Raw genomic sequence first — 144,179 nt, 5'->3', positions numbered from 1 at the left:
TAGCCTACCATGCACCTAGGCTATGTGGTATCGTGTGTTGTTCCGAGGCTGAAAACCTGTATAGTATGTCACTGTACTAAATATTAAGGTAACTGTAACATGTGGTTAGCATTTGTGCATTTAAACATATCTAAACATGGAAAAGGCACAGTAAAAATATGGTATGAATGAAAAACTAGTATACCTTTATAGGGCATTTAGCATGAATGGAGCCTGTGGTACTGGAAGTTGCTCTGTGTGAGTAATTGAGTGAGTGGTGGGTGAATGTGAAGGCCTAGGAAGTGACTGTACACAACTAAGGACTTTATAAACACTGTAAACTTAAGCTATATTAAATTAATAATATTTTTCTTTCTTTAATAATAAATTAATCTTAGCTTACTGTAACTTTTTTATTTCAATAACTTTTTAAAAACTTTATGACTCATAACACTTGGCTTAAAACATAAACACATGGTACAGCTGTAAAAATTTGTCTTTCATTATACCCTTATTGTTTAAATTTTTTTCTATTTTTAATTTTTTCCTACTATTCAAAATTTTTTGTTATCTAAATATGCACATTATTTTAGGCCTGCCTTAGATCAACATTATCAATCCTATTCTCTTCTACCTCCACATCTTGTCCCATTGGGAAGTCTATGATGTCACTAGGTAACAGAAATTTCTTAGCTCTGTTATAATCTTATGGGATCACCATTGTATAATTTGTCTGTCATTGACTAAAATATTAGGTAGCACATGACTGTGTTACTTATGTAAATCTATGACCTCTAAACTTGTGTATGACACAACCAAACACATAACTATGTATGTTTTATAAAAAGAGTACACAGTGAGTAATATTATTATTATTATTGTTGTTATTTTTATTATACTTTAAGTTCTGGGGTACATGTGCACAATGTGCAGGTTTGTTACATATGTATACATGTGCCATGTTGGTGTGCTGCACCCATCAACTCATCATTTATATTAGGTATATCTCCTAATGCTACCCCTCTCCACCCCCCACAATAGGCCCTGGTGTGTGATGTTCCCCTTCCTGTGTCCAAGTGATCTCATTGTTCAATTCCCACCTATGAGTGAGAACATGCAGTATTTGACTTGGAATCAACCCAAATGTCCACCAGTAATATTATTTTTATAATAATTTTTATTAGGCTATCTAAATTTATTCTGTGGTAAAATACATTTAAAATTTTTGTATTAAAAAAATCTAACGTTTTAACTCAAACAATGTATTTCCATGGTGTGGAATAAATAATAAAATTCAAGTTGATTTTTAAATAAATGAGATTAAATAAAGTCTCATGAAAGGAGTCTGATCCACAGAAACCTGTGCTATACCAAACAGTACATGGCATTGAACCATAGACAGTCTGTTTTTGTTGTTTTGTTTTGCCAAATAATTCATGCTTACAGAACAAAATTTGGGGATATTATATACTGGAAGAGTTGTGTTAGTCTTGGGAAATTCATAAATACTTGATGAGCTAAAATGGACTGGAATGCTAGAGGTCCTTAACAGTCATGCAAACTAAATACTAAAGAGAAATCTAGAACGAAAGTGTCTAGACACAGACTGGTTCATTTTTAGCAAAATATAATTTTAGAGAGTGATCATCCTGTTACAGTGAGAATGGGGGTTCTGACAGACAGTGAGATTAACTGCTTTCTTTAAGTTTGCTCAGCTGATGGTTATAAATACCAGGATTATAATCTTGGCACTGAGACTTCTACTGTGATCATCCTACCATGTCGGAATTTCATAGTTTTTATATTCCCAGTCACACTATATTTGCAAGTTGGCTTGGATATTATTTTATCCCTATATCCATTGATGAGAGCTGGTTTTAAATGCCAACTCAAAAAATACCAGCTTTAAATGAAAAAGAGTGACAGACATTGTAATGAAGACAGTATGCAAGCTAGGTCTAATAGAGAATTGCAGGTTTTGGAATAAATTGAGGAAATTAAATAAAATTATAGGAATTAATTCCTTGGCTAGAAGAGTGGAAGCTAATACTTACGACATGATTAAATCAGCAATTCACTGGTTTATTATGGAAAGTAGTTGACAACACAAAACCCAATCAATGTTTTAATAATTCTCCAAGATAAATTTTACTTATACTTTGTGGCATTTTGTTTATACTATCTTTACTGGATGACTCATTTTGTTTGGAAAAATATGATGAAAATGATAATAACAATGATTGTAATAACATTAGTAAATTTACAAATATATGAAAAAACTATTTTAGGTCATATGTCAAGAACTCTAGTTTGAAAATTAGAAAACATTAGTTATTTGTCTATTTGTCACTTACTTTAAGTATGATGCTGGATTCACTTTCTATTTACACTCCATTTTCTTGTCTGAAAAATGAGTGATATTGAGTAAATGGAAAACTTTCAGATCTATTTTAGTAGTTTAATTCTTTATCTATGTAGAAGAAAAGATAGACAAGATCCCACTAGGCAAAAGAAATAAGGACAAATTGCTCTGGTGGTGTGAAGAAAAATACTCAAATCCTAGATCTTGGCTCTTTGGAGGAACACGATTTTAAAAACTACTGTGCCAGGTCACTTCTGGTTCTAATATTGATTAATAAAAGCATGTCTATGAAGTCATTTTTTTCTTACATGCTGAAATGTGTGTATATGTTGCAAGCTCTGAATACCAAGAAAAGTCTGGAAAAGAAATCAAGGAAATCAAAGATTTTAGGCATAATGTTATTTCCTTATTAATATTGCCACTGTCTTCATAATCTCCATACACATCTTTCCAATTTCTGTATTTGAGGTATTAATTGACCTTTTTCTAAGTCATTATGCTTAGGAGTACCTAAAGATAGTTTCCTGGATACCATGATATCTCACTTGAGGGCAAACTGTAGTTACAATGATTATCTCTTTCTTCTTAGATGTCTGATAAATCTGTCACAAAAATTTCAATTCTTACTCCATCAACTTTCCCTTAAGCATGACGAAATCTCCTTGCCTCTCCTTTCTCTCCCTGTGTGTGTATATGTGTCAGATACCTACATATTGATACCACCCTTATTATAGTTACCCAATTTGTAAGTCTAGGGGTCATCTTGATTCCTCTTTCAAATACCACTTTCACCCCATTCAAGTATTTATGCATTCAACTTATTTCTGAGACCTAGAATTTGCCACTTTAAGGCTCTCTTACACCTGTATTTCTTACTTTAATTTATAGCAGTTTAATTCAGTTTATCATTATCCTCTGCCCATGGAAATGTTGCAATAAATCACCTAAATTATAATTTCACTCTAATTCACTTAGCCATTTTTTTCTATGATTGGATATTTATACAGTTTCCATTTTTTGTAATTATAAATACTATTTGTGTAGAAATATCTGCAGTTCATATTGGTTATTCATGAAAGCCTATTAGAATTTATTTAACAGCATGTTTTTGACTTAAAATGTGTTTTCAAATAATGAAATACATTCTCAAGAGATTATAATGTTATAAGTTTGAGTTTATAAAGATTATTTCAGAGTCTATGGCTCAGATAATGAATGATGGTTACATCAAACAAAGATACATGGGAAACTTTAATATGAATACATTTGCAATAACAGTATAAGTTAGATTTTTTAAAATTTGAGACAGGGTCTCATTCTATCACTCAGGCTAGAGTAGAGTGGCACAATCATAGCTTAATAAGTGAGAATTTTTACTTAAGGGTTTTGGAAAACTTTTGAGAATCCAAGTATATTTTGAGTAGAGAGTGTAATATATAGGTTTAGAGTTTCAAGAAAGGTGAGCATTTGTTAAGTATCTGCATGTAGATTACTGTTAAAGCCATAATTACATATGAGATTATTTAAGGAGATTATATATTCTGAAAGAATTTTCAAATGTGGAAATGCTCATGAAATAACGAGACAAAATTCAGGAAAAAATGATATATGTTTTTATGGGAACAAATACATAAGGGTTTATTTATGTAGAGAACATACAGGAGAAAGAATTGTGTGCATAGAAAAAAACTTCAGTAAATTAATTAGTATAAAAATAAAATCTACGCCTATCTATACAAATTTTATTTTTATATAAAAATGTATATGATATGTATTATAAATATTAATATACCATAAATAGTATATCTGTATATGAGAATTTGTTTTTTAATTCTCCTTTGTTGATTATTGCAATTCTCCCACATTATGTTATAAATATATGTTTATTTTAATAACCCAAGCAGTGTCATTTTAAGTTAAGAAATAGAAATATGTATCTGTCATTAAATATAAGAAAGGAACAACTAGGGTGAAAAAGTATAAGGCAGTACAAAAATAGTTTCATAATTCCTAAAATACAAGTAATTATAAATAAAAGTGAGATACTTAAAAAAATCAAATGCAATTTTTAGCTACTATTTATAGGAGACTTGGCAAAGATGACTCATGATCCACAGGAAGGAGTTTCAGGTATTAGAAACATAAAATCACAGACCAATTTCTAAAATGCACAAAATGTGTTTAAAAGGTAATAAAAGTTGAAAAAGTAATAAAAGAAAAACTAAAACTAAAAGCCTGAAGAGGTAGGATATGTTCATGGATATGAAGACTCAATATTGTCAAGAAATAGTTTTCCCCAAATGAATCTGGTGATTCAATTTATTCCAATAAAAATTTCATCAAGTAATTTTATGAATATCAAAAAACTGATCCTAAAATTTATATGAAGAGGCAAAATATCCAGCATAGCCAATACAACATTGTTGTGTGTTGAGAGTAACGGAGCTGGAGGCCAGACTACACCAGACTTCAAGAGCTGACTATACAGCTTCAGGAATCAAGAGAGTGTGGTATTGGTGAAATAATAGACAAATAGATTAATGGAACAGAATAGAGATCCCAAGACAGACCTACATAAATATGATTAAATTATGTTTGGCAAAGGAGCAAAAATAACATAATGGAGAAAAAGTTGTCTTTTCAACAAACAATACTGGAAAACCTGCAAATCCACATAAAAAATGAATAAGGTCACACAAATTAACTCAAAATAGAACATAGAACATATTGAAAAATGCAAAATGGGGCTGGGCATGGTGGCTCACATCTGTAAATCCAGCACTTTGGGAGGCTGAAGCGGGTGGATCACGAGGTCAGGAGATTGAGACCATCCTGGCTAACACGGTGAAACCCTGTCTCTACTAAAAATACAGAAAATTAGCTGGGTGTGGTGGCGGGCGCCTGTAGTCCCAGCTACTCTGGAGGCTGAGGTAGGAGAATGGTGTGAACCCTGGAGGCGAAGCTTGCAGTGAGCCGAGTTCGCCCTGCTGCACTCCAGCCTTGGGGACAGTGAGACTCCATCTCAAAAAAAAAAAAAAAAAAAAGAAAGAAAGAAAAATGATAAGACTCCTAGAAGATAACATAAGAAAATATCTACTTAATTTTTGATATGGCAATCATTGTTTAGATATAATAAGCAAAACTACATTAAAAAAAAAGCTTCTGTCTTTGAGAGGCACTGTAAAGAGAATAAGTCACAGACTAGGAGAACAATTTTGCAAAAGACACATCTGATACAGGACTGCCATCCAAAACATAAAAAGAAATATTAAAATTTGTTAACTAGAAAGCCGGCAATCCAATGAGCAAAACTTTGTCAAAAAAGATAGACAGATGGTGAATAAATATACAAAAGATGTTCAACATCATATGCTGCAGGTAAATACAAATTAAAACAACAATGAGACACCGCTATACACTCATGAGAATGGCCAAAATCTAAAACCTTGACAACACCAAATGTTGGTGTGCATGTGGAGCAATAGGGCCTCTCATTCATTGCTCGTCTGAAGACATATGGTATGGCCTTTTGGAAGGCAGTTTGTCAGTTTCTCATGAACCTGAATAGACTTTTACCATACATATAGCAATTCTGCTCATTGGTATTTACCCAAATGAATTAAAAAGTAACATCCACGACAAAAATTGCACACAGATGTTTCTGGCAGCTTTGTTCATAACTTTCAAAACGTGAAAGTAATCACGATGTTCTTCATTAAGTGAATGGATAAAGAAACTGGTGCGTCCAGACAACGGAATATTATTCAACAATAAAAAAATATGCTATTAAGCCATGGGCATGGCTTACTATGAGCACAGTATAAAGATCAATGGTTGCCAGGCATTTGGAAAGAGGGAAGGATAATAGGCAGAACACTGAGGATTTTTAGGACAGTGAAAACTATTGTTAGTCACATAATTGTACAGTTGTCAAAACCCATAGAATGTAGAATACCAAGAATGAACCCTAATACAAACAATGGATTTGGGGTGATGATGTGTTAGTGTAGGTTCGTCAGTTGTAACCAGTGTACTACCACAGTGTAGAACGTCAGTAGTGGTGAAGGTATGCATTTATGGAGGAAGGAGGTATGGAAATTCTCTGTATGCTATGAAGCTAATACTACTCTAAAAATAAAGCTTATCAAAACAAATAAATAATGCAAAGAATAAAAGAAAATAAAAGGCATAAAAATTTGCATCTTTGACTTTGCAGAAGATAGAGTAGGAAGTTCTAGGAATCCATCCCTCTCCTAAAGCAACTATTTAGCACAATAATTGTCTGAATCAACTATTCTGGGACCTCTGAAGTCTTGTTGAACACTTGTAACATCAAAATATGCTTGATGAAGAAAAGAAGAAAAAAATGTGTGAATTTTAGCATTTTGTGTAGTAGGTACAATTTCCTAGCTCCCAACTCTACAGAAGAAATATAAATGAATGGTGCCCTACATTCTTGGTGAGGCTTGCTTGTACCAGAATGAAGAATGGGGAGCTTGCCCTCCATAAACTGGGGTTTTGAGTTTTGATGGATATGGTGGTTTGCTGAGGGGATGACATAGAGGCTGATCATTGATTCAATTATCAGAAAGTGGCTTTCCTTGCAGGATTGACTAAAGGAATTTAAGAGACAGAATGCTCTTATTTGTTTTTCTTTCTTTTTCTTCTTTTCAATTGAGTTTATGAATTTAAGTAAATCTCAGCCAGGTCACTGCCTGACCGTGGAGAAAATGGAACAGAGACTTCAGTAACCACACATAACAAGAAATATAGTCTTTGCAAAAATCATTTTGTAAAGATGTTCAAGAGACAACTGTAATATTAATCAGGAAACAAAAACAGTCCTCGGGGAGAGGAGAATATATGATTTCCAGAGTTAACAATTACAATACTCAAAATTTTCAATTCTCTACAAACATTTATAAATAATACAAAAAACAAGTATATAATGAGTCATTTTAAGGAAAACAAGAATGTGCTAGAAACCATCCTTTAAGAAGCCCATACCTTGAACCTACTAGATGAAAACAGTAACTTCTCTTACAACTTGAAAGCTGTCTTAAAAATGTTCAAACAGCTGAAAGAAATGATGGACAAAGAACTAAAGAATATCAGCAGAAAAATGTATGAACAAACATAGAATATCAAAAAAAAAAAAAAAGAGATAGAAATTATAAAGTGAACAAAAGAGAAATTTAGGAGTTGAAAGTTAGCTGAAATCAAAAAAGAAAATCATTAGAGAGTTTCAATGATAGATGTGAGCAGGCAAAGAAAGAATCAGCAAACTTGAAATTAGTGGAATATATATTATCAGTCTGAGAAGCAGGATGAAAAACAATAAAGATACATGAAGAGAGCCTATGGGACCTATGATGCATCATCCAGCTTACTAAATTAGTACTAATATTAATGGAGTTCCAGAAGAAAAGCGAAAGAGAAAGGGACAGTAAAAATAATTGAATAATTCCAAAAATATCTTCATAAAACTTTGATAAGAAATATGAATCTAGACATTCAAGAAGCTCAATAAATCTCACATAGGATAAACTAAAAAAAAATCGACGCTAAGAAACAGTATAAACCATGTGGACAAGAAGGCAGTGAGATGATACTTTTAAAGTGCCAAATGGTAAATGAAACTTATCCAAAAATTCTATATTTGGAAACACTCTTTTTCAAGAATGAAGAAAATACTAAGACATACTCAGATAAACAAAAGTTAAAGATGTGCCTAACTAGTTGACCCAACCTATAATAACAGCTAAAGGGAATCTGTCAGTCTGAAAAAATATGACACCAAACATTGACTCAAAGCCATACAAAGAGTTAAGATCACTGATAAGGTAACAACCTAGATAAATATAAAAACTATTATTATTCTTCTTTTTGTCTATCATTCCTCATTTTGTTTCCTATATAATTTTAACAACTAATTCATAAATAACAATTATAAACTATGTTGACAGGCACACAATATATAAATATTTTGTTTGAAATATAACAACATAAAGAGGTAGGAAGATACTTTTATAATGAGCAGAGTTAATGTATGCTATTGAGGCTAAGTTGGTATCAATTTATGCATGGTTTTTATAAATTTATGATGACCATAACCTCCATGGTGGCCACAAAGAAGATAACTGAAAAATATACACAGAAAAGGAAATAAATAGGCAATAAAAATGGCACACTGAGAGAAAAATCAATAAAGCTGTATCAGAAAAACACTTTCTTGTCTTGTTTTGTTTTTACACATTCAATGCAACATGGGAAACCAATCTATCACTAATCTGGACAGTGCTGAACACGTTTTTTATATTGTATCTAATCTTTACAACTTGGTATATATCTTGATCTTCTTTTTAAATATGAAAAGTCTTCTGGTTTTTAAAGAGATTTTCCAATATTTATATGTTTCACGCTTCAGACAATTTATACAGTAACGATTTGGCAAAACAGTGGTGAAAATTTGAACCATTTTTCACTTTCACAAAACAAATTGTACTACTTTTTTTTTTTTTTTCTTTTATTTGAGACGGAGTCTCACTGTGTCACCCAGGCTGGAGTGCAGTGGTGCAATCTCGGCTTACTACAAGCTCCACCTCCCAGGTTTACACCATTCTTCTGCCTCAGCCTCCCGAGTTGCTGGGACTACAGGCACCCGCCACCACGCCCGGCTAATTTTTTTGTATTTTTAGTAGAGACGGGGTTTCACCGTGTTAGCCAGGATGGTCTCGATCTCCTGACTTCATGATCTGCCCGCCTTGGCCTCCCAAAGTGCTGGGATTACAGGCGTGAGCCACGGCGCCCGGCCAAATTGTACTTCTTCTAATTACAATGACAGTTGTGAACATAGGGTGGCCATAGTCTATATGTCTGGGATGCAGGTTTGTACTTCTGAAGGTTGTGATGAATTATTGGGTCTCATTAAAGCCCTCTCCTGCTTAGATTATTGCATAGGTATTTGAGGCCTGGCATCCTGTTCTGTATGTTCTGATAGTGAGGTGAACCCCAGCGCTGAATCCAGGACAACTCTACCCTCTCTGTTTAGATCAGTTGTATTGTTCCTCTGGAACAGGAAGGTTGCCGTTTGATGACTTGCTTGTCCTAAGTTGTGTGAAATATGCTCCTCCAGTTACTAGCAAACAATAAGGAGAAAATGGAATCAATCTATACTTGGACCTGAGGCATCAGAGTCTGAGATGAGCTGCTGCCAAATGATCATGGTATCTGAGAACTGAGTTTATAAAATAACATAGTTTTTAAGGGAGTAATATATTTTAAAATTATTTTCTGAGATAACATCTCCTTATTCATTTGGACTGATAAAAAATATTCAACGCCCTTGTTACATAGTTTTACCTATGCTGGGGCAAAGAGTGGGACAAATACGTAATGCAAGAAGAATGTAATGACAGTGCTGGGTCTGTCCAACAGACCCTAGTTGAGCGACGGATGAAAGGAATTTCTATGCGTGCATGAATTGAGTATTTGAAGTAAGCTTTTAAGGTTACTATCCAAAATTATACAGCTAATGAGTGACTAAAATAAAGCACAAATACAAGTATGTGGTTTTGAGTTTGTGTATTTTCATATATATGTTTGCACTGAAGATAACAGGTGAAATTCATAAATTCATCCATTTTACCTATGTGGCAAGCACATGTTATGTGATAAATAAATGTTCACTTACTTGCAGATACATATATTTATATAGATATATGTATATATGATAATAACCTGGGGGAAAATTATGATGCCTGACTTCTACTTATGCTAACATTATATATTCTGAAATTTATTTACAGAGGAACATATGTAGACAAATATTTTATAACAGTTCTCAAATTTTTTTTTTTTTTTTTTTTTTTGAGGCGGAGTCTCGCTCTGTCGCCTGGACTGGAGTGCAGTGGCCGGATCTCAGCTCACTGCAAGCTCCATCTCCCAGGTTTACGCCATTCTCCTGCCTCAGCCTCCCGAGTAGCTGGGACTACAGGCGCCGCCACCTCGCCCGGCTAGTTTTTTTTGTATTTTTAGTAGAGGCGGGGTTTCACCGTGTTAGCCAGGATGGTCTCGATCTCCTGACCTCGTGATCCGCCCGTCTCGGCCTCCCAAAGTGCTGGGATTACAGGCTTGAGCCACCGCGCCCGGCCAACAGTTCTCAAATTTACAGGCACTATATTAGGTTGAAACCATTAAAAGTATAATGTTTCGAACAAAAGTAATCAGCAATTTTAGCAACCATCAACAATTTAATATAATTCAGGTAAATATACCAAATATTTTTCAGTACTTATTAATGGAGTCATCTACATTAATATCTAGACTGAAGCTGCTATAAACACCTTGATAATTGATCCAATTTTATCTATATTACCTTGTATGTCTACTCCGACTTAGATTTGGTACATATTAAAGTTCAGTGATATCTGACAATTGAATGAATAAATACATATACACTATGAATACTAAGATATCTGAATTCCTAGGTCATAGCTTTTCAGGCATTCATGTTTGTTGTAATATATTAGCTAACAATTCCAAAAGCTGCAAGAAAATATTTTATCTAATGCTGAAGACTAGATTAAGGTCAAGTGAACCGGAAAGGATTTAAGCTAGATAAAGGACATTTATTTTCTAACCTTTTAACAAATATTTTTGAGTATCTACTAGGTGCCAAGGAGCACAATAGGTTCTGAATATATGAATTATGCAAAATAATATTCTTTTCCAACAAAGACCTTGTAGAAGTAAACCAAAAATAGCAATATATCTCACAAGTGTTGTAGTTGAAGTAACTACAATGTCCTTAGTGGAGCACCTTGCTGGTATACTAAATTCTGAGTTAGAGAATCAGATTTTATTTGTGATACAAATTACAAATTTTATTGGTAGTCACACTTCAAATATGATTTCCAAAGGGTATGTAAAAGTTATTCAGATTAAGTTGCTGCTGATAAGGTAGAGGGGAAGAAAATGTTCTAGAGAAGTAATAAGTATTGAGGAGAGAGAAAACAGGAAGTCTTTTAGAGATCCACAGTGTGTACAAAAATCTAATAGCTTCAGTTACCTTTACTTGAGAGGAAGTAGTAAAAAATGAAAGAAAGGGTAGGGGCAAATAATGAATGACTGTGTTGGGTTCATTCACAACATTGGAACTCATCCTAAGGATAGCAAGTTCAAGGACTTGAAGCAAAGACATTTTTACAAAGCAGATTCTCTATTTGGGAATATCAACATGAATTCAATGAAAAATTGAAGGAAGGAAACCAAAATGAAAAGCTAGAACACACTTTCAAAGATGTCACAATAATTCTGGGAATAGATGCTAATGACTGAAACTGTGGAGGTGGAATTCGAGAAGGGAAAAAAAGGAAAAAAATTATCTTCGATATTTTGGTAATAAAATAAAAATGTAAATGGATGGGTATGGGAGTAGAGAGCAGAGGAAATTAGATAATATACATGTTTACAGTATGGAAAGCCCCCTGAGTTACAATGATATTCCATGGTATATGAAACATAGGAGGAAGAGGAACATCATTTTTTTGAATAGGGAAACAGGATTTATGGCGGAAGAGTAAAGTTAAATTTCTGACATATTGCATTCATGTAGCTATATATTACATATTCACATAGAAATATCAAGTGGGTTACAGAACACATGGGTATGGAAACCAAGGGAGACGGCTAGAGCAGAGTTTTAGAGAGAGCCGATTCATGATAACCATTCTAAATCTAAAAGTAGACAGCATGGAGAAAGAGTAGCACAAGATGCACAGTTTGGGAGCAACAGATCTTGTACGTTTCAGAATGTACAGGAATCTAGAATTAAACAATGCAAAAAGAGGGCTGCTATCCACAGCAGGCAGATTGTTCACATCACCAAAGATTCTGGGTGCAGAGTGAGTATGCTTAGGAGCCCTGCAATGTTCCACCCTCCAGAAGTGTGCCTGCAGGACATACACCAAGGTGGAGGATTTTCCATTTTCAAATGTAGCTTATTCTCTATAGAAACTATTCTGTTAACTCGTCCATCCTAAAGATGTTTTTCAGTTCCTTAGTTTAAAAAGTTGTATTAGTTTGAAAGTTAAGACACTTTATACCAATTGAGTTTACCATAAATGATTATGCTTAAGATAACCAAATAATAGAAAATGTAGAAATTTTTTCTATATAGTGAGTTAGTCTTTAAAAAGTAGTTTGGTTCCCTCATAAAGTTCTGGAATTATGAACTCTTTTGTGGCTACCTTTCAAAAACCTTCCTCATGATTTGCTCATGTTTAGTGTGTTGTATTTTTAAGAGATTTATTTCTAGCCTATTGATGAACAAGAAGCATTTACTGAAGGGAATTTAGGAAGAAGGTCTTTAATGATGAAAAATGGAATAAAGTTATAAGTAGTATTTTATTTTTTTTAATAGCAGAAATTGACATTTACTTGTTACTAAAGAAAAGGCTTGAGCCAAGAACATTGTATAATATCAGTTTGGAATGACATTCTCAAATGTTTTCAAGATCTAAAAATCTATGATTCTGATCCACCAGCTTGAAAGGCAGACAGTTTTTTTTTTTTCATTACCCATATTATGCATGCATTTATAATTGTTTCTGCTTAACTTTCAGAGACACTCTAAAAAAGAAAAACATACAGCTAAAGTCACATTGACTTTTTATTGGCTTCAAAAAGGAACACTAACGTAACTGCATGTTCTCAGAAATGGACCGATAATCACATGTTTGAGACTATTTTTAGCCTCACGAATCTTGTGTGAAATCAGGTGCAGAGATTTATCATTTTGATTGGTGTGTTAGTTTGTTAGGGCTGTCGTAACAAAGTACCACAGACTGGGTGACTTAAACAATAGAAATATGTTGTCTCACAGTGTTGGAAGCTGAGAGTGCAAGATCAAGTTGTCAGTGGAGTTGCTTGTTTCTGAGAGCCACAAGGAAAAGACTTGTTCCAGTCTTATTATTTTGGCTTTTAGATGGCATTATTCTCCATGAGTCCTCTCTGTATCTGTGTCCAAATTTCTTTTTCTTACAAGGACACCAGTAGTCCTGGATTAGGGCCCACCTATATAACCTCTTTTTAATTCAATTTTCTCTATAGAGACCCTATCTTCAAATGCAGCCACATTATGAACCACCGGGGGGATAAGACTTCAACGTACAAATTTGCAGGGGAACACAATCCAGTCCATAACACTCCACTGTCTAGTTGTCCCAAATTCATGGCTTTCTCATATAAAAAATACATTAACCCCATCCCAACTGTCCCAAAAGTCTTAACCCGTTCCCATGCAAACTCTAAGTTCAAAATGTCACCTAAATATCATCTAATCCAAGTATGGGTGAAGCTGGAGGTATGATTCATACTGAGGCAAAATGCCCCATTCAGCTGTGAATCTATCAAAGCAGACAAGTTATCTGTTTCATACCATGGTGGGACAGGCATAGGATAGTCATAATCATTGCTATTCCAAAAGGGAGAAATGAGGACTAAGAAAGGGGTCAAGGTTCCCAACAAGTCCAAAATCTAGCAGATCAGATTCCATTATATTTTAAAGCTGAGAACAATCCCCTTTGGCTGGATGATCTGTCCTTCATGTTCATCAGGGTGGTAGCCCTGCCTTCCAGGCAGACCATGGTAGAAGCTCATCCCCTCAACCCAGGGCACCCTGAACTGTTGGCCTTGAGCCTAGCTCACTGGAATAAGGAAGAGGCAATCTCACCCACTGGTCTGTGTCCTCTGAGCCTTAACTCCTTGAGTTAAAAACCTTAAACCACCATCCCAGAGGTAAGCTGGGCATCTAAGCATGATTTTTTAGAACCTAGGCTTAGAATTAGAGAAACCTGAACATAAGTCTTAGCATTATCAACTCCAAGCTGATGCTATTGATTAAATTGCTTAACCTCTCAGAGTTTTAGGGTCCTTATCTGAAAGTATGGATAATGATACCTCTTAAAGTATGGATAATAACCAAACTATATTATTTATTTTATTTCCAAAAAATAAAATAATGTAAAAGCTAAATATCGTGTACTTCATTGGAAGTTAGTGTTGTTATTAAGGGCAAGTATTGACTGAGAAGATAAACCAGATGAATCCAACTCCTATCCTCCCTTCAAATACAGTGATACTTTATGTAATGTAAAATCCATGACAGAAATCCCTGACTTACTTTTTAATAAGTCTTCTGATTTTTTATACCTACTTAGTATGGCATAACAACACTATTTAAAGTAAGTATCAGTGGTAGAGGAGAAGCAATACACTACATTCCTAGATTCTGAGAGATTTACTTACTTTTCAATTCTTCTTTTTATACTTAGTCCTGTTCCTAGACCATTGAGATTAATTAGATAAGGGAAAACCGTCTTTCGAGGACTTTTTAGGACTTCTAGGTAGAGAGAACCTTCTCCCTGGTGTACTCAGAGACATTTCTGTTACAAGGAATACAGTATTCATTTATGCAGCAGAATAGAAGAGAAACAGTGTGGGCTATGGTTTCAGACAAATCTAAGAGTTAGAACTTCAACTCTGTCCTATACTAGTGAAGGGACACAGGACGTGTTTCTTTTGGTGGCTCTTAATTTCACTGTTTATGAAATGGTGATGAGAATAATGGTCTCATAAACACTTACCTCAGATTAAGACAAAATAGTAAAGTAGATGTAATTTTGCCTTGTGTAAACTGGAAATCACACAATTATTTATTTGGATACCATTCAATTTTTTAAAACCAAAATCCTGAGAAGTAAAAATTGTATAGAAGAGAGATAAAATATTAAATATTACCCTTTGTAAACCATGGGAATCTCCAATGAGATAACCAAAACTAACATTTATTTTCCATAAGCCATGCAGTTATTATAACTCTCTTTAGACAGAAGTAAAAGATCAAGATGCCTTTAAGACCTTAGATATTTGACTTCCATAACTTTAAATATAAAATTTTCAACTTAACTCTAATTTTGTAAAAATGAACTATTTTTTTCTATATATTACAGGCTTTATAAAATTTGTCTTTGAATTTTTTTGTTTTGTTTTGTTTTGCTTTGTTCTGGGGTAAGTAGAAAGAGAAAATTAAAAATCTTCTGTAACTTTTGCCTGGAAAATAATCATAGATCTACACTGAGTGACTCTCATTTGGCACTGGCTCACAGTTGTCCACTGAATCAGCAAAATTAATTTGCTGCAGTATGCCCACTCCTGGAGCCAGGCTTACTCAGCCATGGTTAGGTATTTATCTAGCATGTTAGATTTGCTTCATGTTTATTTTATCAGCAAAGATGATTTTCTGCATGAACTCTCTACATGTTCTTTCATCATTTTTGTCACCTAACAATATAATACTTTCAAGTTCACTAAAGCATGGTGAATGCATTATATGACAACATGGTTACTTTGAGCAACTATACTACTCTTGCAAGACTGAAACTCTTCATGTACCTCAGAGTAACTTAAATGGGGAGATAAGAGCTTATTTATTAAAATAAGATTGAAGGCACATTTTTCCGGGACCAAATGAAACAAAATTTCTCTATAACTTACAGAAAATAATGTCAAATGAACCTAAAGGAAAGTTTGAAAATATTCAAAGGAACAAATTACAGAGAAAAATCTTTCTTCAGAAAGGTTATGTTAGGCGATAGTTAAGCTTCCAGATTGAATTTTTTAAAAATCCCTTGGGTGAAGCTTTTTCAAGATTAAGTATGTAGGTTCAGTGACAAGATAGATCATAATTCTCTTTGTTTGAAAGTTAAAGTTAAGGCCACCATCAAAAATATAATAGAATATCAGGATAGAAATCAGAAAACATAAGTTAAGTGGTATTTAGTCATTTTACTATAGTTCAAGGTTTACAACAACACTTCCACATGCAATAATTGTTTCTCTTATGTCCTATTCAGGGTTCACTAATAACTTTATCTATCTGTGAGTTTGGGGAAGCCATTAGACACCTGAGGATAATAGCTAGACTTAGGACACCATAAAATATTTAAAAGTAAATGAGATAGATAATTGGAATAACTTTTGAGAAAACTGCTAAGAGTTATTTTTACATGGAATATGAAATTATTTATTTGTTATTGTAAAACTGTGATAGAATTAATTACAATTTTAAGCTTAAGATAATAAGAACATTGTAGGAAGTTGCAAGATTCCACAATCACCCTTCAACAGCACCCACCATAGTAACATCTTGTATAATGATTGTAAAATATTAATGCCAGGAAATTGACATAGTACAACTCACAAAGTTTATTCAGATCTTATCATTTTCACAAGCACCTCTTTATGTGTGTGTATAATTCAATAAAGTTCTATCACATATGCAGCTTCATGTAATGACAACAACCACAATTGACATACAGAACTGTGCCATCACTTCAAGGCTCCCTCTTGTCAGTCATGTATAGCCACATTCACATGCTACCCCCTCTGCCAATCCCTAACTGTTAGCTATCCATAACTACTTGCCATCATCACTATGTTGAGCCTTCCAATACATGAACATGGTTAAGTATCTTCAAACACTTTGGTCACCTTTGAGACTTTTTATTACAGCTTCATTCCTCATTATTTGTTATTGGTCAATTCAGGTTTTGGATTTCTTCATGGTTCAATCTTGGCAGGTTATACGTGTCTAGGAATTTGTCCATTTCTTCTAGAATTTCCAATTTATTGGCATAAAGTTGCTCATAGTAGCTGCTAATGATTCTTTGAATTTCTGCAGTATCAGTTGTTATAATGTCTACTTTTTCACTTTTGATTTTATATATTTGGATCTTCTCTCTTTTTTCTTTATTCCTTATTTTTTTTTTTTTTTTTTTTTTGGATTCAGAGTCTCACTCTGTTGCCAGGCTGGAGTGCAGTGGTGCCATCTTGGCTCACTGCAACCTCTGCCTTCTGGGTTCAAGCTATTCTCCTACCTCAGCCTCCAGAGTAGCTGGGACTATAGGCACACACCACCATGCATGCTAATTTTTGTATTTTTAGTTGAGGTGGGGTTTTACCATATTGGCCAGGATGGTCTCAATCTTTTGACCTCATGATCCACCTGCCTCGGCCTCCCAAAGTGCTGGGATTACAGGTGTGAGGCACAGTCCCCAGCCTCTCTCTTTTTTCTTTAGTGTGACTAAAGGTTTGTCAATTTCATTTAGCTTTTTTTTTTAAAGAAAAACACTTTTTACTTCATTTATATTTTGTATTTATTTATTTATTTTTTATATAAATAAAATACAGTTTTATTTATTTATTGTCTGATCTTTATTATTTCTTCTACTAATTGGGGGTTTGATTTGCTCTTGCTTTTCTAGTTCTTTAAGGTGCATCACTAGATGGTTTATTGGAAATTTTCCTCTTCTTTTGATATAGGCACTTACAGCTATAATCTTCCCTCTTAGTAATGTTTTTGCTGTATCTTACAGCTTTTGGTATGTTGTGTTTTCATTATCATTTGTTTCAGTATAACGAAACAAATTTTTCACTTTCCTTCTTAATGTATTCATTGACTATTGGTCATTCAGGAGCATATTGCTTAATTTCCATATATTTGTATAGGTTCCAAAATTTCTTTTGTTATTAATTTCTATTTCATCATGGTCAGACAAGATGCTTGATATTACTTTACATTTTGTAATGTTTTAAGATTTATTTTGTGAAAAAACATATGGTCTATCCTTGAGAATGATCCGTGTGCTGAGGAAAAGAATGCATATTCTGCAGCCGTTGGATAAAATTTTCTGTAAATATCTATTAGATCCATTTGTTCTACAGTGTAGACTAAGTCTGATGATTCTTTGTTGATTTTCTATCTGGAAGATCTGTCCAGTGCTGCAAGTAGGATGTTGAAGTTTCCAGTTATTATTGTACTGGGACATATATCTCTCTTAGGCTCAAATAATATTTCCTTTATATATGTGGGTGCTCTCATGTTGGATGCATATACATTTAAAAGTGTTATGTCCTCTTGCGTGACACCTTTATAATTTTTAGTGACCTTCTTAGTCTCTTCTTAATAGTTTTTGTCAAAACTATTTGTCTGATGTGAGTATGACTTGTGCTCTTTTTTTTTGTTTCCATTGGTATAGAGTATTTTTTTCATTCCTTCATTTTCAGTCTATGTGTGTCTTTGTAAGTGAAGTGTGTTTCTTCTGGGCAACAGATCAAAGGGTCTTGTTTTTTCATCCATTTCAGCCAGTCCGTGTCTTTTGATTGGAGAGGTTAGTCCATTTATATTCAATGTTAATTAATAAGTAAGCACTTACTTCTGCCATTTTGTTATTTGTGTTCTGGTTGTTTTGTGGTCTTCACTTCTTTCTTTTCTTTTTGTCTTTCTTTAGTAAAGGTGATTTTCTCTGATGATATGATTTAGCTTTTTGCTTTTTTATGTGTGTGTATCCCTTGTATGTTTTTTGGTTTGAGGTTACCATAAGGCTTAGAAATATTATCTTAGAATCCATTATTTTCACTTGACAAAAACTTAGCACTGTTTGCATAAACAAAGAAGCACAAAGAAAACTAGTAAAAACGCTATGCCTTAACTTCGTTCCCCCTACTTTTTAACTTTTTATTGTTTCAATTTACATCTTATTGTACTGACTATGTCTTGAAAAGTTGTTGTAGCTATTACTTTTGATTGGTCATCATTTAGTCTTTCTAGTCAGGACAAGAGTAGCTTACACACCACAGTTTCAGTATTATAAGATTCTGAGTTAGTTTGTGTACTTACTATTATTAGTGAGTTTTCTACCTTCAGGCAATTACTTTTTGCTCATTAATGTCCTTTTCTTTCGGACTGAAGTACTCCCTTTAGCATTTCTTGTAGGACAGGCCTGGTGTTGATGAAATTTCTCAGCTTTTGTTTGTCTTAGGAAAGTCTTTATTTCTCCCTCTAGTTTGAAGGATATTTTCACTGGACATACTATTCTAGGGTGAATGTTTTTTCCCTTCAGCACTTTAAGCATGTCATGCCTCTTTCTCCTAACCTGTAAGATTTCCACTAAAAAGTCTGCCATTGATCATATTGGAGCTCCACTGTATGTTATTTGTTTCTTTTCCCTTGCCGCTTTTGGGATCCTTTCTTTATCTTTGACTTGGGGAGTCTGATTATTAAACATCTTGAGATAGTTTTCTTTGGATTAAATCTGCTTGGTGTTGCATAACCTTCTTGTACTTGGATATTGATATCTTGCTCTTGGTTTGAAAGTTGTCTGTTATTATCCCTTTGAATATGCTTTCTAACCCTACCTCTTTTTCTACTTCCTCTTTAAGGCCAATCATGCTTAGATTTGCCCTTGTGAGGCTATTTTTTAGATCCTGTAGGTGTACTTCATTGTTTTTTATTCTTTTTTTTTTCTGCCCACTGACTGTGTGTTTTCAACTAACCTGTCTTCAAACTCACTAATTCTTTCTTCTGCTTGATTGATTATGCTATTAAATAACTCTGCTGCATTCTTCAGTATGACAATTGTATTTTTCATCTCCAGAATTTCTTCTTCTTTTTAATTACTTCAATCTCTTTGTTGCGTTTCTCTGATAGAAGTCTGAATTCTTTCTCTCTGTTGTATTGAAATTCTCTGAGGTTTTTTTTTTTTTTTTTTCATAGTTATTTTGAATTCTCTGCCTGAAAGGTTACATAGCTCTGTTTCTCCAGGATTGATCTGTGGGGACTTGTTTAGTTCATTTGGTGAGATCATGTTTTCCTGGATGGTGTTGATGCTAGTAGATGTTCTTTGGTGCCTGGGAATTTAGAATTAGGTATTTATTTTAGTCTTCACTGCCTGGGATTATCTGTAGTCATCCTTCTTGGAATGGCTTTCCAGATATTTGAAAAGACTTGTTTCTGTGATCTAAACTCTAGCAGGGGTAATCTCAAACCCAGTAATGCCATGGTTCTTGCAGACTCATAGAGGTACTGCCTTGATGGTTTTGGACATGCTCCAGGAGAATTCTCTGGATTATCAAGCAGAAACTCTTATTCTAGTCCCTCACTTTCTCCCAAACAAATAAAACCCCTTCCATTCTAAGCCATCTAAAGCTGGTGGTGAAAGGACACAAGGAGCCCTGTGGTTGCCGCCACTACAACTGTATCTTCCCCTAGATTTCACTGAAGATTTATGGGGAAAACAACCTTTTCTATGTGTATACAAAAAAATGAGGTCAATGAATATAGCATTTGCTCTGATGGCAAGCTTGTGTCCTTGTTTTAATTTTAAAGTTATAAATATTGTATTTCATTTAAAATGGTAAAATAGCAGTAAGTACATAATAGCAAAAAAAAATAGTACATGGGTTTGCTAATCTGCTTACTGGTGGCATTTTCAGTTAATACAATCCTCTGGAAAGTAAATTTACAAAATGTCTCAAAAATAACAGAGTCGTCCTAGCATTGGGCACAATTTTCACTAATGAGGCAATGGTATTAACATAACAAAAGAAATCAGCAACCGTATAATAATTACATTATTTATGAATGAGAGGTTTATTTTCTTCTCAAGAAGAGTTTTTGTTGCATAAAAATATTATAATAGCATTAGGTCTTACTAAAGATCTTTTTTGATATAAAAGGGGAAGACTTCAAGTTAAGTAACCACTTACTAATTTCTAGGCACACTTACCCACATTATTTCTTTTAATTGTTCCAACTACTGTTCACAGAGTTTTGAAAGCTCTGAGTGTCTATTTTTATAGGTAGGTAAAATGACAGTCTGAGAAAATAGGCTATTGACTTCATAAACATAAAGCTAGTAAAAGGCAAAAACAGGATTCAATTTCCGAATTGTTATACCCAAGCTCTGCTACCTCAGTATACTCCACCACACTTTTAGTACCCAGTGATACTCCGCTATTAAAAAGAGATATTGCTGGTCACAGTGGCTCACACCTGTAATTCCAGCACTTTGGGAGGCCGAGGCAGGTGGATCACCTAAAGTCAGAAGTTCAAGACCAGCCTGGCAAACATGGTGAAACCCTGTGTCTTCTACAAATATAAAAAATTAGCTGAGTGTGGTGGCATGCACCTGTAATCCCAGCTACTTGGGAGGATGAAGCCTGAGAATCGCTTGAACCCAGGAGGTGGAAGTTGCAGTGAGCCGAGATCACGCCATTGCACTTCAGCCTGGGCAAAAAGAGCAAAACTGCATCTCAAAAAAAAAAAAGAAAGAAAAAAAAAAGGCGGAGAGAGAGAGAGAGAGAGAGAGATTTATTGCTACTCGAGAGGCTGAGGCAGGAGAATCGCTTGAACCTGAGAGGTGGAGGTTGCAGTGAGCCGAGATTGTGCCCCTGCACTCCAGCTTTGGTGACAAAGCAAGACTGTCTCAAAAACAAAAAGCAAACAAAAAAACCCCATAAAGACAGAGATATTGACATTCATTTTTTCTTAGCATTTTTGAAATCACAGAATCTGAAAAAATGACTCTAAAACTAAGCAATGTATACTTCATAATCAGGTAAAAATGATACATGTTCAACCACAAATTAAGTTATGATGAATTATCCTCATCAAAAAATTTATAGCAGAGTCAAAGAATAAGTGTGGTTGGGGAGTAGAGGAGTCCGGAGAGGGAAGTGGGGTGGTATGTTTAAGGTAGAAAAAATTAAGTGTATTTTAAAAAGTTAGTCTTTAGGATGCTTAGCTATTCGAGTAATTTTGCAGAAGCTTTAGCAATACCAAACTCTTAATGATTCATTTGATGCAATAACAAACCTGAACAATGAAGTTAGGTTAAAAAAACAAAACAAAACAAAACCACTGAGTTTAATTACGTCTATTTACCAGGAATTGAAAGTGTCCTGTCTCAAACTTTTCATCCTTGTATTTTAGCATTCCCTTCAGCATTTATGTACATATTTCACAGTAGATGTTTTCTTCTTAAGATCTAGTAGAAAAAAAGTTACAACTTCCCCAGAGGTGTTAAAAAAAATTTAAAGAGGAAAAAATGGTGTTGCAAATGTCGGTAATATGTTCTCCATTGCTTTTCTTTTTTTCTTCTTATTTGTGGATGAAATACTAGGAGGAAGTGAAGTCATTGTAAGCACTGTGATTTAAAGATTTATATTCACCACTTAAAGATACCACACCAGTAGGTAGCCAGATCAGTAAATCTTGTCCAATTCTTAACAGCAGGTAGACAAGTCTATGCAAGGAGAGGAAATTATTGTACTGCCAGGTTAATTCAATAAATTGAAATGTAGAACGAATTAAGACTTTATGGAATACTCAAAAGCTCATTCAAGTTTCTTGCATTTTTTAGACTTTTATATGCCTGCTGTTTTGAAAATATAATTTCAGATTATAAATATATAACATCAAGACATTGGGGAAGAATTTCTTGTTTTGTTTTGGTTTGGGGATCTCCAAACTGTTTCAGAAAATGAACATGAATGATTTTCAGGTATGGCATTTTGCTGCTGATTATAATCACATGATTGACTACTTTTTTACACCTAGCCTGCTTAACTGTTTTGTAGAGTCTCCACTAAGAAATGAAGAAGAGGGGGAATTGTAAGAGAAATAAAGTAATAAAAAGTCCCTGTAATATCATTTGAATATTACAATATGGAGAATGCATTATTAAAAATTAAAGATGGCACTACTTAAGGATTACCTGATGATTCCTAAAATTGGGAAACATATCAGTAGTTTCTGTCCAAAGGTATACAAAGTAACTGCCCTCAATTATTCTGGTAAAACATGATTGTAAAGTTTCAAGACTCATTGATTTAATATCATTCAAAGAAGTTTTTAAAAAGGGATTGGGATGTATTCAAGTCTATATTATTTTTACCCTGTCAATTTATGATTTTGACAGTTGTTTGTGGCAAGAATAGAATAAGTCAAAGGTTGCTGGTCAAAGTTGTAAAACTTCCCATATATACATATACTATATCATATATTTAAAATTGTGTCGGGAGTTGGCTCCTGCCAGTGGGTTCGCGGTCTTGCTGAGTTCAAGAATGAAGCCGCGGACCCTCACGCTGAGTGTTACAACTCTTAAAGATGGCGCGGACCCAGAGAGTGAGGGGTACCAAGTTTTATTGTGAAGAGCAAACGGACACAGCTGTGGAAGGGGACAGAAGCAGGTTGCCACTGCTGGCTGGGGGTGGCCAGCTTTTATTCCCTTATTGTCCCCGCCCATGTTCCATTTCTGTCCTATCAGAGGGCCCTTTATTCAATCCTTCCCACGATTGGCTACTTTTAGAATCCTGCTGATTGGTGCATTTTACAGAGCGCTGATAGATGCGTTTTACAGAGCACTGATTGATTCATTTTACAATCCTCTTGTAAGACAGGAAAGTTCCTCAAGAACCCACTTGACCCAGGAAGTCCAGCTGGCCTCACCTCTCCAAAATCATTCTGGTAAATGTGACATTCTGTTATGTAATCAAAAATGGCGTTTGTATTAATCCTTTTTGCTGTTTGGGTCCTTCATTTTTCATTAAATTCAGCAGCATTGAATACTGTTCAATTCTCTGTTCTAGAAACATTTTCTTCTCTTCATTTATGTGACTTCATTCTTCAGGCTCGTTCTAAAGGCTTTATTTATGGCCTTTTGTTATTATCCGTCTCTCTGTTTTTCTTTTTACCTCTCAGGCACCTACTGCTCAGTCTTCTTTTCTTACCCTCTACCTGGACTGGGCTTAGTCCAGAACCTATTCTCCTATTCTATTCTCCTTAAGTTCTTTCTACGAGACATCCACACTTATGTCTTTAGAGTCATCTCTGTGTTTATGAGTCCTAAAATTGTAACTCCAGCCTCTCTTTTGAATGGTACTCCTATGTGGCCAACCTCCTCCTTTCATTTTTCCTTAGTGTCGGTGGCATGCCAAACTCAAGTCCATAATGATTTATTGATTTGCTGGTGTTCTCAAATCAACTTTTTCTTATGACGTTTTGCCAAATGTGTCCTTTCTCGCTACCTTTAGTGCTGGCATCTTAGTTTAAGCCACGATTACTTCTTACCATCCTAATGTATTTGCAAGAGCTTGCTAATTCATTAGCTTTTTCTCCTCCTTCCCTTTTATTTTCTTCAAATAAATGCCAGAAGGAGGCATAAACTTGTTCAGTGATTTCTCTTTGATCTTAAGAGAAATAAAAATATCTTAATACGACTTATGGGTTGCAATGTGTCCCCCAAAAGAAGATATGTTGAAGTCCAAATCCTCAGTACCTTAAAAGGTAACCATATTTAGAAATAGGATCATTACAAATGTAATTAGTTGAGATCATACTGGAGTAGGATCGGCTCCTAATCCAATATGACTGATGTCTTTATGAAAATATGGCCATGTGAAGAGACAAAACCACACAGAAGAGAATGCCATGCAAAGAGCTTGTAAAAACGTACTGTTTACCCTCAGTATCCTCAGAGGATTCGTTTCAGGACCTCTTGGGGTGCCAAAATCTGCTCAAGTTCCTTATATAAAAGGCATAGTATTTGCATACAATTTACATATATATATATATTTGAGACAGATTCTCACTCTGTCACCTAGGCTGGAGGGCAATGTGCAGTGATGCAATATTGGCTCACTGCAACCTCCACCTCACGGGCTTAAGCAATTCATGTCCCTCAGCCTCCGGAGTAGCTTGGATGACAGGCACGTGCAACTGCGCCCTGCTAATTTTTTGTATTTCTAGTAGAGAGGGGGTTTCACCATGGTGAAACCCAGGTGGTCTCAAACTCCTGAGCTCAGGTGATCCACCTGCCTTGGCCTCCCAAGTTCTAGGATTATAGGCCTGAGCCACTGTGCCTGGCCCTCCTGTATATTTAAAATCATCTCTAGATGACAAATAATATCCAATACAGTATAAATGCTAAGTAAATACTTGCCTCTGCAGATGCAGAAACCTTGAATATAGAGGGCTGTTTCTATCAACAAGCCAAGGAATACACAGTATTGACAGCTGGAGAAAGTTAAGGAACAGATTCTCCCTCAGAGGCTTCAGAAGGAACCACCATCAATGACACCCTGATTTTGGACTTCCGGCCTCCAGGATTATAAGAAAATAATTCTCAAAAACCTCCCAGGTTTTAAAGGGAAATCTAGGAAAGCTAATACTATACATGGCTTAGGATTCTTCAAAACTGAGTTTCAGCCTTCCTTTTCAAACCTTACCTTGCATTACTCTCCTTCTCTCCATTGGCTTCAGCTATGGTGGCTTTATTTAAGGCTATTGCCCACCTCAGGGTACTCTGGCTGCCCACCCCATCCCACATGCTCCTCTCTCACTCTTGGACTCCAGTAGATGTCATCTTCAATGTCTCCTCTTCAGAAAGATCTAGATTACTGTCTTAACTGTTTTGATAGAGGAGCTCATTTTGTAATCAAACATTGATCTATCATTTGAATATATTTCTCATTAACATATTTGTTTGATGAAGAAAGAAACTGTGATCCCATGAGACAAGCACCTAGCACAGCACCTGGAAAATAGTCTTTGATCAACTGAGTAATAAACAAAAATAAATTAAGCCATTTAAAAATAGATTTGAAAACATTACTGGGAAGCTGGCTGTAGAAGGCAATGTTATGTTGAATACTTTTGAACAAAAATGATCTTCATTTCCTGTAACTTGTCTGTATTTACAGTCGAGCTTCCCTGAAACAAGGTATAGCTACAGAAGAACCAGAAGTTCACCCAGGGCTCATCACCATTAGCCTCAGAATAATAATAGTCATCAGAGACTAGTTTCCCTGATCACATCCGTGTCTTTTTTCCAGTTACAATTGCAATGTGTGCCTGAATGCCTTAATCTATGCCCACTTGTAAAATTAACACATCTGTTGTGTTAATTTTGAAACTGAGAATTCTAAGTTCTTTAGGGAACTGAAATCCTTAAAGGTCAAATTATTTAAGCACAATGTCTGTCATTTAATTTTTGACCTAAAAAATAGCCTTTAAGCCCTCAGGACCACAGATTTCAGCTTGGTAGGATGAAGATGCTAAGAACTGATCTCTCTTTCTCCCAGTATTGCTGTGCCCATCCCTTGGTAGTAAGAAGGGTAAGCTCCTTCCAGGTGTTTACTTCTGTGTAAACTGAATGGAATCTGTGTATTTAATAGCTGTAAAGAAATCTTAAGGTGTGGGACAACTTTCACTTAAGGACAGTGAAAATAAATGTGGACTAAATGGAAAAACATTGTATTTTTTTCTAAGCTAATATAGCCAGTTAGCTACACAGTGTTCCCATGAATTTTCTTTTCTGTAAAACTTCACAGATACTCCCATGTATAAATTTAGCCTATGACTTGAGTTAACTGTTAAATGATAGGATGGGTTTCATAAAATTTAACCTAGCAGGAAGTTTACAAGTCCCATGAAAAGTAATTTAATCTGATGAACATAGTGTTTACAGTATCACCTAAAAGCATGATCTTCCTCAAAATTTCTGGGCTCACACCCATTGCCTCTAACTACTCATCCCTTGTTTTTCCCTCTGCCACTACTTCTAAAATTTAGGAAAACAAAGCAATCAATGAAACACGATCTGTAGCTTTGAACATTTCAAACTTGGTGTGACTTATCAAACACTTCAGGTAAAGGGGAATTGATGATGCTGTTAAATGATAAGTCATAGGGTATTTTATATAAATACAAACAAAAGAATTATGTCTCAGTGATTCTGGTGAGGATTAAATAAAATCTTATACTTGAAGTCCTTAAAAATCATGCATATGTAATCATTTCTTACAATAAACATCAAACACATGGTAAAACATTTAATAATTCTTCTCAAACTTGGTGCATGTACTCCTGGGGTCCACAGTTGCATATCTGGTGCATTGAATGCTCAAGGGAAAATATGTCATTTCTTCCTAGAGTTTCAATTTTTCTTCATAGTAGGCAATATACAATATTACCTTTACATTAAAGTAAACGGCCACATTGTAACTGCAGCAGAAATTATATATAAATACATAAAATTATATATATATATGATTATATACATATAACTATTAGATTTTAAAGAACTTTTCTGCTTCTATCTGTCCAGGTTTCCTTGGGTGGAGCTTGACCCCAGGCCAACCATTTCTAGGAACTCTTACTACTAACTGCTATTATTTTCTGTCTTCTGCCATTCCAAATTTCTTTTGCAAAATTATCAGAAGAATTTTTATTGGTTTATATTAAATTTGTATTCACAAATTCTACTTACATGAAATTTTAAATAATTATATAAATTCCACATCAGCAAAAGCCTCTAGTGCCTTGCTTAGCAGATAAGGAACATGATACAAATCTATTAGGCATGTTCAAAAATGTTTTATTCATCTTTAAGCACAATGACTTACGGATTTTTGTAATAGCCGGGTAGCACGCAGAGAAAAACGAATTTTGAAGTCAACAACCTCAACCCATCAGATAACAGGCATGCAAATATGGCAAGATTTCTTACTATTTCAGGAACAATGTTCTCATCTGTAATAATAGACATACTAACAGCTGTTTTGAAAGATTGGTGATGTAATGTAGTAAAAAGCCCCTAGGACAATACCTGTCACATAGTAGGTGCTTAAAAATAGTAGACATTATTATTATTATTATTATTTATTTTTTTTTTTTTGAGACGGAGTGTCGCTCTATGGCCCAGGCTGGAGTGCGGTGGCCGATCTCAGCTCACTGCAAGCTCCGCCTCCCGGGTTCACGCCATTCTCCTGCCTCAGCCTCCCGAGTAGCTGGGACTACAGGCGCCCGCCACCTCGCCCGGCTAGTTTTTTGTATTTTTTAGTAGAGATGGGGTTTCACCGTGTTAGCCAGGATGGTCTCGATCTCCTGACCTCGTGATCCGCCCGTCTCGGCCTCCCAAAGTTCTGGGATTACAGGCTTGAGCCACCGCGCCGGGCAACATTATTATTCTTTAAATTCCTGTTTGGAGTAGGATTGTACAGGGCTAAATTTATAAAAATGAAAATACATTTAAAAATACAATTGTAAATTGTTCTAATTGCTTCTTCACAGTAATACACTTCCTTTCATACTGAAGGAGCTTTTAAAATAAAAACATCTTTTTCCTCCATTTATTTCAATTATGGTATCCAGGGTCAGACAAGACATTGCTGCTTCAGGGCCATTCTTTCTCTGAAGTAAAGAAATAAAAAGGTAGAGGTTTTAACAGTTGTTTAAAAATAAAGGTAAAATATGAATGTTCTGCTTCCTAAAACTGATTTAATTCTCTTTTAATGTGCTGGGGCTTTGCCAAAATTTAACTTGAACTCCTGAATTTGATTTTGTTTAAAAGATTTGATATTTGCCATCACAGCTTCATTTTTTAAAAGTTTAGGGCCTATTCATCAAAATAATGTTTTTGGCATTATACGTGTTCTGAAGATTTGAAGACCAATTCATTAGAAATACCTCAGATCTGTCTGAGTATTCATATCCTGAATATTACTGGAAGAGTTTGTTGCCCATCCTATAGAGTATAAATTCAAGTTAAAAGATCACCCTAGAATCCATTCATTTTTTAAACTTAAGGCAGCTGGCTATGGTAGAAGGAACACCAGCCCTGAGACAAAAGGCTCAGGATGGATAGTCACGTCTTTTTGACCTCTCACTCCTCAAAGTTAAATTACCCATGAAATAAGTAAAAAGGTCTATTCTTTCCTAAGGAGCAGACATTGTTAAATGATAAAATGTATTTCATGGATTCCAAATGCAATACAGCAAAAGCTATTCAGTATACAAATATTTGTTGTGTATCTACTCTGAGTAAGGCCCTGGGGGAAATGCACAATTCAGATACAATTTATGGCATCATCCAGTTTGCAGTCTAGTATAATAGGAAATAGTCAATGAAAACTTAGACTTCATGTTAGAAAGCAATATATCCTGAAAAAGATTTTTCTGGAAAAATCTTTAGCAGCTAGGTAAACTCTGATACTGTAATGTCACACTTGATATGAAAAACTGTATTATTTAAAAAAATTGATCTAATATTTTTACAAGTTAATTTTACTTGTGTAAAATAATATATACCAAGAAAACATTGAAAGCATAGTGAACAGAATAAACCAAAATACTAGCAGCTAATGTCTTAGGACAAGCATATAGGTAATTTTATCTTTTCTCCCTACACTCTGCTTTAATGGTATAATAATATCTCTTTTTTTCTTGCCAACATTTTCTTAGGCATATGCTCCTGGGAGACACACAGATGAATAACCCACTGAGTTCAGACAAGTTGTTTAGAATTTCCAGCTTCAACGAACAAAGGGAGGCTTAATGGCTTTTATGCTGTAGTTTGAAGGAAAGGTGAGATTTGCATATGCATAGATGTTGACAGTTTAAGAATATTTCTGGCCGGGCGCGGTGGCTCAAGCCTGTAATCCCAGCATTTTGGGAGGCCGAGACGGGCGGATCACGAGGTCAGGAGATCGAGACCATCCTGGCTAATACGGTGAAACCCTGTCTCTACTTAAAAATAAAAAAAAAAAAACTAGCCGGGCGACGAGGCGGGCGCCTGTAGTCCCAGCTACTCGGGAGGCTGAGGCAGGAGAATGGCGTGAACCCGGGAGGCGGAGCTTGCAGTGAGCTGAGATCCGGCCACTGCACTCCAGTCTGGGTGGCAGAGCAAGACTCCGTCTCAAAAAAAAAAAAAAAAAGAATATTTCTACAGGGATTGACAATACAGGTATATACAAAATTCTAAGTCAGTGTTCTATAAAAATTTGCCAATGAAACCTGTCAAGGGACTCAGATTCCAAACTTGATAGAGAAGGTTCTTTTGCACATATTTTTTCTCTAATATTTTAATTATTTTAAGACTTGAGAAATAAAATATTTATTCCCTGCTGTTTCATTCCTGCCTCTGTCCAATCCAGTATAGGACAGCAACCTACAACTTCAGTGTGGAGCAAAAGAGGAATTCTTTAGATGAGTAGGCACTGAATACATTTTCCAGAACACTAGTGGAAAATACCTATCAGTATTTAAATAACATATACTCATTAAGAAACATTGGGACATGACAGGGCCTTTAAAAATCACCTATTGTTTTACTAATTAGATCTTTGAATACATTTTAATCTTTATAAATTATGCATTTTCGGCCGGGCGCGGTGGCTCAAGCCTGTAATCCCAGCACTTTGGGAGGCCGAGACGGGCGGATCCCGAGGTCAGGAGATCGAGACCATCCTGGCTAACACGGTGAAACCCTGTCTCTACTAAAAATACAAAAAACTAGCCGGGCGAGGTGGCGGGCGCCTGTAGTCCCAGCTACTCTGGAGGCTGAGACAGGAGAATGGCATAAACCCGGGAGGCGGAGCTTGCAGTGAGCTGAGATCTGGCCACTGCACTCCAGCCCGGGCGACAGAGTAAGACTCTGTCTCAAAAAATAAAATAAAATAAAATAAATAAATAAATAATGCATTTTCACACTGTTTTATAGATGAGAAAAGAAACAAGAATGGGTTCACCCCATGGGATGGGTGAACTTCGGCTTCTCCAAGGTGACATGGAAGCTGAAACAGGTTGGTAAGTAGGGTAGACATGCCCATTGTTCATTCTAATACTCTACAAAGCATTGTATGGCATGGTAGGTGCACGGGAAGTGTTTTAGAAGTTAATGCTAAACTGTTTTCATGGTGCTGGAAACGTGGCCTCAGAGATTTGAAAACAAAACCTTTTAGTCAACCAGAATTTGGGTCTCAGTCATTGGTTTCTTAATTTTAATGTATTATATTTAATTTAAGCTCAGACCTCAATTTCTTTGACATAAAATGGCATAATGATGCTAACCTGAGGGTTGTGAGGAGTCCATCGAATGTCTGTAAATGCACAATGGCAATATCCACATATGGAATTCAGTAAATGGTCCTTTTTTATTCTTGACTAGTCCGCCATTGAGAGTTGAAAATAAGAGCTTTTAGTCAACCAGAATTTGGGTCTCAATCACTGGTTTCTTAACTTTAAGAAATTTAGATTTAGATTGAACCTAATCTAAATTCAAGCCTCAATTTTTTTTTTTTACCTAAAATGGCAAAATGATACTAGCCTTAAAGTTGTGAGGAGTCTATAGAATGTCTGTAAAGCCACAACAGCAATAGCCACATAAGGAATTCAGTAAATGGTTCTTTTTATTCTTGAGTGATCCACCACTTGAGGCACATTCTATCCTTTTTCTTAATGACCTGTAGTGCTGACTCTCTGGGTTACTACTCCAATTCTGAGCAAAATAGCACATAGTTTATGTACAAATATAGTGTAAAATCATTGTAATGTAAATTAGACCTAATAATCTATCTGAAATAATTTGAGCACATGTAAGAGTCTCCTGCAAAAAGATCAATAATTAATGTTTGAAAAGTATTTTACATTTTACAAAGAGTTCTAATGAGTGGAAGTTGATGATAGCTGAGCCCAAATTAAGGTACCACCCACCAGGGAAACTGTTAGAAATGCAAATTATCAATAATTTGGATGGATAACATCATTCAGCATAATACAAAACCTCTGGGTGAGGTCTGAGGGCACTGCATTAACATCTATAAATTATGCTATAGATAAAATCTGTTACTTTATTTTTCTGCAATTAGGTAAATTTAAAGTGAGTAAAAACCCAATACGATTAGTATTACCAATTCTTTACTAAATAGAATATTGCCAAATGAGTAGGTTCAGGCAGAATCAGGTAGAATGTGAAAGTGATTGATGATACAGTAGGATGAATAAAATCTATATTTATATGCAAATCTGTCATGTCTGTCTACCTATCTATCTAATCTATCTAATCTATCAATCTACATTTAATTTTCCTTTCACAAAACATCCTTTAAGGTGGCAATTTCATTCTTGCAGTATTATGTTGCAAAGAAGCTCTCTTCTTTTATGGTAGATACCTTTCCTTTTCATAAAACTGATCTAAAACAGTGGCTGGCTCTCAAACTGAGATGTGCATAAGAATCACCTAAAAAGCTTGTTAAAGCGCAGATTTCTGGGGCCTCCCCCAGAGTTTTTAACTCAGTAGGTCTAGGGTGGGGCTCAATAATTTGCATTTCTAACAAGTTCCCAAGAGATGATAAGGCTGCTACTCCTGGGACCACTCTTAAGACCCTCTAACTCGCTTTTTTCACAAAGATATTTTTCTCATTTGTCCTATCCTTCTAAATATCTCCCTTCTCTGATGTCGCTTTGCACATTACTGATTAAATGTATCATGGGGATAGCAAAATGGAGTTCAGGAAAGACTATAAAATGGAGAGTAGGTGATACGGTTTGGATTTGTGTCCCCACCCAAATTTCATATCAAATTGGAGGAGGGGCCTGGCGGGAGGCGACTGGATCATGGGACAGATTACTTCCTTGCTGTTCTCGTGATAGTGGGTGCGTTCTCATGAGATCCCATGGTCTAAAAGTGTATAACACTTCCCCCTTCTCTCTCTATCCTGTTCCACCATGGTAAGACGTGCTTGCTTCCCCTTTACCTTCTGCCGTAATTGCAAGTTTCCTGAGGCCTCCCAACGGTGTTTCTTTACAGCATGTGGAACTGTGAGTCAATTAAACCTCTTTTCTTTATACATTACCCAGTCTCAGGTAGTTCTTTATAACAGTGTGAAAACAGACGAATATAGTAGGTATTTCTTCAGGTTTACCTAATAAATAACTATGTCAAATAGCTATGTCATCATGGGCAAGTCCCTTCCTTTCTCCTCCAGTCAATTTCTTCATATTTAAATGGGTAGAAAGGAAAGGAAACTGATGACTATATAGTGCTTGCCAATCATTTCAACAAAGAAGGAAGCAGAAACTCAGACTTTATTTAAATTATCCATGACTTTACAGCCAGTAAATAACCCACTACATTCAAACTCAGAACTGGCCAGTTTCTAAATTTTAACTCTAACCACATTCTTCTCTAGCTTATTACCGTAGGGAATAGTTGGATAAGCATATGTGTAACTACCACCTTTGAATTTTGTGGTTCTAATTATGACACATGGTCAGTCTCATCTACCAAAGTTGAAGGAATGTTTCCTAATGACTTACGATTTTAAAGTTAATGTTAATAATTTATTCCCTGCTCTGAGTCCCTACTATGTTCTAGTTATCATAGAAGATATATTTTAATTTACTTTAATCCGTAACCCATAGACCGGACTTTCTGGATGAAAACAGCTTCTTCCAGTTCATTCTCTCATCCATTACTCTATTTTATTCCCCAACTTGTACCTGCCGCTATCTCCAGTTATGCTACTAATTTATTGTTTATATTCTGTCTCTCTGACTTTAATAGAAGCTTAATGAGAGCAAGAATGTTATCCGCATGTTTAATCTTATCTTCACCCACTAGCATATTGTTCCTTGAACACAGAAATAGACGAGTATTTGTCAAATAAATAAAAAGGAAGTTTCATTCTACCTGTGCGACTACTTGGGCTAGCAGAGTGAAGATGTTACCTTAAAGTATATCAATTCGGAGGTTTTTTTTTTTTTTTTTTTTTTGCCATTTGACCTCAAATGGCCATGAGAGTAGGCTATATGATTTCTCAGAGCCAATAAAGCAAAGCTTGCACCCAAAAGTGCTATTCATAATGATACTCTATACCTTCTTTACTCTCCATGAGCACCCAAATTCTAACTACCATATTTCCATGATGCAAACTTAGTCATGAACTTTTTCTACACATGATTAATTATCTCATAATATTTCAAGGAAGTTTGACTAAAGACGCAGGTGCTAATATCAAATTCCTACTAATGTTAGGCAGTACTTTCCTTTCTGGGCAGTTTTTGAACTTGTTATCATTGTTTAATCACCAGTCTTCAACTTACTGGGGTACAAATAAGAGGGCTTTGGTATCAGAAGATTTGGTGTTAAACACGGTTATTCTCCTTACCAACTTCTAGAAGCTGTATAATGTAGGGTTTAGAAACCTGAATGTCATCTCTGTTACCACCTGCATGATCTTAGCCCATCCAGTAACTTGTATGTGCCTTGGTTTCCTTATCTATAAAATTCTAACAATGGTATGTCCCTCATCATATATTCCAAGAGTTGAATGAGATGATGAAAAAAGAGTTTTACCACAATCTGTACTTGGTATATTAAAGTTTAGCTATACATTTTATTTATTAGAATAAGACATATCCTATCTTTACTGTTCCTTCTTTTATTCATCTTATTTCATTTTATTTAATTTTTTCAAAGAAATAATAGTAATAAAATTCTTCAGCAGTCTTTATTGCATAGGTGTAGAAAATAAAAGCACAGAGTAATTAATACTTTCTTTGAGAAATATGATGATAAATCCAGGATTGCAATTCAGGTCTTCATATCATATCTGTCTAGGAAGACACATGCTTCCTTCATTTTATTTCATATGGTTCTTTTGTTAGTGCAGTTGTTTTTTGTAAACACATTCTATTTCATCAAATATGTTGAGTCTGTGACTTGGTAAAACCTGATAAAGCTCCCCAAAGGCTTTTGATTTTACCTGGCTTCCTTTAATTCGATTGCACAGAACAATATTGGCTAACGTCATCCCTCCTGGGTTGCAATTAACTTAATCTGAAATATATTTCAGCTGTTAGTGGGCTTTTGATCTGAGAGTGTTATTTTTTTCAGCCCATCTAAATACTCATTGATCTGACAGGTAATGAACAACATTTATAATGGAGGTCATTCCCTTCTATTAATTCTAACTGCTTTACAGCTTTTGATAAAGTGGGCAAGAGTGGATCCTAATCTATTTTGTATCTGAAAGAAAGTACCTTTGTGAGGACAAAGTGCTATTTGGAGAAACTACTTTATTTTCAAATAAGTAAACATGTTTTCAGAATAAATCCTCTTGACATTGTAGTATTTTTGGCATCCCTTGCTCTTTCTTTATAACATGAAAAATAGCATACTAGACATTGTGAATTCATGCACCCAGCTGTTTACTTTCAGTGAGGACCCGAAAATTCCCCATACAGTCAGAAAATATTTATTGGTCATGTATGATATGCCAGGTGCTATGATAGATTTAGGGCATGTTTTCTCAACCTTAGCACTATTGGAATTTTGAGCCAAGTAGTTCTTGGTTATGGGTGGTTGTCCCATCCGTTGTAGAACGTCTATCATCATCCATGATCTTTACCCACTAAGTGAGTAATAGCAGTTTCACCCTATCTTCTAGTTGTGACAATCAAAAATGTCTTCAAACATTGTCACATGTCCCCAGGGGGACAAAATTATCTCCAGGTGGGAACCACTGACTTCAGATATACAGGGATTAATTAGACAATTCTTGTCCTATACATACATTTACCTAGGAATACATATAATTAGAAACATTTTATGTGTAATTTTCTATGCTCATATCTGTATGAGAATAGAGGATAGCCTTATATTACAGCATTATTTGTAACTGCATAAGCACTAACAAAAAGAAAAAAATAATTTCAACTTACTAAAAGAAGGAAAGAAAACAATATCTCGAACATTCAGTATGTGCTCGAAAACATATTTGACATTCTCACATGTGTTAACACATTTAATTTTCATAAGCACCCTAACACTGATGAATTATTTTCTCTATTTTATAATTAAGATAAACATGGCTCAGCATTATTATTAATAGTAAGGTGTCAGTGGCTCATGCCTGTAATTCCAGCACTTTGGGAGGCCAAGGAGTGCAGATCACAAGGTCAGGAGCACAAACCCACCCTGGCCAACATGATGAAACTGTGCTTCTACTAAAAATACAAAAATTACTTGGGCATGGTGACTCACCATGTAATCCCAGCTACTCAGGAGGCTGAGGCAGGAGAATTGCTTGAATTTGGGAGGCAGAGGTTGCAGTGAGCTGAGATCGCGCCATTGCACTCCAGTCTGAGCGACGCAAAGAGACTCCATCTCAACTAACTAAATCAATGCATAACAAGGTGTCTCAGGAAACCCAACATGCTGGTGTCAGAGCTTGAATTCTAATTCACATCTGTGTAATTACAAACATTTTGTTTTTTACACTACATCACAAAAAAACTTTTTACACTAAATCACAAAAGAAGTTTAAGAGGCCATTAACGCAATCAGTTAAAATGTAGATAATTTGGAAAATGTATGAGAAAAATGGATCGTTTTAATTTTTAAAAACTATGCAAAATTATGTTTACTATACTCAAAATCAAACACACTGATGCCCATATGGATGCCAAATGTGTGTGGAAAACAGAAAGTTTGGATAGTTTAGGCAAACTAAATTAGTCATTTTTTTTGTTGGTGGGAATATGAGGTTAGATTGCTATGAAGAATTATTAAATGTGCAGCTATTAAAGATTGATATAAAATACATCAGGTTGATCATTTAGATGTAGTCTAAGTGTGCAGATCCTATATGAGAACTTTTTTAAAGTCAGAGATTTCTTCTGTTTTGAAAAAAAGATAGCATACTGCATTATAATAGTTCTTTTTCTCTGAGAATGAAAAATACTTTGTTGACCTTGAAGAATATATGAAGGGCTTCTGTGACTAGGAGAATAGTGGTGGGAAATCAGTCAAATTGCTGCCACCCTGTGAGAGTGTGTGAGTGGGACATGAGGACTGATTCACACAGTACTCAGGAGAGGGAGACAGCACCTTGACAAGTTTGAAGAAAGAGATGCTCTGTAAAAAGTTGTCACAGCCAGAAGCACAATACACATGAGTGTGATCTAGCTAGGACTTGGATTTCAATGTGTGCAGTTGTTTTCTGACTCCTTTAAAATGTCAGGCATTTTTTTTTTTTTTTCATAGGAAAGTATTCACTTGTTACTACTGGGTTGTTTTGAAGAAACACAGATTCCAAACTACAGGGAGCCTTATCCAGTAATTCAGAAACTTCAGTCTTTTACTACAGACAAGGAAATGGACACCAGGAAAGAGAAACATTGTGCCAAAATTCACTGAAAAATGTGGAAGAGGAAAGCATATTTAAGCCACATGAAACATAATTTTTGTAGGAAATACCATTTCCCTCATGCAGTGGGTAGATATTTGATTTGCTATTTCAGCTTTTTGTTTTGTTTCTTTTAATATAAATATTTATTTTCCACTATGTGTGCTGTTCTTCAGAAGTTTCTGGGGAAATAAAAGTGAAAACATAGTTTTAAAGCTCACAGCCCCCACTGGTGTAGGGCTAATAGCTGTGGGGAAGTGAAGAAGTGGCTCTGGGAAGCCTGGAAGGAACTTAGCATGGAAGGCTTCCTGGAAGACCGAACATTTCATCCCTAAGAGTTTACTGATAAGAAGACTTAACCCACCAGATATTCCATGCAGAAAACAGATATTTCAGGCAGAAGAATTAAAGGATAAAATATTAGGCTGAACTCAGAGTAGCATATAGTTCCATATTTAGGAAGCAAACAGATATATACGTATATATACACACACACACACACATACATATGTGTGTATACACACACACACACATATATATACATCATCTCTTTCTTCAAACTTGTCAAGGTGCTGTCTCCCTCTCCTGAGTACTGTGTGAATCAGTCCTCATGTCCCACTCACACACTCTCACAGGGTGGCAGCAATTTGGCTGATTTCCAACCACTATTCTCCTAGTCACAGAAGCCCTTCAAGGTCCACAAAGTACTTAACATTCTCAGAGAATACATATATATAGGTAACATTATCCGTAGCTCCCCCAGTAGGAAGCATTCTGTCAAATCTCTATTTCTCCACGAACGAATCCTCTGACTGGGAAATCCTGTTTTCTGTTTGTTGCTTTGGAAGTCCCCACCCACCCTTGAAGTTCCAAGCTAAACTCTCTGCCTATTAGAAAAGCTTCCCTGCTTGTCTCCTTAGCAACAATTAAGTGAATCCCTTTCCTGCTCTCTACTTTGCAAATATCTCCATTAGCATAAAAATTGTATGATGTTGAAATCATTTGTTGTTTGTTTCTGTACTAGGCTATGGAAGCCTATGTTTTGTTTTATTTTCATCTTTAAATATTCAGCATCAATGCAAAGAGTGACTCATGACACATACTTGTGATTGTTAGTCGTACTGGTCAACTTGAGTGGCCCACAGTACCAGCTTTTTCCCAGACATAATTTTAGATGTTTCTTTGCATGTGTCTTAGAGATAAGGTAAACATTTAAATCAGTAGACTTTGAGAAAAGCAGATTTTCTTACAAAATGTGGGTCAGTTTCATCCAATCAACTGAAGAAAAAAAAATAGATGGATCTTCCCGAAGAAGAAATAATTCTGCCAACAGACTGCAGTGGACTCAAACCGCAACATCAGCTAACCATTGGTCTCCAGCCTGATGGCCTATTACCTATCCTATAAATTTTGACTTTGCTAGTCTCCATAATTGCTTAAACCAATAACTTAAAACCTTACTCTTAATCTCAGTCTCTCTCTCGCGCGCACGCGCGCACACACACACACACAGACACACACACACACCCTATTGGTTCTTTTTCTCTGAATAACTTTGATTAATACAATGCTAAATGAATTATTTGTGTTTTTTTTTAATGATAGATTTTTTTTCTCCTTTGGCTGACCTTCTTCTGTCCATATATGACGGCTATGTATAACTAAGTAAGCGCCACAAGTTACACTCATAGAAGTTCTGATGGTTAGTACAGGGTAATTTTTATTAGGAATTACTTTTTCAAAGAGAGCAATTAACTCCCTAATGACACCCCAACCCCTGCCCTCACTAGGAACACCTCTATTTTGATACATTTTGATCCCTCTATTAATTATGATGTGAATCCTGGCTTAGCATCAGAAGACCTGGGTTCTTGTTTCAGTTCTGCCATTCAGTAACTGGAAGACCTAGGGCAAAATCAGTCAACCTCTTTGACTCTCAGTGGTAAAGTGAGAAAACAGCTCATCTGTAATTTATGTGCTGTGGGGAACTGACATCTCTTACAGCTATGAAAGAGCAAATTTAAGTGGGAGAAAGGCATGATTTAGATTCAAAGACATAGTTGGAATTCAGGGTTGATAATTTGCCAGTCATGTGTCTCTAATCAGTTTTTTACCTATTAGTTTTCTCATCTATAAAAAAAAACAACATTTATTTATACATTCTTTAGCCTTACTGTATTATTGTGCCAATGAAGTGGGATTCTGCAGGCAGCTTGGCCTGGGATAATCACAGACACACCTGAACCACTGTTGAGTCACTTCACATTCATAGGCGATACTTCATATCACTGTCTAGAAAATGTCATGACCACTCTGTGCAAGGAAAGTGGGTTGTTTTCCAAGTCTGTGCTAAGCAGGAAATGAGTCTTTTTTTACCCAAGAGAGTTCAAAGTAGTCCTCACATCATCTTAAGAGTGAAGAGTCCTCACAGACACATATACCAAGAGCAGGCACGTAACACATCCGGGTGGGTGACACAGAGAGGAGCTGCCCTTCACGGGCCGGCCCGCACACTGAAGGCTTATTTGGATGATGACAATCGCATCCTAGAAATCATTTGCTAGAACATCGTCCTTCAGGACAATTCTTTAAGAAGCTGTGAAATCCAAGATTCTCCCTGACTGTGATAGGCTTGAACGAGATGGGCAACTGGGCACTCTCAGGGACTCTTTGGACTAAACAGAGACATCTGACCAGGTGCTTCAAGAGAGCAGTTAGGAGGAAAGTCTGAGGAGTCGTTCTTACCCGCTACAAATCCTTAATGTTTATTTTTATATGCACGTGTATGTTTAATTGTATTTTTTTTTTCAAGAAGAGGTTTCAGTCATTGTCAACACATTTATTTTTCATCATCACAAAATACTGTGTCTAAGGTTCTCTTAGATAGTTGAGGCTAAATTGATGGATCACATGGCACCACCTGATTATATGAGCCAGGATTCTAGTGGTCAGGGTCCAGAGCAGTTCTCATAGAAAATGCTGCCTGCACCAGGTATATGTAGTATTATTATTATTATTATACACAGTTCTCACATACAATGCTGCCCGAACCAAGTATAGGTATATTTCTGTTATTACTATTACATTTTTGATGGAGAGAATGTGCTATATGCCTCCTTAGCCAATTACAAAGAATAGATCTTTTCAAAGCAAAAATTGAACTGTACAAAGTTCAACATGTAAGAAAGAGACTCCAGAATTCAGTCTGAGCTCACCTCTGCTGAAACAAAGGGCGGGAGCATTTTAAGAGCTTGGATTGGAGGATCACAGACTATCTACCCTTGCTAATTGTCATTGCTAAAAGGAAAAGTGAACTTTCTCAAGTCTTTATGAAAGGAGGTGATTTATCCAACTTGAAGCAAGGTGCCAGCTGAACTTACGTTCCTACCCTGCCGTAGGAAGAGGAGATAGGGGTGTTATCTTCCTTGATAATTGTATTTCAAAGGTAAGGCTCCTAGGTCCTTGAGAAAGGCAGTGCTGAATTGTAAAACTGGGAAGAGGCTTTTAAAAAAGATTTACATCTCAAAGGGGCAGACAAAGAATTTGCAATTACAAGTTTTCTAAAATAAATGCTCTAAGGAAAGAAAGGTTAGGGCTTACAATCCTGTCTGAAGGTTAGTCCAAGCTGAGGGAAAACATTAAGGCTTTCTTGGTCAATGTCAAGAACACAGAACATCTTCAGTACATTTTAGCCCTTATAATTAGTGTAATCATCATGATTTGTACATCAAGCTTTTAAATTTGGAATTCGGCTTTATCTGGTTTCTCAAAGAAAAATTTTTACTATTTAAAAATATTTATTTTTCTTCTGCTTCGTAAAAGAAATGCTTTATTCCTCTTGAGGTCCATGATTCATTATATTGTCTTCTTTCTCACTTAAAAAAGGAACTTTTTCACTGCACTTTACACTTGAAAGGAATTCAACATTAAAGTTTAAAACTTTCCTTCACATCAGTCTTATTTGCTCTAATTAAAACAAGATTAGCTGACATTCACAAGTCATTTACAAAATGTATAACTGCATTCTGAGAACACATCTAATTACAAAGACAACATGGGAAATTGCAAGAAGGTTTTGAAATTTACCCTAATATTTTCTTTACACCATTGTTCTCTAAGCTTCATTAATAAATTGTTCTTAACACTTTCTCTGTGAATTAGAATCTAGAGTTTGCCTTCCATTTTGTCTTTTAAATTCAGCAACAGAGATTCCTGCAAAACACATAACAGAATTAAAATAGAAGCATTGGGATAGAGAACCAGAACTCTGTGCTAGTGTTTTGTGCCAGATGCTTTCACATACATGATTTTATTTAATTCACATGGCAATGTAGTTGAGTAACTGTGTTATTCTCATTTCACAGATGAGGAAGTTAAGGCTCAATGATGTTAAATAACCTAACCAAATTCACTGATCTAGTAAATGAACAAAGAATTAAATCCCTGCCTCTGGTCTGTGGTCTGTAACTTTCATGTATTTATCCTTGTCAATAAAAGATAGGATTGGAAGGGTAATTTGTGAGTAATTTTGGGAAATCATATTTAATATTAGAATATACATTTCTACTTGGCATAAAAATAGTTAAAAAAATGGAACATAAAATTCCAAATAAAAAATCAAAATAAATATCTCCTCATCTGATGGGTAAGGAATCTCACTGAAAAGGGTAATATAATCTTTGTTTGTGGGAGTCAGGAGTTATTTACATTTCTGTAAAGGAAACAGATGACAAAATATAGAAAGACCATTTCCTAGGCCCTGAAATTGTTTACCATTCTATTTTGAAAGTAGTATAATTCTTAAAAAAATAAAATAAAAATAAACATCAAGATCACCATGAAGTAACCAAGTAAAGGTTACTACAGTACTGGATTAGACAATCGTCAATTTGGGACTCAGTTGGGGGAAAGTTCACGTCTTGGAGAAATGGAGAGAGAAGAGATTCGCCAGCAGGAATTTGTAAAGTCTCAGGCTCCTTTACCATGTGAGGAAGAGGGGGACTCAGGAAGAATGTAGGTCTTTCCTAGAACACACTAAACCAAAGAGAAGCTCAGCTGTCCTTTCCGTAATGCTGTGTCCGTTGTATTTTTGTATTTTTTTAATCTTTTTAATTAAGTAATCTGACAGTTACTCAATGTTTGTTTAAACTTGAATAACTCATTACTCTTCTGTGAAAAGTTTTCTCCTTCAAAAACAAAGGGGATCAAACCAGATGAATTCCAAGGTATGTTCAGCCAGCCTACTACCACATGAAAAATATCTTCAAAAACAGGAAGATTAGTAAACAAAAGAGGTTGATGAGCCCACTGGCTGGATTTCAAAATCATGTCTTCCAGTGGGCATTCTTTCTGAGAGTTGTCTTTGATCACCCACATGGTCCAATGTTCACTCTCCTATATATATATTTGCCATCTTAAGCACATGTGGCTGTTTATTGTTCAAATTCTCAGCCCCAATCTTGGAACATGTGAATGTGTTGTGTCACATGGCAAAAGGGACTTTGCAGATGTAACTAAGGTGACAGACCTTAAAATAAGATAATCCTGGCTTATCTGGGTACACCTGATCTCATTACATGAGCCACTTAAAGTATATTTTCTCAGGCTGCCTGGAGAAAGACGTTGCAAGAGAGAATGGCAAGAGAGATGATACAGGAAAGGAAGTCAGAGGGATTTCAAGCATGTAGTGGACTGGACAAACTGTTACTGCTTTGAGATGTAGGGTCACCTGTATAAGAATCAGAGAGAAGCCTATTGGAGCTAATGCAAAATATGAGAAGAAATGCATGCAGCTTTAGAAGCAAAGAGGGATTTCTGGTTGACAGCCACTGAGAAAACTCTGTCCTACAAATGCCAACAATCTGAATGATCTTGGAAGCAGATTATTCCCCAGAGTCTCTCATTAGTAACAAGTTCTGCTAACACTTTGATTTTTAACCTGGTAAGCCCTATATTTGAATTTTAACTTGCAGAACTGTCAGATAATAAACTTGTGTTGTTTTAAACAACTAAATTTGTGGAGATTAGTTATGGCAACAATAGAAAACAAATACATCAGATTCCCAAAAAATCACTGATTAGAGAAAAGGGAGCACTTCTGGTGGAAGTGTAAATTAATTCAACCATTGTGGAAAGCAGTGTGAAAATTCTTCATACAGCTAAAGACAAAAGTGCCATGCCACCCAACAATCCCATTACTGGGTATATGCCCAAAGGAATATAAATTGTGCTACCATAAAGAAATATGCACATGTGTGTTCATTGCAGCACTCTTCACTCTAGCAAAGACATTGATTGAATCAATCTAAATGCATATCAGTTGTAGAATGGATAAAGAAAATGTGGTACACAAACACCATGGTATACTATGCAGCCATAAAAAAGAGTGAGATCATGTCCTTTTCAGGAAAATGAATGGAGATGGAAGCCATTATCCTTAGCAAACTGACACATGAACAGAAAAGTAAATACTGCATGTTCTCATTTATAAATGAGAGCTAAATGATGAGAACATACGGACACAAAAAGGGGAACAACAGACACTGAGGTCTACTGGAGGGTGGAAGGTGGGAGATGGGAGAGAATCAGAAAAAATATTGGGTGCTAACTTTAGTACCCAGGTGACAAAATAATCTGTACAATTCCCCATGATATGAGATTACCTATATAATAAACCTGCACATGTACCCCTGACCTAATAAAGAAATTTTAAAAACTCACTGGTTAATTCAAAATATTTTAATGGTTTCTGAATTTGTATATAATAGCTGTGTTAGGCAAAGCTTCCTATCTTCATTTTATCTTCTTTTCTGATAAATTGCAACTTCCTTGAAGACAGAGACTCAGGATGATTTACTGTCATCGGTATAATCTGTGAGTCAGGTAAAGATTCTCTGAATTCTAGCTCCATCACTTGAGATTTTTTCGACTATGAAAGCCGATTTGTACTCCTACTCCCTGTGTATATAAAAATGGTGCAATTGTGAATATTTCCTCTTTGAAAGGAAGATTAAAAGATAGAATGCATATGAAACACCTATTAGTGGAATGATTGTAGTATCTGGTACATCGTGTTTCTTCATGACTATATTCTGTTACATGAACCAGCAACTCTGGCTCCTGAAACTAATGCAGCCTCAATGGGGATATGGTAAGCTAATTTCTCATCATCCAATTTTTAAAAGTGATTGTTTAGAACAGACCACACTTGCTCTACTTCCAGATTCTGACACTAACAAATTGTTTCCTACGTAATTGAAAAGTGATTCTTCTCCGAATTGCCCATTAACTGTGCTATTTTCTTTAGACTGCTCACAAAATAAATAAAGCTGGAGTTTGAGAGAGAGTGCTAATAAATTTTGTCACTCTCTTAGGCTTTGGGTGATGGATTCTTGTTGGATTTTACTATAAATTCAAGGCACTAAATGCCATCTTGTGCATTTTATTTGACCTTGTGCTAATACAGATTGAAAGCAACCAATATCAAGATGTCGTTTCCCCAAAATAAAAGGAGAGATATAAAAGAAAAAATAACTGGATTAAAAAGTAGAACTGAATAATCTTATGAAATGAATATTTCAGTCAAGATTTTAGGTAAAGGGAAATCTGAGAGAATATCTGTTTCCTGCTGTGTAATAAATACATAGAATATATGAAAAGAGATTTCCCTGAGCAGACTTGGAGCAATAATTGTGTACATTTCTAATTACTAAGGTAAAGGGAAAATTTTAACTTGAGTGTGAAATTTTAAAGACAAATAATTCTCTGAACTACTAGGACTATCTTTAATATTTTCCAAAATTTGATAAACTCAGCAAATGGATTTAATGAAGTCAATATTACAACACTGCCTCTGAAATAGGCATGTTTAACTCAAGAATAATGTTGATGTGTTTAATATTTGGTTAGTTCTTGCCTTTTGTATTTTTTATTATTTTAGTATTTTTTATTATTTTAATTTTTACTTTTTAGTGTATTTATTACATTTTTCTTTGTACTAGATAGAAAATTATACACTCATACCTGGTATTTCAGTGCTTAGCACAAATATTCTAACATTTGCATGTGTTCACATAGTACTTACACAATAAATAGTAATACCTAACTTAATCAGTATTATAAATCCTCTGCATTTCAATTTAAGGAATTTAAAGATCTTTAATTTCAATTACCCATTTTGTAACTGATATTATTTATTAATATTAGTACTATTTATTTTTGGAATCTTTTTAACTCTTTCTTGAATTATATCCTTTAGGAGTTATTTTAATCAGTGTTTATTGATAAAATATTCTCTTGACCTTGTTTCTATTTTTGTTTTAATTAAGAGACAAGATCTCAATCTGTTGCCCAGGCTGGAGTACAGTGGCACAACCATAGCTCACTGCAGCCTCAAGCTTCTGGCTCAAGCAATCTTCCCACCTGAGTTTCCTGAAGAGCTAGGACTAAAGTTGAGCCCTGTGGTTCCTTATATAATATTACATATATATATATATATATATATTTTTTTTTTTTTTTTAGAGATGGGGTCTTGCTATTTTGTCCAGACTGGTCTCAAACTCTTGGCTTCAAGCGATCCTCCTGTCACAGCTTCCTAAAGGTCTGGGATTACAACTGTGAGCCATTGCACCTGGTCTCTCTTAAGTTTTTTTTTGGACATTGCTTTGTTTTTACCATCATGCAGTATGGAATTTTAGGATGATACATTTTTTACCATCCCTTTGAACATATTACACCAGTGTAAGCTGTTTTATATAGTTAATCATGAGACCTATTCTGTCGGTCTTCTTATTGCTTTTTTGGTAGCTAGTTTATTGTTCCTTATCTGTATTTTAAAAATCTATTTGCTTTGGTATTTAGCATTTTTTATTATTAAGCATTCAGTGATATTTGCTTACTAATTATGTAATTTGTGGCTCCTTGAAACTTCAGAATCTGAAGATATATGTTATCTATTAATTCTAGAAAATATTATGTCAATATATCTTTAAATATTTTTCAATCCCAATTTTTCTGCACTGTGTTCATTTATTATTTTTAGATATTTAATGACCACTCATTCTATTAATTGTGCTGCCTTTCCTTATTATTAATCTATTTTCCCACTATTTTTTATTCTGAGTATTTTATTAAATTTATATCAATGTTTAAATATATATATATGCACACACACATATACATACACAAGTATATATATTTTTTTCTTAGAGTGTCATTTGCTGCTTTAATAGTTATTTGTCAGTCACTCTGATCTTTCTCGGTGAACTCTCATTCCTTGGTTGTACATTTTAATACTCTATTTTATTTAATTAAATGATAGCAACCTACTAAACTTTTTTTTTAGTTAGCAATTCCCATATCTGCTATATGGGTGGGCCTAACTCTCATTTTATGGAGGTTTTTATTGTACTGTTCATATATTTTTATAGTTCATAATTCTTGGAGATTTACTTGCCAGAATTCTTCAACATGGGTTTAGCTAGATTCTTCCAGAAGATTATTCTTAAGTGTAATTCATTCCAAGCATATTTTATACATTCTGATCTCAAACACATATAAGAGCCAGTTGGCTATTTAGAATTATCATGGGAGAAGTTTTTCTTCATGTTCTATTTTCTTCATGATTACTACATGATTTCTTTCTGAATATTTATAACTATGAAGAAATGCACACACCAATGAAATTTTAACAAATGCACTTACTAGTCATTTAACTTTAGATGGGTATAACTCTAAGCTGCACTTATCCATTGAGTCCTTGTAGAGCCAATACATAGGTTGGTGCAAAAGTTATTGTGGTTTTTGCCATCACTTTGAAAGGCAAAAACTGCAATAAATTTTGCACTAACCTAATAGAAATTAGAACATTCTTATTGTACGGGATTGTGGTGATAAATAAGTTAAATGAAATATTTCATATTAAAGTAAAATGTGTGGCAAAAATTAGATAACACCCACTAGCAAAAAATAAAAAAAAACCTGTATTTATACCTGACATATTACACAGAATCAAATCCAAAAGATTTTTTATTCAACTTTAAAAAACAAGATAATTAACTCTTGGAAATATCAAGAAGAATATCTTTATAACTTGGTGTAAGTAAAATTTTTATATGGCACATAGAAAGCACTAACAATAAAGGAAAATATTGTTAAACTGGAATATATTAAAGTTTTTTTTTCATAAAAATGAGAATGAACAGGAAGTCCAGTAAGGAAAATATTTGCAAAATATAAATTATGTATATATTTGTGTGAGAATATATATACACACACATATATATATAGTTCAAAAACATAATAAACTAATTTCTGGTGTTGCAGGTACGGATAGTGGTAGTTTGGGGAACAAGAGGTAATGACAAGAAGGCACAAGGGGCTCTTGGGTACAGGTAATGTCCTAGTGCTTGCCTTGGTACTGGCCATTCCACATTGCTCATCTTGTGAAGAGCCATTGAACTTCCATTTGCAATGTGTGTAGAAGTCTCTATTTGTGTCATACTTTAATTACATTTTCTTAAAGCAAATATTTACTGACATCTCTAAATAGGAATATAGCTCACTGATAAATTGGAATACATTAAAATGATAATCTTTAGTTCATAAAAATGAGAATAATGAAAAGGCAGTCCTGTATGGATAATATTTGCAAAAAGTATATTACATATATATTTTCACACAAATTTATATAAAGTTATGTACATACAAAAATATTTAAATAATCCATATACATAAAACACAGAAAACCCAATAGTAAAATGAGGAAAAATACTGAGCCTGGTTTTGGAAAAGTGATATTGGAAATTAGTGACAACTGAACATTTTGTATTTTTTACACAGACAACACCAATCAGCTTCTCTCTAAAACTCTATTGCATCATTATCAGTCTTTACATTTTATTTTTCTCATAGAGATGAAGACATTTTTATTTTGATGGGATAGCTTTCTATTTTAAAACTCCAACAAAACACAAGCAAGAATAAAAACTATGCAGGCCATTTCTTCTAGATTGTCTAGTTTATATGCATGAAATGTTTATAGTATTCTCTGATGGTTGTTTGGAAATTCCTGGACACATACACCTTCCCAAGACTTAACCAGGAAGAAATTGAAATTGAATCCCAGAATTGACCAATAATGAGTTAGGAAACTGAGGTAATAATGAATAGCCTACCAACTGAAAAAAAGCCCAGGACCAGATAGATGTACAGCTGAATTCTACCTGAGGTACGAAGAAGAGCTGTTACCATTTCTACTGAAACTGCTCCGAAAACATTGAAAAGGAAGATCTCTTTGCTAACTCATTGTATTAGGCCAGCATCATCCCGATACCAAAACCTGGCAGACATACAACAAAAAGGAAAACTTCAGGCCAATATCCCCAGTGAACGTCAGTGCAGAAATCCTTAATAAAATACTGGCAAACCAAATCCAGCAGCACATCAAAAAGCTTATCCATCATGATTGAGTTGGCTTCATCCCCAGGATGCAAGGTTGGTTCAACATATGCAAATCAATAAATGCAAGTCATCACACAAACAGAACTAAAGATAAAAACCACATAATTATCTCAATAGATGTAGAAAAGACATTGGATAAAATTTAACATCGCTTCATGTTAAAAACTCTCAGTAAACTAGGTCCTGGAGGAACATACCTCAAAATAGTAAGAGCTATGTATGACAAACCCACAGCCAATATCGTACTGAATGGGCAAAAGCTGGAAGGATTCCCATTGAAAACTGACACAAGACAAGGATGCCCTCTCTCAGCACTCCTGCTCAACACAGTATTGCAACATCTGGCCAGGGCAATCAGGCAAGATAAATAAATAAGGATATTCAAATACAGAGAAAGGAAGACAAAATATCCTTGTTTGCAGGTGACATGACCCTGTATCTAGAAAACCCCATTATCTCAGCCCAAAAACTTCTTTTTTTTTTTTTTTTTGAGACGGAGTCTCGCTCTGTCGCCCAGGCTGGAGTGCAGTGGCCAGATCTCAGCTCACTGCAAGCTCCGCCTCCCGGGTTTACGCCATTCTCCTGCCTCAGCCTCCCGAGTAGCTGGGACTACAGGCGCCGCCACCTCGCCCAGCTAGTTTTTTGTATTTTTAGTAGAGACGGGGTTTCACCGTGTAGCCAGGATGGTCTCGATCTCCTGACCTCGTGATCCGCCCGTCTCGGCCTCCCAAAGTGCTGGGATTACAGGCTTGAGCCACCGCGCCCGGCCCCCAAAAACTTCTTAAGCTAATAAGCAACTTCAGCAGTCTCAGGATACAAAATCAATGTGCAAAAATCTCCAGCATTCCTATACATCAACAATAGGCAGGCAAAGAGCCAAATCATGAATGAACTCCCATTGCTACAAAAAGAATAAAATACCTAAAAATATGGCCAACAAGGGAAGTGAAGAAACTCTTGAAGGAGAATTACAAGCTACTGCTCAAGGAAATCAGAGAGGACACAAACAAATGGAAAAACATTCCATGCTCATGGATAGGAAGCATCAATATTGTGGAAATGGTCATACTACCCAAAGTAATTTATAGATCCATTGCTTTTTCCATTAAACTGCCATTGACATTTTTTGCAGAATTAGAAGAAATTATTTTAAAATTCATATGGAACCCAAAAGGAGCTAGAATAGCCAAGAAAATGCTAAGCAAAAAGTACAAAGCTGGAGGTATCATGCTACCTGACATCAAACTATACTATGAGGATACAGTAACCAAAACAGCATGATACTGGTACAAAAACAGACACAAAGACCAATGGAACAGAATAGAACTCAGAAATAAGACCACACACCAACAACAATCTGATTTTCAACAAAACTGACAAAACCGAGCAATGGGAAAAGGTTTTCTTATTTAATGAACAGTGTTGGGATAACTGGCTAGTCATATGCAGAACAATGAAACTAGAACTCTTCTTTACACTTTATACAGAAATTAACTCAAGATGGATTAAAGACTTAAATGCAAAACCCAAAACTATAAAAACCCTATAAGAAAATCTAAGCAATATCATTCAGAACATAGACGTGGGCAAAGATTTCATAACAAAAACATCAAAAGCAACTGCAACAAAAGAAAAAATTGACAAATGGGATCTAATTAAACTAAAGAGATTCTGCACAGCAAAAGAAACTATCCTCAGAGTTAACCGACAACCTACAGAATGAGAGAAAATTTTAGCAATCTATTCATCTGACAAAGGTCTGATATTCAGAGTATACAAGGAACTTAAACAAATATACAGGAAAAAAAACACACAACCCCATTAAAAAGTGAGCAAAGGACATGAACAGATACTTCTCAAAAGCTAAACATCACTAATCATTAGAGAAATGCAAATCAAAACCACTAACGAGATACCATCTCATGCCAGTCAGAATGGTGATTATTAAAAACTCCAGAAACAACAGATGCTGGCAAGGTTATGGAGAAAAAGGAATGCTTTTACACTGTTGGTGGGAGTGTAAACTAGTTCAACCATTGTGGAGGACAGTGTGGCAATTCCTAAAAGACCTAGAAACAGAAATACCATTTGAACCAGTAATCCCATTATTGGGTATATACCCAAAGGAATATAAATCATTCCATTACAAAGATACATGCACATGTATGTCCATTGCAGCACTATTTACAATAGCTAATACATGGAATCAACCCAAATGCCCATCAATGATAGAATAGATAAAGAAAATGTGCTACATATGCATCATGAGATACTATGCAGCCATTAAAAGGAATGAGATCATGTTTTTTGCAGGGATGTGGATGGAGCTGGAAGCCATTATCCTCAGCAAACTAATGCAAGAGCAGAAAATCAAACACCGTATTTCTCACTTATAAGTGGGAGCTGAACCATGAGAACACTTGGACACGTGGCAGGGAAAAACATACAATGGGGCCTGTTGGGGCAGGGGTTGGGGGAGGGAGAGCATCAGGAAGAAGAGCTAATGGATGCTCGGCTTAATACCCAGGTGATGGGTTGATCTGTGCAGCAAACCACCATGGTACACCTTTACCTGTGTAACAAACCTGCACTTCCTGCACATGTACCGTGGAACTTAAAATAAAAGTTGAAGTAAAAAAAAAGAAAAAAAGAAACCTGTGCAGGCCAATACTACGTATCTGCTCAACAGATTCTGCATTAAGACCACAAATTTGTAATCTCTTATTTATAATTTTCTTTAATAAGACATTTGAGGTATTAAAATATCAATTGTGGAAAATTGAAAATAAATACAAAATAAATGACATACATTTTATTAAATGGTTAACTAAATCAAATTTTATTAGAGATAGCATTTACTAGTACAGCTATAACTAAAGTAAAATTCTAGTGTCATTTGTCATTTAAAAAGAAGTTCTTTATAAATTCCTTAATCGTGTATGGTCAATGGAATATTTCTGTGATGGTCAGTACTGTTTCTATGCTCTATTTTTAAAAGATGCATTGACAACCGGATTTTAACTAAAGCACCATTTGGGAAAATCTTCATTTACAATATTACTGCTGTATTTGTAGCCAAAACTAAAACAATTTATTTAAATATGTCTGAAATGTATGTTTTAGTCATTGAATACATAATTATATCAAAGTACAAGAACCAATAATTATTATATTTAGACAGAGTTTTCTCACATTGTTCCTTGTCGTTAGCAAGGATGTGCATATTAGAATAATATTTTGTTTACTGCTTCGGTAGCAGTGTGGCAGGCAAGGGTACTCTGCTATTATTGTGCACTCGGTCTCCAAGAAACAGCCTAAACGCTCTGATCCTCAGTTTTGTCATCTGTAAGATGGAGATAATTATACTGTTTTTCCTCAAGACCTAGCTGTGAATACTAAACAATTTGATACTTGTAGTATACCTAAGAATAGTGTTTGGCACAGAAAAATTACTAATAAATGGTAGCTCATATGACTGGTTACAGCGTTCTGTATATATGTGGTCAGATCTTCTTTGACCAGTAATAAAATAATCAAATAAAACATCTGGTTTCATAAAACCCCAACAAGACTCTCAGGTTTTATTGTCTTTGTTTGCAAAATCTCAAGATAAATTATTACAACTTTCTACATCACTTGAAGAATAAATATGAATGATTTTACATGTCTTAAAATGTCTAATGAGAAATTGCAATTAAAAAATTGCAATAATTGTGACGGGTACTTTAAAATAACATTAATTATTTTTTTCTTTCCTTGTATTTTGAAAAATGTTTACCATGGAGAAATAAAAGTGTAGTGTTTTACATGTTCATATGCTTGTCACTTAGATTGACCAATTAACATTTTAAAAAATATTTGCTTTACAAATTTTTAATTTGCTAAAATGCATAATATAGAAACATCATATAATTGTACCCTTAAATAATATATTATCTGAAAGACAAATATTGAATTTTTACTTTACTATAATGTATATGCTCAGGCAAATCACAAAGTAAATAGTTTGTGAACAAATATATAAAAATATCACAGTACTACATTTGATAGTGTAATATTCAATTAAAAATGTGTCGGAATGATTACATTCATGCAATTTCAACAACCTGTAACATTGTATGTAATGTTGTTGAACATACACATTTCTATAGAAATTTCTCTCTTACTTTATTGAAAGCATTTTCCTATCTTATTAGAAATTATGATAAATGCTAATAATAATTCACATTGCCAGAAATCTATCTTTTCTTATATCCTAGTTTTTCATTTTAACTAAGGTGGTTTTATTAAAAGTATAGATATCATAATTTAGGCTTACTGTATTCAAAATTGTAATTTATTTATATTTAAAGAGATAATATACTTAAAATTATGAAAGGGGTATTCAGCTTAAATCTCTTTCTGTCCTGACAAACTTCCTTCAGTTTACATCTACTCTTGAACACATACAGAAATGTTCCACTCTTACTACTTTACTGTCATGCCAGTCAGGGCTAGTCTGACAACTGAAGTAAGGCTAAGTATTCTAAAAAAGAATTTTAATATAGGTAAATAGTTACAAAATTTCTTTCAAGCCTTTTAGTACATAAGGGAAAGATGGCATGAAAATTGAATTTAAAAAAATGTTATCTATTATCTGAACAATAAAAGATTAAGATACTTATCCTAATCGGCACATAGAGAACACTACACCCAATAACTATAGAATGCTTATTATTTAACGACATTCATTAAAGTTTACCAAAATTAACTATATGCCAGGTTATAAAGACTTAACCTATTTTAAATGATAAATACCATATATTTTTATCCAGCAAAATGTATTTTCTGATCAGTACAAATAAATTAGAAATCAATAATACAAAGATAACTATAAAATGTCTAGTCACTGGGAAATAAGGCAATTAACTTCTGAGTGGTAAAATAAGAAATCAAACATAAATTGAAAAATGTCTTGAACTGAAGAATAATAAAAATATGACACGAAAACTTGTGGATTATACATGCATACTACTTCCATTGTGAGAACTGACTAAAAAAAGGTCTCATTTTAATAAGAAAAATATCCATGGCCATATCCTTTATCAAAGTAGCAAGTTTTACAAATAGTTGCAATTACTAGCGAAAGAAAGATGAACTAAAATTCATTTTAAAATATCTGGATCAACATAGATACAGATGCAGACCCTTCAATTTGTTAGGGGGTGGGTAACCACTTTTACACTTTAGTTCTTAACCTTACATTGACTATGACGTCCTATGATGTTGCCTACTGGAATGCCTAGTTTATAGAATAATTTGAAGAGTATTGTTTGAATGAAAACAATGCTGTAAAACTGGATTACAGTTTTCCTAAAATGTCATTCTCTCTCACAGCTTTACTTCTATCCTTGCTTGTTGTGTTCTGTGACCTTTTGTAGCTCTCCGCGTTCATAATTGGAAAACCACTCTTCCTTCGAAAACTTCACCTCAGATGACACGTCTTGATCTTTCTTCAGCATAGTGCAGGAAGTTCTTAAGGCAATGGGAGTTGTAAGAATGTAAAGCATTATTATTATTATGTGCCAAAGAACCAAGCCATATTTCCTCCTAGGAAAACTGGCATAAAAATGTTTGCATTCATGTCTGAATTCTCTCCCTAAATTCTTATAAACCAATTATTACTATATTATTATAGTTTTTCTTATCATTTTATTTTAGTAATTATAAGTGTGGAGCTTAAAACACACCTAGTGTAATGTGGAATGTACTATATAGGATATGGATAGGTTTCCTCAACTCATTTTCACACTCATTATTCTGTCCTACTGTTACTGAGGAGCAAAATACCTCAGAAATCTCAATTTGAAAAATTAACAGTTTGTAAAACTAGCGTTGTAGACCTAATTATACCTAAGATTCAAGTGGAATATAATCCAAGCACATATTTTAAAATCTATTATAAGACATGCTATGCAATTGTTATATTATCTGCTTTAATTCACAAACCAGCTATTGCTGATAATTATGAATCTTAATTTGTACAAAAATGATTATATAAAATAGTGACTTGTCAAGGTTACAGAGTAGAAGTCTAATTCCAAAATTATCAGATGCTAAGTCCTGTACGTCCACTTTCATCTTTCCTAAAGAAGATCCAGAAAGTAAAGGTGAAAAAGGAAAAGAATAAAATTTCCCATTTCAAAGTTAATTATAAAGAATATAAGTCTGTATGCAGTATCTTGGTTTAGTTTGCCAAATTTTCCCTTCCCCTGTGGAAAGAGCTATAACAGTATTTCTTATGCATAAATCAGTCTTCCCTGGAAGAATCCTGTGTAATAATATATGATGACTACAGAATGTTCCCCAAACGTATGGATACGATAAGCACAGCCATACACCAAGTAGACTAAGCATTCTATCACATTTTGTGAACTGAAATTACAGCCAAATGATTTATGAGTTCAACACTGTTTATATACATACAAATTATTTCTCAGAAACATCCCATCTCTTAGAAAGTGTAATATTTTAAATGGAATTAACTTAGGCCTTGTTAATATAGTTCTTAGTACTCACTTCCTAAATAACCTTCTACCAATTCATTTTTTGATAGAGAAATTTAAAAAATACAACTTCAATTTCTCAAAATCTGTGGTTGTTGTTATTATTATTGTTGTTGCTTCACTCATGCTTGTTTTCCACTAGAAAATTATCCACAGTTAAGAAAGCACGTTTGAAAACTTTGCAAATCAAATGTCATACTATAGCTGTGAACTTGGGAAGAATTCAGGCCTGAAAGAGAATACTCTCTTGAAGTGCATGCCATTTGTGACATTTCTAAAAAAACATACCTATACAATGAAAAACATTTCTAAACACACAAGCAGAAGCATTTATCAAATGCATTTTTATTTTAATAGATGAAGTTCTCACTTTATTGCCCAAGCTGGTCTTGAACTCCTGGCCTCAAATGATCCTCCCATCCTAACTTGGCCTCCCAAAACACTGGGATTACAGACGTGAGCCACAGCACCTAGCCTCAAATGTCTTTCTTTACAAAGATTGCTTTGCTAAGACTTACGTTTTTATTTTGTTTTTTTGCTTTTTTCCAGAATGATATGGTTTGGCTGTGTCCCCACCTAAATCTCATATTGAATTCCTACGTGTTGTGAAAGGGACCCGATGGGAAGTAACTGAATCATGGGGCAGATATTTCCTGTGCTCATGATAGTATGTCTCAAGAAATCTGATGGTTTTTACAAGGGGGAATTTTCCTGCACAAGCTCTCTTTGCCTGCGGCCATCTCATGTAAGATGTGACTTGCTGCTCCTTGCCTTCTGCTCTGATTGTGAAGCCTCTTCAGCCATGTGGAACTCTATGTCCAATAAACTTCTTTCTTTTGTAAAATGCCCAGTCTCGGGTATGTCTTTATCAGCAGTGTGAAAATGGACTAATACACAGAACAAAAGTCACTTTAGCATGTTTCATTTGGCCTTGGAAAAGTGCTGTGCTTAAAGAGATTGTTGCCAAATGTATCCTTCAAAATACAAGTTAGATGTTTTAATTCCTGTCTTCAGATGATTTCAGTAAGTCCTCAATATTAAAATAATAAAGCAAAACTTCTTCAAATCTTTCAAGCCACTGGAGATCTTGCTGTTCGGTTGTTTTTTTTTTTTTTTTTTTTTTTTAGCTCTTTGGTCTTATCTCAAAACCGTCACTATAACTAATTTTCTATTAACATTACACTGTCCATACAATTCGTGACAAATAAAGAACACAGGAAGATAAGCAAGTTCTTCCTCCCAACCCCCAATTTTCTTTGATTTCTAAGATAGGACAAGAAAGTCTGATTGACACCAAACAAGAAACTTCTGAAAACATGATGCTGAGCTTGAAAAGTCTCAAAGCTGAGCTGAGGCTACTCATCTAATAGGAATTGCAAGGCCCTCTTGAGTTGGGCATTAGAAACTTCAGTGCATATTTACCTACACACATATCTAGCATCACTACAGTCTTTTAAAACTAACTTGGAAAAACGTTTCACTAACCAAACCTTGTAAACTGATTTGCATCCAGGGTCACTAGCCATGTGTGTTATACTGCATTGCTCCCTATCTGTGCAAGTGTGGCGTAAAATGAATAATTTTTAAGAAATTAAAAATTACACCCCTAGTTCAGTTCCCCCAACAATATGATAATAGACGAAATTTTGAGTAGCTTCTAGATAAGGTTGAAGAACACGGATCAGATTTACCTTCCTACTTGATACAAAAAAGAAAAAAAAAACTGGACAAAACTAAGGAAACAAAGATTTTCAAGCCATCAGGCAACAAAAGATGGCAACATCTGAGACAGAAAATAGATAATGAGAAAAGAACCAAAGACTAAAATACAAGAAGAGAGAACATGAATATGGTTGTAAGTCAAAAGAGGTCCTCAAAATAAGCAGCACACTTCTGCAATATCTCAAAAAAGGGTATCCTCTATCATAAATCCTAAGGACAAATCAATGTAGTACTTTGTTAAGAAATGTAAGGTCTATATGAGTGCTGAAGGAGTTACTGTATTCTCCATGGAGCAAATATTAGGTTGGTGCAAATATAATTGCAGTTTTTGACAATACTTTCAATAGGCAAGAACCCAATAACTTTTGCATCAAATTAATATTTCAATGGGAACATTAAATTTCCTTGAACAGTATAACATGTTTCTGTGACAATATTCTAATTCTAAGACTTCGCCTGTTGGAGTGATGTTTCCTATTCCGATGACCATGAGGTGATATTGTTATTACTCCTCACTCTGATGATGCTCCAAGTCCTAAATTTAAGCTTTGAGGTTTGATAATGCCAAGTCCTATTTCAGCTCTTGTGAATCTGATGTACATTGAGAAGGCTGTAAGTTCTAACAGTTAGGAAACTTATACTTCATTTTATCTCTCAACGTATTAAATCAACAACTGTACATTTTTAAAGTCTTTATTCCGCTCCCCACCCCCAAATATTTAAGCAGGATATTTTATTGTCTCAGTTTCTGAGAAAAATTTTATCATCTGGGATGTAACAAGATGGAAAAAAAAAGTACGATTCTTGTTTTTTTATATTCTTCTGTTTAGTATAATATCATCTGATTATAAAAAGTTCTATATTTTCATGCAACTTTTTAAATGAATTATTGTTGTCCAATTATGTGAGAGGTATGGGTAAACTTGATACCAACATAATACACATGCTAATATATTTAGCTAGCAATGTGTATTTGGCACCTCTTATGTGCCAGGAAGTATTCTCAGTGCTTGTTAAAAAGTGATTTTGATGCACACAAACTCCTAACTGTGTGAGGTGAATGAATATGTTAATTAGCTTGATTGTTATAATCATTTAATAATACATTTATATAATCACAAAACATTGTATACATTAAATATATACAATTTTTATTTGCCAAGTATTCTTCAATACAACAAGGGAAAAATGAATATACCATCTGTATCAGTCAGGGTTCAAACAGTAAACAGAAACAAAACAGAAATTTGAACAGGGAAGATTTCATACAAAGTGTTTTTAACTATAATAGGAAACTGGAGTAATGAGATATTGGCTAGAAGAAGTAAGGAGAACCCTAAGCAGTGTGGGGCTAGCAGATATAAGGATTCATCACTGTATCTTGGGCTGAGATAGTATGCCCGAGGAGGAGCCTGCTTGGCTCTAGAGGTCACAAACAAGTCCACCGTACAGGAGAAAAGTCACTGTGCTAGCAGAAATTAAACATGTTTTCTAGGGTTCTGGGGAAGGTTTCATGGTGTAGGGGACGGGGTATATCTGTCTCATCAGAAGCTACTAAACTACCAAGGGCAGAGATATTTTCCATAGGGTGACTAACTTGTCCTGGCTTGTCCAAAAATGCCTAATTTTAAAGTATAAAGCCCTATATGTCACAAACACCCTCAGTCCTGAGCAAACCAGTATGGTTGGTCACCTAGATTTCTGATAACAGCTTCTGGCCACTAGGAGCTTGTGGCTGAGCACTGCAGATGCTGAGCACTGCAGAAACTGTACGTACTATGAGAGCCTGGCACTGGAACTTTGCCCATGTTGCAGATACTGGGCACTGAGGAAGTCATGGGTGCTGCAGGAGGTGAATGCTGGAAAAGCCACCCACATTGCAAAAGTCCGTTGACAGTGCAGAATTGAGGCTTGGATAAATTATGTCATGGGGATATATTAAAGAATGTGACATCATATCACATTTCACCTCCTTCATATTAAAGAAGGTGACATGCTTTAGAAATGCAGTAACTAAAAATGACCCTAATTAATTTAATTCCTTGGACCAATTTCATTGGCTCTTCCAAATAGTGAATAATTCCAGTACTCCCCAACAAGACTCTGCACAAAGGACAACCATACATGTGTTTTTTGAAATGGGACTGGAAAGTCAATAGACAATATCTTACCTGGGGATGGGTTAGTGGCGTTGATCATGGACCCTTAGATTCCTTGAAAACACATGAACGCTGCTGCAGGAAACTAGCAAACCACTGGCTACCCAGAGGTTTTAGCAGAAGATGTAGCATGGCAAGACAAGTAAGCAACATGCGTTTTTGGGTCGAGCTGGGTAAGAAGATATTGTAAGGACCCATGCAACTCCCTAGTGTCTTGATACTTGTGGGAGCTGAAGAAATGTCTGTCATGTACTACCAACTGCATGCAAATAAGCAAGAGCGTTGTCATGAGCCTCCTAGATATATGCATATCTCTTAACTCCACAATCTAAGATTACATAGTAAGAAACAAGCAAGCTCACCAGCTGGAATCACAGCATAAAAGCACTGACATCAAGGCCCAGACTGCCTCAGACCTGTGGCAATTGACTAAACTCCAGGAAAACAGAATCCATTATTGACCCATGAAACAGACTTCCCACTAAGAATAAGTAAGCAGGCTCCTTGTAGAGAAAGCAACCAAGCCTGGAAGGCTTTTAACTTACCTCCTTCCTAAGCAGCTGAAATAATAAAGCAATGTTGTCCAGCTCACTGTCCTGCAGAGAGAAAGAAGACCTAAAATCAGTTTGAACAAAGTCAAAGGAAATCCGAAAAATGACAAGGAAGTAGGTTAATGTTATCTGAGTGACCCTTATTCGTGAATTAATAACTTTTATAACTTTACATTTCATACTGCATTTCCTCCTAACAATTTTGTGAGTTACATTTTATTATCCTCATTTTGCAAGTGAAACAGGCAAGGCTCCTGGAGTTGAAGGAAACTGACCAATTCTTCAAGAACTAGTAAGTGTCAGACCCTGGAATCACACAACATTCTTTTCTCTAATGGTCTATGAGTAGACATGGCCCTTATTTTGACTTAAAATCGTAATCAATAGAAAAGAATAAGAATAACCTACATTGTATTATACTTGGTTTTGTTTATGAAAAAGATACTGCTTCAAAAGAAAACACAGTTGTAGAATTCAGGAAATCACTTCAATGAATGTTCTATCCTCTGAGTGTTCCCAGAGAGATGAAGTAAATGCCACACTCTCTGGCCACCTTGACTTCTCTCCAATGCTTTTAAATAGATTTTTAAAATTATATCTAGTTTTTTCTAGTTCTTCCTGATGTGAAGTTTGCTGTTCTGCAAACTAGTTTATCATAGCCAGAATTGAAAGATAAACAATTTTTGGAAGGAAATTGGTCATTATCTGACTGACTTTTAATTATGTGCATATATTAAGCTAGTACATACACTTCTACAATCTGTCCTAAACATAACTCACGTATATATATGGAGACATACGTGGAAAGATTTTCCTGTATTTTTCCACAATAAAAAACTTAGAAAATATTTAAATTATTTCAATAGAAGAGTTGTATTACATACATGATAGTATATTTATTCAATGAATATTATGCATCAATTATAAAGAATGGAAATACAATTACATTATATTAACACTGACAGGTCATAAAGGGGTCCTTATTTCTTACCTTAAATGAAAATCAACTCAAGACGGATTAAAGACTTAAATCTAAGAACTGAAACTATAAAAATTCTAGAAGATAACATTGGAAGAACCATTTCAAACATTGGCTTAGGCAAGAATTACACGACCAAGAATGCAAAAGGAAATGCAACAAAAACAAAGATAAATAGTTGGGAGTTAATTAAACTAAAGAGCTTTCGCACGGCAAAAGGAACAGTCAGCAGAGTATAGGGGAAACCCACAGAGTGGAAGAAAATCTTCACAAGCTATACATCTGACAAAAGACTAATATCCAAAATCTGTAAAAATTCAAGCAAATCAGTAAGAAAAAAAAAGCAATCCCATCAAAAAGTGGGTGAAGGACATGAACAGACAATTCTCAAAAGAAGATATACAATGGCCAACAAATGTGAAAAGATGCCCAACATCACTAATGATCAGGGAAACACAAATCAAAATCATGATGTGATACCACCTTACTTCTACAAGAATGGCCATAATTGAAAAATTAAAAAACGCTAGATGTTGGCATAGATGTTGTGATCAAGGAATGCTTCTACATTGCTGGTAGGGATGTAAACTAGTACAACCACTATGGAAAACAGTGTGGAGTTTCCTTAAAGAACTAAAAGTAGAACTACCTTTTGATTCAGCAATTCCTCTTATGGGTATCTAGCCAGAGGAAAAAAATGTCATTATACCAAAAAGATACTTGAACACATATGTGCATAGCAGCACAATTTGCAATAATAAAATCATGGAACCAACCCAAATGCCCATTAACCCATGAGTGGATAAAGAAACTGTAGTATATTGATATGATGTAATATTACTCAGCCAAAAAAAGTAATGAATTAACGGCATTTTCAGTGACCTGGATGAGACTGCAGACTATTATCCTAAGCAAAGTAACTCAGGAATGAAAAACCAAACATTGTATGTTCTTAACTGATACGTCGGAGCTCAGCTATGAGGACGCAAAGGCATAAGAATGATACGATGGACTTTAGGAACTTGGGGTAAGAGTAAGGAGGTAAGAGATAAAAGACTACAAATATGGTGCAGTGTATATTACTTGGGTGACGGGTGAACAAAAATCTCACAAATCACCGCTAAAGAACTTACTCATGTAGCCAAATACCACCTGAACCCCCATAACTTATGGAAAAAAGGTTAATTTTTGAGTGTAAGAGTTTATAATAAATACAGCAATAAATACAATAAATAAATAGCAATAAATACAGTAAGTTACACTAATGTAAGGTAAAAAGGTATGAGTGTATTTAATGTATAAAACATAGACTAGATGTAATGCTTTTCAAACTAGTCTTTGATGAAGACATATTTTATTTGTTAATTTTAAAAGTTTGCAGGCCAACCCTTTTATAGAATATGATTAAAATGAATAACTGATTACATCGTTTGTTATCATGAGAAAATCAATGGCTATAAAAGTTTCTAAACATCTCTGTAGACTGAAAACTACCCTTCCCTAGGTTGGCATAGCCCATCAACTACCTTTCAAGTAGCATAGATTAAGACTTTCCACAAACTACTGAAAGTCATTTTAGGCACGACTGGTAGTGAAAATTAGACCATACGTTAAATTGAATTATTAAAATTCTTATAAGCTTAGTATACTTTTTTTGTTACTTGCATACAAAATATTTAAAGGAGAGGTATCCACTATTTCATTGGTCTGATCTGTCCCAGGTATTATATATGTGATTTCTTCAAACACACAATTTTTTATTTTTCATTTATTAATTTTAAAGAAATGTATTAACCGCTAAATATAATATATTCTTTGTACTGGATCCTTTTCTTAGGCATCAATTCTGAATGAAGTATCTTCGTTCGTAGACTTATTTTTAGCATATAAATTTAATTCTAAAGCAATTAACTTCAGACCTCTCCACATGGTATATTTATCATGTAACATAAGATCAATGATCAAAGATACAGTGAATTATAAAAGTGCATTGTAGTATTTCTCTTCAGTTGAAGTAATCGCTTTGGAAGTATGCATTGTTGAATAATGATCAAGCATACTTAATTTCCTGAATCAGCTGCCAAGGAGACTAGGAACCAACTTTCAGTGATTACTGAAATGCATATCACCAAGTAGTGTCTTTTCCTTTTTTCTATTTTTTAAGACCTATATTTTTGGACCCACAGTAAACTAGTATATTATATCATATGTATATTCCAGGTACATATATGTGGCTCTTCTAATAAAAATGTGGAGTCTAATTCTCCCCTTGAATTTGGGCTCTTAGGAACTTACAGATTGCAGTTAAAGTCATGCTGTGAGAATTTGAGGCTATATCATAAAATGGGCATTTTGACTCTGTATGTCTCATTTATTTACGTATTCATTCACTCACTAATTTGTTTATTTGTGCAGCAAACACAAACAAATATCTGCTACATTTTGTGATATTGAAAGAGCCATAATATTACCAAGCAATCAATGGGCTCCTTGCCTGACGTGCATAGAGGCCAATACCATGGCACGGACTTTCGACCAAAGAAAAGCTTTATTTCAAGTCAACTGGCAAGCAGACAAGAGGATATGCTCAAATCTGTCTCCCTAAGCTTGAGTTTGGGTCAGGTTTTATAAACATAGGGTAATGAAATGTAATCTAACTGGATCTTATAATGAGATGGTGCTAAGGGGCATGATCTGACTGGTGCTGCCATGAGATTACACCAGAGCTTGATCTGACTGAATCCTGGATCCTGCCATGGGGTGTCCACTTCTAAATTCAGTCCCCGCTCTTCAGACTGAGCACTTAGGTTCCCCCTGTGGTTGCATACTTGCTACATCTGGGCATGCTCAGGTTGCATGAACTTCAACCTGAGAGTCCATGGCAACTATAAAACAACTCATAACTTTGTAATGTAAAAGTTGAACCAGATTGGCCTGATGCAGTTACAATAGCTCTGAACAGAAGTGTAAATACTTATCACCATATTAATGTAATCCATGTAAGTGCAGGTTTTTCTGGCACTCAGGCAAAGGGATTCTGATAGTCTTCTCCCAAATAATTAAACACCATTGATATGTTTGACACTTCCTAAATTTATATGTACACATAATTGTATTACTGTATGATTTGTACCTATGCTATCAGCTACCTGCTGAATACAACATCAGGAAGATATTTTGTTACCTCAAACATGATAAATCAATGATGTTTTCCCTCTCAAATCTGTGTTTCATTATTTTTTTTTTATATTGGTGAATGTTAGAAGTATTCACACATTTGGCTGGGCGAGGTTCACGCCTGTAATACCAGCACTTTGCGAGGCCGAGGTGGGCGGATCATGAGGTCAGGTGATCGAGACCATCCTGGCTAACACGGTGAAACCCCATCTCTACTGAAAATACAAAAAATTAGCCGGGCGTGGTGTTGGGCACCTGTAGCCCCAGCTACTCGGGAGGCTGAGGCAGGAGAATGGCGTGAACCCGGGAGGCGGAGCTTGCAGTGAGCCAAGATCGGGCCACCGCACTCCAGCCTGGGCGATAGAGCAAGACTCCGTCTCAAAAAAAAAAAAAAGGATTATTCACACATTTGCTCAGGTCAACCTTTATTCATCTCTTTGCCTAACAATGAGTCAGTGACAAAATCCAGTTAATTTGGTGTCCTCAAATATCTCTCCGAATTATCTCAATACCCCATCTCCTCAAATTATCTATAGACTCCCATGTTTTCTATCACTGAATATTAAAATAACTCCTTACATATTCTCTCTCGAGTTCATTTGGAACAGGACAGCCTGTGTTGCTTTTTTCCCCCCAAAGTTGAAATGTGTTAGATCCCTTTCTTGATTAAAGCATTTCAATAGTTTCCTATTGTGTTCGCTGTGAATTCTACTCCAGAGCACAAGATGTGTAAGACATTTATGATCTAACCTTTCCTAATTATTTCAGATCTGTCTCTCAGCTTGTATTCCCTCAAATGCAAAGTTTCAATCAAGCTAAACCTGCTCTTCCCCACACTTATCATCTTCTGTTACCTCTTGGCTTATGCATTTGGTATTTGCCATGTTGAATGTTTAAACCTCTCCTATTCATCTTTGCCTGGTTAAATTTCCTTCTTCCCTAATTACTCAGCTTAGATGTTACATTTTAGTGAAGAAATCTCTGAGCATTTAAATTTATTTTATCGGTTTCTCTCTAGTACTTTAGTACCTTATGTACTTTCGCATAGTGCTAGTATCTAGCAGACAGTCAATAGCAACTATTATTTATATTTAGTGGCTAGACTTGTGACCACATTGACCACATCAACAAATGTAAAATAAAAACTCATAGACTAGAAGAAAATGCAGTGAAAATTATTGCAGCTGTAAAGTATAAAAAAATTTTAGCACAAATAAGCATATATTGAAGTAAAAAAAAGATACATTGAAATGTTTTCAAATGAAAAAGATTTGCTCTTTGAAAATCACTATTAAAAATGAAAAGGCAAGCTAGAGAGTTGGATAAAATATCTGCAACACATATTTAAAGGGATTTGTATCCTAAATATATAAAGCCCTCTTTCAATATGATAACATAAAAACAATATACAAAATGGGCAAAGATTTTAAGAGATTCTATAAAGAAGAGAATGGGCATGCAATGTTCCTTATGTGATCATACCAGAATTTAATATTTTAGGGGGTGTTTTTAACACTATTTTATCAATATAAGTAGACTTTGTTTAACAATAAAATTTTTAATGGATTTCAAGAGTGTTTACAGACAATTTTCAGTTATTTTATTGAGAAGCTATATTGACTTGTTTTCCAGTGACCCAAAATATAATGCATTTACTAAAACTTCAGGTGCTCTTTTCTTTACTCTTATTTATTTCTCGTTTTTCTTTTCTTTTTTTTTCAGAGGTTTGCCAGTCAGAACTTTGAATTTAATTTTTTGAAAAAGAAAACAAAGAAAGTCAAATAAGCAGACTGTGTGCTTTTTCCTCCTACAAGACTGCTATCATCTGGGTAACCACGCAATTTTTCTGGATGCAACTTGACAAATCTTGACAATGACAGACCATCTTCAGTATGAATGTCTATCACCAATTTGTTGTTTTTTCCAGTTAATTCAAGGACACTGTACTGTACTCCACCCATTATCTCTTTTGCATTGAACCCACCATTATATTTATAAAAATGATAGTTTTACTCCAGAGAACTGGAAACAGAAAACATTTTATATGTTCCTACAAGATATGCTGCATACAAGGACAGAAATTAAATTGACTTTCCTTTATTCCTTGATTCTTTTTTTGAACATCACGGATGAAGCAGGAGTTTAAATATGTACATTTATGTGCACATGTGGAAAATACATTAATTTAAAAAGTCATAAATATGGAAAATATGCCACAGTTCTTATTTTTAACTTACTGTTCATGGAATCTAAAAATATGATAACTGCTACATTGGTAGATGGAGTGACTGGGGGCCTGACCTTTTGAGGCTGCTATCCATGCAGAAAAAATAATTCAGAATTGATACAGAAATCAGAGAGAAAATGAAGAATTTGCTGTCATAAAGTTTATGAAATATAGAGTTTGAAAATGAGTGATAGTATTTACATGCTATTTGCCAAGCAAGGGGCAAGTAAGGGACTAAGTGGTTTATGCAAGATAATTACCTTAATTTTCACAAGAATGTGAGGCATAAATTTTAATTACGGCCTTTTTACAGATGATCAAACTGAGGCCATGAGAGGTTAAGGAACTTATATGAATTCACATAAAGCTGAAATGCATCGTATGTAGCTTAGAGACTAACAGTTACAGCAAAACTGTTCAAGAGAATGTGTTCCTTTTAAGATAACAAAGCTATACATATTGAACAATTTGTAATTCCCATCTGATAATGATGATCATAACTATAAGTGTGTGCATGTATATAATGTGTAAGTTCTGTGCACCTACACATAGTTGTGTGTGTATGTTTTAATATATAAATAGGTATGGCATACCTGCACAGATATAGTTATATATACGCTTAATATGTACGTGGGTAGAGAGGAAGGACAGAGAAACAAATATGGAAAATGCAAATGAAGCCTCTGAAAACAATGAAGTGAAACAAATTTTGATTTTATTGATTAATGAATTTAGTGACACTATTATCTCCCTGCTGAAAATAAATTGTAATAATTCAAATGACAGCTATTTGGAAATCACAAAGTTTATGAAGTATTTGAAGATACTGACAAAATTTGCTTTTGCCAGGTCAGAGAAAACTTTGCCAAATAAAGTTGGGTAAAATTATGTAATACTAATAACTTAATGAAAATAGTAGAATACATTGTTTTACACCTTACTAAAAGTGCATACTATGGAGATACAATGTTAATGAGATATGCAAACTGATCTCAGTGAGACAGCCCACCTTGCATTTTGTTGTGTAAAATTTGAAACTAATAGCATGCAGACAACATTTCTGGCTTTCAAACTAAAGTTAAATGGTAGTGCCTATTGAGAAAGTCACGGGAGCTGCAGGCTGAATATGGGTCGTTAGAGATGTATAATTGAGCTACAATTATGGTAAACATCTGACAGTGTTTTAAAACACTGACAACTTAAGAAAATATATCTTTATAATAAAATGTATTTCGTAAATGTCAAATTGCAGATAACTTAAATTTTTGATAATCTATAATAATTTGCCAAGGAATATAAAAATTACAGAATGACAAATCATCAATTAAATATCAGATCTAAGTTTTAGATTAAAAAATATATCTTTATAACCATAGTGTGTTTTAATTGCCTCTTCAAAATTCATTTAAATTCTAACTGTTTTAGACATAAGCTGAGTAATATCCTATGGTATGACACAAATCATTCCAACATCAGGGAAGTTGGTTTTGCTCTCAGTTTAAGGGCTGGAACTTATCTTGTGGGAATGTGATAAAATTATTCTTAACTCTAAGGGATTTTCCAACTCTTTGCATAGAATAGCCTTTTCGTTTCATTAGAATATGATTATTGAGGAAGGAACCAGGTTTAGAGAAAGATTTTCCCAAATTATGAGCATTTATTTTTTTAATTTTTAATTTTAATTATTATGGCTGCATAATAGTTATACATATTAATGGGATAATATGATATTTTGATGCAAGCATGCAATGTATAATGATCAAATCAGGGTAATTGGGGCAGGCATCACCTTAAACATTTATCATTTCTTCATGTTAAGAATATTCCCATTTTGGTTTTGATTTGCATTTCTCTAATGACCAGTGATGATGAACTTTCTTTCATATGTTTGTTGGTAGCATAAATGTCTTCTTTTGAGAAGAGTCTGTTCATATCCTTTGCCCACTTTTGATGGGGTTTTGTTTTTTTTCTTGTAAATTTGTTCAAGTTCCTTGTAGATTCTGGATATTAGACCTTTGTCAGATGGTTAGATTGCAAGGCTGTGGAGAAATAGGAACACTTTTACACTGTTGGTGTGAGTGTAAATTAGTTTAACCATTGTGGAAGACAGTGTGGCAATTCCTCAAGGATATAGAAACAGAAATACCATTTGACCCAGAAATCCCATTACTGGGTATATACCAACAGGTTTATAAATCATTCTACTATAAAGACACGTACACACATATGTTTATTGCAGCACTATTTACAATAGCAAAGACTTGGAACCAATCCAATGCCCATTAATGATAGATTGGATAAAGAAAATGTGGCACACATATACCATAGAATACTAGGCAGCCATAAAACAGGATGAGTTCATGTCCTTTGCACGGACATGGATGATGCTGGGAGCCATCATTCTTAGTAAACTAACATAGGAACAGGAAGCCAAACACCGTATGTTCTCACTCATAAGTGGGAGTTGAACAACGAGAACATATGGACACAGGGAGGGGAACATCACACATCAGGGTCTGATGGAGGGTTAGGGGTAAGGGGAGGGAGAGCATTTTAGGACAAATACCTAATGCATGTGGGGCTTAAAACCTATATGATGTGTTGATAGGTGCAGCAAACCACCATGGCACACGTATAACTATGTAACTAACCTGCACATTCTGCACCTGTACCCCAGAACTTACAGTAAAAAAAAAAAAAAAAAAAAAAATTCCCAGAGGAGGCAGAGCATGGGTGAATAAAAGCCTCCACAGATTGTCCTTTTGACAGGAATACAAACTGAACTACATGTAATCCACACAACAAAGCACCTTCATAATAACCAAAAATCAGGTTAGCTATCACAGTACCTGGTTTTAACACCATATCAAGGAAAGAGGCACTAAAGAGGGTAGAAAAGACAGTGTGAATTGCTGGCATCACTCCACCCTCATCTTTTTGCAGTGGCCACACTACTCAGAGAGAGAATCTAAGTGCTTTGAGAAGAGAGAGCACAGTAATTGTGGGACTTTGCATTTGAACCCCATGTTGCCCTGTCACAGGGGAAAGCAACACTAAGCAGAACTCAGCTGACACCTACAGAGGGAGAATTAGACCAGCCCTATCCATGGGGCAGTCACTCATCTCAGCGGTTGGGACCTGAGTTCTAGCTAGCCCCACTACCATGCGCTAAAGGGCTCTGGGTTCCTGAATAAACTTGAGAGGCAGTCTAGGCCACAGAACTGCAATCCCAGACAAGTCCTGGAGTTGTACTGGGCTTGGACCCATGGATCGTGGGACATGCAACCCAGTGAGACACCAACTGGGAAGGCCCAGGGAATGAATACAGGTTGTAGTCAGAGAGTACTCACCATGGGCATGGGGTGGTGGTGGCCACAGGGAGAGACTATTCCTCTTGTATAAAGGGGAAGGAAGAGTGCGAAGGACTTTGCCTCATGGTTTAGGTGCCAGCTCAGCCACAGTGAAATAGAGCACCAGGTAGATTCTTAAAGTTTCTGACTTCAGGTCCCCGCTCCAGATGACATCTTGGAGACCAGCAAGAACTGGAGAGAGCTCACTGACCCGAAGAGAAGGACATGATCCTGGCTGGCTTTGCCAACTGCTGATTGTAGGGCTCTGAGGTCTTGAGTGAACACAGACCTTTGAGTAACCAAAGCAGTGGTTATCACAAGCCTTGGGTGAGACCCAGTGCTGTGATGGTTTAGATCTGACCCAGCACAGCCCCAGGGTTGGTGGCCACAAGGGTGCTTGTGTTACTCATCCTCCAGCTCCAGTAAGATCAGGAGAGGGAGAGAGAGGAGAGAGAGAGGAGAGAGAGAGGAGGGGGGGGGGAGAGAGAGAGAGAGAGAGAGAGAGAGAGAGAGAGAGAGAGAGAGAGAGAGAGAGTGTTGGCTGGTTTGGGAGAAAGTAAGGGAAGAGAACAAGAGTCTCTGACTGGTAATCCAGAGAATTCTCGTGTATCTTATTCAAGATCACCAAGGTGGTACCTCTACAAATATGCAATAGCCACAGCACCACTGGCTGTGTAGCAGTAGATATGGCTGCAGTAACCAAAGATGTAGATTACAACACCCTAGTCCCTTTGAAGACCTGGAAAGCTTTCCCAAGAACGATGGGTACAACCAAGGCTAGGCGTCAAAGACTAAAATAATACCAAACTCTTAAATGCCCAGACACTCTTAAACATCCACAAGCATTAAGACCATCCAGGAAAACTAGTCCATTTGGTGCAGTCATGTTTTCCTGGATGCTCTTGATGCTTGTGGATGTTCAAGAGTGTCCAAGATTGGAGTGACCAATCTTGGAGAAACAGAGACATGTGACTTCTCAGACAGAGAATTCAAAACAGCTATTTTAAGGAATCTCAAAAAAATTCAAGATAATACAGAGAAGGGATTCAGAGTCTTATCAGATAAATTTAACAAAGAGATTAAAATAATTAAAAATAAATTCTGGAGTTGAAAATGCAATTAAAATACTGAAGAATGTAAAAGAGTTTCTTAACATCAGAATTCATCAGGCAGAAGAAAGAATTATTGAGCTTGAAGACAGGCTATTTGAAAATACACAAATGAGACAAAAGAAAAAGAAATAAAATAGAAAGAAGCATGCCTACAAAATCTAGAACATAGCCTCAAAAGGGCAAATCTAAGAGTTATTGGTCTTAAGGAGGGGGTAGAGAGAGAGGGGTAGAAATTTTATTCAAAGGGATTATAATAGAGAACTTCCTAAAGCTAGAGAATGATATCAATATTCAAGTTCAAAAAAGTCATATAACACTAAGAACATTTAGCCCAAATAAGAATACCTGAAGACATTTAATAATCAACTCCCAAAGGTCAAAGATAAGGAAAATATTTTAAAAGCATCAGGAAAAATATAAAATACAATATGTTATATAACAATTGGTCTCTAATATATCTGGCAGCAGACTTCTCAGTGGAAACCTTATAGGCCAGAAGAGAGTGGCATGATATATTTAATTTGCTGGAGGAAAAAATAAATGTTGGTGAGAATATGGAGAATAGGGAACCCGAGTACACTGTTGGTGACAATGTAAATTATTACAGCCACTCTAGAGAACGGTTTAGAGGTTCCGCAAAAACTAAAAATAGAACTTTCATATGATTCAGCAATCCCACTGCAAGATACATACCCTAAGAAACAGAAATCAGTGTATCAAAGAGATGTCTACACTCCCATGTTTATTACGGCACTCTTCACGACAGCCAAGATTTGGAAGTTACCTAAGTGTCCATCGGCAGATGAATGTATTGAAGGAAATGTGGTACATATACACAATGGAGTACTATTTGCCCATAAAAATGAATGTGATCCTGTCATTTGCAAACACATGGGTTAATAATATTCTGTTGTGTATATGTACCACATTTTTTTATCCATTCATCCATCGATGGACACTTATGTTGATTTCATATCTTAGTTATTGTGAATAGTGTCATAATAAATATGGGAGTGCAAATATCTCTGATACATTGATTTTCTTCTTTTTCTTCTTTTTGATATTGTATTAGTCCATTTTCACGCTGCTAATAAAGGCATACCTGAGACTGGGTAATTTATAAAGAAAAAGAGGTTTAATGGACACACACATTTACGTGACTGGGGAGGCCTCACAACCATGGTGGAAAGTGAGGGAAGAGCAAAGGCATGCTTTAATGGCATCAGGCAAAGACAGAATGAGAACCAAGGGAAAGAGGTTTCCCCTTATAAAATCATCAGATCTTGTGAGATCCATTCACTACCAAGAGAAGAGAAGAGGGGAAACTGCCTCCATGATTCAATTATCTCCCACCGGGTGCCTCCCACAACTCATTGGAATTATGGGAGCTATAACGCAAGATGATATTTGGGTGGAGACACAGTCAAACCATATCAGATATATACCCAGAAGTGAGATTGCTGGGTCATATGAAATCTGAAGATATGACTTGTGTTTCTTTTTTTTTTTTTTCTCGCTCTGTCGCCTAGGCTGGAGTGCAGTGGCGCAGTCTCTGCTCACTGCAAGCTCTGCCTCTCGGGTTCACGCCATTCTCCTGCCTCAGCCTCCAAAGTAGCTGGGACTACAGGCGCCCGCCACCTCGCCCGGCTAATTTTTTTGTATTTTGAGTAGACACCGGGTTTCACCATGTTAGCCAGGATGGTCTCCATCTCCTGACCTCGTGATCCACCCGCCTCGGCCTCCCAAAGTGCTGGGATTACAGGCGTGAGCCACCGCGCCCAGCTGACTTGTGTTTCTTTTAGCAACTTGGCCATCAAGTGTTCGGTTACCCTTCATCACAATACCCAATATCCTCCCTAAAATCTTCAGAGAAATGTACAACCTCATGTATCAAAATTAACATTAATATTTATTGAATACGAATTGTGTCAGATACTGTGTTATGCACTTTATTTACATTACCTTAATACCAAAAATAATTTCGTAAGTTAGGGCAGATGTTTTTCTCCATATTTCCAGTTGAAACTGATGCTCATAGAGGATACATAATTTTCCCAGAATAACACAGAAGTGGTGGCATAGCTGGGATTTGAAACCAAGTTTAATTAAATTCATTGTTTATTTTCTTAATGTCTATACTTGATATTTGACATTTTGGTGAAGGGCTATATTGACTATCTGAACTCTTGATACATGGAAAATTTAGGTTATTACAGACTTTGGTGGGAGTAGACCCTTTCCCCTTTCTTCCTTGATAGAAAATGAGGAAGCTTGTTCTTCCTTTTCCAGTGTTCTCTTCAAGAGGGAACAGGTGTGTGACCCATACTCTACCACTCTGCCTCACTTGCCCAAAGTGGCAACTCTGAAACACTAACGCAAATAGGAGACTAGAAATAATTAATTGTGTTTGTGGAATTAAGAGTTTCATGGTGATCTCTAAACAAAAGATTCATGTTTTATGTAAAGGTGGCTTCCCTGTTTAGCTGGAGAGACGTCAAAATATGTTCCCATAATCAGGGATTCTGACCCATGTCCATGACCTGCTAAGAGCTCTGTGAGAAGGCTGATCAAAGGGTATCAGTCATATGGCCAGGTGTGGCGGCTCACGCTTGTAATTGCTGCACTTTGGGAGGCTGGGGCAGGCAGATCACTTGAGGTCATGAGTTCAATTCCAGCCTGACCAACATGGCAAAAACCCATCTCTACTAAAAATACAAAAAATAACCAGGTGTGGTGGTGTGCACCTGTAATCTCAGCGACTCGGGAGGCTAAGGCAGGAGAATTGCTTGAACCCGGGACGTGGAGGTTGCAGTGAGCCAAGATTGTGCCACTGCACTCCAGCCTGTACAGCAGAGGAGACACCATCTCAAAACAACAACAACAAATACAAAAAAAAAAGAGGATATCTTAAATAGGTAAGAAATCCCCCCTTCTTGGAATATCTATCACAAAATAAAGAACAAGATCACTTTTTTCCTTAAAGCAATGTTTAGTCTATTAGCAAAAAAATACACAAGCTGTCTTCATCAGCTTGTACTTTCTCCCATAATAGATCTGCATTTTTCATCTTGGTTGAATGACACTGAAACTCTAGATGGCCTGCCAAACACTTCTTGTTATTCATCGTCGATTCACAAGGTTGTTCTTAACTCTCAGGTAATTACACATTTTTAAAACTTCCAGTCACCATTTTTGAAATGTGTGTAAATAACAGCTGGGCTATTGTTTTAATGTATACTGAAGCATACACAATTCATTTTTATGAAACAAAAAGCCACTGAGTCATCGGCATACCATTTTTTCTCTTACTTCTGCTTATAATCTTCAAACTATGCAAATTGCCATTAGAGGGGAAAATCTACAGGTATATTGTCAAAGTCATTTTGTTGTCATGTTTCCCATTAGGAAAAAAAAATGAGTTATCATTAAAAAGAAAGGCTTGTAATAGGCCAACAGAAGCAGTTTTCAGATTAATTTATATAGCTGTCATTAGTTGCAATAGGAACTATCTATGGAAATCCAGCATTTATATATGAAGACTGGCTGAAGGGAATCAAGAAATTCGAAAACCCATAGTATGAAAATTGTAAATTCTCAAAGGATAAACACAAAAGTGTGAATTTGTTACGTGTTTTTTGAACTATATTCATATTATACCATAAGGGAGTGGGAGAAAAGGAAAAAGTCTTCTTGTTAGTAGCTTGCTATTGGTATGTAACATATTCTAAACATTTTCACTAAAGTCGATTGAAAATTTCTTATGATAAATGTTTTTGAACATTTTTATGTTAATTTAGGAATCTGGACAGTTTTTGGGCTACCAACTTATATGATACCACCTCTATATTCAAGGATACAAAGTAAAGAGTTCCATAAGTAATTTACTGATAAATATGATATTTGAGGTATATAACTTGAATCACATTTAAAATATAGGTTATATAGAAAAAAGAATAATCATACGTCAGTGCAAAAAAAAAAAAAAAAAAACAGCGGAGGTGAGGAATATTGTTGGTCATAGCCAGAGAATATCAGTACTCATTAAAAAATAAAAAAGGTAAATTGAGACAAAAAACAAAAGCAAAACTTGAAGCTTTAGAACTGCATGTCCTTTCTCTTTCAGAGAAGGGAGAAAGGAGCTGAAATACAAAGAAGGGAGTCCGTGAGTGTCAGAAATGCTTTGGCCTGTAGCTGATATGTGTGGAGCTTAAGTGATAGAACCACTGTTTGTTAGAAACCGAAAGAGTAGAGGACAGAGTGCTTTTCTCAACACATGAGTTTTCCAATTAGCAATGTCAAGCGTAGAGTGTTAATTTAATATTTTATCTAGCCCAAAATTTCAGCCTTATTATATTGTTAGTGTTGCAAAATATAACATGAAGGTTTGAAACTGAAATTTTACTTGTTCGCATTGATCTTTCCTTTCCATGGTCTCTCCCCTACCAAACCAGTCCATTTACTGCCCCAGGAAAAGAGACAATCTAGTCTGATTAAAGAAAAAAAATAATCTCAGTTGTGAATTTCAATGGATATTTTAAAACTTTTTGCAGGAGTATTGTTAAAATGCTGTTGTTATTTGCTGCATTTAAAAAATTTTATTGTAGTAAGAACGCTTAGCATGACAATCTACCCTCTTTACAGATTTTTAAATATATGATAAAGTATTGTTATTGTGGTGAGAACACTTAACATGAGATAAGCGCATTCTTAACAAATTTTTAAGTGTACAATAAAGTATTAGTATCTATAGGTATAATGTCGTGTAGCAGATCTCTAGAACTTTATTTATGGTGGATAACTGAGATTTTATTTTTAGTTCAAAAAGCAGAGCATCACTTATTAGGATGAAAGTCAGAAGCTCTCAGAGTATACAGTCCTCAAACTATAGCGCTGAGAATGCATGATAATGCTAAATATCTGCTTCTCATCCAAAGGAGAAAAGAGTTTTATCACCAAGCACGTATCAAAGGAGTAAAATTCAAATGGGCCTTGACTAAAATGTAGATATGTTGAGTCTCTACAGTTACAATTTCCTACTTTGATCCATTTGGGTCAAATCCAGAGAAAGATCAGCAGGAGTGCGAATGAAAATGCATCGGTAAGTATGAAGGTATCTTTGAACAGATAAGGTTTGTGCCTCGTTTATAAGGTAAGACCTGTAGATAATGAAAAATTGATAAAACTAGGGTAGAGTAACCCCAATATCTGAGTGAGATACTTAAGGAAATAATGCTGAGGTGATCCAATAGTTCTTGACATTACATAGAAAATCACTTCAGCCGTCCCCATATCTGTTGTAAGATTGCAGAGATAAAGATGCTGGTAGTGATGGGATGATGGTGGTGATCATAATGACAACAGACATGTCTACATTCTTAACATCTATTTTTTAAATCCCTCTAACAACTCCCTAATGCATGATCTGTTATTACCCTTATTTAGAGATGAAGAGAGTTTGTCATAGCTAGAAATACTGAGAGAAAATCTAGACAGTAGATTCTTTAAATTTGAATGAGAAAAGCTAAAAGTGGAAAAGAAAATCTGATAGACAGTCATGATAGAGATGGGGTTTTCTGTAGCAAATGAGGCAGGACAGAGAACTGACAGAATGCTCAAAGTTTCAGTAAAAGCTATGGAAGATCAAGTACATCACACACACCAGAGGCTTCCTGGCTGAGTGACTCATCATAGCCAACAGGGAAAACTAAAGTAGTTAGTTGAGTTTTCTCAGTGGTCAGCAAAGGCCATCCATGTTTCTCTGAAATAACCAGCAACCTCAAAAACATAATGTGTGATTTTTTTACAAAAACTTTATATTCTTAAGAAACAAATATTGATTTCTCACTATAAATTCTTAGCCATTTGGGTTACAGGAGGGCTTCTGCTCGGTTGTAATCCTTTAGAAACCTAGCAAACAGTAACCACTCATTTGGATGCTCCTAGTTTCTACGCTAGAGAGAAAAATAAAAATCTGCTTGGGTGATCTTACATTGCATTTAAATGGGCTGGTCAATATATATGTGAATAATATGTCTCTTCAGTGACATGCTACTAACTTGTCTACCACTGATTTACTAATTCAGTGTATGGTCCCACCCAACCACAAAATGCTCCAGGAGGTGAAATTGTTTTATGTCTTCAGAAAATAGAGAGCTGGAAATAATTGGTAAACTGTATTTCACTCTTTTGGTTACTAATATTTAGCTCACTTATTTTCCTAAATAAAAATAGAGTATTTGTCATTCCACAAGAGTAAGGACTCAAAATTCCTAGCCAGTTACAACATCAAACACAAAGCCCTGTGTCTTTGTAAGGTTTTTACCTCCTTGGTTTCATCACATGTGGCTACTAAATAATTTGCCCTTTTTTGCTGTCAGAGTGGCTTCTTCAGTTTTCTCATCCCTGTAGAATTTTGAGAGTTTAAAGACATTTTAAGCCTCCAATAGTCATAAATTCACAAACTTTTCATTTACTTCCTTTTGAAAATGGTTCATGTTTTTCTGTTTTGTTTTTATTGTTGGATAATTGTGAATTTTATCCAGTCGATTGTGAAAATTTTGTTATGGAAGTCAGGTTATGTTAGTCCTCTGAAAAGTATTGGTATTGCTGCTTGCTCATTTGTTTGTTTTAGTAGGCAATTAATTTAGATCAACTCAAATGTAAGACCTTTCTCTTGGAGAGCAGTTCAAGTTTCAGCACATTTATTGAAATCTGGACCATGCATGTACGTAGTGATTTAGGAGTCAGTCAGAAGTGTTGGCAGAGAATATACATACACAGCTACATAGCATGTGGTGCTTTCCTCTCTGGATTTCTCCTTTACTAGATTCCCTCTCACTTTTAAGTGGTGTTGATTGTCTGAAACACTTATGTTTCTTCATGTTAGAAAGACTGTGTGTTTTCTTTCAAATTCTAACCACGCTATGTGGTGCTAAATTTGGTCACTTCTAAGGCTTACGCTATTAGCTCTACAAACTCACCTTGTGCCTTTCCCTTCTTATAAATGTCTGTTTCCTTCCAGATTTACTTGCATTCTATTATATTTCCACAAAGTTTATAATACTTACCTCTGGGAGGGATGATCCAAGAGGAACTTTGCCATTTAGGAACCAGAAGTTCTGAAATTAACTTTTCAGACAAACAGTAATACCTCCTTTGTAACTCGTGAGAAAAAAAAAAAAAGATTAACTGACAAAATTCACATTTTCAAAAATTTTTCTTCTTTCCCCAGAGAGAGAGAGAGAGAGAAAACCAGGTGTCTCATCTACGTGATGTGTATCAGGAAACTTTAGTCCTATGAAAGCAAATAACGCCAACTGTTGCAAGGTAAGATAAGGAAAGGTGACATTGTTAATAAGAAACACAAGTGGAATTGCTCTTTGTGGTAAATAATCGGAAAAAAAAATTGGCCTCAAAAACTGTCAGAAACTGACTCCCGCAATGTTACCAACAAAACCTGTTGAAAAGTTGAAGTTGTGTGTATTACAGACCTAGGTCATGGGGTCATGGGGAACATTACCTCACAAAGTTTGGCAGTGTATCAAATGGAGATATTGGAAGTTTGATTTAAGGTGGGTTTTTCAATGTAAGGATGTAAAGAAGATTGGATTCAAATCAAGACAGTAGTACAGAATTGTTGGGAACACTAACGTGAAGAATTTGACACAAAGGATTTAGGGAATCTTATAACACAGAAAACTATTGAAGTTTTTCATGGCAAAGTCAATTGATCTTTTGGTAAGTTTTCGTAATGAACAATCAAACCATTTGTTTGGTTGTTTCCAGGAAACTGCTAGAACAATAAGTCATGCTAATGAAATCAGAGGAATACAGAAATCATGTAAAGGTAGAGAATGAAATGTGGTTTCAGTTCTCAGAGTGTGGTGAATGTGAGGTTTGATGGTTTGGTTGCACTAATAGTGGTATTACTTATATTGCACAAGAACAAACATTACTACCTTTGAAACTGCCACCCATGACACAAAGTAAAAGAAGCTAACATAATAGAAGCAAATTAACAAACAGAATCAAAGTTTGTTTTTCCTCACTTAGCCTCCATAACCAATGTAGCCAAGAGCCCACTGTCCCTCATGTCAAGTAGTCTTTATCACTTTTTCCCCAAGAGCTAATGTGTATATTTAGACAATGTACATTTTTTAAAGTAAACATGCACTTTTCAGTCCAACATGACCAAAGTTTACATCAGGTGCCATACTAATTCAAATATAAATAAGAAATAAACCATGCCTAAAGAAGCAATTGTTTATAAATAACCCAGTGTGTTCTCTCCTGCAATGTGGGATCAGATTCCTTCAGTTAGTGTTGCCACTGTATATGGGACTTCCTAGTTGCTTGTTCTCTAATTGCTATATGCATATATGTGCTTCTTTTTTTTTTTTTTTTTTGAGATGAAGTCTCGCTCTGTCGCCCAGGCTGGAGTGCATTGGCCAGATCTCAGCTCACTGCAAGCTCCGCCTCCCGGGTTTAGGCCATTCTCCTGCCTCAGCCTCCCAAGTAGCTGGGACTACAGGCGCCCACCACCTCACCCGGCTAGTTTTTTGTATTTTTTTAGTAGAGACGGGGTTTCACCGTGTTAGCCAGGATGGTCTCGATCTCCTGACCTCGTGATCCGCCCGTCTCGGCCTCCCAAAGTGCTGGGATTACAGGCTTGAGCCACTGTGCCCGGCCATATGTGCTTCTAAGTAGTCACTTTCAAGTGTGTAGATGTGTGGAAGGAGATTTATTCTAAGAATGATGCTCAGCATAAACAGAATGTTTTCTCATCTCTGTTAATCTCACTTATTTTAGGGTGCATCTAAGTCTTGGATACATTAGAATATTTTGTTTTATGCCTGTTTTCCAAATTGTATTTTTTAATATGGCCTTCTATTCCTATCAGGTATGCTTTCAGTTGAATGAAACCTTAAAAGGTCACCATCACTATGATTACATACCAACCAGTCTAAACATTTTACTCAATCATTAATTTTCTTTTAGTTCACTATGTGACATTAGTGTAAGTTTCCTAGAAACTAAGACAAAGGTCAATTTTAATGACATTGTGTCCAGAATTTGTACCTTCCGGTGGGTTCTTGGTCTTGCTGACTTCAAGAATGAAGCCACGGACCCTAGCAGTGAGTCTTACAGCTCTTAAAGATGGTGTGTCTGGAGTTTCTTCCTCCCGGTGGGTTCGTGGTCTTGCTGACTTCAGGAGTGAAGCCACAGACCTTTGCAGTGAGTGTTACAGCTCTTAAAGGCGGCATGTCAGCCGGGCACGGTGGCTCACGCCTGTAATCCCAGCACTTTGGGAGGCTGAGGCGGGTGGATCACGAGGTCAGGAGTTCAAGACCAGCCTGGCCAAGATGGTGAAACCCCGTCTCTACTAAAAATACAAAAAAATTAGCTGGACATGGTGGCACACGCCTGTAATCCCAGGTACTCCAGAGGCTGAGGCAGAGAATTGCTTAAACCTGGAGGGGCGGAGGTTGCAGTGAGCCGAGATTGCGCCATTGCACTCCAGCCTGGGCAATAGAGCCAGACTCCATCTCAAAAAAAAAAAAAAAAAGGTGGCATGTCCAGAGTTGTTCGTTCCTCCCAGTGGGTTTGTGGTCTCACTGACTTCAGGAGTGAAGCTGTAGACCTTTGCAGTGAGTGTTACAGCTTATAAAGGTAGTGCTGATCCAAAGAGCGAGAAGCAGCACTAGTTATTGCCAAGAGTGAAAGAACAAAGCTCCCACAGCATTGAAGGGGACCCCAGCAGGTGGCCTCTCCTGGCTCAGGTGGCCAGCTTTTATTCCCTTATTTGGCCCCACTCACATCCTGCTGATTGGTCCATTTTACAGAGTGCTGATTGGTCCATTTTTACAGAGTGCTGATTGGTGTGTTTACAAACCTTTAGCTAGACACACAGCGCTGATTGGTGCATTTTTACAGAGTGTTGATTGGTGCATTTACAAACCTTTAGCTATACACAGAGCACTGATTGGTGTGTTTACAATTCTTTAGCTAGACAGAAAAGTTCTCCAAGTCCCCACTGAACCCAGAAGCCCAGCCGGCTTCACCTCTCAACATCACACAATGAGACACCAAGATTACTCTTCTTCACCAAACAAAGTTGTATTTCTTGAATCTTTTTTCTCTTAATATGACTTATGTGCACATCTAACATGACGGTATGAAAGCTTGTGACTGACCATTGTATACAAACTATTTGTATGCTCGGTCAGACACATCAGGCTGTCCCTATCTTATGCCTTTAGTGAGACTCATGAGGTTCCTACAACAATAGAAATCGGATTAACCTCAGTATGGATGCCTCAAGATACCTGAATAAGCATTTACGTTCGGCCAATGTGGTATATTGAATGGGTTGAATTTAATATATTCTTGCTGAAAAAAACTTACCTGAATGTTGTCATGTAATTAGCAAGCAGATCCTGTGATTTCCTACTCCAGTTGGCAAGAACTCAATCAACTTAAAAAATAAAATAAAATACTTTAAGAAAAATGTATTTCAAAAGTAGGACAGCATGACATTCAACTGTTTATATAGATATGAACAGATTGAATGAATTTGATGAGGCAACTTCCTTGGTGAAAATTTCAGCTTTTAGTTGTCTAGTGGCCTTCAAACATGTATTAGAGGTCAGAGAAAAGAAAAATTTAAAACTCCTGCAAAGTCTTCATAGTTGTCTTAGCAGCTGGAAATTTGTGAACAAGTGCAGTGACATTTACAGATAGTTTGATTGCTAGGGATGATTAGGTGACCTTGTTAGTCTGAGAAACTTTTAGCATTTTTTCTTCACAACTGAAAACAGAACAGTCATGAGCGCTATATTCTCTAAAGAGAAACACATGGGTACACATAGCTCTGCATTCCCAATTCTAGGTATTTAAGAAAAAAATAATTTGTTTAAACTCATAAGTTCTTGAAAAATACTAAAACTAATAATTTTGAAACAGAAATTATTATGAAATAACATTGTATGAAAATTTATTTTTAAAAAAGAGGCATGAGGAATAGACTTTATAGATTTAAATTATATATACATAATAGAAAGGGAGACAAAACCCTGAATTAAGAATGTAATTCCTGTAGCATGACTTTGGCAATTAGACATAAGAAGCAGAGAATCCTTGCATTTTCCTCCCAATTGTGCTTCCAATAAAGGATAATTAGAGGCAACAGTGAAGACTATCTTACTATTTCCTGTCTTTCTTTGAGAATTTCCCTCTTCTGTAGTAAACTTTAACATTCCTTTATTATTTTTCCCTAATTTACTACCACTCTTTGATTCATACAACCTGTCTAAATAGTGTTTCAGGAAAAAAATATAGCAATCATGTAATCTGTATTATGAATATAAACCAAGCTCTCATTGCTCTTACCAAATGTTGGCATTTTAATATTTCTTAATTGTAGAATAAAGAACTCAACTGACTACTAGAATCCATTAACAGAATGGTGAGATAGAGTGTGAAGATATCAATTCTTAGATATAATAATTTTAAGAAATTTTTTTTTTTTTTTTTTTAGTGGGAAAAGCAGATCTAGAGTCATCCCTTCAACAAAGACAGAGATTTGGCCGTACTACCATAAAGAGAATGCAGGCAATACATATCAATTCTACTCATGGGAAGACATGTACCAAGAAGTAGATCCAAAGGGCAACCATCTGGACTTCCTTCATTAGGAAATTAACTAGGCTAAATTCAATTAATTTGAATATATCTGCTGGAAAATCCTAAATGTTAATGAGTCAAAGCAACAACGTAAGGTAGGAATTGCCTTCCCAAGTATCCCATTTGACCTAACATCCAGGCTCTTCTACTTGCTGATTTGTGCAAATGTGACAAAGTATTTAGCTTCTCTTTGAGCTTTAGTTATCTCCTTTGTAACAATTGGCATGCTTGTTTGGTGAATTAAATGAGATCACACATAAGCATGCCTATCAAATCGTGTTTACCACTCTCACAGTTCTTTATCGTTTTATTTTTTAATTGAGTTTATATATAAATGAATGAAGCAAATGAGCAAATAAATTTTAAGAGGCCTGCTCTTCTGCTACTAGAAAGCAATGCCCTGCTAGTGCACTCTTGGTCATCTTGGGGAAAGGCGCACTTTAGTGTTTTAGTACCTATGTCAAAGATTTCATTTGTCTGTTTATTTCACTGTAATTTAATTACAATCTGTGGTCATAGGTCAGAAAATAGCTAATCTTATTCATAGGTACAGAGGTCCAGAAACTAAGATTAATTTTATTTTTGTTCATCTTTATCATGAAGTCTTATACTATAGTTATAAAACTAAAAGATAGTTCTGAGTACATTTATTTCTAGGAATTGTAACAACTTAATGTAAATTGTTTCTCAGGATCCATGGAGAATCAGTTCCAGGACTGCCTCAACCCCACAGCTACCAAAATTCACAAATCCTAAAATTCCTTATATAAAATGGTATAGTAATTGCATTTTACATACAGATATCCTCCCATATACTTTAAATCATCTCTAGATTAATTATAATATCTAATACTATATAAATGCCACGTGAATAGTTGTTACATTATATTGTTTAGGGAATAATAACAGGAAACAAAATTTGTATGTGTTCAGTACTGAAGGCAATGATCCTTTCTTCCCCCTAAACATTTAAAATCCGCAGTTGATTGAATCCGTGAGGCACAACCCATGCATACAGAGGCCTGACTGTATGTAACTGTTAAACTTTAATTGCTAGCACAAGACAATATAGAAAAAGAATCAGAATTTATCCTGCTTCTCACTACGTACCCAAAGGATGGATGTCAGTAATTGCCCACATTTTTCTAGTGTCTTTTTAATATTGATACCCAGGTTTATTTTTAGAGTATAGTTTTGTGGTTTGGAAGGGAATTCTGATTTTTTTAAGCTCACAAATAAAGTCACATCTTTTAGCCCAAAATATGTTTAAGAATAGCCAATAACTTAATATTAAGCTAACCATAGAATTTCTTTCTATAGCTACTGGTCCAAGTTAGACCAATTGGTGCAAAGTTTAATATTTGAATGTAAACAAGGAACTGCATTGTGCCAGTTGCTAACAGTAGCTGTGCTATAACCATCAAGAAAGCTGGCCGGGCGCGGTGGCTCAAGCCTGTAATCCCAGCACTTTGGGAGGCCGAGACGGGCGGATCACGAGGTCAGGAGATCGAGACCATCCTGGCGAACACGGTGAAACCCCGTCTCTACTAAAAAATACAAAAAACTAGCCGGGCGAGGTGGCGGGCGCCTGTAGCCCCAGCTACTCGGGAGGCTGAGGCAGGAGAATGGCGGGAACCCAGGAGGCGGAGCTTGCAGTGAGCTGAGATCCGGCCACTGCACTCCAGCCTGGGCGACAGAGCCAGACTCCATCTCAAAAAAAAAAAAAAAAAAAAAAAAAGAAAGCTATACACATTAAAAGGTCAAGCCAAGGTAACAGGACATAGAATATTACAAAATTGGAGTTAATTTCTTTATTAAGCCATGCCTGAAGGAAGTCTTGCCTCTGGAGTTTCTGTTGACAATAATGTAATAAATCAACTTATTCTTTAATCCAGTTTGATTTTGATGTTCTGACATTTGCAATGTCTAGTGGCTTGACCCAGCTCAAATTTGATAAATAGCCCTCTCCAAAAATTTATTTTGAAAGCCCTTTAACGATTTTCTAAATTGTCTTTCTCTATTATTTTCATGGCTTTCAAAGAATCGGGGTATAGAATTAGAAACTTTCCTTCCAAGAATATTTATAAGACAATTTACAACTTGACTCTAGTTAGTTATCCATCCCCTGCTCTTTAATAGAAAAGATTTGCCTTGGCCAGGTGAGGTGGCTCACGCCTGTCATCCCAGCACTTTGGGAGGCCAAGGTGGGCAGATCACCTGAGGTCAGGAGTTAGAGACCAGCCTGGCCAACATGGTGAAACCCTGTCTCTACTAAAAATACAAAAATTAGCCTGGCATGGTGGCGGGCACCTGTAATCCCAGCTACTTGGAAGGCTGAGGAAGCAGAATCGCTTGAACCCAGGAGGCGGAGGTTGAAGTGAGCCGAGATCATGTCACTGCATTCCAGCTGGTAAAAAGAGCAAGACACTGTCTCAAAGGAAAAAAAAATTGACTCATTTCAACTGTTCCTGACAGTCTCCACATATGTCAGACATAGTCCCATCTCAACATTTTGTACATGATCTTCTTATATAAAATACCTCCTTAAGAGTTTCTTCTTTCAAAGTCTAGCACAAGTTTCCATGTATGAAGATCTCACTAATGTCTTTATAAAATGTCTTGAATGCATCTCTAGTGTCCACTATGAATCCTTTCTTTTCCAAATACATGACTCCTATTCTACTTGCATGCCACTTGATGTGAATCAAAATCTGTTTCATAATACAATCCTTATTGCTAAGAGCTGTATATTTTATCATATTTTATTCTCATTTCACCTAATACCATTCTATATACACACCTACTTCTTTGTATTAATTTTTAAATTTGCATTTGTGTTCTTCAGAATTTGTGTGAACTGCAAATTGTACTGTAAGGTTGATACTGCTAACCAAACAATTTTCCAGAACTTCATATAGTTCTCATAAATCGTGAGACTATGTAAATTTTATTGGAAGTGTCCCCCATTCAACAAATATTTATTAAAATTTTAGAGGAACTCAGTATACTGTCCATTGTTAGCAATACCCAATAAGTAACAGTCTCTGGTTTCATTGTCTGGTGGAGAAGGTATACAAAAATTAAATAATAGAACTAGGGATAATAATTCAAACAATTGACTAAGATACATGGAAGGAGGGGCACCTCCCTAAGACAGGATGACTATATGTCTTCTTTGCTTAGGGAAGTCCCAAGATAGGCGTGTTGCACTGGAATTCAATCTGTGTTGAAATTTGTTCCTGAGCTGTAATGTTAACAGTAACACATTATAATTAAAAGTTTCATTCAAGTAAGGCAAGGTCGATTTGGAGGCTTCCCTTTGTACCTGTCGTTTCTGTCATATATTTACTTGTAAAATCCGTGTTCATTAAAGAAGGTTTACTCTTTGTAACACATAGTTTAATCTGAATTATGACCAGTGGCAACTGATCTCTACTTTCATTAACACTTTTATATGAAATCTAACCTACTACACATTTTGTTCTAGACAGCATGCAGAATTTAAAGCAAAAACTTGTGAAGTGTGCTTAGACGCTCATTATTACAGACAGTTATTCCTTGTAGTCTTGGGAAGTAATTCAAGGAAGTATTCAATAGCATTGCCTACCAGATACTAGATGTATCAGCTAGGTTTACCATAGCTTATGGCACAGCCTTCACATAAAGCTAAGACTTCAAGTCAGTGGGCTCAGTGGGAAACGTAGAATATTAGAGATTTCAAATATAGGAAACGTGTGGCAAGTAGTCTGAGCAATACAGCCATAACCTACACAGAGTAGTCTGGAAGTTCTACATTTTGTAGAACTAATACAAAATGTATTAGAAGTAATACATTTTGTTTGGCAGTACATTTTTATTTGTTTATGAGTTGCCTATGCATTTTGCAATGAACATTTTCAGCAGCAATGATCAAAACAGTAATGTTTAATGAAAATTACATTTACATGTTCATTCCTCAAGAAAGCACATAATGAATATATAACTTGCACAAAATGTGTACTTTCCATTGTGGGGTTATAATAACATAAATGATCAGATGAATTTCCTCAGACACAGCTCTGCTGAAAAAGCATTAGCATCTACTTCAAAATTAGTAGTGTTAGCAAGATTGTATGAAAGATGATTTAACATATAGTACATTAGAAGTATATTATTTTATTCCATGAAGTATGTCTTTTCATTTAAATCAAGTATGTGCATTTTTAAACTTTATTTCATTTTAAATTTCAAGCTGTCTCAAGTAGATATCATAAATGTTAAATTTTGCCTCTTTTAGCAGAAGAGGAACTTTACAAACAGCTAAACAATACCAGTGCCATTGAATGGTTCAAATAAAGTAAATAGTTAATTCTAGTAATTTTTTTTCTAATGACTCATGGAATCCAAGTATCACTTTTAGAATTGTTCTCTTTCTAAAACAAAATAGTTGACTTCATTGTCAATGCTGCTACAAGCTCAGTTAAAAAACATATATTTTTAATTGAAAATATAGAAATACATTTTGGTGGAGGACAAAAGAGGTTGGATTTGGTGAAGGACACAGTAACTTGATTCTGTGGAGTAAAGCGAAGAGATAATGGAACCGTATAAGAAAAAATTATACATATTATTTAGTTTCCTTGATACTATTGTTGAATACCAAACTGCTTATATAAAAGCTGCAATTCCACAAGACCAGACAAAGAAGTATTGGTGAGTTGTAAACTAAACTATCTTTAGAACTTTGGCACACTGCTAAAAAATAATTGTGCTTTAAGTAGCAAGAGTAAACAGGTCTTATTAAACACCAGGTTGAGTCATGAGATTCCTCCAGAGGAACCATGCCTTAATAGTAGGTTTGAAGTGGCTCAGGAACGAGTTCTACAAAGCTTTAAGAGAGCTATGATAATCAAGCAACCTACCAATAATTAACTGCTGGCAAACCAAGTATGGCAATATTCAAAGAAAAAACACACACAAAAATTACCACTGAACAACTCAGAGTCACAATGTCAAGCATTTAATCAAAAATTAGCAGAACTATGGTGAAGCAAAGCTATGATTCAATAGCACATAAGAAAGGTCAGACAAAAGAAGTGGGTCCATAATTAAAAGAGATATTGGGATTAGCAGGTAAGAATTTTAATCTAACTATCAAAAACTTATTCAGTCACATTAACATTATATATGCATGTGAACTCATATGAGTATATGTAGGTAGAGCAATGCAAGATATATGAAATAATGAAATAGAACACTTTGAGTTAAAAAATAAAACCTCTCACATACATTCTACAGATAGGCTCAAGAATTGATTTGATGTTACAGAAAGCAACAAATGTAAACAGTATGCTTGAATTCATAACAATAGAAACTGCCAACTGGAGCACAGAAAAACACAAAACTAGAAACAAAATAGAGAGACAATGGCATGCGGAAAATATCACTTTATCTACCATACGTAACGGAAACCTACAAATGGAGGTGGACATAAAATCACTTGAATAAATAATGGTTGAAAAAGTTTCCAATTTTATGGAAACCTAAGGAACCAAAAACATTATTTCTAGTACTCTGAGACTCTAGGTCAATCTCTTTCTCTCTCTCTCTCTGTGTCTTTGTGAGACTGTATATCAATCTTTATCTCTCTCTTTAACTGTCTCTCTCTCTCTCATATATAGTTCCCTCTTGAAGTATTTCTCTGTGTGTGTTTCTCTCTCATATGGCAAACTTGAAAATTTGTACTTTCAGATGTTTTGAACTTAGCTTATCTCTTTAACTTATTCAGGTTAAAATATCATAAATGATATGAGCAGTAGATGTTTTGTTTGTTAGTGGAGCTTTGCTTCTTAAGCATCAAAACACTGTAGAATATTTTATTCTGCTGTTTCAATTTCCCATATTCATGCACGCCTCTAAAGTTTGGTAAAGGTTAGTGGGGAAAACTAGTTGTGATTTCTGTGTTCTTCTGGTTATAACTCCTTAACCTATACCCCAAAGTTCACTCTTTTCTATTTTCCCTATTAGAAATTTCGGACAAAGGCAAGAGAGACAAGTTATCCACCTGTAACAGACTTAGAGAAGGTGTCCAAGGAAAGAAATTGCTAAACATTTCACCTCACTTAGAAAGTGCTCTTCACTCTGCAAAATTTTTAACTTGTCGAAACTTCTTTGTATTCATTACTTCTTTGTAGTCATTTGATGTTTTTAAACAATAGGTCACAACATTATTTCTATATAAATATTTCACATTGCCTGTTTTTAGTAGATAGTAGCTTGCATCTACTAAATACTACTACATCCTACTCAGAAGCAACTGAGAACAGGCATTTTTAAATTTTTAGATTACACTAAAATATTCCTGTAATTATTTTGTCACCAAAATAAAAAACAATAACCTTAATCTGTAAACTTTATTTTAAAAGACAATACAATATAAACTAAAGAAGGAAAGTGCTCAAAACAAGTTGATGGATAGCAAAATATGAAGAATACAGTCATTAGAACAATAAGCCAATCCATCAAATAAGATGGTTTTTACAGCAGACCATTTGCTTAAAGGCTTCCCACATATTCCCCTGCCAATGGGTTAGACAACTCTCAAAAAGAACTTGTGTTTCCTCTGGATTAATACTGTAGCCAGTGCTATAATGTTTCATTTCTTCTTTTTATTATTCAATCTGAGTTCCTTCATTTACAATGACTACAAGGGGACTGTTTGTGAAAAGAACTTCTTCCAGGGACTTGGTGTAGATACACATTCTTCAGAGAGTCCATCTGGGGGGTTTCTTAGCCTACCACTTTTTTCCTATTTACCAAGGGTTTTTACTCGTGATTACTCTTCCAGGCTTGGATAATTATCCAATTGTCCATAGACTAAGAATAGAAGGGAAGGGTCTTTAGAAGTAATTCAATAATAAAAAAGGGATTTTGCTGAATATCCAGTCACACCAAGAAATTTGAGCCAATTTTGGTATTTCTTAAAAGATTTTTTAACTAGCTTTCTTTATTAGATTAAGGTAGTGCTTTTATTTAAGTGACTATAGATTTGCAAAAGTTTAAGTGCAATATTTTAATACTTGGAAGAATGTTTTTGAATAGTATTCTTATATGACAATAATGAGTAAATTATTTCCATTTCATTTTGTATCTTCATAGCTTAAATATTATATTTTAATTGTAATAACCAGTCTTTTATAACCACAGCAGCAATTGGAATATTTATGAAGAGTTCAGAATTGGAGATATTTTAAACTCTACAGAACATTATTTCACTGTAATTATGTGAGAAGGTAAATGTGAATGTAAATTGATGGTTATCTACATATACAGCAGTGAGGTAAAAAAATGGGGAATTAGGGAATACAATGTGAATGGCACTCACTGCAAAAATGCTTAAAACCAATAAAAGAAAATGGCATTTAATGATGCAGGCCTTAGATACTTGGGAAATTATTTTCTTTTAACATCTCATTTTCTGATAATGGAAGATATTAGGTTTTACATTACATTGTTTTTACATTGTAAATCTCTTTTTAAAAATCTTTTTAAGATTATATAAAGCAAAGAAAATATGTCTTTATAAGAAGCTAATGTTGAAACATTCACTAGATTTTGATAAGATTGACTCATTGAACATTTTTAACATGCATCCGGAATGTGTCACGTATTGTCATAGTTTATATAGGGAAAAAATGAATATGCCACAGTGTCTCCTCAAAAGTCTCATAGTCTCTTAGGAACAAAAGCGAAGAGAGCAGAAAATTTTAAAGCTACATAAAAATGAGAGTAATATAAATGTAGAGGTATATGTAGGACGAAGATAAACATTTATAAAGTAGGGATTAGTTCAAATTCTTATCGGTCAGAGAACAGGAAATTCTGAGAATACTTTGCTGTGCCTGGCAGCATGCAAAGAACTTTTCTAGACATATGAAGATTATCATAGCTGCCAGTTATGGCACTCTTCATATGTCTACAAAAGTCCTTTGTTTATTTAACTTCATTGACTTAATTGATCAACTTCATTGCCCAGTTGGCCAATTAAGTCAATAAAGTTAAATAAATAACAATCATGCCTTTATTCAGGTACTGAAAAATTATATGCAAGAAGCAGAAACCCTAGTGTTCCATTTTTCCCCCACAGAACAGCACATCTAATGAGGGTCACTCAGATGATACAGCAGTACAGGTGAGGGTAATTATTTCACCCCTGAGGAGCGGTAAAAAAAAAAAAAAAAAAGTTCTGTGGGTCCATTAAAAAACTAAGAGTACAAAAATACTGACTTGGAGAGCAGAAGAGTGATTTAGTCAAGACTCCCTTAGAAAGAGACCCTAACAGAGGTGCCTGAAAAGTACCTCAGCCAAGTGTCTCCTTCAGAATGGAGACACTTGGGCTGAGAATACAGATATGTGCATGAACCAGCCCAGAGAAAGTGGGTCCTTGTCTGAAACTTTCTCCAGGAACTGCAGTGAACACCAAGTCTAGGGTGGGAGAACAACTTTTTCTATGATGCCTACCACGGCAAGCCTTGTAATTTCCTACAGTTGGGCCTGAAAGGTCACAAGAAGGATTTGGCCTAGAACTGGACTTCTCAGTGAGAGGAAAGACAAGGGAAAAAATCATTTGGAAGTGCAAAGTACTTTAGTGGTGTTAGAACACGGGGTATCTGAGGAAAGTGGTGGGAAAGGAAGCCCATAGTTATCATGCTTAGTAGCTAAGCAGAGGCCAGGCTACAGAGGCTTTCTGATCGTAAGGCATTAGTACTTTGACCTTCTTGGAACTGTTGGAGGAGTCAACCTTTTGTAGCTGGATAAATGGCACCTGCCTGAAATGAGTGCACCAGCTTGGATATTTTGCTTCCAAGAAGAGGGGATAGATGGATAAGCTTTGCTGATTAAGCTTTCGTCTATATGGGTCTAAGAACCAAACTCTAAACCCACACCAACTGAATTCAACAAAATAAATAAACTTTTTGCATAGAAATCCAATGATCAATTCAACTAAATCAGTCATATTTTAACAACTTATTTATATTTTATTGTGATGCAGCCTGAGAGAGAGACTACGGTACAGTTTAAATTTTATCACAATGACAATATATTTTAATTACCTTAGGGAAACAAAGATACTTTCTTCATTTAAGTCAGCACATATCAAAAATGTTTTACTTTCATTTAAATAAAAGAATTAATTTTCAGTGGAAAGAACTTCAATGGCTATGTCAAGGGATTTGTATACATTATCTCATGTAATAGTCACAGTGATCTTATGAGATAGTAATTCAGATCCTTTTTCTGTTGTTGTTTTGTTTTGAGGTGTTTTATTTTGCAGATGAGGAAGATAACATTTGAAGAGACTAGGTAAATAACCCAAAATACTACACAAAGTAAATCCTACATATAGAACACCAAATCCAGTGTCCTTTAAACATTGGATTATGGTGCTGATACTGAGATAGCTGTTATCTTTACACATTTTCATGTAAAAGCAGATGCTTCTTATCTTTCCTATGTTTGTGAGTTTTCTGTGAATTCTATTCAGTTTCTTGGTTTTATCTGTATAGAAAGACACCACAGAAAACAACCTGGGGTTTCTTAGATTCTTTCTGTCTCATATACTTTTAATGGCTTCTGTATGATATCAAAAATAATTATATGGTACAGCAGAGAACAAAAAAAGATTAAATATAGTAAGCCTGTATAATAAATATCATTGAAAATGGTGCTATTAATGATGAAACATAGATGAGAGGAACACAGTGGGGGGGGGGAAGGAGGTGGCATTTAATAAAATTCAAAAGCTATCCAAGTAAATGTAAGTTTTAGAAGTCTGTTACATAGTGACAAAAAAATAAGAGTTTTTTGTTGTTTTGATTTGTTTATTTTTGGATGCCATTTACAGCTGGTGACTTCAAAAATAAAATGCCATTAGTAGCATAGAGTTTTTGCTGTAAAGATATTTTGCAGTTTCCATGGTTCTATACCCAGGATTATCGGTTCTTTTTTTCTCTGCCTAGATACTCAGGATATAAAAGTCATAACCTTACTTTTGACAAGACATAATTAGCAGATTTGGTCTAGAGTCAGGCACATCTGGGTTCTTTTCTTGGTGCTAGTATTTAATGTATTCCATAATCTGAATAATTAGCAAAATGGGAGTGATAATATTTATCTCAATAGGGCTTTTGTGAGGATTATATAAATTAAGGTATAAAATACCCATAATTCATAAGAATTACTGGCCTACTCTACTCACCCAGTGTATTAGTCAGAGTTCTCCAGAGGGACAGAACTAATGGAATATATATATGAATATATATAAAAATATATAGAATATAAAAATATATATGAATATATATAAAAATATATGTAAATATATATATGAATATATATGGGAGTTTATTAAATATTAACTCACAGAATCACAAGGTCCTACAATACACTGTCTGTAGGCTGAGGAGCAAGGAGAGCCAGTCTGATTTCAAAAATCTGAAGAACTTGGAGTCCTATGTTTGAGGGCAGGAAGCATTCAGCACAGGAGAAAGATGTAGGCTGGGAAGCTAGGCTGGTCTCTTTTTTCACAATTTTCTGCCTGCTTATATTCTAGTCTAGTCATGCTGGCAGTTGATTAAATTGTGCCCCCCCAGATTAAGGGTGGGACTGCCTTTACCAGACCACTGACTCAAATGTTAATCTACTTTGACAAGACCCTCACAGACACATCCAGGATCAACACTTTGTATCTTTCAATCAAATTAAGTTGACAGTATTAACCATCACAATCCAATAAATGGAAATTGTTCTGATTATTTCTAACTGTACTAAAACTCATGGAAAAGAAAGGCTAACATCCCTCATATATATATTCCTATGTTTAATTAGACAAATTAAGATTAATCAATGGTTGTGGACAATACTGGGTTGTGCAATTTCACTTATATTTTCCTACTTCATGTTTACATCAGTGTCATAAGATTGCTATTATTTTATTGACATTTTCAAAACAAGGGAATTAAATTTTAATTGAGATGTATACCTCTTTTCCAGAGTTGTATAGTAGGTTATGTGTCTTAGTGTCAAATATGAAGACCTGTCTTTTTTTTTCACTATAACATCGTCTCACGATTATTCTTTAACTTTAATTCACAATTATCCACTGCTGTCTCATAAGCATAACATAGTGTAAGAGAAAAGATGTTTAACAATGTGGTAAGACATCTTACATCCTTAGACCTGTGCTACTAACTCAGAGTGGTTATTTAGTTTCACAATACTTGGAGTGTATAGCCTTGTTGAATTTGCCTTCCATCCCACTCCCAAAATGTCTTACTCTCCTTAGTAATTATACTGTACACCAAGCAAAAATCTAGCAATCGTCCTAGATTCCATTCTCTCTCTCATTCAAATACTCAAGAAAATCCACCCAACTGTTAAGTCCATATTCTGAAATAATTGTGAATTCTGTAACTTGTCACTGTGCTATTACTTCTCATTTGAAACATCGCAATTGTCTCTGTACCTATTTGCCTATCCCAGGCTCAACTGCCTCAAATACACCATCTATACTGCTACAGAGAGATGATCCTAAACTGTAATAATATCATGGACATCTCTTCTTGAAATTTTCAATGTCTCTGCACAGTCTAAAGCATAAAACCTAAAGACTTATGTGGGGTGCATGAATCCTTCTACATGGCTTCCACCCAAGTAGTCGTCTTGTCACTTTCTAGTCAATATTTGATTTCCAGCCTGTTGTCACGCATCTCAGTGTTTCCACAACTCAGAATGCCTTTCTCTCACTAATAGTTCTGATCAACTCTTCTTCAGACATTAGTTGGAAAGTCAGCTAGATGAAACACTTATCTCTATTTCCAAGTGTCTCATTTAGGAACTCTTGAGAATATATAAAAGTATGTTGTAGATAAATGACGAAAACTACTTGGAACCTGAAGTTTATGTGTCATGCCAGATGTCTCCCACCCAAAATATGTACTTGAAGTCTTCTGAAATTGATTGATTAGGTGTACAAAAAGATCACCCATTAATTAACAGGACAAGTATAAATTTTATTTAGTTTTTTATTTGTTCTTAGCTTTGCCTGATATAAAATAATTTATTGTTTAACTATTAAAACAGATATAAATATTGCATTGAAAAATACAAAATGTCTATTAAACTTGAACACACAATTGAAGTAGTAAAGACAAGTGATGCCAGTGACTGGCTGTGACCAAGAAGCTATAGGGTATGGTTTTATTATCTTCACAAATAACTCAATAGAGAAACTTTAGAATTGTTATTCTAGATCATTAAGTTCCAGAAATTTCAATATTTGCTATTTAAACTTAGCTAATAATTGTTTCTCTATTTGGAATATAAGTGATCAAAAATCCCTGATTATAAAGTCTATATTTTAGGCAGGGCACAGTGACTCACACTTGTAATCCCAGCACTTTGGGAGGCTGATGCGAGAGGATCATTTGAGGTCAGGAGTTCGAGACCAGCCTGGCCAAATGGCAAAATCCCACCTTTACTGAAAATACAAAAATAAGCTTGGCGTGGTGGTGCATGCCTCTAATCCCAGCTACTCGGGAAGCTGAGGCAGGAAAATTGCTTGAACCAGGAAGGCAGAAGTTGCAGGGAGTCAAGACCACGCCACTGCACTTCAGTCTGGGTGACAGAGTAAGACTCTGTCTCAAAACAACAACAACAAACCAAAAAAACCCTATATTTTAAGAATAAACATATATATTTTAAACCCCAATTTTGTTGTTGTTACTGGGAATGTGAGAAACCTAATTTAACTTAAGCCACGTGTCAATTATTTGGAATATTTAGGCTTCTCCTCACAAAATTCAACTCTCATGCTGTAAAGGAAATTGAATGCACACTATTTTATTTTTATGTCAAACCAATTTGTCATATTTTATTAATTCAACTTAATAAACATTAGTGACAAGGCCCAAATAAGGCTCTAGCAGTGGCATATGATAAATATTTTAGTGACTCTGCTCATGCGTAATGTGTAATGCATCTTTGTCTTGGTACCTGAGAACAATTGTTAAAACAAATATTTAGTGATTTAAAAATAAAAAGCAAACATTTCTAAAAAAGTTCCAAAATCCTGGGTGTAGATATTTAACAAGCTTTTCACAGAAAGATTAATAATATACTTGTCTGTTTAATGGGAAAACCACTTTCAAATTTGATCCCAATTAGAACTGTTCTCTCCCACTAAAGGAATTAAGTTCCTTCCTTTATCATAGCACAGCAGAAAACTCTCTACACAGAATAGACAGGCTGTTGGGGTGGGGGTGGGTGGGATGGGGGCGGGTGAGAGAGAAACCTGCAGTGCTCAGAAGAAACTGTCAGATTATGAAGTGCCGCCAGCAAATAATCTCTTGTAACAAAACAGTGTTGGTAAAACTTGAGAATATTCTTACACGCAAACTGACATTTAGGGACAGGCAACACACTAACAACACTGGAGTTGATTTTTTAGGGCAGAAATCAGTAGGGTCACAATAGGGTCAGTAGAATTGGAGGAAAAGAAATTCAGACCAGGAAATAATCAAGGATGTTCTTATGGTCACATTGAGCAGATCTCATGGCTCGTCTAGTGACTTTAGAGTTTGTATAGGGTCTAATGGTTCAATGTGTTTGTGTGTGTAAACACGGATGGATAAATATAATCTTTATATCATCCCCATTATATGGTATGAATTTATTTCCATCTAGCTAATCTCTTTAATCTATTCCTAAAATCCTGAACAAGTAGATTAAACCTGATTATCTGGATTAGATCAAGAATCTCATTTTGAAAGTCAGAGAAATCATGTAACTGAAACCTCTTAGAGAATGCTGTCTTGAGAATTTTTTTTGTTTTTGCTATTTAAATGTGCCATACCTTCTATTTTACCTAAACGAGTGCCTTATCTTATGGTCTATTCCATATAATTCACCTCAAAGAAATCTGTAGACCTTAAAATGTCTATTCTTGGTGGCTTTAATTTATCAATTTATTCTTATTTTGTCTCATGTAAATTTGTTCTATTTCTGATTTTTTCCCCTTTGTGTTAGAATAGCTAACACCTTCCTATCCACACAGGATAAGTTAGACAAGACATATGTGATTCGTTGATGAAATGGAAAAGATCTTGTCATATGAGGCTTTAACTGAGCATCTTAAGTTTGTATTCAGGCAGTTTAGCAGCAGTCATTTTCTGCTTGAGGCAATATATAGTTTATTTCTCTTTCATTCTTGGTGGTCAGTACTTCTTAGAAAAGCTTCCTGAAGAATGATGGCTGTTAGTATCAATTTTAAGTCAGAGAAAAGATGAACATGGAAAATGCCCATGCTGTGCCAGCATGCTCTGGCAGATTTCTGTGATTTAGCATCCCTCTCTGGCAGTGTGAATTATAATTAAATCACAGACATATGGAAGGCGAGTAACTGAATATCATTTGAGCTGTCTATATAGGGAGGAGGTGGTATGAAAAGAATGATATGGAAACTGTTTCTAAAATCATTTCTGGCTTCAGAAGGCAGATAGATAGAATACTGCTCTAGGTGGATGCTGTAAATCACTGGTCCAAAAGAATACTATCATGTAAGAACAGACTCTTTCTAAGAGATCGTCTTGCCATCTCTCCACAGGTGGTCATCCTGAAAACAACTCGACCTGTGTGGCCTCAATTACCCGATGAGTTTATTGAACTTAAAAGATCAAGGGCTCCTTTTGGATCAGGGTCTTACCATGACATAGGAAACCATACGTCATACAAAATATCCTAAATTTTGAGCTGAATGCAATCCTGAGACCTTGGAACTACTTCTCTTAGTGAGGTGATGATGGCATTCCACATAAATTGTTACCTTTGAAAGAAGGAATATTGGGTAGTTAAAGGAATGATAGTGGCAGATAATGTGATCTGCTATACAAAGCCTCTCATATATATCCTTAGCCCTTGGTCTGTCCTACCAGAAAGGCTAAAGGCATAAATTATTAATTCCTAACCTATCTTGTCACCATTTCTGATGAGTGGAAAATGAAATTATTGAGAAAGGATTTTTTCTTGAGTTAATGAGAGAACGTCAGGGCCCCTTTGACCATTTTCCCCGTATGTCTTTGAGCTGCCTCGATGGAGGGTACTGAACTGGAGAGCCCAAAGTCAACCATGAGATGTGAAGGCAAAATATATATACTCAAGGTGGCTGAATGGAAAACAAAAAAGATTGGACCATTAATATCATTATTGTGTTGCTACCAGCCATGTCTAGCATTTAATGTTATGTTTTTTTGGTTTGTTGGTTTGTTTTTTTAGTTATACTTTAAGTTCTAGGGTACATGTGCACAACATGCAGGTTTGTTACATATGTATACATGTGCCATGTTGGTGTGCTGTACTATGTTAAACAAATAAATCCCTAAATTGCTTCGCATACCCTTGGTATAAAATTCAAATCTTAAACATTACTTTGAGGTCTATCCCTGGTCTAGAAACACCATCCTGGGCCTTTATCTACTAAACATGCTCTGGTCACCTCTCAGGTTGGTGTCTTTCCCTACATTAAGTTTGTCATAAACTGTTGTACCTAAAATTTTCACATGTGATTGTCTTGGCTAGACCACTCTTTGCCTACTTTTTGACTGGTGACTACACCTAAAATTTTTATGTGTCATCTGAAGTTCTACTTGCTCGAATAATTCTTGCAAGGGCTCTGTTTTACAGAGATAAAATTTTAATTATGCATTTATTTGCTTGACAGTTTATTTAATGTCAGTATACCCTATTAGGCTGTAAGTTCCTATTTTACATTCCCCTAACTCCAGCAATTTCCATGGCACCTGGCATATACTAGCAAAACTCAATAAATATTTGCAGAATGAGTAAGCAAATAGAACAAATCAAAAATCAATTCTCTTTAGATATATGATTTTGTGACGTCATGATACTAAGATACAACTTCAATGGGAAAAAAAAGATCAGGTAACAAGTTCCTAACCACCAAATATACTAATGCTTCTATGCTTGACTCAAATTTTCTTCTCTCCTCTCAGTGAAATCTGTATTTCTCCTCTATGAATGATCCATAATTCTACTTATTAATTGGATCCCATACCTTCTCATATTCTCAAGGTTCTTCCTCTTTCTCTTGTTAGAATAAAAATAACACACTTGACTGGCATAATTAAGGAAGAAAGCAATAATTAATTCCAATATGACTTTAAAAAGGAAAGTAAATTTAGTTCTATTTTTACTTGATCACCTCACATACATGTACAAAAGCTAGAGCAGATAATTCTTTCACAAACTCAAAAGCCTAAAGCTTTTCCCAATGTAGCTAAATTTACCTAATCACTACAGCACAGTTGTATCTGTGCATATGTGTTTACGATTTTCATGTGGCAAATATTATTTTGTCCTCAGATTGATTTATTTATACTGTTGTAAAGATCATGCTAAATTAAATTAATTTTCAAATCCAAGAAAAAGATTAATCTGATAGTTTAAAATTGGTTTGATAATACCACAAATTAAACTGATTGTCTCTTAACATGCGTATTGGAACCTACAACTGAATGGGTTGGAGTGGACAAAAGATTAAAGATCATGATAACATGCTCCTTTATCCCATCATTCTCCTCCATTTCTCTCTTTTATTGCCATATTATGGCAAAAACATAGTAAGAGTGTATTATTCTCTAGACCACTGCTGTTACCCTGTTAGTCTTTTTATCTTCTTACGTGAAAAGCTTCAACTGAGAAACTGAAAGATATCATCTGGTGAAAATGCCCAGTTTAAATTCTGTAATAGGTCTGGGATTGGTTTTCCATATCTTTTCAATATTCAGAATGTTATCAAATACTCAAGTTATTTCTTTTGAAATTTTAATTACTGATGAGCTTGTACAGAAATAGATAATTAATTTTGTAATCACTTGAATATACGTTTTCCACATTACTAGGTTGAAAATACTGTTGTTTTACTCATTTCTTAATCATTGTCATCATTATCAAAAATAACTTTCAGCACTTACTTTGTACTTTACTCTGTATAGTGTGTTATATTACGTATCTCAATTAATCTTTATTATAATCCTATGATTTAGGTTTTATAGGCCCTAAAAGCAGGATATTACAAAGAGACTAAAACAATTCAATAACTTGTCCAGCCTCACAGAGCTAATTAATGGTGCATTCGAGCTTGTAAATGGAATCGGCTCTGATCTCAAAACTGGATATCTAAAGTGTAGTTTCCATTGCTAATTTACTATCCTGTATCTACTACTTTTGAACAAAACATATGTGTCATGTAATTTTTGAGAAATAAATGGCTGGAGTTTGTCTTTTCATTTTTTTAAATTGACAAATAGTAATTGTACCTATTCTTGGGCTACATGGTGATGTTTCAATACACATATGTATAGTGATCAGATCAGAGTAATTAGTATATTCGTCATCTCAGACATTTATAATTCTTTGTGTTGGGAATGTTCAATATCCTCCTTGCTGTGTGAAATGATATATTATTGTTAATTATGATCATCCTACAGTTATAGATCATAAGAACTATTAGTATTTCTCCTGTCTAGCTGTAACTTTGTGGAGTTTGGCTTTTTTTTTCTTTACAGAAATTGTTATAAAATTATACATCAGGAATGTCTACTATAGCCAAAAAAAGTTTACTGTCAAATAAGTACATTCCTTTAGAAATTATTTTAAGCTTTTGATATGATAAAATTTCATTCAGAAATGGCATTGGTATAGAATGGTTGAATAACATGTCATTTAGAAACAGAATTTATGGCTCAGTAATTTAGGTGCAACCATTTTATATCCTTCTTGGAATCAAGTGAGCTCCAAATAAATCTTTATTTGATGTGTAGCCCAGAGAATTTCATCAACAATAGGGTTAAGTAAAAATGATATAAAAAGAAAACTATAAGACCTCTAAGTTTCCCAGACTTATGTGAAGGACTTTGCCAATTTTAAGACCACATAAGCCTATGAAAATATTACCACAATTATTATTCATACATGTAAATTTAATATTTTTCATTATACTTTATTTTAAAATTATGAATGAGTTGAGCTTGGGCATATTATACTATATCTTAAATAACATTTTGTGATTTCATAAATTTATAGAATCTACTTACTAACGTGAAGACATTAGTAATCTATAAGAATTACCAACCATTAATGATTCTACTCAGGACCGGGAGCAGTAGCTCACGCCTGTAATCCCAGCACTTTGGAAGGTTGAGGCATGTGGATCACCTGAGGTCAGGAGTTTGATACCAGCCTGGCCAACATGGCAAAACCCCATCTCTACTTAAAAAAAAATATGAAAAATTAGTCAGGCATGGTGGCAGGCACCCGTAATCCCAGCTACGTGGGAGTCTAAGGTAGGAAAATTGCTTGAACCCGGGAGGCAGAGGTTGCAGCAAGTGGAGATTGTGCCATTGCACTCCAGCCTGAGTGACAGAGTGAGACTCTGTCTCAAAAAAAATAAAATAAATAAAAATTAAAAAGAAGAAGAAGGAGGAGGAGGAGGAGGAAGAGGAGGAGGAGGAGAAAGAAGAAGAAGAACCTTTTAAAATACTGAATTGTATGCCAGGCAAATAAGTTCATTGAGAATCATTTATCTTCCAACAGAATTGCTTGCTTGGAATCAGGAAACAACACCACCTCTTACTCTGCTTTAGTAGCCCCATGATTAGAGTTATAGTTGCAGAGCAAATAGGTCTTGCTCATTTAAGTTGATTTTTAACAGCTTAAGTATATTTTACATAGCATAAATAACTTCTTTTATGTGTACAACTTAATGATTTCTAGTAAATTTCCAGAGTACCGTAGCTTTGAATTTAGATTAGGCTGATTCCTCTGACCTTTTGTAAACTGGATCTAGAGGTAGAAAAACACTCCATCAGTCATTTACTTATTAATTAACAACACTTTCAGAGGATCTATTTCCTGTTGATACTGAAATGTGTAAAGGCATATAAAGATAATAGTAATCAATAAAAATAACAGTAGTTAAGGATAAATGGGTCCCTTTAATATCTTAGAAATTCTAAGTGATTTATGTGTGTTAATACTTTTACTTCTCACAACAAGCCATGATAGTTGTAATACTTCTATTGTGTGTATGAACACACTGGTTACAGAGCATTAGAAAAACGTGTATGTATTCTCAATTAATGAGCAATGTGGCAAGACAGAGCAAGCTGGCCAAATAGAGCCCATCAGCAATCATCCCCCAGCAAAAATAACAAATTGACCATCTATCCACACACAAAACACCTTCATAAGAACCAAAAATCAGGTGAGCAATGACAGTACCTGGTTTTAAGATCATGTTAAGGAAAGAGGCACCTAAGAAAGTATGAAAAACAGTCTTGATTCACTGACACCCGCCTTCCCAATTCCCTGGTAGTGCAGTGTGGCACAGAGAGAGAATCTGTGCAGTGGGGGAGGGAGAACACAGTGATTGTGGGTCTTTGCATTGGAACTCAGTGCTCCCCTGTCACAGCAGAAAGCAATACAAGGCAGATTTCAGCTGAAACCCATGAAGGTAGCATGTAGACCAGCCCTAGCCCTAGGGAAATCCTCCAGCTTAGTGGTCAGAACCTGAGTTCAGGCTAGCCCTACCACCACACCACAGGATAAAGTGCTCTGGGGTTCTAAATTAATTTGAAAGGCATTCTGGGATAGAAGGGCTGCAATCACTGGGCAAGTCCGGATGCTGTGCTGGGGTTGGAGCCACTGGACTTGGGGTACACATGACCTGGTGAGACACCAGCTGGGGCACCTGAAGGGAAGTAGCCTTTCCTGGCAGAATTCATGACTTGCTGACTAAAGAGCCCTTGGGCCTTGAATAAATGTCAGTTGTGGCCAGACAGCAGTCACCACCCAGTATTGTGCTGGCTTCAGGTGTGACCCAGTACATTGAAAATTATGGTGCCTTTGGGGAGAGACTTTTTTTGCTTGAGAAAAGGAGAATAAAGAACAAAAAGGACTTTATCTTGCATGCTGGTTACCAGCTCAGCCAAAGTAAAATAAAACATCAAACACACTACTAAAGTCCATGATTCCAGATCTTATTTACTGGAAGGCATTTCTAGATCCACCCTAAGCCAGGAGAGAAACTACTGCCCTGAAGGGCCTGCAGGACTCACAGGTGCTAACTAAAGAGCTTGTGGGCCTTGAATAAACATGAGCAGTAGCCAGGCTGTAGTCTCTAGTCACCATGTGCCTGGGTTGGTGGTAGCCATGGAGAGAGACTTCTGCTTGAGGAAAGGAGAAGAAAAATAAAGAGGACTTTGTCTTGCAACCTGGTTACTAGCTCGGTCCCAGTGAAATAAAGCACCACGCAGATTCCTCAAGTTGCCAATCCCAGGTCCCAGTTCCTAGACAGCATTTGTAGACTCACCCTGGGCCAGAATGGAACCTGTTGTACTGAAGGGAAAGATCCAGTCCTAGCAAGATTCATAACCTATTGACTAAACAGTCCTTGGGCTTTGAATAAACATCAGTAATCACCAGAAAATAGTTTCCACAGGCCTTGGTCAAGACCAAATACTTTGTTCACTTAGGGTGTGACGCAGCATAGTCATGGCAGTGGTGGCCGCAGCAGTGCTTGTATCACCTATACCCAAACTCCAGGCAGCTCAGCAGGGATAGAGAGAGATTCTGTTTGTCTGGGGGAAAGTATGGGAAGGGAACAAGAGACACTATTGGTAATCCAGAGAAATGTCCCAGATTTTACCCAAGACTACCAAGGTGGTGCCTCTGAATCTACAAAAGTCACAGCATTACTGAGACTGGGGTGACCCCTAATGCACATATAGCTGCATTGACCAAAGACTTAGATCACAAAATTCAATTCCCTTTAAATTCTTGGACAGCCTTCTCAACAAGGATGGATACAAACAATCCCAGACTAAAGAAGATTAGAATAAATACTAACTCTTCAATGCCCAGAGTGGTCAATATCAACAATAATCAAGACCATCCAGGAAAACATGATTTCGCCGACAACAAAATAAGACCCCAGTGAGCAATTCCAGAGTGACAGAGATATGTGGATTTTCAGACAGAGAATTAAAAACAGCTCTTTTAACCATGCTCAGAAAAATCCAAGACAACAAAGAGAAGGAATCCAGAATTCTATCAGATACATTTAACAAAGGGATTGAAATAATTAAAAAGAATCAAACTGAAGAATACATGAGTCTCTTAACAGCAGAATTTATCAAGCAGAAAAAAATGTGAGTTTGACAACAGACTATTTGAAAATAGACAGAGAAGTCAAAAGAATAAAGAAGAACAGAGCACAAAAAAGGATCTAGAATATAACCTCAAAAATGTAACTCTAGAAGATATTGGCCTTAAAGAGGAGTTAGAGAAACCAAGGTAGAAAGTTTATTTGAAGCGATAATAATGGATAATTTTCCAACCCTACAGAATGATATCAGTATTCAAGTAAAAGAAAGTAATAGAACACCAAGCAGATTTACAACAAACAAAACTACCTCAAGGCCTATAACAGTCAGACTCCCAAAGGCCAAGGATAAAAAATGGACCCTAAAAGCAGCAAGATAAAAGAAACAAATAACATATAAAGGAGCTCCAAAATGTCTGGCAGCAAATTTCCAGTGGAAATACTACAGGCAGGAGAGGGTGGCATGATATATTTAAAGTGCTGAAAGAAAAAACTTTTATCCTAGAATAATATATCTAGTGAAATTATCCTTCAAACCCCAAGGAGAAATAATGACTTTTCCAGACCTTCCTCTACTCCACCCCCTAAAAGCTAAGAGATTTCATCAATACTAGACCTATCCTACAAAAAAAAAAAAAAAAAAAAAAAAAAAAAAAAAAAAAAAAAAAAAAAGCTACAGGGATGATCTTCAACCTGAAAGAAAAGGATGTTAATGAGCAATAAGAAATCATCTAAAAACATAAAATTCATTGGTAACAATAAGTACACAGACAAATAAACAATATTATAATACTGTCATAGCTGTATGTAAACTACCAATATATAGTATATATATAATATATATACTAATAACCTCTTCAGTAGGAAGACTGAAAGATGAACCTATCAAAATGATAGCTATGTTTTATGATATAGACAGTATAAGAAGTATATAGAAACAACACAAAATAGCAAAAAATGGAGAGAATGAAGTTAACGTGTAGAGTTTGTAATACTTTTTTCTTTGCTTGTTAGACTGTTTTTGCAATAAGAGCTAAGTTGTAATGGATGTTTATAAGATGTTGTTTCAAAGTCTCATAGTAATCATAACAAAAGTACAAAAGATACATAAGAAATAACAATCAAGTAATTAATATTTACCACCATAGAAAATCATCTTCTCTAAAAGAAAGATTTTCTAAAAGAAAATCATCTTCTCTAAAAGGAAGGCAGGAAGAGAAGACCATGAAACAATTAGAAACCAATAACAAAATGACAGGAGTAGGTTACTTAGCAATAATGATATTGAATGTAAATGGACTACACTTTCCAGTCAAAAGACATAGAGTGGCTGAATGGATTTCAAAAAACAAAACCCAGTGATCTGTTGCCTACAATAAACACAATTCACTTATAAAGATACGCACACTGAAAATAAAAGGTTGGAAAAAGATATTCCATGCAAATGGAAGCCAAAAAAAGAGATGGATGAGCTATACTTGTTCCAGGAATAAATAGATTTCAACATAAAAACTAGAAAAAGAGACAAAGTCATTAGATGATGATAAAGGTATCAATTCAGCAAGAGAATGTAACAATTTTATAGAACATTTCATCCAACAGCTGTAGAATATACATTATTCCCCTCAGAACAGGAATTATTCTCAAAGATAGGTCATATGTTAGGCCACAAAATAAGTCTTAACTTTTTCAAAAAAGTGGAAATTATATCATGTGTCTTCTCTGACCACAATGAAAGAAAACTAGAAATCTATAACAAGAGGAATTTTGGAAACTATACAAGCACATGGAAATTTAAAAATATGCTCCAAAATGACCAGTTGGTCAACGAAAAAATTAAGAGGAACATTTAAAAATTTAGTGAAACAGATGAAAATGGATACACAGCATACTAAAACTTACAGGATACAGCAAAAATAGTAATAAGAGAAATGTCTATAACAATAAGTGCCTATAGCAAAAAAGTACAAAAACTTCAAATAAACCACCTAATGATATATCTCAAAGAGCTAGAAAAGCAAGTGCAAACTTAACACAAAATTGGTAGAAAAAAAGAAGCAATAAATATCAAAATGAAAATAAAATTGAAATATCAAAATAAAAATGCAAATTATTAAGTAAATTAAAAGTTTTCTTTTTTGGAAAGATAAACAAAATAGACAAACCTTTAGCCAGGCTAACTGAGGAATAAAATAAAGAAAACTCAAATAAATAAAATAAAAAACGGTAAAGGGGAGATTACAACTGATTTCACAGAAATTCAAAGGATCATTAGAGTCTACTATGAGCAACTATATGCCAATAAATTGGGAAACCTTTCAAATGTTTGAACGTTCCTCCTTCCCACACTGACACTCCCTCCTGCTGCCTTGTGAAGAAAGTGCCTGCTTCCCCTTCCAACATGACTGTAAATTTCCTGAGGCCTCTCCAGCCATGAGAAACTGAGTCAATTAAGCCTCTTTCCTTTATAAGCTATCCAGTCTTAGGCAGTTCTTTATAGCAGCATGAGAACAGACTAATACAGTACTATAACCACTTATGGACAACACTAAGAATATCTTACTTTGTTATTTAGTGTAGATATATAATTAACTTAAATACATTACTATTAATGTCATAATCAATCCTGGCTCTCCTTCTTTTATTTTTTTATTCATTCTTTCCTTTCTTCTAAATATTAATTAATGTCCTTAAAGTCTAAGATATTCATGAACAAAGCACACACAAAGATAAATCATACACTATTACTGTCAAAACTATGTTCTATTGGAAACCTGTTAACCAATTAATGGAAGTAAGCATTGTTTGTGACATGATAAATGTTCAAAGGATGTGAAGAGCATCACAATTTTGAAGCATCAGGGAAACACACTCTGACCATTCTCCATGAAGAAACAAACTATGCTGTTTTAATCCATGAGAACTTGAGGAGCTGAGAGCAGTCGATGACTGAGAGCTGGCATTAAAAATAAAAAAGAATAATAACAGAAAAAAGAAACCAAAAAAACCCACCTTAGTCCTACAAAAACAGTCACAAGGAACTGAATTCAGCCAACAACCTCTATGAAATTTAATGAGGACCTCAAGCTCCAGATGAAAACTACAGCCCTATCACCTGGATTTCAACTTTAGGAGATCTCTACTGAGAACCCAGTCAAATGATGCCTGGAGTCCTGACCAACAGAAACTGTGAGATAATTACTCTTTTATACCAATAAGTTTATGATAATTTATTAAGTAGCAACAGAAAACTAATTCAAGTCAGCTGACTTTTCTCAGTTTTCCTTAAATCTGGTCAATATTATTTCAGTTTTCACTGATGAACTACTACTAGCTATCATATTCTGAGTGCGTACTTGTGTCTACCCTGTCCAAATACATTTTATATATAATTTTAGATACTTATAAGAAAGAACTAAATTAGTCTGTACCATACTAAGGCTAAAATAATCATATTTTAAAGCTATAATTTCTACTGACAAATCTCAGACATTTGCTTATTCCAAACCTTCCCTCAGATAATTTTAAGAATACTCAGGTACCTCAATATCCACTGGTACAACTTCCCCATCAGGCCATTTTATTGTTCTTTTGCTGCTGTTATCTATTTGTGATTGTTCCACAGTTTATCATAATTTTTTCTATTATTTATCACCACTGCCAGCACACTTTGGTGTCTCATTCAAATGCTTCCTTTGCCATTCAATCCAAATTTTAGAGTAGACTAACCGATAATACTTTTATTATAACTTAGGCCAAGTGAATATATGTTAAAAGTATTCTGATGAATTTCAGAAAATGGATGCAAACAAAAACAACAACAACAAAAAAACAGAGACTAGCATACAAATGTTGTTTAGATGCAACATATAATTATTTTAACAAGCCAGCTCCTAAATTCCTTATCTCTAACACAACTTATCTGGTAATACTTTTCCAAACTATCATATGTAATTCTTTCTTCAGTAATTTTGCATTTGTTAGTAGTATTTTGGTTACAAATACCATGAATCGAATTTAAAACAACTTAAATCAAAAAAGGAATCACACTAAGGTGTGTGGAGAAACCTAGGACTGAGAACCCAGTTCTAGGAATAAATGGAAACAAAGTTTTCTCTGGTCTCCTTATTTTTCTGCTTCATGCATCTGTTTTGTTCTTCATTCTCCGTCTTAAGATGGACTTTCTGCACTTCTCTGTCTCTGGCAGTATGGAACATGACTGTTAGAAACTTCTGAATTTCAGGTGATATAACCTTCAGGCAGTCCTGGAGAAACAAATCTCCCCCCTCAGTTTCAGTTTCAAAATTCCAAAGGAGGAATACCTATTGTGCCAGAATTACAGTTATACCCATGAACCATTCAACTAAGGCAATGTCGTGCCATGAACATGAGTTATCATAATTTAATAACATGCTAACATTCATGGTAACCATGTAGATGGTGTGTGTGCTTGTGTGTGCACATGCGTGTGTGCATGCGCTTGTAAAGGCAGATAAGAGTGAGGAGAAAGATTTCGCCTCTCAGGAAAATGTGGAGCAGTTTTCAGGAATTCTATGACTACTGGCAGATGCTGCCATATTGGATAGGCCAAATACCCATAACCAATTAATAACATGCAGACTTTTAATTCAAAGTTGACATCCTTTCCCATTAAAGGCTGAATCTGTGTATCTCCTGCAAATGCATCCACTGAAGCCCTGGCCCCCAACGTGAGGGTATTTTAAGGTAAGACCTTAAGCTACCCAGATCATGGTGTTTTGTGATAACAGCCTGAGGAGACTAAGACATCCATTATAAGGAATGAACCAGGAAATAGTATGGCATACCCTTCATTGGGCACCATACCTCTCCAAGGACCTCAATCCACAGTATTAACTTACTTCAGTTTGGTTGAAAACTAATTGTTCAGTACTTGCTATGTTTTATACTGAAGTCTAAAACACAGAGACAATTAGAGAACAGTTCTTATTGTGAGCATCCAGCCTAGAAATGAAAGCAGGCACATAATTGATATTTCAGTGCAGCGTACTAGGGAGAAATGCTCACACTTCAGTGAAGACACAAATAAATGAGCGATCGAATCTGCATGAGTAGGTCAGTAATGATCTCCAACCTGAGAATACGAGTTGGCCCATGCTTACTGATGAAAAAAGCCAGATAAAACATAGCAGATATTGGACATTATAAGCAGAGAAAAAGCAATAGGCAAAGACATAGAAACATTAGCAAGCATGTGAATGTATGCATATATTCATAGCAATACCAATTTTTAAATATAGTTTAACTTTCCATCAAAGTAACACATAAGTTTAAAGAGTCATTTCATCCTGCAAAGCTAATACAATACTGCAGATCCTAACCATTGAACTCTGTACAGAATCAAATACTTTCAACTGTTTGAACTAATTCTGTTAGTGTTACATCTTGATAAATGGCATGCTTATATAAGCATTTAATCATTTTTCAGTTTTAGCCCTTATCTATGAACTTTGTAGCATAGAATATAATAATTGAACTATGTTTTCTTACCTCAACGTTATTCTCTGTCTCAGACAATTACATACACACACACACACACACACACACTCCAGTCCAACTTTCTAATGTAATTATAACATGGTTTTTAAATAATATTGAATTACTATTACTCCATTAGGTGCATTGTATTTTGCTTACCATTTTTTCAAACTTTTAGTTTTCCCCTAGCACTTTTAGTAGCTGAATATATAATTATTCATTTAACCCTCATAACAATAGGTATTGTTATATTGTTATGTGTACCTTATGGATGAAGAAAATAATTCTTGATTAATTGTCCAAAGTCACATAGCTAGAAAATAGTATAATGGTGTAGGGACACAAGAATTCAGCTCCAGAATCCACTTGTGTGTTTAACCACAATTTTATGCTGATTCTTAGTTGTGATAGCTTTCGCTGATATTGTTTTTTTTTTTTTTTTTACTTTCTTAGCTTTAGCAGTCATCATATATTTACTTTAAATTGAACTCCAATTGAGTAAATCTCTCTCTACTCTTCCAAACTCATTATGTGTTCTATTAATTTTATCTTCTGACTAGAGCCTTCTCATGGGCTTTAGTTAAGACTGCTGGTTGTTCTTGAATTTTTCCTATCTGTTATACATTCTTAAATTAAAATAATTCTTTCTCATTATTTTTTACTTAAACTCTTTGCTTTATATAAACTGCATATTTTTAAATTGTGTTTTTTAATAGTCTTCATTCTTTCAATGAGTTTTTATTTTTATTTTATCATGGTTTGGATGCATTTTATGTCATTTTTATTAGAACTTGATAATCTTTGGCTATGTCCTCATATGCTAGGCGGGACATCTGAAAGCTAATTGGAAGTTTGGTGTGTCTTTGTCTTCCCTCTGGTCTCTGCTAATAGGCGATCTCTTTAAAGTTTTACTCACAGAAACTCTGATGTTACTGTCATTCCAGTGTCTGTTTCTGGGGAACTCAAACTCTTTACACAGTATATTCACTCTTACTTAATCTTCAGTATTGAAATAGTACCCTCTCCCTAAACTTGGCAAGTTTGAACAATTTTCTATGAAGAATAAACCTTCTGCCTTTGTCACAGTGGGTGTCTTACTTTATTTTTGTGCTGCTATAATATTATACTTAACATTTGGGTAATTTATAAAGAACAGATTTATTTCCTATAGTTTTGTCAGCTGCAAAAACCAATATTAAGGCATGACAGGTTTGGTGTCTGGTAAGGACTTATTCAAACTTCCAAGATGGTGCCTTGAACACTGCATCCTTCAGCAGGGAGAACACAGTTCCTCACATGCCAGACAGCAAAAGGACTGGAGAGGGTAAGAGAGCCAGAACTCACCCTTTTATATTGGCATCAGTTACACTCATGAGGCCTAATTAACTCTTAAATGTCCCATCTTTTAATACTGTTACAATGGCAGTTAAATTTCAACATGAGTTTTGGAGAGGACCTTCAAACTATAGCAGTGGGGAAGGACACGCTCATTTACACGACATGGGCTAAGCAGTCTGGGAGTCTCAGTCAATCTTAATAAACGTTCAATTAATCCTTGAATTTTTAGCTCATCTTCACTCATCTGCTTCCAGAGATAGCTGATGCCAGTCATTCTTGAGCCTTGAGGGGATTATCTAGCTAATTAAAAAAAAAAGTAGAGATGCTGTCTTGCTATGTTGCCCATACTAGTCTCAAATTCCTAGGTCTCAAGTGATCCTCCTATCTCAGCCTCTCAAACTGCTGGGATTTAGGCCTAGTCACTGCTCTTGGCCCTCCAGCTTCTTAAGTCAGCTACTAAGTCATTTGTTATTCACCGACTCTTCCAGTCTTCACCTCTCTCTCTCCTCTCCCTCTCTCATCAGTTTCATAATTACAATTCCTTACTGCCATTTTTGTAGCTTTTAGAAAGAGTACTAAAGACCTATGTTCTTGTTATTAACAAGTCAATATAATTAGTCTGTATATTTTGTTCTGTTTGTTTTGCTTTTTTTTTCCCACAGCAACATCTTAACACATATAACTTGTTACAATAATATTTATAACAATATTAGATACATACAACTAACAATTATTATAATGTTAAATTTATCTTTTATGTTAGTTTTTGATAAATTTCTGATTTCTGGACAAGTAGAAATAAATGAGGAAGTTTATTTTACATAGCATGACCACGTTTCTCTTGGAGCTAAAAATAAAAAATAAAAAATGTGAAATGCACTATTACAATATGATGACAAAGAAAGATACTATAGCACCAAAATGAAGACAAATATAATAACAAAATGAATGACAATTTATAACTGGAGAACTCATGGCAATACAATATCTATTTATTTATTCGTTTTTACTAATCTTTTCACATGCTGGTATATATTTTATTATGAAACAGTACTGTTTTAGTGAAAGTGTCAGGATACTACTGCTGCCAACTGTTAGTACGTTTACAATAAATTGTACTATTAAGGGAATTGTGCTAAATTGATTCAGTGGGGAAGTGAGGACTGCATAGCTCCAACCAAGGTTCATCACATCTTTTCTACATTTAAAACTACATATTTTGGAATAATTTTAAACTTGCAAAAAATTGCAGACCATACAGATTTCTTCCCAAACACTCTCCACCTACTTTTCTCAATGGTAACATCTTATATAACCATAATACATTTTTTAAAACTAAGAAATTAAACTTTGTACAACGTTGTTAACGAAACCCCAGGTTTTATTCAACTCTCATGTTTTTGCACAATGTCTTTTTTTCTCTTTCAGGATTTCATTTAGAATAGCATATTGTATTTATTTATTATGCCTACTTAGTCTTCTGTGGTCTGTGATAATTTCTGGTTTTCCTTGTTTTCCATGACCTACGGTTTTGAGAAGTATCTATCAAATATTTTCTGGAATGTTTCTGAATTTGCATTTGTTTGATGCCTTTCTCATAATCAGTTTGGAGTCATGGGTTTTTGGTAAGAAGACCACAGAGGTGAAGTGTCCTTCAAATCACATCATATAGTAGGGCACATAATATCAATATGAATTATCACTGGTGATGTTCCCTTTGATTAATTGGTTACGATATGGCTTTTCCAGGTTTCTCTACTGTAAAGTTCTCTTCCACAGTCTATTCTTTAGAAATGTGTTATTATATCTAGCTAATTTGTACTTGAGGGGAGGAGATCAATCTACATTTCTGGCAGGGGAATATCTACGAATATTATTTGGAATTTGTGTGTGAGAAAATCTTTTTAAAAAATTTAATTAATATCAGTACGGACTAATGCATAGTTAATTTGTAATTTGGTTTAAAATCTAACACAACTTTTTTATTGTTGCTCAAATTGTTCCAACTTTCGCAACTGAGAAGCCTTTCAGGTTGCCCTCTCTGTTCATTTGACATGCCTTCATTCTATTTTTTTAATTACTTCCTTGTTTCTGGCATTAAACATGCTTATTTTTCCTTCAGAAATCTTAAAAATAGCCATTTAAAAAATTATCACAATGAAATGCCACCTTACTTCTGCAAGATTGGCCATAATTTAAAAATCAAAACAATAGTAAATGTTGGCATGGATTTGGTGAAAAGGAACACTTTTGCACTTCTGATGAAAATGTAAACTAGTACAACCACTATGGAAACCAGTATGGAGATTCCTTCAAGAATTAAAAGTAGAACTCTTATACCATTCGATCTAGCAATCCCACTACCAGGTATCTACTAAAAGGAAAAGAATTCATTATATGAAAAAGATACATGCCCACGCATGTTTGTAGTGGCATAATGCACAATTGCAAAAATATGGAACCAACCTAAATGGCCATCAACCAATGAGTGGATAAAGAAAATGTGATATATACATATATATATATACACACACACATATTCCATGGATATATACATACACATATATACATATGTGTGTATATATGTACATATACATGTGTAGTTACATATACATATATATGTATATGTACGTGTATTATAGTGTGTGTATATATATAATAGTAGTATTCCATGCATATATACACATACTCAGCCATAAAACAGAACAAAATAATGGCCTTTGCAGCAACTTGATGAATTTGGAAGCCATTATTCTAAGTGAAGTAACTTGGGAATGGAAAACTAAATATCTTACATTGTCACCTATAAGTAAGAGCTAAACTATGAGGACACAAAAGCATAGTATTTGTATAATGGATTTTGAGGACGTGGTTGGTAGCGGGATGAAGGATAAAAGACTACATACGGGGTATAGTGTATACTGTTCTGGTGACAGGTGCAACAGAATCTCAGAAATCATCACCAATGAACTTATCCATGTAACGAAAAACCACTTGTTCCCTCAAAACTATTGAAGTTAAAATTAAAAAAAAAAAAGAAAAAATAATAAATAGCCATTTTTTCCAAGGAGTCCTAATACATTTTTTTTGGAGAGTGATATTTGGAAATCAAGAGCAAGGTGCTGAGATTATTGCTACTGTGATATCACTCTCTAGAATCTCTCAGCATGGAGTTAGGAAATATAGTAACCTACATATATACATATAACTAATTATTTCTGCACTTAGCTAGCAGTATATACATAAAACTGGTATTTAGGACTCAAAATCCAATATCAAAGTATATATTATCATATTCTCCACTTGGTTGTAATTTCTTTCATTGACAGTGAGAAATCTGGATCCCATTATCTACAATTTATTACCTGCACAAGTGTAGAACTAAAGCACCTTAAGAATTCTTTGCATATATTACTATGTCACTATGAGAAACAAATTTATCAACTAGAGTAAAGTTTTTGTTTATTCTTTCTGTCTTTAACATTATAGTTTCCAATCAAGGCAATAGTTTCTAAAGTTAATGAGGTCAGTTCATTTTTAAGTCACACATTTGTAATACAGTTTGATTTATTTGTGAAAATCTGCATGCCATTTCATGATCTCCCAACATGGTAGTTAATTTTTTTATATTTGCATAGATTTGTTTTAACTCCTTGCAATATACAGTACTATGAATTTTCAAAATTTATAGAAATGTGTTTCTCACACTGGTACCATGCAGATAAATTCCATCTTTGAAAACTATTTTGTGTCCTTTTTGTAGTCAACCTCTGCAACTCCTCTGAGCCCTAAGTAGTTTTCCGTCTTTATAATTTTCCTGTTTCTGGAAAGTTCTATGAGCTGAATTATGCAATAGGTAGTCTCATGGGATTTTCTTCCTACTTAGCAAAATACATTTTAGACACCCATGTTGTAAGAATCAATAGATCATTCTTTTTTATCACTGAATTATATGGATTTATAGTTTGTTCATCACTTGTTGAAGGAAATATTGATTGCTTCCAATTTTTGTTGACTATGAATAAAACTACTATAAAAATGTGCATGTATGTTTTGGTGTGATCATAAGTTTTCAGTTAACTTAAATAAACTGAATAAATAGAGGTGTTAATTCTGTGTTGTATGACAGATCTACGTTTAACTATAAAAATACTTCCAAACTGTCTTCAAAAGTGACTACCATTTTGCATTTTCATTACCAAAAATAAAAGTACTTGTTACTCTATATTCTTTTCAGTATTTGGTATTGCTATTTTAAAAATAGCTACTCTAATAGGTTTCTAGTACTGTCTCATTATTTTAATTTGACTTTTCCAAAGACAAATTGTACTGATCAACTTTCCATATGCTATTTGTCATCTATTTATATTATTCGAAGCATTTGTTTGTACTTTGCCATGGTTTCACTGGGGTGTTTTCTTATTGCTGACTTTTAAAAGTTGTTTATATATTATGTATGTAAAATATTTATCAGATATGTAATTTGCTAATATTTCTCAGTCTGTGGCTTGTATTTTTCTCTCTCATGAATAACTTTTTTAGAGTATAAGTTTTTTAATTTTAATTAGGTGCAATATAACATTTTTTTCTTTAGTGGATTATGTTTTTGATATTGTGTCTGTAAACTAATGGCCAAACCAAAAATTGCACAGTTTTTCTCTCATGATTTTTTATAGACATTTTGAAGTGAATATATTTTACATTTAGCTTTATGAATCACTTTTTTTCAATGCTAAGATGTAGGTTATGTGTGGAGTTTCTTTCTTTTGCTTTTTTTTTAAATTATCAAATGGTTTCTATACCTCTTGCTGAAAGAATTCTTCCTTTATTCAATTGCTCTTATACCTTTAGAAAATTCACTTGCCTATATGTTTATCTATTTCCAGGTTCTCTATCACTATTCTTTGCTCCATATGTCTCTCATTTGTCCAATATCACGGTCTTGATGATTTTAGCTTTACAATCATTTATTAAATCAGATAATATGAGTCTCTAATTTTAATCTTACTCCTAAGAATTATTTTGGCTATTCCACTACTGATGCTATTCCACGTACATTTTAAAATCAAAATTTTTATATCTGAAAAGGGTGTTCTGCAATTTTGAATATGGTGTCACAGAATCTATAAAATAAATGAGAAAAATTGACATATTTTTCATAAATTCATAATTTCTGGCTTTTGAAGATATGTTTTAAGAGATTTTTGAATGCATGTTGATGGTCTTCAAATGCTTACTTTAGGACCATTGCCTTGAGACTGCCAGTTTGTAAGACTACTCAAGCTCTTTATAAATGGAAACCATGTGGAGGAGACCTTATGCACCCCAGCTGTAGTCCCAGCTATATATTTGTGTGTGTGTGTGTATGCATCACTTCCAATCTGCAACCTGGAAATATACATATATATATTTTGCTCTCCTTGGAAAGCTGTGGCATCTTTTTAAAAATTACAACATTCTCTTTGTTTCACACACTGTTGTGAAATTGTTGTGAAATTATCTATATTTTTAAAAGATTGTTCTTTGAATTTTATCTAGTGTTTCTAGGTATTTGTAACAGGGGTTTTCAAGTTCTTTTGCCAATGATTTTGCCAGACATAGAAATTCTGTGTGTGAGAAATATTAGGAAAGTTATTTTATATTTTGAGTCAGTGTTTCTTAATCTGTAATATTGAGATAGCAATATTAACCAAATAGAACTGTTGTAAGAATTAACAAGGTGATGCATAAAGATTCGTTCATTAAAAGGTAGTTTATTTATTTATGAAAAATTTTGTTCCCTATATTTATACTAAGTGATGAGTAAGTAACTACCAAATGTGAATTGTGTTATATAATTTGCAAATCAAGAAAGTTAATACATTTCAGGCATGCCTTTTTTCTCCAAAGTCCCAATAGATTTATCTTGTCACAATATGAATTTTGTAATACACATCAAGTGTATTTGGATAAGAGTTGGCAAAATTTGTTATAATAACCTTCTTAAGTGATTATTCAGGTCCAATGACACCTGGAGTCATTGAGGTAGAGGCCTCCATTACCATAACTCCATGTCTAATATCTGTTGTACAATTGTCAACTTCATTTATAACATAAGAATGTGTGACACACAGTGAGCACCCTGAATTTAGTAAAGATGTGGGCACAGTACCACAGAATATTCATGAAATTTTATTTTAAATCTGCTTTGAAAATATAGTGAAGATTACAAGTATAATGATAATGATATTTTTAAAAATCTGATTTTCTGTTACAGGGTTCCTGCTACATTTGCATAATTTACAGTCAGATGATTTTTTTTTTTTTTGAGGCGCAAATTTTATCACTTACAGTCTGCAATCTGGAAATCAATAGTGTTCTCTTGGCACCTTCTAACATCATAAGCAATTAAACACTTGAAATATAAACTTAGCTTAAAATTGTGTTGACAAGTGAGTTGGCCACAGCTGTCTTAGAATCTGCAGCCAACAATAGTAACAACATATTTTTGAGGAAAGTGATCAGATGTGACTAAAGTGCAAGACACATCAGAAACCAAATTATTCAGTTACCGAACAGAGAAGTACAATTTTAAGTAAGTATTTTTGTCTCTCAAATTCATCTTGAAGAAATACAAACGTGAGAGGAAAATATTACTGTGCATTCTCATACTCAAATTTTGAATGTCATCAAAATTAATAGAAGCAACTCGGTCTCACAGTAAATGTTGACTAAACATGCATAAATTAATTTATTTATTAAGCACATACTAATGCTGTCTTTTACATAGATAATCATTAATTAAAATAAATATGAATTAATATTTATTTTACTTAATTTGTTTAAAAATTAACAGTCACTCTGTGAGGCATTGACATTTCATTTTCTGTGTGCCTTATTTCATTTAGTCCTTATCACAAACCTATGAGTTATATAACGAGGCACAAAAGTTTAATACTTCCAAATTCATATGATGGATAAATCATAGAATAAAGATCTCTTCCTGGGCAACATGGCACTTATTGTCTTCACTGACTGTTTCCATATGGAAAGGAGACACAAAGAGAATACTGCCCTAGAGAAGCAGATACTTTGTAAATGAAAATGATGATGATATTTCTAATCCTGAAGATTACTCTTTACATTGGGAAACTTGGTATATGTGTTGTGATCATATGGGGTGTGTGTGTGTGTGCGTGTTTGTGTGTCTATGTGTTTGTGTCTTGCTCAAGCCGTTGCTCTGAGGCTATGGGATTTTGACAGGAGGGCCTTTCTGTACATGTACTGAAAGACAGACTACACAAAAAGCACTCTCCCTTATGCGGCATCATGTGAAACAGGTTTTGCTACTAAACATGGGGTAGTGCCTTAAATTGAAAACCAGCCATGGAAAGTGCACTGTTACATGTTGAAATTGTCTTAGTATCTGTGAGGCTGGCACATGCACCCTAAGACATGATCAGGTTTTTCCTAGCAACAAGACTTCAATTATCAGTCACTCTGTGAGGAAGTTCATAGTGAGGTAGGGCAGAAGAAGAAAAAGATTCATTTTTCTCTCCCCGTCAACTATATATCTATAAGGCTTAGACTCCTTCCTAGCAATATGGAGATGCCAGGCGTATGGCTGGAGATGGGTCTTTTCAAATTGGTAACATCAAGATACACAGAAGGAGCTAGAGATTGTGTGATCTCCAGATCACAGATTACACAAACGGGCTTCAAGAGTGACCATTTCTAGGTGTATATGAAAGCATTTATTAGATTTGTATGCCTACATCATATTTTCATTCAAACTTTTGATTATTAGAGAATGAAGTTTCCCCGCTCTGAGTCGCGCAAATATGTTAGCAGTGGCCATCTCACAGGAAGTGTCTATGGGATGCAGAAACTGTGGTCACACAAGGACAGTGGCGTTTAGAAGCAAAACAACATTTAAATATTAATCCATTATATTTTTCATGGAACGAGTACAAATGTTTGCACTTACAGCTTTTTAAAGACTTATTAACAATGTATTCAATACAAAAAAAACCAAAAAACAGAAACTGGTGTTCAGAAAGTTTAATGAGAGTCTAAGAAAACATACAGATTTAGCAGTGGTGGACCCATTAAGAAGGCCCACAGTACTCTCATCCATAGCCATCTATTTTTACCGAAATTACGGAAGTTTAGACTTCTGGTGTGTTTTTGAACGGATAAATTAATAAATCTAACATTGGACCTTCCATCAATAAGAACAACAAATCTGTGTCAGTTCTAAGTTTGAGCTTTACTTACCACTTAGTAGGAAAGAAGCGGAATATAACCACTGACTGTTTACATCAATATTTAAAAATGCTAAAGCGCTGTTTTTCCCTGCTTTTAAACATCTCTAGGAGTCAATTTTTTTTCTTTTCCATTTTTTACAATGCATTATTCAAAGATCAATTTTGTGTCTTAATAAAAGTATTTTAGATGAAATAATTTCTACTGGGCTTTAAAATTATTTATTGAATTTCACTAGATTTTAACAAAGCACATTGTGAATGATTACATTATAGCACTTACATTACTGTGTATTTTTTGACAACTTCACTGCTGGCATAACCAGTATTTGAGAAAACCAACACACTAAATAAATCTATTACAGTAATTTTAAATCTAAATACTCTTCCCTTCATTGTTTGGGAGGCCTCCGAGTAGAATGGGAGAGCTCTAGATGTGACTAACTGAAGATGTCACAAAGGCTAAATCTTCTATGCTACACTTTGGATCACTAGATAGACCAGAGTGTAGTCAATGATGTGGAAACAACTGAGAAAAACTTTTCTATTGAAACAACTATGATTTTGAAATTCAGTGTTTCTTCTTTCTAGCTGAGTAACATCGAGCAAGTCACTGCAATAACTTGGAATCCAGCTGCTTTAACTGGTGAATTAGGATAACTCATAGTGTACACCTAGGATTACAATTAATTTATCAGTTAATATTGCTGCAAAGAAAGTCATTCCATAAGTTAATGGCTTAAAACAGCAATTATTTAATACCCTTTTTTTCTATGGGTAAACCATGTGGTTTCTCTAGTCTGGGTTAACTAGTTTGGGCTTGGATGACTTAGAATGTTCTCAGTCATATATCTCTGGCCTCAGCTAGGGTGTCTGGGAAAGCTGAACTCCTTGTTTCCATGGCCTGTCACTCAGGGAGTTAACTTATGGTTACACATATGATAAAAAGTTCCCAGAGGCAAAAGTGGGTCAGCCTTAATGTGCAAGCACTTCTTAGCAATCTGCTTCCATCAGGGTTGCTAAAATCTCATGGGCTGAAGTAAGTCATAGGACTAAGCAGAAATGAGGCAGAAAAATTCTTCACAGGAGCAGTCTCAAAAAGTTTGTGGCCACCAACTCTTCACTTTTTTTTTGTAGTTTCCAACAGGATAGTTTTGAGTATTAGTGAAAATGAATGCAAAGTGTTTGCCATGTAGTAAGAACTAAACACATTTTATAATTGTTAATGTGTTTTACCAGCCATACTTTTTATCATCCTGTGATTTAACAAATATGCATTAAGAAAATGTTGTGGGTAAGGCTGCTTCAATGATAATCACTTGGGTTCTTTAAGGTTCTGCTTGTGTTATAAGGGATATAGAAAGTAATCCCAACATACTGACTCTCCCAGATTTATTTTGTTTTGGATTTCCAAACTACATCACAGCCTGTTACAAACACTTAGTTACGTAAGTACATTCCATCTTATGTCTTCTTTTACTTATTTCATGACTTAAGTTTTATACCAACTCCTCCCCAGTTAGATTTTAATCCCTTTGAGTAAAAAGATGGAATATATTTATCTGACATAATTAGGACTACCTAGTACAGTATTGGATCTGAATTTTAGATTCTAAACAATATTAATATCAACTTTCCAACTCTATTGCATATAGCACTGCATTCAATATATACCGATCTAGTATGGCTAACATGGTAGGTAGCATTGTGACATGAGCCCTCAAATAGGTAGACAATGCTGGGATTGACTACTGGGTCTGTGAATAGCTTTGTGACCATGGACAATTATTAAGCTTCTCTGAGCTTGTTTTCTGTTATAGTAAGTAGAAAAATATATTTTATAGTGATAAAGTATAAACAAAAATACCTTGCTAATATGGATTGGATTTGTGTCTCTGCCCAAATCTCATGTTGAATTGTGATCCCCGGTTTTAGAGAGGGACCTGGTGGGAGGTGATTGGATCATGGAGGAGGATTTCTCCCTTGCTCTTCTCATGACAGTGAGTGAGTTCTCATGACATCTAGTTGTTTAAAAGTGTATAGCACCTCCCCTTTTTCTCTCTTCCTCATCTGCAGCCTTGTAAGACATGCCTGCTTCCCCTTCACCTTCTGCCGTGGTGAGTTTCCTGAGGCCTCCCCAGCCATGCTTCCTGTACAGACTGCAGAACTATGAGCCAGTTAGACCTTTTTTTATAAATTACCCAGTCTCACGTAATTCTTTATAGCAAAGCAAGAATGGACTAATACACCAGCAAAGTAAAAATAATTGATCCCACTACATTCACATTACTTTTCTTAACATATCTTACAGTAGCTCACCTATTTGCAATTGTTCATATAATTTCTTGAACCCCAAATATGCACATTGCATCTCACACCCTTCAGTTACTTTCACATCCAAGTAATCTTTATGCCTCCTCTACATTTCAAGCTGATATTTTTTTTCTGCTTTCAAACACCTAAACATTCTAGTCATACTACTTAATGCTATAATTATGCTCTCCATATACTGTAACATTTAAAAATAAAGTTAATTAAGGTTGTGATGCATGCTTATCTTAAAAGTAATGGATTAGAAGCACTTCCAGAATAATATAGTAAGAGCAATTGACTTACAAGCAATGAGAACCCTAGCAAAAATTGTCAAAATTAACCTTCAGAACTCTGTAAATTAACAAAGACTTGCAATAGTCTGGTGAGCCTTTATTTAAGAAAAATGGCTGAAATTCAGTAGAAACAGTTTGCTTTTTAGTGTTTTAACTTGTCCTGATGCCAGCTCCTTCTCCTCAGCTTTGGGGTAGTTTTGAAAGCCAACAACTTTGCAATCATAGTGCTTGCAAAAAGAGCATACTAGAAGCCAAAGGAGGGACTAGAATTCATGTGGACCTTCTCCAAAAGCCAAAACACTAAAGAATTGTGATTATTAATCCTTTCTGGAGTCTTCCTGTAACAATGGCATTCATAAGACTTATCTCTATTTATCTTAACTCAGTGCTTGCCCAGTGCAAACAGTCCTAGTCCCAGGAAATTTGTTGAAAAAAATCAGTGGCAATTGTTTAATACTGTAACTTAATGAAATGGCAACCTCTGGTAGCAGATGAAACATTGGCCATAAAACTTCAAACTAAAACTTGAAGAATAAAGTGTCCACAGAGGGCTTTGAATAATGTCTGACATATTCCTGAGACTATAGAAGGCTACTCACAGGTGCACAGGTGTGTGCGTGTCCTGGAAAGACCTTAGGAGGCTGTAATCCCTCACCATGGGCTGACTTGAGGAGTTTCACACAAGAAGTGAAGGTTAAAGAATTGTAAACTGCTGGAGCACTGAAGGCATGCCCCAGCATCCACACAGAGCCCCTTAACAAGGGCTGGGTGACTTACTGGGTCAAGAAATTTAAAAACATTATTGATTAACCATTATATGACAACTAAAATAACAATTAGAAAACAAAGGAAATAAAATATATCTATAGTGGAATGGAAGAAGTAAAACTATTTTTGTTTGCAGATGACATGATTTTATACATAGAAAATCCTAAAAAACCCACAAAAAGAGTGTTAGAAGTAATACTATTAGACATATCAGAATAAATTATTTCTAGGAGACTGTAATAAGCAAGATACACATACAAACATCAATTGTGTTTCTATATATTAATCAATTAACAACTTAACATAAAACTAAAAAAAAATTCCATTTTTAATGGTTTCAAGAGATTTACACGTTTGTGAATACTCTTAACAAAATAAGTTTAATTCTTGTGCACCGAAAACTATAATAATCATCAAAATAAGATAAGGGCCTATGAAATAGAAAGGCATCCCATTTTCATTATTCAGAAAGAAATATTATTAAGATAATATTGCCAAAGTTCATACAGATTCGACACAGTCTCTGACAAAATCCAAGTTGAAATTTTTGCAGAAATTTGATAGCTGTCTCTAAAATTCATGTCAAAACTTAAGGAGCACAGAATAGCCAAAGTAATTTTGACAAAGGATAGAGTTGGAGAAGTCACATCTCCATATTTCAAAGCTTACTACAAAGCTATGGCAATTAAGATAATGATATATGGGCATATGGATCAAAATACAGAGTAGAGAAAGAGAATTAAGTAGTCAGATAAAAATCTTTACATTTTTGATCAATTAATTTATAACAAGGGTTTCAAGACCATTCAATGGAGGAAGAAAAATCATCTCAACAACTGTTGCAGGTATATCTGGATGTCCACATATAAAAAAACTAATTTAATTAAGTTGGACCCCTCACCTCATTCCTCAGACAAAAATTAACTTTAATTAAAAGAAAATTAATTTTAAATTTAATTTAACAGCTTTAAATTTAATTTAAAAATTAAATTTAAAAATCATATATTTGAGAGTAAAATTTTAGTATCCAGAATACTTAAAAAACTCTTCTATTAAGCAGTAAGAAAAAAAATTCAATCAAAAAATGAGCAAAGAATTTGAAGAGATAATTCACCAAAAAAGATACACAAATGGCCAATACGCACATGAAAAGATGCTCAACATTATTAGCTATTAAAAATGCAAATCAAAGCTACTATAAATTACTACTTCACACACCACTAAGATTGTTGTAATTAAAAAGAAAGCATTAACAAGTCCTGGGAAGAATGTTAAAAAGTAAATTCCCCATATGCTGCTGGTCTGAATGTAAAATGGAACAGTCACTTTGAAACACAGTTTGGCAATTTCTCATTAGAATAAAGAGAGTTGTCATATAATAAATCAGTTTCATATCTCAGCATAGCCCCTAAAGGAAGTAAACTTTATGCCCACAAATTGTTTTTACACAAATGTTCACAGCAACATTATTCACAATAGCCAAAAGGTGCCAACAACCTAAATGTATAAATTTAAACAAAACAAAATTTGGTTTATTAATTTAATAAGATTATTCAGCAATAAAATGAAGTACTGATACAACTACAGCATATGTAAAAGCATTATATATACTACATTATCTATACTACATATATACTATATGTATACTATACTACATTATCTATACTACATATATACTATATGTACACTCTACTACATTATCTATACTACATATATAAAACATATGTAAAAGCATTATACTACGTGAAGGAAGCCAGTCACCAAAGGCCACTCATTGTATGATTCCATTTATATAAAATGTTCAGAATAGGAAAATTCCTAAAGACTGGAAATGTATTAGTGGTTTCCAAGGGCCATGGGGTGGAAGGAATGGAGAATTACTGCTAATGGGTGTGGGGTATCCGTTCGAAGTAATGAGAACATTCTCAATTTAAATATCAGTGACGCTGGCATAATTCTGTTACTATACTTATATACAATACATTCTCAATCCTAACAGCAAGTTTTATGGTATGTAAATTATATATCAATAAAATTGTTATCAAAAAATAACAACAGATTATTTATCTTCTGATCCAATTACCCCACTCTGGCTAAATTCATTCCAAAATATAATATTTTTTATATATATACCTCCAATTTTTGCAGCTATATATGTGCACACTTAAGTCTTCCTGCAGAAGAGACATTCAGAAGTGTACAAAGTTATTTTAAAATAAGGAATTTATAGGAGACAATATTCCTTTGTTGATTTCTATGATTTCCCAATATTCTTTCTTTTGAAGAAATATTAATTTACCTTTGGACTCATGACTAGCATGTATTCAGAAACTTTTAAATAACAAAGGCATCTTCTCAGGATTTTGAGAGTTTTAATGGTTGAAACTTGTAATCTTTATCATGACTCTAACTTTTTCAAATCAATGTCATTTATAACATTAAAATCTCAAGCTAAATGTTACAAAAGAAAGCTGTTGGACTACTCATTCCAAATGGGTAGATGTCACTGAGTTCAGTGAAATACTTTCTCCCTGGGTGATTTCACCCAGTCTCACGTCATATTAGACTGTCCACCTCCAAATTTTAGTGTCAGTATAGATATCTCTCCTAATATCCAGATTTTGCCTAACTAGGCTGTACTATTTTTGAATTATGGTATAAACCAATTAGAATATAAACAGATAAAAGACCCTGAATGTTTCCCATTCATCTTTACTTCCACTAAACTACAGCACAGTAAAAGACACAATAATAGACCATTTTATATAATATGCTAAGCAGAAATATTTAAAATGAAAATTGCCTGAAGAATCTTTCCTCCAAATTCCTTCACTTCAGTGATTTAAAGAGCTTCTAAGCTTTAATATCATTCCAACATCATCTAAAGTGACATTTCCTAATCTTGGCTTACAATCCTCTTTGTCATTTTGGCTCTTGCAAATCTCAGGACTTAATCTCAGATTTTGCTAAAGACTACTCTGCACCTGGATTCTCCTGCTACAGCCAGGAGACCAGATGCAAGAAGACATCCTGGCAGGTCTCATATTCGTTGGCTAGAGAATCGATATTCTTTTCTGTAATGTTTTATTGCATACGGAAGTGTTTGTTCTTTCCTCTCTTTTGTGAGACAATTACTGCATTTTTGTACTTTGAGTTGTTGCTTAAATATTAATATTGATACTGGATTCTTCAGTGACTTTCTTCATGCATATTTTAGTGAATGGATAATAACTACCTTATAAGGTAATGATGAGGATTATAGATAAATTAGATTCTGAATGTTACATTCTTCCTGAAATGATACAGTACTTATACATGTTACCTCAGAATTCATTTAGTAAATTCCTCTGAACTAAGTTTACTAGTCAATTTCAGTGTAGTGAAAAGCCCTGAAAATAAATAAATAAACTTAAATACTATATCTCTTTCTTTGATGAGACTTATGGTTTAATAATCCATTAAATTGCATTAAATTGCATTAAATATCATCTCTTACATGCACTATCTAGCGAGTTCCTCCCAACAAATCAGTGAGGTGGACAAAACTCATTTTCTTTTATTGTTTAAAAATAGAAATTACTTACAAAAGATGTCAGATATTAAGTTTATATAGTATTAGAATATTGTACTTCTGTGAAATAGATCTGTGCTTTATCTACCACAGAAGACACACTTTATAAGAGAAAAATCAATTTTCACTTGAAGAAAAAAATATTTAATGTATGAATGATCTAAACAAGATTGCACTGTCGAAAAGGAAAAATAAATAACAAAAATAAAACTCCTTTGTTTTATTTTAGTATTTATCAGTTCTATATCCCATATCTAACTTGATCATGATTGTGTTTATGCCCAACACTGAGTAAATTACTTATTTTTATGTCTCCAATCAGGGATTTAACTGAACAGTTACATGTTAAAACACTAGTTTATTCATCATATAACCCTGAGTAAATTGCATACTTTCTCTGCTCATTAATATGTACTTTTACATTTTGTTGAAGTATATCTTTGGAAATGAAGATAATCATTTCCAATCTAGAAAAATGTTATGATTTATGGAAAGCACTTGGTAAATTATAGTCACTCAATTCATATATTTTCCTAATTTATTCACTTCTCTCCCTCTCTTCACCCTCACTCCAAATATACAATGCATTTGTTTTGTATTTTGAGCTCCAAAGAGGAAGCTTATTATGCAAAGAAGTGAAATTTTGTGATAATCAGATGGGCACTATTTTGTTTAAACAACTTTTATGATAATGCAGGAAATGTATTTAATGGTAAAGCAATCAATAACTTTAATATGAAAATGTTCAGACATTTCAGCCCTACTGACTACATTCTGATAGTCAAAAATAAGAATAATGATTAGAAAAATAAGTTTTATATATACTGTGTCTCAGATCTGGTACATAGATACAAAACTTCTAGATCCAAGTGTTGGATTGATATGAACTGCAAGTGATAGAAATATTGACCTGAATTTGTGTTACTTCTGAACCATCTATGCGAATTGTCTTGAGTAAACTGGCAGTCTCCATTCACATATTCTGTAACTTAAAGTCTGATTTTAGAGACACATTATCCTTACAAGAGTTTACCAGTGTTGATTTGCTGATGAGTCACTACAATTGGTGAAACCTAGTGATATCCCTCAAACATCTGTTAAAATGTCCACCCACTCAAGTCCCAAAACAAGTAAGTAAATAAACAAAGTGATCTTCAGATAGAAAGGACTACTAATTCATAACAACAACAATAACAACAAAAAAGTAAGTTAAAATTTCCACTAAAGTGCAAATTTTGAAGGCAAAACAGTCCAAGGCTAGAGACAAGAGACTTGAGAGAGTGTACAGAGAAGGGAGCTATGACTGTCCATGCTCTGCATTCTAATTGGCAGTCTCCCACTGCTCTGAAAAACTGAAATAAGCTTGTAAAGCTTCCAACACTCCTTAAGAGGCAAAATCTCACCCCACTGAAAATCATAGCCACCATTATAATCTCTGTCTTAATTCATGCCTCTGAGTCTGTTTAGGTGAGGCTAGATATTTCCTAAGTTGTCTCAAAGAAATTTGCATAGATGCTTCTCTATGCAAATTCACTAGAGATGAAATGTCTGAAAGTTTTCATAATAAACTATTATTATTGATTGTTTAATATTTAAATTTTCTTTATTAATTTATTTAAATTTAAAAAGTGCCTCTCTAATGATTATGAAGTCTCACTCCATTATTATACTTTATTTTTCAGTAAATCGTATATTTGAAGTAAAAATACCAGAGGAAATTATGTAGAAGAATCCCTAAACATTTAAAGTAATCCAAGGAACATTAAATAAATATATATATATATATATATAAAAGGTCTTTTTTTATTATGAACTACTCATTTTGGAAAGTACAGCCAAAGAACAGAAACTTTAAAAAAAATGTTATAGTTAATATATTCCATTCATTAAGCATGGTCTTTGTACATTTCCTCTTATTAATCAATCCACACATAACATTATTAACAAATGAAACAGCTCCAGGCTTCAATGCAAACTAAGAAAATTAATTTTAAGCATAATTCCAGTAAATATAATATTTATTGGGTTCTTATTATGAACAAAGCACCATGATAATGCCAAAAATAAATAAGCCATGCTTCCTTACTAATTAAAATATATTTTTATATTCAGATGAAAAGATATTGGAAAACTATGAAAGCTCAGGAAAATAATTGTTACAGAATTAATGTCAACATTGGGTATCTCTTGTTTTGTTGAGACTAAAAACTGAAAGCAATGCACCTCTGAATGACATCAACCATGTAAAATGGGAGTTCTATCACTCACGAGAAGCTTCTTTTAACCTTCTCAAGGAAGATTTTATAGCTGTATGTACCTATCTTCTTGATAGACTGACTACACTAGATAGAGTCTCTGGCCAGGCCCCTTCCTTCACCAGGAGCCACAGGTAAGACTTGTGTAAATAACCACCATCCAATTCTACGATTTGTGGCAAGATGTGATGAACCATTGACCAGTTTCCCAGAACTCATCTCATATCAGACTCAAGATTTAAGCCTGCCTGAGGCATACTTCTGTACAAGCAAAAGGTCACCAAAACCCTTTCTAATGGGAATCAAGAGGGAAGTGGAATGGGGAAAGGAATGGCTGTTTTTCTCAGTGAGCCTTGTGGAATTTTTACTATTTAAGCTGCACATAGCTCTATAAGCTCTATAGCTTTGCTGAAAGGGATACCTTTAAAAAATCAACAATAATTTAAATATATTTAATTCGCCTTCTAACATGCTTGTGTGAAAGGAAAATAAATCTTGGAACCCCAAAATCGCTAAGCTAAAGGAAAAAGTCAAGCTGGGAATGGCTTAGGGCAAACCTGCCTCCCTTTCTATTCGAAGTCATCTTTCTAAGGTTCACCTGAGACAGACGCATATCTGATTGCTTCCTCTCCCTTGTTGTTTATGTAAAAATACAGATTCATTGAGCCAGGCTAAATTGTGTATTCGGTGCAAGGCTGACCAAAGAATCAACCAAAAAATGCAACCTTTTGTCTCTTAGCTACTTATCTACTTTGTTCCTTATCTACTTTTGTCTCTACTTCTAAACTGGAAGCCCCTACTTCGAGTTGTCCTGTCTTGCCAGACTGAACCAATGTACATCTTACACATATTGATTGATGTCTCATATCTCTCTAAAATGTATAAAAACAAACTCCACCCCCAATCACCTTGGGCATATGTCTCAGAACTTTCTCAGGCTGTGTCATCAATGGGTCCTTAACCTTGGCAAAAAATTGATGGAAGCTTGTCTCAGATATTTGGGATTCATACTTGTAAGAGTTTAATCTTACCCTCCGATTCAAATCTAGTTCCTCATACAAGAGCTCATAGGAGAAAAGATGTATTTTTTTTATTAAAATGTTTTATCAAGATAAATGAATCATCCATTCATTTGTGTTATAATTCACCATCACAAGTGACTTCAGAGGGAAAGGAATGCAGTGATTTAAGATAAACTCTAATCACAGACAGATGAATGTTCAAATTCTTTCTTTAACAGCTGCAAGTTGCATAATCCTAAGAAAGTTACTTAAACATGCTGAACTTCAATTTGATTGTCTGTAGAAACTAGAACATATTATTTGCTTCAAAAGGTTTTGTAAGTGGAAAACAAAAAATTGACCTCATTGAGATAGAGAGTAGAATGATGGTTACCAGAAGCTGGAAGGATAGTGGGAAGGGAGGAAAGAAGAAATGGTTAATCGGACAAAAATAGAGTTTGGTAGAAAGAATGAGGTCTAGCACTTGGTAGTACAATAAGGAGACTATAGTTAATGATAATTTATTGTATATTTCAAAACAACTCAAGAGTGTTATTAGAATGCTCCTAACACAAATAAATGATAAATGTTTGAGGTGACGGATACCCCAGTTGCTTCAATTTGATCGTTTACACATCATACGCTTGTATCAAAATATCACATGTACTTCATAACTATGTACAAAAATGGTTTTGTGAGAATTAAATTAAAATGTGTTTAAATCCTTTAGTTGATATATGACACAATATTTTGTCTGGACCTGCTTCCTCTTCTTTAGAATACACCTGCTATTGTTTTTGTATATGCCTTTTATCTTTAGTACATGTCTGTTATTATTGTTCTTTCCATTCCTGCTAAATATTCTTAAGGTACATTTTTGAAGTAGTATTAAGGTATTTACTTAGATTTATACAAATTTTAGCTAGCATGGATCTATTTCCTAAATTCTGGAAAGAAGGCATTGACAAAGAACTGACCTAGGCCAAGTTCAAATAACTTCTGCAAGCATGGCAATAACTTTCAAAAACTTAAATCTTTTGTCCACTTCCTGAGTCTATTATATTGTTCCTGTAAAAGTAAATAACATGTAAAAATTATGTTAAAAAGGTTATTTGTGTGTAGTTTTTATTATGTACAGGGGCAAGAAAAAGAGGTGATTTATAGACCAAAAATTATCATTTTTCAAAACATTAACAGAAGTTTCTGAAAGAGAAAACAACTCTAGATAAATATTGTTCATATATTTTAGTAGAGATTCTGTCTTCTTCAGTGGTTTTCATCTTTGCTTTCACATTGGATTCACTTTGACGGCTTCAAAAATGTTGATGTTGTTCTTTCATCATTCAGAGTTTCTGGTTCTGTCAGCCTAGTGTATATCCTGGACATTGGGCTATTTAACACTTTCTTTTAGCTGATTTTAAGTTGTACCCAATTTTGAAAGCATCAGCCTCCCCCTTTAAGTTGCATGCCATTTCAACAAGTGTTAAAATACTGGGGATTCTGAAAATCCCTAAGTCTTCACACTCTGAAATGTCACTTTATTTATTTATGGACAGCCTCATCATATAGTAGGGGAGAAAGCATACGGAAATCAAGCACTAAATATTTTCATGCATATGCCAATAAATGTATGTATAGAGAGTGTTAAACAAACTAAATATGGCCTGAGAAGGACTCCGTACTCCTATTTTAGAGCCCTTTGTGGATGAACTGTATGAAACCTAGCTTAATAGGCAGACAAGATTGAAAACCTAACTCAGTAGTATGCACCTGTAACAATAGCTACGCCTTGGCCAATCCCAGCAGCCATACTTCAACCATTCATACACTACTGAGTGTTTAAACTGTGTTCACATAAGGCATACACCAAGCTGTAACCAACCTAGCCTTTCTTTTATTAGATGGTGTCAGAAGTGGGATCCAAAGTGGAGCGGCCAGCAACCCCCAGGTGTGCAGAGTGAACATGCAAGGTAGCTGCAAGACCACTTGGGTCCGCTGATCTCGGAGCTGCTGGGCATTGTGGGTAAGCACCCTCTTGGATTTTGGAGTTCCGCAGATTTGTGTTTTGAGTTCTCTGAGTTTCTTTGAGCAAATTTCTGATCTAAACTGGGTTTGGAGTCATGACAGAAACTAGACAGGGTCTAGGAATGGATTTGTTTTGGAATTAACTGGCTTGGATTCAGTTAGAAGCCTCTTACATCTGACTGGGTCAGAAGGGAACTGGTAGTAAGCAGTAATATGGCAGGGGTTGTAAAATTTGGTTTTTGAAAATTCACAGGGATTTTTGTGTTCTACCCCTTTGTTTCATTTTCTTGTGCAGCTAGGTAGGAAAAGAAATCACTAGCTAAGTTAATCGAGAAAATCTGAAAGTAAAGACAATATTTTAAGTAAACATAGTATCCTTAATTTCTGGAAAACTGAGTTCCTTCCAGCTTATACATTAGACCTGCAAGGTAGTGAAGTCTTACAGAAATGGCAAAATCTTCCTAAAAATAACTTACAGTGGAATGTTCCAAATGAACAACGCACCACTGAAGTGCATTTTTAAACGAGGGCTCTCAGTAAAGTCCTTTTTGGCTAAAAATGGGTTTGGCACTCTGGGATGTCAACTGCTATTCTCCTTGAAATAATCTGCCTTGCACTCTTTGCTGACATCTGTGGGTGACAGAATTAGACATGTACAGGATCGTGGGACATAGAGAACTTTTTTCTCCCTAAGAGGCAAAACTTGAGAGCTGATAGAACTGCTGGAAAAGATCCCTTCACTACTAACAAGTGGCCACCTGAACTTTTCAGTGTTGCTGAAATGAATAGGTCTTGCTCTGACCTCCCTGAGCTCTTCACCTTCCTCACCCTGCCACAGGCAATACTTTCCTTTTTCTTCTCTTCCTTTTCTCTCTTTTCTGTTACTCAGGGTGGCCATCTTGCCCAAAGGCCACGTGTTAAAACTCCTAGTCAGAGATTGGGTTAAAGATGACAGGGCCCATCTGAGGGTAAATCTAAACCTTGCCAGTTTGATATTGAGTGCTAAGCAGAGTGGCTAATGTCTATGCTTTATCACATGTGTTTTGCTTTGGCCAGAACAAAAAAAGATCCTTTCCTTTATGATGCAGTGTGACCCCAGGGCGATGATGCAGCAAGCTGGGTCACCAGACTGCTCAGGGAAAGAGAACCTGAAAACCTGGTGTGCAGGCAAAGGGTAAGAATTTCTTACCAGTCAACTTTCTGGATTCTCTCTCTCTTTGCAAACTCATTGAATAAATGGCAAAAGTCACTGTGTACCTCCTCTGTAAAGTTTTCATTCATGTGAAAAAGAATTCTGAGGCTAGTTTCAAGATGTCATGAATTTGGTGTATTTTGTGCTATGAATTTGTTTCTCTGTGTGGAGGGATACCTTAAGACAAAACATGAGCTTAGAATCCCATAAGCTCACTGCTCAAGATGGCCCAGCAATCTGGTCAGTAACAAATGTTGCTGCAGGTCCCTGAAACAAACAAAAAACTGAATGATGTTGCCATCTTGTTTTATGTCCTTGGGAGTCCAACTTTGTAACCATGTGGAGATACTTTCTGTTGATCTCTGCCTTCCAGGGAACAGGAATTTTAGGATTCATATATTAGTTATCTCTAAAAATCATTTTGAGTAGTTAAAAGCCTTTGGAAGCTCAAAATTAAGTATTCTAGACTCCTTCTGGGAAGTGTGCTGACAACTGCCCCATGCTATAGCTCAGTGGTTGTGGTTTTTGCCCTTTCACAAGGGCAGTCTGGGTTCGATTCCCAGAACAGGAAGTAAGTCTTTTTGGCTTAATATCTGGATGGCTGCTTCTATTCTCCTCTCCTCAACAGACTATCTTAAATTTTTCTTTCTCTGCACCTGGGAGGTTACCTTTGGTAAAGTTCAAAAGCCAGAAATATTGGCCATTTGGCCTGGCTAAAGTCAGGTAATAAGAAATTTTAAAAGGACTTTATTAAAGAGTGCTATGGTTAAAAATCAGCTTCATTAAAAGTGGATATTCAAGCTCTAACAGCCTGTACTCCTTGGGAAAAATAAGAGGCACCAGAGGACTTTCCCTGCTCCTGTTCTTCCAAGGACTCCACCCTAAAACCAATAACCAATTAGGAAACTTACACATTGGCAAATGAAAACTCTTACAACTACTGTAGTCATCTTCTGTTTGTCTGTCTGTGTAGTTATACATATGCATTGCGTGTAATGTTTATATAAATGAGTTCTAATTAATTGGCTTAAATAAAAATAAGCACTTAAATATTGTGTCAAAAAAAGTAAAACGAATGCCTTTCAGCCCACATGACACTAGCAATTTTTTGGAAATAAAGATAGTGTTAAAAACTATTGGAACATTTTTAAGAAGTCTTCAAAATTTAGACATCTGGTCTAACAGAGCCATTAGATTCTAGATAAGACCTGGGGACATGTGGAATTATCTATGTCCCCTAGCTATACAAAGAAGGCTAGAAAGAACGAAATTGTATATAAGAAAGGATCTTGTGTGGTTAATTCTTGTCCTAAAGTAAAATGACTGATTGTTTAAAAAGAGGGATATTTAGGGCAAGTCAGAAAGTCCAAGAGTGTCTTAGATGATCTGTATAGTCAAGAAAGAATTTATGAAAGGAAATTTATGCAAAAAACGTTGAATAACTTAAAGGTGATTAAGCCCCCTAAATGCTTCACAAAATGCCACTGTGACTCTAAAATCCTGAACCTTCCAAGGTTTTCACCAAAAGTAAAAGTGGCTAAAAGTTAACATTGTAACATGTAATCTAGACTAATGAAGAAACAGTTTTACATGCAAGGTGTGTAAGAAAAGTGAAATGTATTTTTGGTAAGCATTATAAGAAATCATGGGAATGTGAATTTTTTTCTGCCTAGATTAAAAGGTTAAAGGATTGTATTAAATTAAATAAAGCGAAAGTTTAAACAACTTGTGGGAGAATTTATAAAAATGAACTTTGTAAAAAATTCTATGTGTGAAAATATTGAATAAATTTAAGGGGGCATTATTTGGTTTGTTTGTAAATTGAGCATTGAAATAAAAGCACAATAGATTTTCTTAGAGCACTATTCTGCTCTTTAACAAAAATTTTAAGGAGTTATAAAAGGTTTATAAAATTCTTACCTTATGGTCAAACTGATTAAAATTGAATACATTCATATATAACGTTTTATTAAGAATTGGGTTTAACATCAATAATGCACTAATGCAACAGTGACATTGGCTTATTTGGTATAAAAATCATGGGAAGCATTGTCAAAATAAAAATAATGTTCAATCTTCAGATTATATTTTAGTGAATGATATTAATATATGTTCCAAACTATATGGAATTTCTAAAATTCTAATATGTCTGAGTATGTGCTATTGGTCATAATTAAGGTTATTATGTTAAGTTATTTTAGACCATAGAAATAATCAAATTTCCTAGTCTATTATGTTTTTAACTATAACTATTTAAAGTAATTTCCACAGTTAATTGTTTAATGCTGATGCAGTTTCTGACAACATCACAAGCACACAAAATCCTAGAATATGGTGTCTTTTAAAAGGTTCATGAAACTTGGCTCACGCCTATAATCCCAGCACTTTGGGAGATCAAGGTGGGCGGATCATGAGGTCAGGAGTTTGAGACCAGCCTGGCCAACATGGTGAAACCCCATCTCTACTAAAAATACAAAAATTAGCCAGACGTGGTGGCAGGAGCCTGTAATCCCAGCTACTTGGGAGGCTGCGGCGGGAGAATCACTTGAACCCGGGAGGCAGAGGTTGCAGTGAGCTGAGATCACCCCACTGTACTCCAGCCTGGGTGACAGAGTGAGATTCCATCTGGGACAAAAACAAACAAACAAAACAAAACAAAGCAATAAAACAAAAAAAAAATAAACAAAAACCTTCATGAAAGGATGTAAAGGAGCCTGAAAAGCACTCTTTTCCTGTCATAGGTAAGAATTCCCCATGAATTCTCCAATTCCTCTAGAATTGGACTGGGTAAGAATTCCTGAAACTTAAAGACTGATTGGTTTATGAAACTGCTAACCCACGAGGAACAAAATTAAGGAAATACCAAGAAAATACTTTGCCAGATTATCATGTTAAATCAGCCAATACTAAAATTGTTTAGGTATACAATTTGATTAAATTCCATGGTCTAAGTCAAATTACCTATGATAATGCATCAGTTATTAGTGCTGTGCACCTAAGTTGGAGAAACAACTGGTGTTTAAGAGGACATAAGTCCGATGTTAAGTATGGACTTATGAAGAACCAGGACGGCCGCCTTGTCCTTCCTGAGTCCTTAAAGCTTTTGTTACTAAAGGTTCTGCATTCCATCACTCATCAAGGAAAAGATAAAATAATCCAAATTAAATATATTGATGTGGTGACTTATAAATTGTGGAAATAGTTTAAAACCAATGTTTGATTCCATATTCCTGGGAAAACAATCAAAGCTTCAGGTACATTTGGCTACCGAATGGGCCATTTAAACATTTATAAAGGGATTTCATTCAATTCTCATTTTCAATCCATGTTTTCTGGTTGTATAAAAGCTTTCCTATGCAAGAGGGCTGATGTTGTAATAGTAGATTATTATGCTACAGTGTATTTTCACCAGGTAAAGAAAGCTTTTTATGGGTCACTGAGGACAACCCCTTCCAAGTCTGGAAGCTGAAGATCGTATCTTCTGAGAACATCAGAGAGGAGACTGTCCTTGCCATCCCCATTGCAGCAAAACTTTGAAACTTGAACTTTGGGTTCATAATTACTCTCACAACTAAGAAGGGTCCCTCCACACTCTTGAAACTGTACACCCATTAGAACCTTCAGATAAACCTAACCAGGGAAGGTAAAACTTCCCTGGGAGAGGATGGTATCCTTGATGTGAACAGCTTTTCCCAAGACCACGGATCAAGACTTTCCTACTATTATGACACTCCTACCGTCAAATATTTTTTTCTTCCTTATTCCTCTACGAGCAATAAAAGTGGAAAAGGGGTCTGTTATGAGCACTTACAGGGTACACCTTTATTTGTAAAGGAGTTTGCAGTCGGCCTTAAACATGAATAAACTTATACTTTAATAGATAAAAGATGAAGGCCCAATGTAGGTGAGAAACATTTGTGGTAGTTATGTTACCTCATAATCAGTAAAAACTCCTCTTAACCTGCATCATGGGTTAAAGAAAACATTGCCAGGTGACCTTCACTCCTCTAGATGGACATCATTCGTTATGTCCTTTTTCCATGGTTTAGAATAAAAGAGACAATAATTAGAAATGTATCCCTCATAACAGGCTTTATAGCAAATTCTACTGTAAAGGCTATGGTTACACAACAGACTTTAAATTCACACATGAAAGTTATGCTGAATAACAGAATTAGCTAAACAGAAAAGTACCTGTGCAGCAGCTGGCCCTTGGGGCCTATGAAGAAATACATCAAATGTAAATTATAAAAATTCGGTTGTAGGTGAATAATGAAAACACTACTTAGTCAAGCGAGTAAACTCTTCATCTAGTTCATTCTTTAATCTATTTATTTTTGGGTGGTTTGGTTTATGGGGACGCTGTGTAAGGAGCATACTCCAAACTCTTGGTATTATCCTCCCCGTAGTCATAATAATAGTCTCCCTTGCGTGCTGTAGTCTCTCAAAGGTTTTAAATGTTTGCATGCAGCCCTCTCTAAAATGTCAAATGGTCTCTCTTCAACTGGAATGACAGAAGCTGAAAGAAATTTGTGACCATGAAGACACCATAACCTATGAATGACATGCTGAGACTGGAAACCCAAAATCATGGTAACTCAGGGTGGCACTAAGACCCTAAGGTCACACTCTCACCTAAATATGACTCTTGCAGTAAAGGAGGGATTTTTTAAAAACAAAATTATGGGAGGCCATTGTTTTGGACTGAGTTCATACACTAGACCCCAACAGACCAAACCAAACAAAATGGAGTCACTTGTGCTAAATGTGATATAATCAAACTAAGACTTTAAGGAAACATATAGATTCTAGAACAGATCAGGTTTTGGTTTTCTCCCATAAACAGAACATTCCAGCATAAAGAGATACCCTCTACTTAGTCCTTTTCCCTCCTTGCACAATCCACTGTTCTACTGAGTCCCAGTGGGTTTCAAGACCATATAAGTACATTTGTGGTGGTGATAGTGACACTAATGACTAAGGTTTTGGTCAATCTCTCAAAATTGAGCAGATGACCAAAAGTGGGGAATTGTTAAAGCAAACTAAATACGGCCTGAGAAGGACTCCATACTCCTGTTTTTGAGTCCTTGTGAATGAACTGTAACCTAGCTTAACAGGCAGACAAAATTGAAAACCTAACTTAGTAGTATGCACCTGTAGCAATAGCTAAGACTTGGCCAATTCCAGCGGCCATACTTTAACCATTCATACACTGCTGAATGTTCAAATTGTGTCCAAATAAGGCATACACTGAGCTGTAACCAATCCAGCCATTCTGTACATCACTTCCAATTTCTGTTTGTCATTTCCCCCTGTTTTTTTTTTTTTTTGTCTGTAAATCTTCTTCTACCATGTGGCTGCGCTGGAGTCTCTGTGAATCTGCTGTGATTCTGGGGGTTGCCGATTCACGAATTGTTCATTGCTCAACTAAGCTCCTTTAAATTTAATTCGGCTGAAGTTTTCTTTCATCAACAGCTTCAGGAAAAAATAGCTTAATTTCCTTGTTAGGATAGTAAAGGGAGAGGTCACTAAGAATATATGACTTAAACTGAGAGGATTTTTCCTTTTAATAACTTAATCGTCAGTTTCTTTTTTAATGAAATATATTTGCTCCTTTAAAAAATAAACAATTTTTAAAAATAAAAATTAAAGTTAAAATAGGATGGGTGTCATGGCTCACACATGTAATCCCAGCACTTTGGGAGGCTGAGGAGGGAGAATCATTGAAGCTGAGAGTTCAAGACCAGCCAGGCAACATAGAGATACCCTACTTCTACAAAAGTAAAATAAAATAAAACAATTATCTGGGCATAGTTGTGCACAACAGTAATCTCAGTTTGAAACTGCATATAAAAATAACTTTTAAGGTTTACCAGTCTCAGATTAGTAGCTAAACTACTATAAACCTCTCACTATGTAGGAGGAACTGAGGAAGTTAGGTATGAAAGGCGAATTGAAGGGCCATAGAAAATTCATTCCCTCATATGAATGAGTTGGAGATGACAGAAAAATCTGGAAGACAGGCAGTTCCAGCCACCAGGTCAGCATTATCACACAGGAGCTGATGGAGTGGCTCTTTGTGGCTGACATTCAGGGTGAAAAATCAGGGTGGGCCTGGAGACACCCGCTCAGGAATATCAGCCCTTAGACAGAGAGCTCGATATGCAGCAAATGGAGCAAACGTATAGGGGCCAGGCAGAGGATCTTTGTCCCTTTCTTACAATCTCTAATGAATGACGTTTCTCTGAGCATGATGACTGATACCTTATTTACACCTTCCAAATCTCATAAACAACTCTTTGGCCACTTTAACTCAGAAAGATAACATACAGAGAGCTTTCAGAAACACAGGGAAAGGTGATTACTTTATTTGTTTTAACTGTGAAAGGTAAACCAAGAAACTTATGGGACTTACAATGGAAATTAATGATATTTGGGTAGGCAAAACTTTCTCAGCTACAAAGAATGCTAACCATAGAGAAAAATATTGGTTGACTGGACTATGTTAACATTAAAATGTTTTCTTTATCAAAAAACAACCTTAAGAGGGTGAAAGAAAACTTGGTGAAATATATTTATAATATTTCTAACACATGAAATCTCATATTCAGAATATTTAGGAAATGTTTAAAATATAATAAATAAAAGACTCCAACCAAAATTTAAACAAAAACTTATCCTCATGTCACACAAAAAAGTAACATCAAATTGCCAATAAGTATACAAAAAGATGCTTGATTGTATTAGTCAACAAGAAAATGTAAATTAAAGCTACAATAAAATACCACTACATATTCATCACATTTTCTAAAATTAAAAAGAGTTTGGTAATATCATGTGGTTGTGAGGATGCAGAACCTTTGAAACTGTAATATACTGCTATTGAGAGTGTATATTTGTACCACTTTGAAATGTTCGGTGTTGCCTGTCATTTTGCATGTCCACATACATACAATTCATCCAGAAACTTTAGTCCTATGTATATACTCCCCACAATGCATGCATATATGTTCCAAAAGTGTGTAAAAGGATGTTTCTAACACTATTAATGATAATAATCTCAACTCACATATCGATCAATAGTGAGTGGAATGAATAGATTGTGGAATATATACATGATGGAATATTCTACAGCCATGGAGATGAACAAACTATTAATGCATGCAACAGTATAGAATGAATAAAATAAGTCTTCTAGAAGAAATACATTCTATGCAATTTACCACATAGAAAATTTAAAAGTCCAAAACTACACTATGATGTTAGAAGTCAAGGTGGTGGTTTTCTTTTGACAGAAAGGAATAGTGTAGGTGGGGACTGAAGACAGTCTCTGGGGTGCTGATAATTTCCTACTTTATTTGTGGTGTTATTATGGGTTTGTTGACTTAATGTACTTTTATTATTTATGCACATATTACACGCTTTAGTAAAATGTTTGATACAAATATTATATACAAGACTTAATAGTCCTAGAATCACTCTCTTTGGACTTAAATGTCATTTCTCCAAAAATTGCAGGTGAGAAGAAATCAGCTGAAAAAGAGAATTCATTCAAAGACAGAATAAGCACAAAGCCTCATCAGCAGAAAAAAGGCTTGGAAAAGCCAAAGAAGTGCATAGAAGGCAGGATGATTAAATATAATTAAATGCTCTTTTCCAGAATAACCACGCTTCACTCAAACGTCACCTGCTAACCAAGAAATTGCTTGATTCTCTATCAAAAGTAGCACCTCTTTTCTTCCTTTCTTCTTGCTTTGCTCCACTGTTTTCTTCCTACTACTCATAGACTAATAGCATTATAATAAGGTAGTCTTCACTTTGTATGGCTCTGATATGCATGGATTTTTCATACTACAGTTTACTTAGGTAACATGAGTCCCCCAACTACATTGATCAAATTTCAGTTTGCATGGGATAGTCACCAATAATAATTACATAAATAAAAACCTCACCACTACCTCTTCATTGCATAAATCACAAAATCTGAAATAGAATAAAGCAGATTTATAGAAGAAATAGCTGACAATGGAAATATTGACATGGTGTTGTTTCAGGGACCCTCAACACACAGCAAGAGGAATTTAGTGAAGGCAAATTTATTGGCATAAGTGAGAAAAGTGGTTATGAACAAAAGAATAAAGATGTCTCAGAGGAAGTGGTGCCAGCAAAATAAAAAAAAAAGTTAAAACTTTGCATTAAAGGAATTCTAGAGATACTTCATATTATGGCAAACACAAAGGATAGCTTGATGGAAAATGATGCAAACTTAGAAAGAAACATGATTTTTCAAGGCGTAGAAACATGTTCACTCCATTTTGTAAATTATACAACTTGAAGAAAAGAACACTTCAAACTACTTCTGGTAAGTTTTTTAAAAAGCAAAACACATTAATTCTCAATGTTTTTAATATTTTATAGTATACTAGATGTTATATTTTATACTTTTTATTTTCCTACACATTTAGGGTGGGCAGTAAGGCAGTTTTTAATGTTTAGACAAAATTTTTAAAGGTAATTGAATAATAATAATTTTTATATTAATTATTGAGGCTTTTTTCTTGTAAGGGGAAGGGGAGTTGGCACTATCAGGTAAAGCAATTCTGCCTATAGTATACTTGTGTTTTTCTTGTTCTTTTGTTGTGCCTTTTGTCTCTCTACAATGTAAGTAACGTACATAAAGAAAACTATGATCATCTACTTGGTTTACTGATGGATTCCAAGGCCCTGTAGTTAATATTTATTTTGTGGGAAAGTAAGTGAATGAAAGAGGAACAGTGGGAAGAAAAAGAGTAGACGTATGATAATACAGAATTAGCTAGATAATACAGCACCTTGTCAAGTCTGAACTTTATTTGAATGAATGGGAAGTCAATGAAGGGATTTAAGCAGGAGATTAACATAATCTGATTTATATTTAAAGAGATAACTTTTGGCTTGTCTTTAAATAATTAAGATGATGTGAGCAAAAGTGGAAGAAATTGGAACAGTTAAGAGGTTAGTGTGGAGGTCCACGGGAGATGACAGTGACTTGATTTAGCATGATATGAGGACAGAAACAAAAAGAAAATGATGTGAGATTTTTTTGTGTGTCTGGCAACGTTAAAGACTTATGTATAAGTTGTAAATGAAAAGTGAAAAAAGAAAGAGGGATTAAGAATAACATCTAGATCTCTGCCTGGCATCGCTGAATTAATGTTGACTGTATTTACCAAGATAGAAGAATCTGAGGGAATAACATGATTGAGGGCTAATGGACTGGATAAAAATGTCAATTTTATCTATGTGAATCCCGAAATACGTGGAAGACATTCAAATGGAGATATCAACTAAATAACTAGATATGTTAGCTCAGAGCTGAAATGTGCATTTGTGGCATAAATCTGAGTATATTTTGCATCACATTGAAAGTTATAGGAATGGACATTATCTTGTAAGAAGAGGATAAGGCTCAGGCCAGCCCCTGCTACTATTCAATAATTGCACCACGGGTAAAGGAGTAACAAAAAAGTAAAATGATCCCTAAGTTAGAAAGCAGAGTTACAAAAATTAACAAAGATGTGTTTTTCAAGGAGAACAAGGTCAACTCAGTCAAATATTGTTGAAACAAACTCAGTAATATAAACACAGAATAGCCCACTGGATTCTTAGATGATGGTTTTAGTTGACAATTGCAACAAACAAACAAAAACAGTTTCAGGAGAATGGTTAATTAAATGTAATTAATGATTGAGTCAGTTTTATTCTCGTATTTTACTATTTGTTTTCAATTTGTACCATGTGTGCCTTATTCCTTTATTGCTTCATTCCTGCCTTGTTTTGCATTACTTATTTTATTTGGGGATGCTATCAGATTTGCAAGAAAATTGTGAAGATATTGCGAGGATTTCCATACATCTGACATCTGCTTTCCTAACATCTGTTGCAAGGTCTAACATAACATCTTGCATTGGTATGGTGTATTTGTCTCAATTAAGGAACAAATATTGATACATTATTATTAATTAAAATCCATACTTTATTCAGATTCTCTTGGGTTTTATCTAATTTTTCTTTTCTTTTTCTTACAGGATTCCATCCAAGATACCACATTACATTTAGTCATCATGTCCTTAGGAGTTCCTTAACTGTAACAGTTTCCTAGATTTCTTTGTTTACATGAACATGACAGTTTTGAAGAATGCCAAGTCAGGTATTTCGTACAATTTATCTAAATTTGGATTTGTCTGATGTTTTCCTCATGATTTAGATTGTTATTAGATAGATATATATTATAAACATGATTTACCGCTATTGACACTGATCTTGATAATGTAGATTAGGTAGTAGTATTTTTCCACTGTAAGGTGACTCATTTTGAGGCAGTTTTGAGAAATCTATGACATCGGGTTTGAGAGTGTTTTCTTTTGTTTGTTTGTTTTTTGTATTTTTCCTTCTTACGCAAGCAGACCTCCAATCATTCCATCTTCATTTATTTAAAAGACTCTCGTTTTTCCATTGAATTGCCTTAGTTCTTGGTCTAAGATCAGTTGGCTATATTTGTGTGGATCTATTTCTGTCTATTCTGGTCCATTTATGTATTCATTATTTGTGTATGTATTATTTCTGCCACACTATGCTCTCTTGATTACAATAGTTTTACAGCAAATCTTTTTTTTTTTTTTTTTTTTTTTTGAGACGGAGTCTCGGTCTCGCTCTGTCGCCCAGGCTGGAGTGCAGTGGCGAGATCTCGGCTCACTGCAAGCTCCGTCCCCCGGTTTCCCGCCATTCTCCTGCCTCAGCCTCCCAAAGCAGCTGGGGCTACAGGCACCCGCTGCCACGCCCGGCTAGTTTTTTGCATTTTTAGTAGAGACGGGTTTCACTGTGTTAGCGAAGATGGTCTTAATCTCCTGACCTCGTGATCCACCCGCCTCGGCCTCCCAAAGTGCTGGGATTACAGGCTACAGCAAATCTGAAAATAAGATCATGTGAATCCTTTTGCTTGGTTCTTCTTCAATATTATATCAAATATTTTTGAGTTCTGACTGCTCCATTAAATTTTAGATTCAGTTTATTGATAACTACAATATAAATTGGACTTTAATTGGGAGTACATTCAACAAACACCTCAAGTTGTAAAAAAGTGAAGTTTAAATAATGCTGAGCCTCGTAATATATGAGTATGGAGCATCTCTCTTATTATTTAGGTCTTTTGATTTCTTCCATCAGTTTCCCACAGATAGATCATTTACATTGTACTTCATTATCTTTTATTCTAGCATATGTGATTTGTTATTACTATTTTGAATTCTAATTGTTGATCGAATTGTTTACAATCTTAAGGAAAAATCTATGTGCCCTTTGAAAATATTTATGGAATCATACATTTCCTTATGGACATACTATATTTGGCAAGCACGTATTGTCAAAATCCCAGACTTATGCAATAAATCCATGTAATAAATCTGCACTTGTACTCCCTAAATCTATTTTAAAAATCCATATTTATTAACGTAGAAAGTAAGGTCGTGGTAATTGCTCAATAAACATAGTAATAAACAGCTTTAATAAACTTCCAGTTTCCAAAAACATACACATTTAAGAGTATGAACAAATAAATTCCAAATCATTCACAAATGATCTTTAGGGGAGTGGGATATGAGCTGCAGTTTTCTTTGAGCTTCATTATCATTGATAATTATTCCATATCAAATAGCATTATTATACCATAAAAATTAAGCAAGAAGATACTTTTCATAAACTAGAATTGAGACTTTTTTTCTGTCACAAGCCTGAGAAATTTTAGCCTCAGTCATCCTAAATCAACTTACTGCAGAGAGCCAACACCAAACCATACAATATAGGCAAGAGGCAGTCCTGACATTATCATAACAGCTCCAGACTTAAGAGCAAAGAAGTTAGTTTGATTCCTTGTGCCACCCATTTGAAGCTCTATGATGCTGTCCCAGTTACTAAATCTCAATAAATCCCAGTGGCTTGGGATCAGGAGGCAACTGGAATTCTTAGAAGATTAAGTCTTCTTTCAAATATACATTCAGTTAATGCCATGAAATAATTTAGATATTAAGAAACCATCAATAACAACTAAGGTACTAAATATTCACAACGTCAAATGCCCGGGCAAAGGTATGCCAACTTTATGTGGTCCTGCTGCCAAATACCAGCTTAGCATATTGCCTAAAATAAGGCACTTTTTCCTCTACTTTGTGTTTTCAAATAGAAAATGAATTACTGTCAATCAGATAGACATCAAACACATGAATACACATATTAAT

Source organism: Trachypithecus francoisi, unplaced genomic scaffold, assembly GCF_009764315.1.
Source record: "Trachypithecus francoisi isolate TF-2019V2 unplaced genomic scaffold, Tfra_2.0 Lachesis_group17, whole genome shotgun sequence".
Classification (NCBI taxonomy): domain Eukaryota; kingdom Metazoa; phylum Chordata; class Mammalia; order Primates; family Cercopithecidae; genus Trachypithecus; species Trachypithecus francoisi.
Note: the sequence above shows the minus strand (reverse complement) of the source record.